This window comes from Ranitomeya imitator, chromosome 2, assembly GCF_032444005.1.
Source record: "Ranitomeya imitator isolate aRanImi1 chromosome 2, aRanImi1.pri, whole genome shotgun sequence".
NCBI lineage: Eukaryota > Metazoa > Chordata > Amphibia > Anura > Dendrobatidae > Ranitomeya > Ranitomeya imitator.
Genome location: NC_091283.1, coordinates 167,202,476 through 167,323,208, shown reverse-complemented (window position 1 = coordinate 167,323,208; position 120,733 = coordinate 167,202,476). Strand labels below are relative to the sequence as shown.

The 120,733-nt window shown below is 45.1% G+C and overlaps 4 protein-coding genes across 8 annotated transcripts in view; 2 read left to right on the top strand and 2 right to left on the bottom strand.

The window, feature by feature from the left end:
• The first annotated feature begins 1,089 nt into the window (after positions 1–1,089).
• Positions 1,090–11,456, top strand: CXXC1 (CXXC finger protein 1). Of its 2 annotated transcripts, none has more exons than XM_069747833.1 (14): positions 1,090–1,134; positions 3,977–4,086; positions 4,582–4,682; positions 5,780–5,913; positions 6,574–6,729; positions 6,926–7,081; positions 7,160–7,267; positions 7,358–7,542; positions 7,934–8,141; positions 8,250–8,360; positions 8,450–8,499; positions 9,097–9,193; positions 9,275–9,427; positions 10,913–11,456. In XM_069747833.1, exons 1-14 carry the CDS (start codon positions 1,132–1,134, stop codon positions 11,057–11,059), a joined length of 1,719 nt encoding a protein of 572 aa, XP_069603934.1. In that variant the 5' UTR covers positions 1,090–1,131; the 3' UTR covers positions 11,060–11,456. The 2 variants fall into 2 exon arrangements, with proteins under 2 accessions (XP_069603934.1, XP_069603933.1); XM_069747832.1 differs by having other exon boundaries at positions 1,133–1,222.
• Positions 11,457–32,127: 20,671 nt separating this feature from the next.
• LOC138662332 (methyl-CpG-binding domain protein 1-like) lies at positions 32,128–68,052 on the top strand. 4 transcript variants are annotated; one of them, XM_069747829.1, is made up of 17 exons: positions 32,128–32,259; positions 48,307–48,431; positions 48,771–48,882; positions 50,056–50,195; positions 50,381–50,466; positions 50,863–50,903; positions 51,013–51,156; positions 51,764–51,898; positions 52,086–52,139; positions 52,228–52,362; positions 53,553–53,597; positions 53,860–54,021; positions 54,527–54,628; positions 64,266–64,352; positions 64,441–64,539; positions 64,628–64,708; positions 65,785–68,052. In XM_069747829.1, exons 2-17 carry the CDS (start codon positions 48,322–48,324, stop codon positions 66,229–66,231), a joined length of 1,980 nt encoding a protein of 659 aa, XP_069603930.1. In that variant the 5' UTR covers positions 32,128–32,259; positions 48,307–48,321; the 3' UTR covers positions 66,232–68,052. The 4 variants fall into 4 exon arrangements, with proteins under 4 accessions (XP_069603930.1, XP_069603932.1, XP_069603929.1 ...); XM_069747828.1 differs by lacking the exon at positions 32,128–32,259 and adding an exon at positions 48,120–48,224 and having other exon boundaries at positions 65,785–66,382; XM_069747831.1 differs by lacking the exon at positions 53,860–54,021.
• Positions 68,053–105,487: 37,435 nt separating this feature from the next.
• LOC138666297 (olfactory receptor 5V1-like) lies at positions 105,488–106,746 on the bottom strand. The gene has a single exon (XM_069754524.1). It carries the CDS (start codon positions 106,744–106,746, stop codon positions 105,790–105,792), a length of 957 nt encoding a protein of 318 aa, XP_069610625.1. The 3' UTR covers positions 105,488–105,789.
• Positions 106,747–120,351: 13,605 nt separating this feature from the next.
• LOC138666296 (olfactory receptor 5A2-like) overlaps positions 120,352–120,733 on the bottom strand; it is a 942-nt gene continuing 560 nt past the window's right edge. Inside the window, exon 1 of the mRNA XM_069754523.1 lies at positions 120,352–120,733. This exon is cut by the window's right edge and continues 560 nt beyond it. Within this exon, the coding sequence (XP_069610624.1) occupies positions 120,352–120,733 (382 nt within the window).

Sequence of the window (120,733 nt, the reverse complement as noted above, 5' to 3'; positions counted from 1 at the left end):
CAGGGCGGCCGACCAGGAGAGCCATGTTACCGGGCCATTATTACCACACAGTAAGAGGCCCATCCAGGACACACCGGCAGGGCGGCCGACCCGGAGAGCCGCGTTACCGGGCCATTATTACCACGCAGTAAGAGGCCCACCCAGGACACACCGGCAGTGCGGCCGACCCGGAGAGCTGTGTTACTGAGTCATTATTACCACACAGTAAGAGGCTCACCCAGGACACACTGGCAGGGTGGCCGACCCGGAGAGCTGCGTTACCGGGCCATTATCACCACACAGTAAGAGGCCCACCCAGGAAACACCGGCAGGGCGGCCGACCCGGAGAGCCGCGTTACCGGGCCATTATTACCACACAGTAAGAGGCCCACCCAGGACACACCGGCAGGGCGGCCGACCCGGAGAGCTGTGTTACTGAGTCATTATTACCACACAGTAAGAGGCTCACCCAGGACACACTGGCAGCGTGGCCGACCCGGAGAGCTGCGTTACCGGGCCATTATCACCACACAGTAAGAGGCCCACCCAGGAAACACCGGCAGGGCGGCCGACCAGGAGAGCCATGTTACCGGGCCATTATCACCACACAGTATGAGGCCCACCCAGGACACACCGGCAGGGCGGCTGACCCAGAGAGCCACGTTACCGGGCCATTATCACTACACAGTAAGAGGCCCACCCAGGATACACCGGCAGGGCGGTCGCTCATTATTCCTCTCAATTCTTCGGTACAGATTATAAGGTAAAATGAATGTTGTCATTCAAAACCACAACTAGTCCCATTAAACAGTCCTCACACGGCTGTGAGAACTGAACATAGCGCCCAATGAAGCTTTCATAGCGCGCATATCGCCCCTCTCCTCAGCACATATTGTAATGGCGCCATTGCTCTGTGTTACACCTTTAGTTGCGTGGAAACTATAACTCCCAGCAAGCCCTGATACCGCAGTATACTTGGGGGGAGCAGCCATTCCAGTATTGTACACGGAGAAGTGTTGATAAATAATACTTCACAGACGTCCTGCTTCACATCTTATTTATACTGAACCCTTAGTGACGTCATCGGGTTTTTAACCCGGAACCGGAAGCTGCGCTGGTTGCCGCGGAGACAGCAGACCGGAAGAGGCGGTTATGGTGAGAAAACATCTCTTTGGTGCCGTAAATACGGGGTTATTCCTCCCCCACCTCCCGTTACACACGATGTGCGCCCCCCACCATGGCTGTAAGGGTCTCCTCCGGGCGGGAGTGTCGTGCGCGGATCTGTATGGGGGCGGCCATTACTCCGGAGCGTCTTGTCTTTGTGTGTGGCCATGGCTGCAGTCAGTCAGCTAGTGTGGGGGCTGTTGTGCCCCCTTGTGCGGTTTTCTGCCATCCTCGGTGTATTGGGTTGCTGTCACGTTGTAGACCCTCTGCTTGCTGTCAGTGACTCTGAACCGTCATTGTTTACATTCTGACATCTGTCTTGGTCACGTGATTACGAGGTGGCGCCTTAACCCCTTGGTGACCAGCTCTTGACAGCCCAATTGTTCCCCCCACCCCCATCTCGGCTTCTTTGCTTTTCTGCAGCGATCCATATTTTTGTAATATCCATATTTTCTAACAGTGTTTCGCACACGGCGCCTGGACGAGGCTTTGTCTTAGGCCGGTTTCACATTTGCGGTTGTGCCCACAGTGTTTCTGACGCATAAATCCGCATGGCTCTTGATTTCATAAGGTTGACATTGTTGACGCAGGTGCATGCGTTCGCCCGCGTTTGCTTACGCATGCATTTTTTCGCGGTGTGCGGCAAACGCACCATGTTGGAATTTTTGAGGCGGCAAATTTCCGTCAACTATGCGCAGGCATGCGGATGAGTGCGTTAAAAAAAACGCGTTACTGTCTATGGGAACGCAGGCGTTCGCTGCGCTTGCGTACTTCGGACTGCGCATGTCCAGGAACTGCTTTAGACACGCCCACTGAGACACGCCCTCCTGGAAATATCAAACGCATGCGCATAAAAAGCGCAAACGCATGCACACACTGCGTTTTATTTTGCCGTCATGCGTAAACTGATGCTTATAAAAAAAACACTGTTATCATGCGTTTTTGTATGCGTTTTTGATAATACGCCGCGCACATAGACGCAAATGTGAAACCAGCCTTATGCCGGTGAAGTTGTGTGTTTTTTTTTTTTTCTTTGCTGTTTAGGGTTTCGTGTAAAGCGCCCCGTTCTATAATGTTTATGTTTCACACCCTGTAACGTGAAAATTACAGTCGAGTCGACAGCACATTTGTGATTTTTATTGTGTTCTCTGTAATAAAATGTAGTTTATAAAAAAAAAAATATATATTTTTTTTTACAGGGACTAAAAAAAGTCTGGAGAGCCTCCAGCCAGTCATTGGTAGTTAGCTCAGACCTACAATGTTCAGTTGACCCTCATGTATGTGGAGTTGGAGGGAATAGTCTCTCGCTACATAAGCGGGGGTCTTACTCTGGATCCACATCAATTTTCTTAAGGTACCTTCACACTGAGCAACTTTACAACGAGAACGACAACGATCCGTGACGTTGCAGCGTCCTGGATAGCGATCTCGTTGTGTTTGACACGCAGCAGCGATCAGGATCCCGCTGTGACATCGCTGGTCGTAGCTGAAAGTCCAGAACTTTATTTGGTCGTCAGGTCGGCGTGATTCCTCATGTTTGACAGCAAAAGCAACGATGCCTGCAATGTTTTTTCACAGAGCTAACATCCAGCGAGAACGATAAGTACGTCACTGGATCGCTCCTGCATCGTTCTGGAGTTGCTGTGTTTGACATCTCTACAGCGACCTAACAGCGACGCTCCAGCGATCTAGTTTAGGTTGGCTCGTTGTCTATATCGCTGGAGCGTCGCTAAATGTGACGGTACCTTTAAGTTAACCCTTGGGCAATTGACTTGCGGCCTTCTACCATTCTGAAAACACCTGGATGCTCAGGGAAACGGACAACAATGAGATAATCCGTTTACCTACATGAAAAGCGATGCGTTATTGCGTTGGGTTTTCACCTGTGGACCTATTGCTCATCCACCCACAAGCCAGACAGGTCCTGATAATAATCACTGTTTCCACTCATCACTTACGGTGCATTCAGACCCTTGGCTGAGCGCCAATTCTTTACAAAAGAAAACACTTACTGATGGGAACAGAACAATTGTTAGGCTATGTTCACACTTTGCAGATTCCACTGCGGATTTTTCCGCAGCAGAATTCCAAAATCCGCAGTGAAAACCGCAGCGCGTTTTCACTGCGGATTTATCGCGGTTTTTACTGCGTTTTCTTCTGCGGATTTTCAACTGCAGTTTTCTATTGGAGCAGCTGAAAATCCGCAGAAAAGAAGTGACATGCTGCGGAATGTAATCCGCAGCGTTTCCGCGCGGATTTTTCTGCAGCATGTGCACAGCGTTTTTTGTTTCCCATAGGTTTACATTGAAATGTAAACTCATGGGAAACTGCTGCGGATCCGCAGCGGTCAAATCCGCTGCGGATCCGCAGCAAAATCCGCAAAGTGTGAATATAGCCTTAATGTAATGGTGGTATACATTGTCCAGCAGTCCAATTATTTCTTAAATGGGGCATGTAAGGAAGCAATTGTCACCAATGTGAGGATAGTCCAAGGCTATCACTATAAGGCCATGTTCACATGTTTAGTATTTGGTAATTCTTTTTTACATCAGTATTTGTAATCCAAAACCAACAGTGGGTGAAAAATACAAAAGTGGTGACGTGTTTCTATGTTACTTTTCCTCTGATTGTTCCATTTCTGGTTGTCTACAAATACTGATGTAAAATACGGACCACATACTGAACGTGTGACCGTGGCCTCACCCTCCCTATGCTATGGATCTGCACAGTAGTTGCACGTAAGCTGGTGGCCACTGCTGTTACCAGTGAGCCATGCTTTTATATACTGCTATAATAAAAGGCTGAGTCTGATATAATATATTCCTGTTTATAGGAAAGTGAATATTCAGACCCAGACATGGCAGGACTGGGTGAGACTGAAAATGGAGAAAATGCACCGGTGTACTGTGTGTGCCGGAAACCGGACATCAACTGCTTTATGATGTAAGTAAGAATTGGGGCTTAGATTTCACTGTTTGGATTCCATTGATTGTAAGCACTGTGGGTCATTCTAGTTTCCTTCACACCATTGAAATACATGGAAAGTCACCATTACCTCTCACTGAAAACTAAGACCCCTGACCCATTATTTTAAGGCCCAGTCATAACCCCACGCAAACACTTGTTAGGCTGATTCCACACATATAATTACAGACCACAAAGTCTGGACTGGCCTTGAGTCTGAGAAGACTACTGATAATCAATTCATCTGTGAATGCGTCAAACTGGATTTCTGCTTTTTTTTTTTTTAAATATATATATATATATATATATATATATATATATAAAGTTGCAAATGTGAATTGGTAGAAAATCCTGACATTTACAGTGACAAATCTCCAGTATGAGGGGATTTCCTGACCCCAGATGTGGGACTGTGTCCCTGTATGTGTCTTCTCAATATCAATTTCACTGAAGTTTTTTTTTTTTTTTTTTCAGAGGATGCGATCATTGCAATGAATGGTTCCATGGACACTGCATTAATATTACCGAGAAAATGGCAAAGGCAATTCGGGAGTGGTACTGCATGCAGTGCCGAGGTGAGGTATTGGGTACTTTGGTGACTTGGTCACTGCCTGCTCATTTCTTATTCCTCTTTTCTGCCCACATCTGTTAATCTCCTACCTGTAGGGGAATGTGCACGCGATCAGTAATTTCTGTGGGTTTGACTCTGCGTATTTATGCAGCATCAAACCTGCAGCGTCCAGATGTTCCAGCATAGTGGATGGGATTTAAAGAAATGCCATGTCTATGATGCGTCCACAGACGCCCACGGGTCCCTCGCTGAGACTTTCCAGACCACAGCATGTCAATTTCTCTTGCGGGGACGCTAATCTCCGCAAGAGAAATTTCACCCATACAATGTATTTAAATGAGGTGAATCCACATGGTTCAGTGAACACATGTGAATTCATCTGCATTCAATAAACGGTGTTCTCTGCATCCAAAGCACTGCTACTTCCGGATCATGTGCACCCGGCCTTACTTTATATACACTGGTTATCCACATGGCAGCCCAGAAATGTTTTTAAATGGGATCTTGTAGTACCGTAGTTTAAAAAAAATGCAGAATCAGTATCGATCTGATGAGAGGGGTGTCTATTAAAAATAATTTTTATTTCTATAGCGCCGACATATTCCGCAGCACTTTACATTACATTACAGAGGAGACTTGTACAGACAATAAAAGACATTACGAAATAACACATGACTCAGATACTAAAAGGAGTGAGCCCCTGCTCACAAGCTTACAATCTATGAGGAAATAGGGGAGATACTTAAAGGGAATCTGTCAGCAGGTTTCTGCTACCTCATTTGAGAGTAACCTGAGGTAGGCAAAAGAGAAGCTGAATCCAACGATGTATCACTTAGTTTACTGGGTGCAGCCTTTTCAGAGCTTTTAGAGTGAGCATGAAGCGGAACTGAGAAAGCTGGGTCCTTGAGGCCTATAGAGCGGAGCATAGTGAGGAGGAGCTGGTGATCCACTGTGTCGAATGCCGCAGAGATCCAGGAGAATCAGCAGGGAGCAATGATTATAAGATTTAGCTGTTAGATCTTTAGAGACTTTAGTAATATCAGGCTATAATCTTTTGAATTTAAAAAGTCAGAGAACTCAATTTTTCTTTTTACTATTTAGAGAAATATCCTCTTCTGGAGATCAAGTATCGTCACAAGAAATCCAAAGATCGGGAGAGAGACACCGATAGAGAGGAGAACGAGGAGCCACAAAGGAACGATCGGAGGAGAAACAGCACCGGCAGCGGAGGCAAAGTAATGCACGAGCTGGAAAATGCTGTCTTGTGCAGGCGAGCGGAAGAAGCTGCTGACTGATTCTTAGGGCTCATTCAGACATCATTCTTGTACAAGTTCTATTTGATTTTCACAGATAGTATTCATGCCTGGTATTGTCTATGGCCATGTAGTTTTGTGGTCTTCACCACTGATACATGGCCGATTTTGATCTAATGTGCAAGTATATGAGATACCATCTTTTTGCTGTCTGTTTTTCAGGGACTCAGGAAAAGCTTAAAAAACGTCTTTTTTTTTTTTTGCATTCGTGGGAAACTGATCAAACTGGTAAAACCTGACAGACTGATCAAAACACTGATGAAACTTGGACAGTTTTTACATATGATAAAAATCGCTGATGTCAGAATGAGCCCCGAGGGAGATAAGTTTATGCCAGGTCACATGACAAGAGTAGAGATTCAGTCATATTAAAATCCAACATGTCCAACCCTTTTTGTCCCCAACATTTTTCTACAGGAAGGAGTCATGAGAACCCTATATACATTATATGGTCATTCTTCCCTACTAAAGTTGATGGGTTTGGCCAGGAATCATCTTGTGTATGACCACCTTAACATAGTGATCATTAATGTGGGACAGGAAGTTGCAAAATTATGTCTTCTGTGACTTTTTCCGCTACAGATCAAGCGGTCGGCTCGCATGTGCGGGGACTGTGAATCGTGCTGCCGAACGGAGGACTGTGGCCAGTGTGACTTCTGCAGAGACATGAAGAAGTTTGGGGGTCCCAACAAGATCCGTCAGAAATGTCGTCTCAGGCAATGTCAAGTCAGAGCAAGGGTAGGAAAGTTAAAGGGATTTTCCTCTTTTTTATTAGTGTTTAGTTAATATTTTGGTGAACCGACTTTTAATTCGATGTAAATTGCACAGTCTGGATATGCTCATGTATCACTCTTATCCCATTAACAGACAATTAAAATACTTTTTTTCCATACGGTGATGTATTTTTACTACTTTGGGTGTACTTCTCATTCAGAAAATGCTGCGCGTGAAGGATGACGATCAGTCATCATACAGGGACACGCCGGAGCCGCCCAGTCTAGCCGGCTCGCTGTCTGACGACGAGCTTCCCCTGGATCCAGATCTGTATCGGGATCTCTGTGCTGGGGGAGCCTTTGATGATCATAACCTGGTAATTTCCCTTCCTAATGCGGTTATGGAGGCTTTTATGGGTCCGGTTCTGCTTTAAACATCCTTGTGCTTCTTCCAGCCTTGGCTCAGCGACACGGACGACATGCCATTTCTGGACTCTGTTCTGAGAAAAAGAGCCGTCAAGGTCAAGCACGTGAAGAGGCGAGAGAAGAAATCCGACAAGAAGGTAAATGACCAAAAGGGACCATCGTAGTGTCCCCTGTATGAGCTGCACATCCAGCCCCGTCCACACTTAATTTTCCTATTTTCTTTATAGAAAGATGATAAATACAAGCGACACAAGCAAAAGCAGAGACACAAGGACAAAGCTAAGCACTCGGAACGCATGGAAAACCGAGATTACTCCTCTCAGCGCCAGTGTTTGGGACCCAACTGTGTGCAGCCAGCCAGGACTGGCTCTAAGTACTGCTCAGATGACTGTGGCATGAAGCTGGCGGCCAAGTGAGTTCATCAGCTCACAGTAATAAAGTGATGGCATTTCTCCATCACCGATCCTGAGAATGAGTGGGGCTTTAGCGCTATTGCTCCTTTACTATATGTCCCTGCTGAGTAACTCCACCTGGATGTGCAGGAAACTGCAGCTTACCTAATTCACTTTCATAGAGCTGTGTCCAGGGCACTGGTGTGCAGGCAAAGACTGTAATCTCTAATCACATATCTAAATTATCAATGTGACAAGCTCAGGATTGGTGGAAGTCCTACAAGGCGAACCCCACCGATCATTAAGTGATGACATTTTCCAGATGGAAATAGATGAGGCTGTCAAGCTTTACCCTGGGCTGATGCTGTGCACAAGGAAATTACTTTCTCTCTGCCTCCTCCTTCCATTTAGCCGCATCTATGAGATCCTTCCCCAACGGATCCAGCAGTGGCAGCAGAGTCCGTGTGTCGCCGAAGAGCAAGGCAAGAAGTTACTGGAACGCATCCGTCGGGAACAGCAGCAGGCACGCACCAAACTGCAGGAGATGGAGCGACGCTTTCACGAGCTGGAAGCCTTAATCACCAAAGCCAAGCAGCAGCAGATACGAGAGGACGAAGAGGTGTGAACAGCATTGGATCGCTGACTTGGGATGGGGGGGAGGGGATCTATGAACAAGTAATGGCTTTGTTTGCTCAGATATATACTTATATATATGATTTTTTAACAGACCAATGATGGTGACAGTGACGATACCGACCTTCAGATTTTCTGTGTGTCTTGTGGTCATCCGATTAACCCAAAAGTTGCACTAAGGCACATGGAGCGCTGTTATGCCAAGGTTAGTAATAATCAGCGCATCACCCTGAATATTTTTAGGTTTGCTTTTCTTGCATACTATATATTATTATTTATTTTTTTGCTTACCAGTACGAAAGTCAGACCTCGTTTGGATCCATGTACCCAACAAGAATTGAAGGGTGGGTTTTAAGCTCCTTCTCTTATGTGAAATGACTGTCACCGATTGAAAGTGCTCCTGCTTTCCTTTAAAAAAGAGGTTCTTCAGCAGCTGCACTATGTATTCAACATCTTAATTTCCAGCTGCTGCAGAACACTAAAGAAATAATTTAAAGGGGTCGTTGAAGATGTAGATATTAATGACTTTTTAAGATTGGTGGGGGTCCGACACCTGGTGACCCCATCAATCATCTGTTTGTACAGAGCTGGAGCAGCACAGCTCTGTGTATTGTCGTGCTGCTCAGCTCCCATTCACTTTAATAGGAGCTGTGCCGCACTATCCGATAATGGGCACGGATAGAGTTCAGACTTGTGGCGTTCTGTCTCCATGAATTATTGACTTTTCAGACGCAGTGGTGGTGCCGAGTTTCTGATATTGACAAGCCAAGTCCTGGACACATTAGTTGGTGGTGGACAGGAAGGTTTCTCTTGTTTCTAGCAGCCTGTATTCCGCATGTAGGGCAGCCTGTGTACTGAAGCCCGCTGATGGGACAGCCCTATAGAACCCTTTCCGTTTTATTTTCCTCTGGTTTCCTTTCTCAAAACCTTTTTGTTTGCAGGGCGACCCGTCTGTTCTGTGATGTGTACAACCCGCAGAGCAAAACCTACTGCAAACGCCTGCAGGTGCTGTGCCCTGAGCATTCCCGAGACCCAAAGGTAAACATGTACATTGCGTTACTGATAGCATTTGCCGTAGACCGTGATGTATAATTTTTTTGGGGGTGTTCCCTGACCCAGGTGCCAGCTGATGAGGTTTGCGGGTGCCCCATCGTCAAGGACGTCTTTGAATTGACAGGTGAATTCTGCCGAGTCCCAAAGAGGAAGTGTAACCGCCATTACTGTTGGGAGAAGCTCCGCCGCGCCGAGGTTGACTTGGAGCGTGTCCGCGTGGTACGTGCCTTATTGGTGTGCGGCTGTGGGTTACATTTTATTGTTCAAGGAGAACCAGTCTTCAGCACCATTCCTATTCATTTAAGCATTCACCCTTCTGTGAACCTATGCGGTATCAAGATAAGGAATATGGTGGTGCTCAGCAAAAGAGTAGTGCAACAGTCATCCAAAAAAAGAAATGCAGCACGCACCGTTTATTGCGATGCTCGGGATATGCAGCTGGCGTGCAGGGTTAGCGAGGAAATCTGTGGATGACGGCCATTTCACGTCTGATACAACGCTTCTACGGGTTCAGGTCCACTCCGCCTGCAGGTCCAGAGTATAGGAATAAAGGTTGGAAAACTATTGCATTTTATTGTTCTTCATGGTCCAAACAAAACCCAATTGACCACAATTTGGTCAGTGAGAAAAGGCTCACTCTGCTGTGAATGGATCCGTCCATTGACATAAATGGCAGATCTAGAGAGCAATGGATGACTGATCGGTGCCTAAGCCCTTTAAGGACCATATGTTTATTCAATCGCATTGGTTTTAGTTTCAAACTTCAGGACAAATATGTTCCTTGATTGTTAAAGAGTTCACATACTTTGCCAAATATTGGTGGCACTTCATTAGGGAAGTTTTTTTTTTTTTTTTGGGGGGGGGGGACAAGCTTATTAAGTTTAAAAAAAAAGTCACATGAATGGAAGCTATTGCCTATCCATAGGGTAAGGCGATAACTTACTGAGCATTGTGATGTCTAGATTGGAGGGGTTGTGCATGCTTGGTCTCCGCTCCATTCATTGTTTATGGCACTGCCAGATATGGTTCATCTCTGTAATTGGTCTCTCCGACAGTCCCATAGACAATAATTGGAGCGGAGGTCAACTATCCTGGGGCTAGCAAATAACCCGTTATGGCTATGTGCACACGTTGCAGATTCCATTGCGGAATTTTCCGCAGCGGATTTGCAAAATCTGCAGTGAAAAACCGCTGCGGTTTTTACTGCGGATTTACCGTGGTTTTTAATGCGGATCCTGCTGCGGTTTTCCATCTGCAGTTTTCTATTGGAGCAGATGGAAAACCGCTGCGGAATCCGCACAAAGAATTGACATGCTGCGGATAATAAACCACTGCGTTTCCATGCGGTTTTTTTCAGCAGCATGTGCACAGCGGTTTTTGTTTTCCATAGGTTTACATGGTACCGTACACTGCATGGGAAAACTGCTGCGGATCTGCAGCATCAAAAACGCTGCGGATCCGCAGTAAAAACCCGCAACGTGTGCACATACCCTAAAGGGTTTGACAGTGAGTCTCAGAAATTAGTTAGGAGGGGTCCCCCCTGCTCACTACTGCTCCATTCATACTGACCGCTTTAGAGCCCCTGTTCTCAAGCCCCTAGTGATCCTACATTTATCATCTGCTAAAGATATAGAACGTCGCGTTCCTATGTGCCCGATCCAGGGGGTCGCTCACTCAGCACTGTCTCCTTTCCTGTCTTCACAGTGGTACAAACTGGATGAACTGTTCGAGCAGGAACGCAATGTCCGCATGGCGATGACTAATCGAGCTGGCCTCCTGGCTCTCATGTTACACCAAACCATCCAGCATGACCCTGTCACCACGGACCTGAGGACACACACCGAGCGCTGAATGGGGGGAGGGGGCTTTTCTAGAATGATGTGTTTTGTATTCCGCCAGTGTTTCTGTAAACTTTTCTAAGATTGTGGATCCCACATTTTAAGAGACTGTAAATTTTGTGCCGACAACGTGTGTGTCGTATAATCACTTTGTACCAAAAGTTGACTAACAGCTGATCTTACTGTAGGGTGCGGAGTGAGAGGTGTAGGGGGATCTGACTCTTAGGGGGATGTTTTTAGTACAGGTTTAGGTTGGCCATGCACGTACCATGGTTGTCAGCTGTATCAACATTTTATTTCATTTGTAAGCCAAGTGCTAGTGCATTGTCCAATTCCATTATTAACAGATTGTAATAATTCTGACCTGATATCTGTAATCTGCATAAAGAGTTGTCACTGTGTACATACAATACTTTTCCTATATTATACCCCAGAGCTGCACTCACTGTTCTGCTGGTGTAGTCATAGTGTACATACGTTACATAACTTATCCTGTACTGATCCTGAGTTACATCCTGTATTATACTCCAGATCTGCACTCACTATTCTGCTGGTGCTGTCACTGTGTACATACATTACATTACTGATCCTGAGTTACCTCCTGTATTATACCCCAGAGCTGTGCTCACTATTCTGCTGGTGCAGTCACTGTGTACATACATTACATTACTGATCCTGAGTTACATCCTGTATTATACTCCAGAGCTGCACTCACTATTCTGCTGGTGCAGTCACTGTGTACATACATTACTGATCCTGAGTTACCTCCTGTATTATACTCCAGAGCTGCACTCACTATTCTGCTGGTGCAGTCACTGTGTACATACATTACTGATCCTGAGTTACCTCCTGTATTATACTCCAGAGCTGCGCTCACTATTCTGCTGGTGCAGTCACTGTGTATATACGTTACTGATCCTGAGTTACCTCCTGTATTATACTCCAGAGCTGCGCTCACTATTCTGCTGGTGCAGTCACTGTGTACATACATTACATTACTGATCCTGAGTTACCTCCTGTATTATACTCCGGAGCTGCGCTCACTATTCTGCTGGTGCAGTCACTGTGTATATACATTACATTACTGATCCTGAGTTACATCCTGTATTATACCCCAGAGCTGCACTCACTATTCTGCTGGTGCAGTCACTGTGTACATACATTACTGATCCTGTACTGATCCTGAGTTACATCCTGTATTATACTCCGGAGCTGCGCTCACTATTCTGCTGGTGCAGTCACTGTGTGCATACATTACATTACTGATCCTGAGTTACATCCTGTATTATACCCCAGAGCTGCACTCACTATTCTGCTGGTGCAGTCACTGTGTACATACATTGCATTACTGATCCTGAGTTACATCCTGTATTATACTCCAGAGCTGCACTCACTATTCTGCTGGTGCAGTCACTGTGTACATACATTACTGATCCTGTACTGATCCTGAGTTACATCCTGTATTATACTCCGGAGCTGCGCTCACTATTCTGCTGGTGCAGTCACTGTGTGCATACATTACATTACTGATCCTGAGTTACATCCTGTATTATACCCCAGAGCTGCACTCACTATTCTGCTGGTGCAGTCACTGTGTACATACATTGCATTACTGATCCTGAGTTACATCCTGTATTATACTCCAGAGCTGCACTCACTATTCTGCTAGTGCAGTCACTGTGTAAGGTGAACATATAAACCCTTAAAACAAATCTATAGTGAATACTATTTTTAAAAAACACCAACCAACTCCCGTGCAATAAGAGTAATAGCGTGAGATGATGCCTCTGGATGACCTACAGCTGCTTTGCACAGATATTCAGTGACGTAGATCTGTACAGAATGGATTGGATGAGTCCAGCAGGCTGATGTAGGATAATGCATCAAGTGCTCAATGCTGTAATATTAAATGGGCCTGTAGATCATGTACATAGGTCAGGAATACTGGACTGTATAAATATCCCAGGCCATCAACCTGTGAGCCCCAATACCTTGGAGCGTACTGCCTAGCCATGGTGGTTGGCACCCAAGTAATGTGACATGTGGCGACCCCTAGTTGTCCCTATTCAGTCGTGATAACTGAGAGTACTTTAGACTCGTATGCGGGGAACATCAGGTATGTGCACATTATGGGAGCCCACTGTAATGTCTAGTAAGAAGGTGATCACTTACTAAATGTTTATACTTAGGATAGTTGCCTCCATGCACTTCTCCATCTTGCAGGGCCATCAGGAGGTTTGATGTCTCGGTAGTAGTGCGAGGATTGCCCATGTGGTGAGCCTGAGCTTGGAATAACTGGCCATTTAAATATACCGTCAGATCAAAGGTTATGATGACACACACCCAATAGGAAATCACTCCACCCCATAATGCAGGTCTTCCCTGTCCCCATCGTGTGCGCCTGCCCAGAGGGGAGCAGACATTTCCTCAGGTGCCAGAGGTTGTAGTAGCCAAAATGATAGGTTCTATAACAAAGCTAAAGGATATCAATCAAAATATATATATACCCCTCTATCTGTACTCTGCATATGATAAGAAGCTGTATGCATGGTTCTGATGTTAGTGTTCATCCAGGGAATGTGGCTGCGGGGCTGAGCTATCCAGTGCATAATGGTACAACACATAGCAGTGTGCGAATATAATGTGCAGGTGAAGGCACACAATGGAGATCTGACATTTACTGATGCATGCTTAGAATATTAATAAAGAGCCCAGTACCAGAGGATGCAAACAAGCATTTATAAAAAGCAAGTGTAGAAAATCTGATCATTTAATCCTCTTGGGAATAATGATTACAACCTAAAAATCCAATCTGACTCTTCTGACGATGATCTTGTCTAGATTTCCTCCCCTCATTTTGGTTTAATGAGTTCGACCATACAGTAGGATATATCCCTTAGCCTTCCATCATGGATGTTACTGATGTGCCGTGATCGGGGTGTGACAATTGTGCATATCTCCCAAGTGCTCCCATACCCTCCTTTAGTTTTCTAGTCTTTCCAACATAATGAAGGGATCAGGTGTATGCAGCCTTATATACTACTCCAGAGGATTTACAGACACCAAAATCAGTAATGGAGATGGTTTACCTGATGATACAAGAATATCACCTCTATAATACTACCACTAAGTACAATAATATAACTGCTATAATACTGCTCCTCTCTACAAGAATATAACTACTATAATACTGTCCCCTATGTACAAGAATATAACTACTACTAGATGGTGGCCTGATTCTAACGCATCGGGTAGTCTAGAATATGCATGTCCACGTAGTATATTGCCCAGCCACGTAGTGTATTGCTCAGCCACGTAGTATATTGCCCAGTCAAGTAGTATATTGCACAGCCACGTAGTATATTGCTCAGCCACGTAGTATATTGCCCAGTCAAGTAGTATATTGCCCAGTCACGTATATTGCCCAGCCACGTAGTATATTGCCCAGCCACGTAGTATATTGCCCAGTCACGTAGTATATTGCCCAGCCACGTACTATATTGCCCAGCCACGTACTATATTGCCCAGCCTCGTAGTATATTGCCCAGTGAAGTAGTATACAGCAGAGCCACGTAGTATATTGCCCAGCGACGTAGTATACAGCAGAGCCACGTATATTGCCCAGCCACGTAGTATATTGCCCAGCTACGTAGTATACAGCACAGAGCCACGTAGGATATTGCCCAGTGACGTAGTATATTGCCCAGCCACGTATGTCACAGGTTAAAAAATAAACATACCTAACGATCCGAGGGCCCCTTGTAGTTGAACATACTCACCATTCTCGTCGCTGCTCCTCTGCGTCCCGTGTCTCCGCCTCCTGGGATCCTGTGCAGATGGGCGCGCGGCTGGCGCTCCCAGGATGCTTTGCGAAATTACCCATATGACTCAGCGGTCTCGCGAGACCGCTAGGTGTTATGGGTAATTTCACAAAGCATCACTGGGAAAGGAAGATGGCGGCAGGAGCGAGCACCTCAGCAAACAACGGAGGGTGAGTATAGGAGTTTTTTTTTTTTTTACTATTGTTAACATTACTTTCTTTTACTATTGATGCCGCATAGGCAGCATCAATAGTAAAAGGTTGGGGACACAGTGCGGGGAGCGGAACGCTGGGGACACTGCGGGGAGCGGAGCGCCGGGGACACTGACTACGGGGAGCGGAGCGCCGGGGACAGTGAGTGCGGGGAGCGGGCGCTGGCCACTGACTGCGGGGAGTATGGAGCGGCCATTTTCTTCCGGACTGTGCCTGTCGCTGATTGGTCGTGGCTGTTTTGCGGCGACCAATCAGCGACTTGGATTTCCATGATAGACAGAGGCCACGACCAATGAATATCCGTGACAGAAGGACAGACAGGCGGAAGTACCCCTTAGACAATTATGTATATAGATAATACTGCCCCTATGTACAAGATTATAAATACCATAATACTGCCCCATGTACAAGACTATAACTACTATAATACTGCTCCTACGTATAAGAATATAACTACTATAATACTGCTCCTATGTCCAAGACTATAACTACTATAATACTGCCCCTATGTACAAGACTATAACTACCATAATACTGTCCCTATGTACAAGAAGATAACTACTATAATACTGCCCCTATGTACAAGACTATAACTACCATAATACTGTCCCTATGTACAAGAATATAACTACTATAATACTGCTCCTATGTACAAGAATATAACTACTATAATACTACCCCCTATGTATAAGAATATAACTGCTATAATACTGCTCTTATGTACAAGAATATACTATAATACTGCCCCTATGTACAAGAATATAACTACTATAATACTGCTCCCTATGTACAAGAATATAACTGCTATAATACTGCTCTTATGTACAAGAATATAACTACTATAATACTGCTCCTATGTACAAGAATATAACTGCTATAATACTGATCTTATGTACAAGAATATAACTACTATAATACTGCTCCTATGTACAAGAATATAACTACTATAATACTGCCTCTATGTACAAGAATATAACTACTATAATACTGCTCCTATGTACAAGACTATAACTACTATAATACTCCCTCTATGTACAAGAAGATAACTACTATAATACTGTCCCTATGTACAAGAATATAACTAATATAATACTGCCCCCTATGTACAAGAATATAACTACTATAATACTGCCCCTATGTACAAGAATTTAACTATAATGCTGCTCCTATGTACAAAAATATAACTACTATAATACTGCCCCCTATGTACAAGACTATAACTGCTATAATACTGCTCCTATGTACAAGAATATAACTGCTATAATACTGCTATGTACAAGAATATAACTACTATAATACTGCCCCTATGTACAAGAATATACTATAATACTGACCCTATGTATAAGAAAATTACTATAATACTGCTCCTATGCACAAGAATATACTATAATACTGTTCCTATGTACAAGAATATAACTACTATAATACTGCTCCTATGTACAAGAATATAACTACTATAATACTGCCCCTATGTACAAGAATATAACTACTATAATACTGCTCCTATGTACAAGAATATAACTACTATAATAGTGCCCCTATATACAAGAATATAACTACTATAATACTGTTCCTATGTACATGAATATAACTACTATAATACTGTCCCTATGTACAAGAATATAACTAATATAATACTGCCCCCTATGTACAAGAATATAACTACTATAATACTGCCCCTATGTACAAGAATTTAACTATAATGCTGCTCCTATGTACAAAAATATAACTACTATAATACTGCCCCCTATGTACAAGAACATAACTGCTATAGTACTGATCTTATGTACAAGAATATAACTACTATAATACTGCTCCTATGTACAAGAATATAACTACCATAATACTGCCTCTATGTACAAGAATATAACTACTATAATACTGCTCCTATATACATGAATATAACTACTATAATACTGCTCCTATGTACAAGAATATAACTACTATAATACTGCCCCGATGTACAAGAATATAACTACTATAATACTGCTCCTATGTACAAGAATATAACTACTATAATACTGCCCCTATGTACAAGAATATAACTACTATAATACTGCCCTTATGTACATGAATATAACTATAATACTGTTCCTATGTACAAGAATATAACTACTATAATAGTGCTCCTATGTACAACAATATAACTACTATAATACTGCCCCTATGTACAAGAATATAACTGCTATAATACTTCTCCTATGTACAAGAATATAACTACTATAATACTGCCCCTATGTACAAGAATATACTATAATACTGACCCTATGTATAAGAAAATAACTACTATAATACTGCTCCTATGCACAAGAATATACTATAATACTGTTCCTATGTACAAGAATATAACTACTATAATACTGCTCCTATGTACAAGAATATAACTACTATAATACTGCCCCTATGTACAAGAATATAACTACTATAATACTGCCCCTATGTACATGAATATAACTACTATAATACTGTTCCTATGTACAAGAATATAACTACTATAATAGTGCTCCTATGTACAAGAATATAACTACTATAATACTGCCCCTATGTACATGAATATAACTACTATAATACTGTTCCTATGTACAAGAATATAACTACTATAATACTGCCCCTATATACAAGAATATAACTATTATAATACTGCTCCAATGTACATGAATATAACTACTATAATAGTGCCCCTATATACAAGAATATAACTACTATAATACTGTTCCTATGTACAAGAATATAACTACTATAATACTGTCCCCTATGTACAAGAATATAACTACTATAATACTGCCTCTATGTACAAGAATATAACTACTATAATACTGCCTCTATGTACAAGAATAAAACTACTATAATACTGCTTCTATGTACAAGAAGATAACTACTATAATACTGCCCCTATGTACAAGAATATACTATAATACTGACCCTATGTATAAGAATATAACTACCCGTATATACTCGAGTATAAGCCGACCCCCCTAATTTTGCCACAAAAAACTAGGAAAACTTATTGACTCGAGTATAAGCCTAGGGTGGAAATGCAGCATTTACCGGTGAATTTCAAAAATAAAAATAGATCATTATTTCCCCATAGCTGTGCCATATAGTGCTCTGCACTATTCATTATTTCCCCATAGCTGTGCCATATAGTGCTCTGCACCGTTCATATTACCCCATATCTGTGCCCCATATAGTGCTCTGCACCGTTCATTTTTGTCCCATAGCTGTGCCCCATATAGTGCTCTGCACCGTTCATACTGCCCCATATAGTGCTCTGCACCGTTCATACTACCCCATATAGTGCTCTGCACCGTTCATACTGCCCCATATAGTGCTCTGCACCGTTCATACTGCCCCATACAGTGCTCTGCACCGTTCATACTGCCCCATATAGTGCTCTGCACCGTTCATACTGCCCCATACAGTGCTCTGCACCGTTCATACTGCCCCATATAGTGCTCTGCACCGTTCATACTGCCCCATATAGTGCTCTGCACCGTTCATACTGCCCCATATAGTGCTCTGCACCGTTCATACTGCCCCATACAGTGTTCTGCACCGTTCATACTGCCCCATATAGTGCTTTGCACCGTTCATACTGCCCCATACAGTGCTCTGCACCGTTCATACTGCCCCATACAGTGCTCTGCTCCGTTCATACTGCCCCATATAGTGCTCTGCACCGTTCATACTGCCCCATACAGTGCTCTGCACCATTCATACTGCCCCATATAGTGCTCTGCATCATTCATACTGCCCCATACAGTGCTCTGCACCGTTCATATTTCCCTATAGATGCTCCACATAAATCTGTGCCGCTGCTGCAATAAAAAAAAAAAAGCCATACTCACCTCTCTTGATTGCAGCTCCCCAGCGTCCGGTCCCGGCGTCTCTCTCCGCTCTGACTGATCAGGCAGAGGGCGCCGCGCACACTATATGCGTCATCGCGCCCTCTGACCTGCACAGTCAGAGCGGAGATAGACGCCGGGAAGATGGAGCGGCGCCCGGCGGCTGGAACGGGGACAGGTAAGTATGACATACTTACCTAGTCTCAGCGATCCTGGCGCTCCCCGCCTGTCACACGGTCTTCTGTGCTGCAGCTCTTCCTGTCAGCGGTCACCGACACCGCTGATAAGAGAAATGAATAGGCGGCTCCACCCCTATGGGAGGTGGAGCCGCATATTCATTTCTCTAATGAGCGGTCACACGTGACTGCTGAAGAGGGGAAGAAGCTGCAGCACAGAAGACCGTGGGACGGCAGGGGGAGCGCCAGGATCGCTGGGACTAGGTAAGTATACCTCAGCGCCCTCTCCCCCTCACCCGCCGACCCCAACGCTACCGTGACTCTAGTATAAGCCGAGAGGGGCACTTTCAGCCCAAAAATTTGGGCTGAAAATCTCGGCTTATACTCGAGTATATACGGTACTATAATACTGCTCCTATGCACAAGAATATAACTACTATAATACTGCCCCTATGTACAATAATATAACTACTATAATACTGCTCCTATGTACAAGAATATACTATAATAGTGCCCCTATATACAAGAATATAACTACTATAATACTGTTCCTATGTACAAGAATATAACTACTATAATACTTGTTATGACCTGGTGGTCAGGACAATAATGGACCTGGTGGTTAAGAGCACACGGAATGACCTGATAGTTACTGATAATAAAGGACGAGCTCTGGGATGTGGGAACTCTGCTGACCGCAATCCCTAATCCTATCAAACACACTAGAAATAGCCGTGGATTGCGCCTAACGCTCCCTATGCAACTCGGCACAGCCTAAGAAACTAGCTAGCCCTGAAGATAGAAAAATAAAGCCTACCTTGCCTCAGAGAAATTCCCCAAAGGAAAAGGCAGCCCCCCACATATAATGACTGTGAGTAAAGATGAAAATACAAACACAGAGATGAAATAGATTTAGCAAAGTGAGGCCCGACTAACTGAACAGACCGAGGATAGGAAAGGTTACTTTGCGGTCAGCACAAAAACCTACAAAAAGACCACGCAGAGGGCGCAAAAAGACCCTCCGCACCGATTCACGGTGCGGAGGCGCTCCCTCTGCGTCCCAGAGCTTCCAGCAAGCAAGACAACAATAAAAAATAGCAAGCTGGACAGAAAAATAGTAAACCAAAGAAATGCAAGCTGAAACTTAGCTTCTGCTGGGAAGACAGGTCACAATACCTGTCCAATACTGGAACATTGGACAGGTGGCATGGAGCAAAGATCTAAGTGGAGTTAAATAGAGCAGCCAGCTAATGAATTAACCTCGTCACCTGAGGAAGGAAACTCAGAAACACCCACCAGAGGAAGTCAATGGACAGAACCAGCCGAAGTACCATTCATGACCACAGGAGGGAGCCCGACAACAGAATTCACAACAAATACTGTCCCCTATGTACAAGAATATAACTACTATAATACTGCCTCTATGTACAAGAATATAACTACTATAATACTGCATCTATGTACAAGAATATAACTACTATAATACTGCCCCAATGTACAAGAATATAACTAATATAATACTGCCACTATGTACAAGAGTATAACTACTATAATACTGCTCCTATGTACAAGAATATAACTACTATAATACTGCTCCTATGTACAAGAATATAACTACTATAATACTGCCCCTATATGCAAGAATATAACTACTATAATACTGCTCCTATGTACATGAATATAACTACTATAATACTGCTCCTATGTACAAGAATATAACTACTATAATACTGCTCCTGTTATGACCTGGTGGTCAGGACAATAATGGACCTGGTGGATAAGAGCACACGGAATGACCTGATAGTTACTGATAGTATAGGGCGAGCTCTGGGACGTGGGAACTCTGCTGACCGCAATCCCTAATCCTATCAACCACACTAGAAATAGCCGTGGATTGCGCCTAACGCTCCCTATGCAACTCGGCACAGCCTAAGAAACTAGCTAGCCCTGAAGATAGAAAAATAAAGCCTACCTTGCCTCAGAGAAATTCCCCAAAGGAAAAGGCAGCCTGTTATGAACAGGTGATTCAGAACCACAATGGACCTAGTGGTTAAGAGCACACAAAGGGACCTGATAGTTACTAACATAGGACGAGCTCTGAGACGTGGGAACTCTGCTGACCGCAATCCCTAATCCTATCATACCACACTAGAAGTAGCCGTGGATTGCGCCTAACGCTCCCTATGCAACTCGGCACAGCCTGAGAAACTAACTAGCCCTGAAGATAGAAAAATAAGCCTACCTTGCCTCAGAGAAATTCCCCAAAGGAAAAGGCAGCCCCCCACATATAATGACTGTGAGTTAAGATGAAAATACAAACACAGAGATGAAATAGATTTTAGCAAAGTGAGGCCCGACTTACTGAATAGACCGAGGATAGGAAAGATAGCTTTGCGGTCAGCACAAAAACCTACAAACAACCACGCAGAGGGGGCAAAAAGACCCTCCGCACCGACTAACGGTACGGAGGTGCTCCCTCTGCGTCTCAGAGCTTCCAGCAAGCAAGAAAAACCAATATAGCAAGCTGGACAGAAAATATAGCAAACAAAAGTAACACAAGCAGAACTTAGCTTATGCAGGGCAGACAGGCCACAAGAACGATCCAGGAGAGAGCCAGACCAATACTGGAACATTGACTGGAGGCCAGGAACAAAGAACTAGGTGGAGTTAAATAGAGCAGCACCTAACGACTTAACCTCGCACCTGAGGAAGGAAACTCAGAAGCCGCAGCCCCACTCACATCCACCAGCGGAAGCTCATAGACAGAACCAGCCGAAGTACCACTCATGACCACAGGAGGGAGCTTGACCACAGAATTCACAACAGTACCCCCCCCTTGAGGAGGGGTCACCGAACCCTCACCAGAGCCCCCAGGCCGACCAGGATGAGCCAAATGAAAGGCACGAACCAGATCGGCAGCATGAACATCAGAGGCAAAGACCCAGGAATTATCTTCCTGACCATAACCCTTCCACTTAACCAGGTACTGAAGTTTCCGTCTCGAAATACGAGAATCCAAAATCTTCTCCACTATATACTCCAACTCCCCCTCAACCAAAACCGGGGCAGGAGGATCAACGGATGGAACCACAGGTGCCACGTATCTCCGCAACAATGACCTATGGAATACGTTATGGATGGAAAAAGAAGCTGGAAGGGTCAAACGAAAAGACACAGGATTAAGAACCTCAGAAATCCTATACGGACCAATGAAATGAGGCTTAAACTTAGGAGAGGAAACTTTCATAGGAATATAACGAGATGACAACCAAACCAAATCCCCAACACGAAGTCGGGGACCCACACAGCGCCTGCGGTTAGCGAAACGTTGAGCCTTCTCCTGAGACAATGTCAAATTGTCCACCACATGAGTCCAAATCTGCTGCAACCTATCCACCACAGTATCCACACCAGGACAGTCAGAAGACTCAACCTGCCCTGAAGAGAAACGAGGATGGAAACCAGAATTGCAGAAAAACGGCGAAACCAAAGTAGCCGAGCTGGCCCGATTATTAAGGGCGAACTCAGCCAAAGGCAAAAAAGACACCCAATCATCCTGATCGGCAGAAACAAAACATCTCAGATATGTTTCCAAGGTCTGATTGGTTCATTCAGTCTGGCCATTTGTCTGAGGATGGAAAGCCGAGGAAAAAGACAAATCAATGCCCATCCTAGCACAAAAGGCTCGCGAAAACCTCGAAACAAACTGGGAACCTCTGTCAGAAACGATGTTCTCCGGAATGCCATGTCAACGAACCACATGCTGGAAGAACAATGGTACCAAATCAGAGGAGGAAGGCAATTTAGACAAGGGTACCAAATGGACCATCTTCGAGAAGCGATCACAAACAACCCAAATGACCGACATTTTTTGAGAGACGGGGAGATCCGAAATAAAATCCATAGAGATATGTGTCCAGGGCATCTTCGGGACTGGCAAGGGCAAAAGTAACCCACTGGCACGAGAACAGCAGGGCTTAGCCCGAGCACAAATCCCACAGGACTGCACAAACGAACGCACATCCCGCGACAGAGACGGCCACCAAAAGGATCTAGCCACCAAATCTCTGGTACCAAAGATTCCAGGATGACCATCCAACACCGAACAATGAACCTCAGAGATAACTCTACTCGTCCATTTATCAGGGACAAACAGTTTCTCCGCTGGGCAACGGTCAGGTCTATTAGCCTGAAATTTCTGCAGCACCCGCCGCACATCAGGGGAGATGGCAGACAAAATTACCCCCTCTTTGAGAATACCTGCCGGCTCAGACAAACCCGGAGAGTCGGGCACAAAACTCCTAGACAGGGCATCCGCCTTCACATTTTTAGAGCCCGGAAGGTACGAAACCACAAAGTGAAAACGGGAGAAAAACAGCAACCAACGAGCCTGTCTAGGATTCAACCGTTTGGCAGACTCGAGATAAGTCAAGTTCTTGTGATCAGTCAAGACCACCACGCGATGCTTAGCTCCTTCAAGCCAATGACGCCACTCCTCGAATGCCCACTTCATGGCCAGCAACTCTCGATTGCCAACATCATAATTACGCTCAGCAGGCGAAAACTTCCTGGAAAAGAAGGCGCATGGTTTCATCACCGAGCCATCAGAACTTCTTTGCGACAAAACAGCCCCTGCTCCAATCTCAGAAGCATCAACCTCGACCTGGAACGGGAGCGAAACATCTGGTTGACACAACACAGGGACAGAAGAAAAACGACGCTTCAACTCCTGAAAAGCTTCCACAGCAGCAGAAGACCAATTGACCACATCAGCACCCTTCTTGGTTAAATCAGTCAACGGATTAGCAATACTAGAAAAATTATTGATGAAGCGACGATAAAAATTAGCAAAGCCCAGGAACTTTTGCAGACTCTTCAGAGATGTCGGCTGAGTCCAATCATAAATGGCCTGAACTTTAACAGGGTCCATCTCGATAGTAGAAGGGGAAAAAATGAAACCCAAAAATGAAACCTTCTGAACACCAAAGAGACACTTTGACCCCTTCACAAACAAAGAATTCGCACGCAGGACCTGGAACACCATTCTGACCTGCTTCATGTGAGACTCCCAATCATCCGAGAAGACCATGATATATCCAAGTATACAATCAGGAATTTATCCAGGTACTCTCGGAAGATGTCATGCATAAAGGACTGAAACACTGATGGAGCATTAGAAAGCCCGAATGGCATAACCAGGTACTCAAAATGGCCCTCGGGCGTATTAAATGCTGTTTTCCATTCATCGCCCTGTTTAATGCGCACAAGATTATACGCACCACGAAGATCTATTTTGGTGAACCAACTAGCCCCCTTAATCCGAGCAAACAAATCAGACAGCAGCGGCAAGGGGTACTGAAATTTGACCGTGATTTTATTTAGAAGGCGGTAATCAATACAAGGTCTCAGCGAACCATCCTTCTTGGCCACAAAAAAGAACCCTGCTCCCAATGGCGACGACGACGGGCAAATATAACCCTTCTCCAAGGATTCCTTTACGTAACTCCGCATAGCGGCGTGCTCAGGCACAGACAAATTAAACAGTCGACCTTTAGGAAACTTACTACCAGGAATCAAATCGATAGCACAATCACAATCCCTAAGCGGAGGTAGGGCACTGGACTTGGGCTCATCAAATCTTTCTTTCTTTATTCTTTCTTTATTTTTTTTATGTAGCGCTAACATATTACGCAGCGCTTTACAGTTTTTCACACATTATCATCACTGTCCCCCAATGGGGCTTACAATCTAGAATCCCTATCAGTATGTCTTTGGAATGTGGGAGGAAACCGGAGTGCCCGGAGGAAACCCACGCAAACACGGAGAGAACATACAAACTCTTTGCAGATGTTGTCCTGGGTGGGATTAGAACCCAGGATCCCAGCGCTGCAAGGCTGCAGTGCTAACCACTGCGCCACCGTGCCGCCCCGCCCCATCAAATACATCCCGGTAATCCGACAAGAACTCTGGGACCTCAGAAGGGGTGGATGATGAAATAGACAGAAATGGAACATCACCATGTACCCCCTGACAACCCCAGCTGGACACAGACATTGATTTCCAATCCAATACTGGGTTATGGACTTGTAGCCATGGCAACCCCAACACGACCACATCATGCAAATTATGTAACACCAAAAAGCGAATATCCTCCTGATGCGCAGGAGCCATGCACATGGTCAGCTGGGTCCAGTACTGAGGCTTATTCTTGGCCAAAGGCTTAGCATCAATTCCTCTCAATGGAATAGGATACTGCAAAGGCTCCAAGAAAAACCCACAGCGCCTAGCATACTCCAAGTCCATCAAATTCAGGGCAGCGCCTGAATCCACAAATGCCATGACAGAATAGGATGACAAAGAGCAGATCAAAGTAACGGACAAAAGAAATTTCGACTGTACCGTACCAATGGTGGCAGACTTAGCGAACCGCTTAGTGCGCTTAGGACAATCGGAGATAGCATGAGTGGAATCACCACAGTAAAAACACAGCCGATTCCGTCGTCTGTGTTCTTGCCGTTCAGCTCTGGTCAAAGTCCTATTGCATTGCATAGGCTCAGGTTTATGCTCAGATAATACCGCCAAATGGTGCACAGTTTTACGCTCACGTAAGCGTCGATCGATCTGAATGGCCAAAGACATAGACTCATTCAGACCAGCAGGCATAGGAAATCCCACCATGACATCCTTAAGGGCTTCAGAGAGACCCTTTCTGAAAATTGCTGCAAGAGCACATTCATTCCATTGAGTGAGCACAGACCACTTCCTAAATTTCTGACAATATATCTCTACCTCATCCTGACCCTGACACAGAGCCAGCAAGATTTTCTCTGCCTGATCCACTGAATTAGGTTCATCATAAAGCAACCCGAGCGCCAGAAAAAACGCATCAATATCACATAATGCAGGATCTCCTGGCGCAAGGGAAAATGCCCAGTCTTGAGGGTCGCCACGTAATAAAGAAATAATGATCTTTACTTGTTGAACTGGGTCACCAGAGGAGCGGGGTTTCAAAGCCAGAAATAGTTTACAATTATTTTTGAAATTCAGAAACTTAGCTCTATCTCCAGAAAATAACTCAGGAATAGGAATTTTAGGTTCTAACATAGGATTCTGAACCACTAAATCTTGAATGTTCTGAACACTTATAGCGAGATTATCCATCAAAGAGGACAGACCTTGAATGTCCATGTCTACACCTGTGTTCTGAACCACCCTGATGTAAAGGGGAAAAGAAAGACAAAACACAGTGCAAAGAAAAAAAAATGGTCTCAGAACTTCTCTTTTCCCTCTATTGAGAAGCATTAGTACTTTGGGCCTCCAGTACTGTTATGAACAGGTGATTCAGAACCACAATGGACCTAGTGGTTAAGAGCACACAAAGTGACCTGATAGTTACTAACATAGGACGAGCTCTGAGACGTGGGAACTCTGCTGACCGCAATCCCTAATCCTATCATACCACACTAGAGGTAGCCGTGGATTGCGCCTAACGCTCCCTATGCAACTCGGCACAGCCTGAGAAACTAACTAGCCCTGAAGATAGAAAAATAAGCCTACCTTGCCGCAGAGAAATTCCCCAAAGGAAAAGGCAGCCCCCCACATATAATGACTGTGAGTTAAGATGAAAATACAAACACAGAGATGAAATAGATTTTAGCAAAGTGAGGCCCGACTTACTGAATAGACCGAGGATAGGAAAGATAGCTTTGCGGTCAGCACAAAAACCTACAAACAACCACGCAGAGGGGGCAAAAAGACCCTTCGCACCGACTAACGGTACGGAGGTGCTCCCTCTGCGTCTCAGAGCTTCCATCAAGCAAGAAAAACCAATATAGCAAGCTGGACAGAAAATATAGCAAACAAAAGTAACACAAGCAGAACTTAGCTTATGCAGGGCAGACAGGCCACAAGAACGATCCAGGAGAGAGCCAGACCAATACTGGAACATTGACTGGAGGCCAGGAACAAAGAACTAGGTGGAGTTAAATAGAGCAGCACCTAACGACTTAACCTCGCACCTGAGGAAGGAAACTCAGAAGCCGCAGCCCCACTCACATCCACCAGCGGAAGCTCATAGACAGAACCAGCCGAAATACCACTCATGACCACAGGAGGGAGCTTGACCACAGAATTCACAACAGCAGCCCCCCACATATAATGACTGTGAGTAAAGATGAAAATACAAACACAGAGATGAAATAGATTTAGCAAAGTGAGGCCCGACTTACTGAACAGACCGAGGATAGGAAAGGTTACTTTGCGGTCAGCACAAAACCTACAAAAAGACCACGCAGAGGGCGCAAAAAGACCCTCCGCACCGACTCACGGTGCGGAGGCGCTCCCTCTGCGTCCCAGAGCTTCCAGCAAGCAAGAATAATCGAAATAGCAAGCTGGACAGAAAAATAGCAAACCAGAGAAAAACAAGCAGTCACTTAGCTTCTGCTGGGAAGACAGGTCACAAGAACGATCCAGGAGTGAACTAGACCAATACTGGAACATTGACAGGTGGCCTGGAGCAAAGATCTAAGTGGAGTTAAATAGAGCAGCCAACTAACGAATTAACCTCGTCACCTGAGGAAGGAAACTCAGAAACACCCACAGCCACCAGAGAAAGTCCATGGACAGAACCAGCCGAAGTACCATTCATGACCACAGGAGGGAGCCCGACAACAGAACTCACAACAGTACCCCCTTCTTGAGGAGGGGTCACCGAACCCTCACCAGAGCCCCCAGGCCGAGCCAAATGAAAGGCACGAACCAGATCGGCAGCATGAACATCAGAGGCAAAAACCCAGGAATTATCTTCCTGACCATAACCCTTCCACTTGACCAGGTACTGGAGTTTCCGTCTCGAAATACGAGAATCCAAAATCTTCACCACATACTCCAACTCCCCCTCAACCAACACCGGGACAGGAGGATCAACAGATGGAACCACAGGCGCCACGTATCTCCGCAACAATGACCTATGGAATACATTATGGATGGCAAAAGAAGCAGGAAGGGCCAAACGAAATGACACAGGATTGATAACCTCAGAAATCTTATACGGACCAATGAAACGAGGCTTAAACTTAGGAGAGGAAACCTTCATAGGAACATAACGAGACGACAACCAAACCAAATCCCCAACACGAAGTCGGGGACCCACACAACGCCGGCGGTTAGCAAAATGTTGAGCCTTCTCCTGGGACACCCGGAGAGTCAGGCACAAAACTCCTTGACAGGGCATCAGCCTTCACATTTTTAGAGCCCGGAAGGTACGAAACCACAAAATCAAAACGGGAGAAAAATAACGACCATCGAGCCTGTCTCGGATTCAACCGTTTGGCAGATTCAAGATAAGTCAAATTCTTGTGATCTGTCAAGACCACCACGCGATGCTTGGCTCCTTCAAGCCAATGACGCCACTCCTCGAATGCCCACTTCATGGCCAACAACTCTCGATTACCAACATCATAATTGCGCTCAGCAGGCGAAAACTTTCTAGAAAAGAAAGCACATGGCTTCATCACCGAGCCATCAGAACTTCTTTGCGACAAAACAGCCCCAGCTCCAATCTCAGAAGCATCAACCTCGACCTGAAATGGGAGCGAAACATCTGGCTGGCACAGCACAGGGGCAGAAGAAAAACAACGCTTCAACTCCTGAAAATCCTCTACAGCTGCAGAAGACCAATTGACCACATCAGCACCCTTCTTGGTCAAATCAGTCAACGGTTTAGCAGCACTAGAAAAATTAGCAATGAAGCGCCGATAAAAATTAGCAAAGCCCAGGAACTTTTGCAGGCTCTTCACAGATGTCGGCTGAGTCCAATCGTAAATGGCTTGGACTTTAACAGGGTCCATCTCGATAGTAGAAAGGGAAAAAATTAACCCCAAAAATGAAACCTTCTGAACTCCAAAGAGACACTTTGACCCCTTCACAAACAAGGAATTCGCACGAAGGACCTGGAACACCATTCTGACCTGCTTCACATGAGACTCCCAATCATCCGAAAAGACCAAAATGTCATCCAAATATACAATCAGGAATTTATCCAGGTACTCTCGGAAGATGTCATGCATAAAGGACTGAAATACTGATGGAGCATTGGAAAGCCCTAATGGCATAACCAGGTACTCAAAATGGCCCTCGGGCGTATTAAATGCTGTTTTCCATTCATCGCCTTGTTTAATACGCACAAGATTATACGCCCCTCGAAGATCTATCTTGGTGAACCAACTAGCCCCTCTAATGCGAGCAAACAAATCAGACAGCAACGGCAAAGGATACTGAAATTTGACTGTAATTTTATTGAGAAGGCGGTAATCAATACAAGGTCTCAAAGAACCATCCTTCTTGGCCACAAAAAAGAACCCTGCTCCCAATGGTGACGACGACGGGCGAATATGACCCTTCTCCAAGGATTGCTTTATATAACTCCGCATAGCGGCGTGTTCTGGCACAGATAAATTGAACAATCGGCCCTTAGGAAACTTACTACCAGGAATCAAATTAATTGCACAATCGCAATCCCTATGAGGAGGTAGGGCACTGGCTTTGGGCTCATCAAATACATCCCGATAATCCGACAAAAACTCTGGAACTTCAGAAGGAGTGGAAGACGAAATAGACAAAAATGGAACATCACCATGTACCCCCTGGCAACCCCAGCTGGACACAGACATAGATTTCCAGTCCAATACTGGATTATGAACCTGTAGCCATGGCAACCCCAAAACGACCACATCATGCAGATTATGCAACACCAGAAAGCGGATATCCTCCTGATGTGCAGGAGCCATGCACATGGTCAATTGGGTCCAGTACGGAGGCTTATTCTTGGCCAAAGGCGTAGCATCAATTCCTCTCAATGGAATAGGATACTGCAAGGGCTCCAAGAAAAAACCACAGCGCCTAGCATACTCCAAGTCCATCAAATTCAGGGCAGCGCCTGAATCCACAAATGCCATAACAGAATAGGATGACAAAGAACAAATCAGAGTAACGGACAATAGAAATTTAGACTGTACAGTACCAATGGTGTCAGACCTAGCGAACCGCTTAGTGCGCTTAGGACAATTGGAGATAGCATGAGTGGCATTACCACAGTAAAAACACAGCCCATTCCGACGTCTGTGTTCTTGCCATTCAGATCTGGTCAAAGTCCTATCACATTGCATAGGCTCAGGTCCATGCTCAGATAGTACTGCCAAGTGGTGCACAGCTTTACGCTCACGCAAGCGTCGATCGATCTGAATGGCCAAAGACATAGACTCATTCAGACCAGCAGGCATGGGAAATCCCACCATGACATCCTTAAGGGCTTCAGAGAGACCCTTTCTGAAGATTGCTGCCAGGGCACATTCATTCCACTGAGTGAGCACAGACCACTTTCTAAACTTCTGACAATATATCTCCGCTTCATCCTGACCCTGACACAGAGCCAGCAAGATTTTCTCTGCCTGATCCACTGAATTAGGTTCGTCATAAAGCAATCCAAGCACCAGGAAAAACGCATCAACATCACGCAATGCCGGATCTCCTGGCGCAAGGGAAAATGCCCAGTCTTGAGGGTCACCGCGTAACAAAGAAATAATGATCTTTACTTGTTGAACAGGGTCACCTGAGGAGCGAGGTTTCAAGGCAAGAAACAATTTACAATTATTTTTGAAATTCAAGAACTTAGATCTATCACCAAAAAACAAATCAGGAATTGGAATCCTAGGCTCTGACATCGGATTCTGAACCACAAAATCTTGAATGTTTTGTACCCTTGTAGTGAGATTATCCATCCAAGAGGACAGACCTTGAATGTCCATGTCTACACCTGTGTTCTGAACCACCCAGATGTAAAGGGGAAAAGAAAGACAAAACACACTACAAAGAAAAAAAAATGGTCTCAGAACTTCTCTTATCCCTCTATTGAGATGCATTAGTACTTTGGGCCACCTGTACTGTTATGACCTGGTGGTCAGGACAATAATGGACCTGGTGGATAAGAGCACACGGAATGACCTGATAGTTACTGATAATATAGGGCAAGCTCTGGGACGTGGGAACTCTGCTGACCGCAATCCCTAATCCTATCAACCACACTAGAAATAGCCGTGGATTGCGCCTAACGCTCCCTATGCAACTCGGCACAGCCTAAGAAACTAGCTAGCCCTGAAGATAGAAAAATAAAGCCTACCTTGCCTCAGAGAAATTCCCCAAAGGAAAAGGCAGCCCCCCACATATAATGACTGTGAGTAAAGATGAAAATACAAACACAGATATGAAATAGATTTAGCAAAGTGAGGCCCGACTTACTGAACAGACCGAGGATAGGAAAGGTTACTTTGCGGTCAGCACAAAAACCTACAAAAAGACCACGCAGAGGGCGCAAAAAGACCCTCCGCACCGACTCACGGTGCGGAGGCGCTCCCTCTGCGTCCCAGAGCTTCCAGCAAGCAAGAACAATCGAAATAGCAAGCTGGACAGAAAAATAGCAAACCAGAGAAAAACAAGCAGTCACTTAGCTTCTGCTGGGAAGACAGGTCACAAGAACGATCCAGGAGTGAACTAGACCAATACTGGAACATTGACAGGTGGCATGGAGCAAAGATCTAAGTGGAGTTAAATAGAGCAGCAGCTAACGAATTAACATTGTCACCTGAGGAAGGAAACTCAGAAACACCCACAGCCACCAGAGAAAGTCCATGGACAGAACCAGCCGAAGTACCATTCATGACCACAGGAGGGAGCCCGACAACAGAATTCACAACATGCCCCTATGTACAAGAATATAACTACTATATACTGCCCTATGTACAACAATATAACTACTATAATACGGCCTCCTATGTATAAGAATATAACTACATCAATACCCTGTGCTATACAGTGCTCATTATGAAAGTCCCGCCCACGCTTGCCCCGCCCCTGCTCTTGCCGCCATTTTTCACGTCTTGTTTATCAGCTAAAACCACCAATAGTATTAGAGGGGTGTGTCTTGCCGTCCGGCACCAGGATGTGGGCGGAGTTCCGGCTCTGCGTTCCACACCTCTTTCATGTCGTCCGGACTGTAGTAGTCGTGATCGGGGTGTTCCCCGTTTGACCGGAAGAGGAAGGAAGTTTGGTTCTGTTTCCTGCTGCGCTCCCGCCCGTTATCAGCGGAGGATTAGTAGGCGGATAGGTGAGTGCGTCTGCGGTAGTCACGGTTCTATTGCGTAGTATTGAAAGCGGGAAGCTGTGTGCGGCTGTCAATCACACTGTCACATGACTGCGACTGCTCTATAGAGGCAGACCTTCCCCTCATATCACACGCTGTATACCCCTCCTCCTGTGTATATACTGCCGTGTATCGCTGTATACCCCTCCTCCTGTGTATATACTGCCGTGTATCGCTGTATACCCCTCCTCCTGTGTATATACTGCCGTGTATCGCTGTATACCCCTCCTGTGTATATACTGCCGTGTATCGCTGTATACCCCTCCTCCTGTGTATATACTGCCGTGTATCGCTGTATACCCCTCCTCCTGTGTATATACTGCCGTGTATCGCTGTATACCCCTCCTCCTGTGTATATACTGCCGTGTATCGCTGTATACCCCTCCTCCTGTGTATATACTGCCGTGTATCGCTGTATACCCCTCCTCCTGTGTATATACTGCCGTGTATCGCTGTATACCCCTCCTCCTATGTATATATACTGCCGTGTATCGCTGTATACCCCTCCTCCTGTGTATATACTGCCGTGTATCGCTGTATACCCCTCCTGTGTATATACTGCCGTGTATCGCTGTATACCCCTCCTCCTGTGTATATACTGCCGTGTATCGCTGTATACCTCTCCTCCTGTGTATATACTGCCGTGTATCGCTGTATACCTCTCCTCCTGTGTATATACTGCCGTGTATCGCTGTATACCCCTCCTCCTGTATATACTGCCGTGTATCGCTGTATACCCCTCCTCCTGTATATACTGCCGTGTATCGCTGTATACCCCTCCTCCTGTATATACTGCCGTGTATCGCTGTATACCCCTCCTCCTGTATATACTGCCGTGTATCGCTGTATACCCCTCCTCCTGTATATACTGCCGTGTATCGCTGTATACCCCTCCTCCTGTATATACTGCCGTGTATCGCTGTATACCCCTCCTCCTGTGTATATATACTGCCGTGTATCGCTGTATAACCCTCCTCCTGTGTATATACTGCCGTGTATCGCTGTATACCCCTCGTCCTGTGTATATATACTGCCGTGTATCGCTGTATACCCCTCCTCCTGTGTATATACTGCCGTGTATCGCTGTATACCCCTCCTCCTGTGTATATACTGCCGTGTATCGCTGTATACCCCTCCTGTGTATATACTGCCGTGTATCGCTGTATACCCCTCCTCCTGTGTATATACTGCCGTGTATCGCTGTATACCCCTCCTCCTGTGTATATACTGCCGTGTATCGCTGTATACCCCTCCTCCTGTGTATATACTGCCGTGTATCGCTGTATACCCCTCCTCCTGTGTATATACTGCCGTGTATCGCTGTATACCCCTCCTCCTGTGTATATACTGCCGTGTATCGCTGTATACCCCTCCTCCTATGTATATATACTGCCGTGTATCGCTGTATACCCCTCCTCCTGTGTATATACTGCCGTGTATCGCTGTATACCCCTCCTGTGTATATACTGCCGTGTATCGCTGTATACCCCTCCTCCTGTGTATATACTGCCGTGTATCGCTGTATACCTCTCCTCCTGTGTATATACTGCCGTGTATCGCTGTATACCTCTCCTCCTGTGTATATACTGCCGTGTATCGCTGTATACCCCTCCTCCTGTATATACTGCCGTGTATCGCTGTATACCCCTCCTCCTGTATATACTGCCGTGTATCGCTGTATACCCCTCCTCCTGTATATACTGCCGTGTATCGCTGTATACCCCTCCTCCTGTATATACTGCCGTGTATCGCTGTATACCCCTCCTCCTGTATATACTGCCGTGTATCGCTGTATACCCCTCCTCCTGTATATACTGCCGTGTATCGCTGTATACCCCTCCTCCTGTGTATATATACTGCCGTGTATCGCTGTATAACCCTCCTCCTGTGTATATACTGCCGTGTATCGCTGTATACCCCTCGTCCTGTGTATATATACTGCCGTGTATCGCTGTATACCCCTCCTCCTGTGTGTATACTGCCGTGTATCGCTGTATACCCCTCCTCCTGTATATACTGCCGTGTATCGCTGTATACCCCTCCTCCTGTGTATATACTGCTGTGTATCGCTGTATACCCCTCCTCCTGTGTATATATACTGCCGTGTATCGCTGTATATCCCTCCTCCTGTATATACTGCGGTGTATCGCTGTATACCCCTCCTCCTGTGTATATACTGCTGTGTATCGCTGTATACCCCTCCTCCTGTATATACTGCCGTGTATCGCTGTATACCCCTCCTCCTGTGTATATACTGCTGTGTATCGCTGTATACCCCTCCTCCTGTGTATATATACTGCCGTGTATCGCTGTATATCCCTCCTCCTGTATATACTGCGGTGTATCGCTGTATACCCCTCCTCCTGTGTATATACTGCCGTGTATCGCTGTATACCCCTCCTCCTGTGTATATACTGCCGTGTATCGCTGTATATCCCTCCTCCTGTATATACTGCGGTGTATCGCTGTATACCCCTCCTCCTCCTGTATATACTGCCGTGTATCGCTGTATACCCCTCCTCCTGTGTATATACTGCCGTGTATCGCTGTATACCCCATCTCCTGTGTATATATACTGCCGTGTATCGCTGTATACCCCTCCTCCTATGTATATATACTGCCGTGTATCGCTGTATACCCCTCCTCCTGTGTATATACTGCCGTGTATCGCTGTATACCCCTCCTGTGTATATACTGCCGTGTATCGCTGTATATACTGCCGTGTATCGCTGTATACCCCTCCTCCTGTGTATATACTGCCGTGTATCGCTGTATACCCCTCCTCCTGTGTATATACTGCCGTGTATCGCTGTATATCCCTCCTCCTGTATATACTGCCGTGTATCGCTGTATACCCCTCCTCCTGTGTATATACTGCCGTGTATCGCTGTATAACCCTCCTCCTGTGTATATACTGCCGTGTATCGCTGTATACCCCTCGTCCTGTGTATATATACTGCCGTGTATCGCTGTATACCCCTCCTCCTGTGTATATACTGCCGTGCATCGCTGTATACCCCTCCTCCTGTATATACTGCCGTGCATCGCTGTATACCCCTCCTCCTGTGTATATACTGCCGTGTATCGCTGTATACCCCTCCTCCTGTGTATATACTGCCGTGTATCGCTGTATACCCCTCCTCCTGTGTATATACTGCCGTGTATCGCTGTATACCCCTCCTCCTGTGTATATACTGCCGTGCATCGCTGTATACCCCTCCTCCTGTATATACTGCCGTGTATCGCTGTATACCCGTCCTCCTGTATATACTGCCGTGTATCGCTGTATACCCGTCCTCCTGTATATACTGCCGTGTATCGCTGTATACCCGTCCTCCTGTATATACTGCCATGTATCGCTGTATACCTCTCCTCCTGTATATACTGCCGTGTATCGCTGTATACCCCTCCTCCTGTGTATATACTGCCGTGTATCGCTGTATACCCCTCCTGTGTATATATACTGCCGTGTATCGCTGTATACCCCTCCTCCTGTGTATATATACTGCCGTGTATCGCTGTATACCCCTCCTGTATATACTACCGTGTATCGCTGTATACCCCTCCTGTGTATATACTACCGTGTATCGCTGTATACCCCTTCTCCTGTATATACTGCCATGTATCGCTGTATACCCCTCCTCCTCCTGTATATACTGCCGTGTATCGCTGTATACCCCTCCTCCTCCTGTATATACTGCCGTGTATCGCTGTATACCCCTCCTCCTGTATATATACTGCCGTGTATCGCTGTATACCCCTCCTCCTGTGTATATACTGCCGTGTATCGCTGTATACCCCTCCTCCTGTGTATATACTGCCGTGTATCGCTGTATACCCCTCCTGTGTATATACTGCCGTGTATCGCTGTATACCCCTCCTCCTCCTGTATATACTGCAGTGTATCGCTGTATACCCCTCCTGTGTATATACTGCCGTGTATCGCTGTATACCCCTCCTCCTGTGTATATACTGCCGTGCATCGCTGTATACCCCTCCTCCTGTATATACTGCCGTGTATCGCTGTATACCCGTCCTCCTGTATATACTGCCGTGTATCGCTGTATACCCGTCCTCCTGTATATACTGCCGTGTATCGCTGTATACCCGTCCTCCTGTATATACTGCCATGTATCGCTGTATACCTCTCCTCCTGTATATACTGCCGTGTATCGCTGTATACCCCTCCTCCTGTGTATATACTGCCGTGTATCGCTGTATACCCCTCCTGTGTATATATACTGCCGTGTATCGCTGTATACCCCTCCTCCTGTGTATATATACTGCCGTGTATCGCTGTATACCCCTCCTGTATATACTACCGTGTATCGCTGTATACCCCTCCTGTGTATATACTACCGTGTATCGCTGTATACCCCTTCTCCTGTATATACTGCCATGTATCGCTGTATACCCCTCCTCCTCCTGTATATACTGCCGTGTATCGCTGTATACCCCTCCTCCTCCTGTATATACTGCCGTGTATCGCTGTATACCCCTCCTCCTGTATATATACTGCCGTGTATCGCTGTATACCCCTCCTCCTGTGTATATACTGCCGTGTATCGCTGTATACCCCTCCTCCTGTGTATATACTGCCGTGTATCGCTGTATACCCCTCCTGTGTATATACTGCCGTGTATCGCTGTATACCCCTCCTCCTCCTGTATATACTGCAGTGTATCGCTGTATACCCCTCCTGTGTATATACTGCCGTGTATCGCTGTATACCCCTCCTCCTTTGTATATACTGCCGTGTATCGCTGTATACCCCTCCTCCTGTATATACTGCCGTGTATCGCTGTATACCCCTTCTCCTGTGTATATATACTGCCGTGTATCGCTGTATACCCCTCCTCCTCCTGTATATACTGCCGTGTATCGCTGTATACCCCTCCTCCTGTGTATATACTGCCGTGTATCGCTGTATACCCCTCCTCCTGTGTATATACTGCCGTGTATCGCTGTATACCCCTCCTCCTGTGTATATACTGCCGTGTATCGCTGTATACCCCTCCTCCTGTGTATATACTGCCGTGTATCGCTGTATACCCCTCCTCCTGTGTATATACTGCCGTGTATCGCTGTATACCCCTCCTCCTGTGTATATACTGCCGTGTATCGCTGTATACCCCTCCTCCTGTGTATATACTGCCATGTATCGCTGTATACCCCTCCTCCTGTGTATATACTGCCGTGTATCGCTGTATACCCCTCCTCCTGTGTATATACTGCCGTGTATCGCTGTATACCCCTCCTCCTGTGTATATACTGCCGTGTATCGCTGTATACCCCTCCTCCTGTGTATATATACTGCCGTGTATCGCTGTATACCCCTCCTCCTGTGTATATATACTGCCATGTATCGCTGTATACCCCTCCTGTGTATACTGCTGTATACCCCTCCTCCTGTGTATATGTACTGCCGTGTATCGCTGTATACCCCTCCTCCTGTGTATATATACTGCCGTGTATCGCTGTATACCCCTCCTCCCGTGTATATACTGCCGTGTATCGCTGTATATCCCTCCTCCTGTGTATATACTGCCGTGTATCGCTATATACCCCTCCTCCTGTATATACTGCCGTGTATCGCTGTATACCCCTCCTGTGTATATGCTGCCGTGTATCGCTGTATACCCCTCCTGTGTATATACTGCCGTGTATCGCTGTATACCCCTCCTGTGTATATACTGCCGTGCATCGCTGTATACCCCTCCTGTGTATATACACTGCCGTGTATCGCTGTATACCCCTCCTCCTGTGTATCGCTGTATACCCCTCCTCCTGTGTATATATACTGCCGTGCATCGTTGTATACCCCTCCTGTGTATATACTGCCGTGTATCGCTGTATACCCCTCCTCCTGTGTATATATACTGCCGTGTATCGCTGTATACCCCTCCTCCTGTGTATATACTGCCGTGTATCGCTGTATACCCCTCCTTCTGTGTATATACTGCCGTGCATCGCTGTATACCCCTCCTGTGTATATACTGCCGTGTATCGCTGTATACCCCTTCTCCTGTGTATATATACTGCCGTGTATCACTGTATACCCCTCCTCCTGTGTATATATACTGCCGTGTATCGCTGTATACCCCTTCTCCTGTGTATATATACTGCCGTGTATCACTGTATACCCCTCATCGTGTGTATATATAATATACTGTTGTATATGAGCACTCCCACTACTGTTACTACCACCACTGACATTACTATTACTTCTCCGGCTACTATTACAACTGCCACCACTATTACTATTACTACCAGCTTTATTATCACTACTACTACCACCATTACTATTACTACTACCAACACCATTACTGTGACTGCCAACACCATTACTGCTCCACCACCATTACTGTTACTACCACCACTACCAGTACTATTACTACTACCACCATTACTACTACCACAATTACTGTTACTACCACCACTACCAGTACTATTACTACTACCACCATTACTGTTACTGCTACCACCATTACTGTTACTACTACCACCACCATTACTATTACTTCTACCACCATTACTACTACCACCATCATTACTATTACTACTACCACCACCATTACTATTACGACCATTATTATTACTACTATAACCACTATTACATCTATTACTACTACCACTATTACTACTACTACCAGCACCATTACTATTACTACTACCAGCACCATTACTATTACTACTACCACCATTATTATTTCTATTACTACACCACCATTACTATTACTACTGCCACCACCATTACTACCACCACTATTTCGATCACTACTACCACCATTACTATTACTACCACCACCATTACTATTACTACTACCACCAGAATTACTATTACTACCACAATTATTATTTCTACTACCATCACTATTACTATCACTGCTGCCACCACCATTATTATTACCATAACCATTACTACTACCACCACTATTACTATCCCTACTACCACCACCATTACGATTACTACACCACCATTACGATTACTACACCACCATTACGATTACTACACTACCATTACTATTACTCCCACCATTACTACTACCACCACCATTACTATTACTTCACCACCATTACTATTACTCCCACCATTACTACTACCACCACCATTACTATTACTTCACCACCATTACTATTACTCCCACCATTACTACTACCACCACCATTACTATTACTACTACCACCATTACGATTACTACACCACCATTACTATTACGCCCACTATTACTACTACCACCATTACTATTACCACCACCATTACTATTACTACTGCCTCCACCGTTAGTATTGCTACCACCACCATTACTATTACTACTACCACCATTACTACCACCACCATTAATATTGCTTCCACCGCCATTACTATTACTACACCACCATTACTATTACTACACCACCATTACTATTACTCCCACCACCATTAATATTGCTTCCACTATTACTACCACCACCATTACTATTACTACTACTACCACCGTTACTATTGCTACCACCACATTACTATTACTACCACAACCATTAATATTGCTTCCACCGCCATTATTACCACCACCGTTACTATTACTACACCACCATTACTATTACTACACCACCACTATTACTACACCACCACTATTACTACACCACCATTACTACACCACCATTACTATTACTCCCACCACCATTAACCCCTTTACCCCCAAGGGTGGTTTGCACGTTATCAACCGGGCCAATTTTTACAATTCTGACCACTGTCCCTTTATGAGGTTATAACTCTGGAATGCTTCAACGGATCCCGGTGATTCTGACATTGTTTTCTCGTGACATATTGTACTTCATGATAGTGGTAAAATTTATTTGATAGTACCTGCGTTTATTTGTGAAAAAAACGGAAATATGGCGAAAATTTTGAAAATTTCGCAATTTTCCAACTTTGAATTTTTATGCAATTAAATCACAGAGATATGTCACACAAAACACTTAATAAGTAACATTTCCCACATGTCTACTTTACATCAGCACAATTTTGGAACCAAAATGTTTATTTGTTAGGGAGTTATAAGGGTTAAAAGTTGACCAGCAATTTCTCATTTTTACAACACCATTTTATTTTAGGGACCACATCTCATTTGAAGTCATTTTGAGGGGTCTATATGATAGAAAATACCCAAGTGTGACACCATTCTAAAAACTACACCCCTCAAGGTGCTCAAAACCACATTCAATAAGTTTATTAACCCTTCAGGTGTTTCACAGGAATTTTTGGAATGTTTAAATAAAAATTAACATTTAACTTTTTTTCACAAAAAATTTACTTCAGCTCCAATTTGTTTAATTTTACCAAGGGTTACAGGAGAAAATGGACCCCAAACCTTGTTGTACAATTTGTCCTGAGTACGCCGATACCCCATAAGTGGAGGTAAACCACTGTTTGGGCGCATGACAGAGCTTGGAAGCAAAGGAGCGCCATTTGACTTCTCAATGCAAAATTGACTGGAATTGAGATGGGACGCCATGTTGCGTTTGGAGAGCCACTGATGTGCCTAAACATTGAATCCCCCCCACAAGTGACACCATTTTGGAAAGTAGACCCCCTAAGGAACTTATCTAGAGGTGTGGTGAGCACTTTGACCCACCAAGTGCTTCACAGAAGTTTATAATGCAGAGCCGTAAAAATAAAACAAAAATTTTTTCCCACAAAAATTATTTTTTAGTCCCCAGTTTTGTATTTTCCCGAGGGTAACAGGAGAAATTGGACCCCAAAAGTTGTTATGCAATTTGTCCTGAGTGCGCTGATACCCCATATGTGGGGGGGAACCACCGTTTGGGCGCATGGAAGGGCTCGGAAGGGAAGGAGCGCCATTTGGAATACAGACTTAGATGGAATGGTCTGCAGGCGTCACATTGCGTTTGCAGAGCCCCTAATGTACCTAAACAGTAGAAACCCCCCACAAGTGACCCCATATTGGAAACTAGACCCCCCAAGGAACTTATCTAGATGTGTTGTGAGAACTTTGAGCCCCCAAGTGTTTCACTACAGTTTCTAACGCAGAGCCATGAAAATAAAAATAAAACATTCCCCCCAAAATTATTTTTTAGCCCCCAGTTTTGTATTTTCTCGAGGGTAACAGGAGAAATTGGACCCCAAAAATTGTTGTCCAATTTGTCCTGAGTGCGCTGATGCCCCATATGTGGGGGGGAACCACCGTTTGGGCGCATGGGAGGGCTGGGAAGGGAAGGAGCGCCGTTTGGAATGCAGACTTAGATGGAATGGTCTGCAGGCGTCACATTGCGTTTGCATAGCCCCTAATGTACCTAAACAGTAGAAACCCCCCACAAGTGACCCCATATTGGAAACTAGACCCCCCACGAACTTATCTGGATGTGTTGTGAGAACTTTGAGCCCCCAAGTGTTTCACTACAGTTTATAACGCAGAGCCGTGAAAATAAAAAATCTTTTTTTTTCCCACAAAAATTATTTTTTAGCCCCCAGTTTTGTATTTTCCCAAGGGTAACAGGAGAAATTGGACCCCGAAAGTTGTTGTCCAATTTGTCCTGAGTACGCTGATACCCGATATGTTGGGGTAAACTCCTGTTTGGACACACGGGAGAGCTCGGAAGGGAAGGAGCACTGTTTTACTTTTTCAACGCAGAATTGGCTGGAATTGAGATCGGACGCCATGTCGTGTTTGGAGAGCCCCTGATGTGTCTAAACAGTGGAAACCCCCTCAATTATAACTGAAACCCTATTCCAAACACACCCCTAACCCTAATCCCAACGGTAACCCTAACCACACCTTTAACCCAGACACACCCCTAACCCTAATCCCAACCCTATTCCCAACCGCAAATGTAATCCAAACCCTACCCCTAACTTTAGCCCCAACCCTAACTGTAGCCTTAACCCTAGCCCTAACCCTAGCCCTAACCCGTGAGCGCGGCCGATCGCCTATGACGTACTATTCCGTCCTTGGGAAGTAAAGCCCACCCCACATGGACGGAATAGTACGTCTAATGGCAGAAAGGGGTTAATATTGCTTCCACTATTACTACTACCACCACCATTACTATTACTACTACCACCACCATTACTATTAATACTACCACCATCACTACTACCACCACCGTTACCATTGCTACCACCATTACTACTACCACCATTACTATTACTACTACCATTACTATTGCTACCACCACCACCATTACTATTGCTACTATCACCACCATTACTATTGCTACCACCACCCTTACTATTACTACTACCACCACCATTACTATTACTACTACCATTACTATTGCTACCACCACCACCATTACTATTGCTACTATCACCACCATTACTATTGCTACCACCACCCTTACTATTACTACTACCACCACCATTACTATTACTACTACCACCATTACTATTACTACTACCACCATTACTATTACCACCACCATTACTATTGCTACCACAACCATTACTATTACTACTACCACCACCACCATTACTATTGCTACTACCACCACCACCATTATTGCTACCACCACCATTACTATTACTACTACTACCATTACTATTGCTACCACCACCATTACTATTGCTACTACCACCACCATTACTATTGCTACTATCACCACCATTACTATTGCTACCACCACCCTTACTATTACTACTACCACCACCATTACGATAACTACTACCACCATTACTATTACTACTACTACCATTACTATTATCACCACCATTACTATTGCTACCACAACCATTACTATTACTACTACCACCACCATTATTGCTACCACCACCACCATTACTATTACTACTACTACCACCACCATTACTATTGCTACCACCACCATTACTATTGCTACTACTACCACCATTACTATTGCTACTACCACCACCATTACTATTACTACCACCACCACCATTACTATTGCTACCACCACCCTTACTATTAATACTACCACCACCATTACGATTACTACTACCACAATTACGATTACTACTACCACCATTACTATTACTACCACCACCACCATTACTATTGCTACCACCACCATTACTATTGCTACCACCACCATTACTATTACTACTACTACCACCATTACTATTGCTACCACCACCCTTACTATTACTACTACCACCACCATTACGATTACTACTACCACCATTACGATTACTACTACCACCATTACTATTACCACCACCATTACTATTGCTACCACAACCATTACTATTACTACTACTACCACCACCATTACTATTACTACTACTACCATTACTATTGCTACTACCACCATTACTATTACCACCACCATTACTATTGCTACCACAACCATTACTATTACTACTACCACCACCACCATTACTATTGCTACTACCACCACCACCATTATTGCTACCACCACCATTACTATTACTACTACTACCATTACTATTGCTACCACCACCATTACTATTGCTACTACCACCACCATTACTATTGCTACCACCACCCTTACTATTACTACTACCACCACCATTACTATTACTACTACCACCATTACTATTACTACTACCACCATTACTATTACCACCACCATTACTATTGCTACCACAACCATTACTATTACTACTACCACCACCACCATTACTATTGCTACTACCACCACCACCATTATTGCTACCACCACCATTACTATTACTACTACTACCATTACTATTGCTACCACCACCATTACTATTACTACTACCACCACCATTACTATTACTACTACCACCATTACTATTACTACTACCACCATTACTATTACCACCACCATTACTATTGCTACCACAACCATTACTATTACTACTACCACCACCACCATTACTATTGCTACTACCACCACCACCATTATTGCTACCACCACCATTACTATTACTACTACTACCATTACTATTGCTACCACCACCATTACTATTGCTACTACCACCACCATTACTATTGCTACTATCACCACCATTACTATTGCTACCACCACCCTTACTATTACTACTACCACCACCATTACGATAACTACTACCACCATTACTATTACTACTACTACCATTACTATTATCACCACCATTACTATTGCTACCACAACCATTACTATTACTACTACCACCACCATTATTGCTACCACCACCACCATTACTATTACTACTACTACCACCACCATTACTATTGCTACCACCACCATTACTATTGCTACTACTACCACCATTACTATTGCTACTACCACCACCATTACTATTACTACCACCACCACCATTACTATTGCTACCACCACCCTTACTATTAATACTACCACCACCATTACGATTACTACTACCACAATTACGATTACTACTACCACCATTACTATTACTACCACCACCACCATTACTATTGCTACCACCACCATTACTATTGCTACCACCACCATTACTATTACTACTACTACCACCATTACTATTGCTACCACCACCCTTACTATTACTACTACCACCACCATTACGATTACTACTACCACCATTACTATTACCACCACCATTACTATTGCTACCACAACCATTACTATTACTACTACCACCACCATTACTATTGCTACTACCACCATTATTGCTACCACCACCATTACTATTACTACTACTACCACCACCATTACTATTGCTACTACCACCACCATTACTATTACTACTACCACCACCATTACTATTGCTACCACCACCATTACTATTACTACTACCACCACCGTTACTATTACTACTACCACCACCATTACTATTGCTACTACCACCACTATTACTACTAACACCACCATGAATATTGCTACCACCACCATTACTATTGCTACTACCACCACCATTACTATTGCTACTACCACCACCATTACTATTGCTACTACCGCCACCATTACTATTGCTACTACCGCCACCATTACTATTGCTACTACCGCCACCATTACTATTGCTACTACCGCCACCATTACTATTGCTACTACCGCCACCATGAATATTGCTACCACCACCATTACTATTGCTACTACCACCACCATTACTATTGCTACTACCACCACCATTACTATTGCTACTACCGCCACCATTATTATTACTACTACCACCACCATTACTACTCCCATTATGACTACTACTTGTACCACTTCTGCCGAGTGAAGGGTCTTTTTAACGCAGCTCTATAGTGTAGATATAAAGTCACCATGCAATCTCCAGAGTTTTCTGGGATTTGTAGTTTCCCCGACAGTTTAGGGATCACACCCATGCTAGGACGGGCCGGTCAGATTATAACCCCCCCCCCCCCCGTACTATGTCTCACAGCTGATAAGTGGCACCATATGCATCTGGCAGCTTATCGCCTATGTTGTAATAGTCAGCATGCTTTTATCACTCCACCATACCTTTCACTTCAGTTTTGCTTATTGTTGCCCGTTCTGGACCCAAAATGTCATCTGTAGACAGAAACGGAAAAACCCTTTAAGGTCCTGGTAAGACGCCCCATATTGCGCTGCAGTGGCAGCCATGTTGGATCCCTGGAGGAGCCGATGCCCGCAGATGTCAGGAGATGTGGTCTGATTTACTGCATTGTTCTGCAGCTGGCTTTCTGCAAGGAAACTACAACTCCCAGAATCACAGGAATGAGCTGGTAGAGGCCAGTACAGGCTTGCTGGGAATTGCAGTGCCTTGCCTTGTGTGCAGTGGTGAGCTGCTAGAAGCCATGCTGGGAGTTGTAGTTCCCCAGCAGGCAGCTGCCTTGTGAGAAGTGATTAGTTGCTAGAAGTCAGTGCTAGCTTGGGCATGCTGGGTGTTGTAGTTCCCCCCCCCCCAAGGCAGTTGCCTTGCTTTCAGTGTTAAGTTGCTAGAGGTCAGTGGTGGCTTGATGGGCATACTGGGAGTTGTAGTTAAAGAGCAATCAACTGCCTTCTGTGCAGTGATTAGTTGCTAAAAGTCAGTTCTGGCTGGCGAGGCATGCTGGGAGTTGTAGTTCCCACCAGACAGTTGCCTTGCATGCAGTGATAAGTTGCTAGAGGTCATTGCTGGCTTGCTTGGTATGCTGGTAGTTGCAGTTCTTGTCAGGCGGTTGCCTTGTATGCAGAGATGAGCTGCTGGCGCTGGATGCAGGGTGTGCTGGGAGTTGTAGTTCCTGCTAGGCAGTTGCCTTTCCTGCAGTGATGAGCTGCTAGAGGTCAGTGCTGGGTTGCGGGGTATACTGGGAGTTTTAGTTCTCCAGCAGGCACCTGTTTTGCGTGCACTGTTGAGCTGCTAAAGGCCGATACTTGGTTGCGGGGCATGCTGGCCTTGCGTGCAGAGACGAGCTGCTAATGGTCAGTGCTTGGTTGCTGGCTATGCTGGGAGCTGTAGTTCCCAAGCAAGTGCTTTCCTTGCGTGCAGATATGAGCTGCTAGAGGCCAGTGCTGGGTTGTGGGGCATTCTGGGAGTTGTGGTTTTCCGGCAGGCGCTCGCCTTATGTGCAGACTTGAGCAACTAGAGGCCAGTGCTGGGTTGTGGGGCATTCTGGGAGTTGTGGTTTTCCGGCTGGCGCTCGCCTTGCGTGCAGAGATGAGCTGCTAGAGGCCAGTGCTGGGTTGTGGGGCATGCTGGGAGTTGTGGTTCCCCGGCAGGCGCTCGCCTTGCGTGCAGAGCTGAGCAGCTAGAGGCTAGTGCTGGGTTTCAGGGCATGCTGGGCGTTGTGGTTCCCCGGCTGGCGCTCGCCTTGCGTGCAGAGATGAGCAGCTAGAGACCAGTGCTGGTTTTCAGGGCATGCTGGGAGTTATGGTTCCCCGGCTGGCGCTCGCCTTGCGTGCAGAGCTGAGCAGCCAGAGGCCAGTGCTGGGTTTCAGGGCATGCTGGGCGTTGTGGTTCCCCGGCTGGCGCTCGCCTTGCGTGCAGAGCTGAGCAGCTAGAGACCAGCGCTGGGTTTCGGGGCATGCTGGGAGTTGTGGTTCCCCGGCTGCGCTCGCCTTGCGTGCAGAGCTGAGCAGCTAGAGACCAGTGCTGGGTTTCGGGGCATGCTGGGAGTTGTGGTTCCCCGGCTGGCGCTCGCCTTGCGTGCAGAGCTGAGCAGCTAGAGACCAGTGCTGGGTTTCAGGGCATGCTGGGAGTTGTGGTTCCCCGGCTGGCGCTCGCCTTGCGTGCAGAGCTGAGCAGCTAGAGACCAGTGCTGGGTTTCAGGGCATGCTGGGCGTTGTGGTTCCCCGGCTGGCGCTCGCCTTGCGTGCAGAGCTGAGCAGCTAGAGGCTAGTGCTGGGTTGCGGGGCATGCTTGGAGTTGTGGTTCCCCGGCTGGTGCTCGCCTTGCGTGCAGAGCTGAGCAGCTAGAGGCCAGTGCTGGGTTTCAGGGCATGCTGGGCGTTTGGTTCCCCGGCTGGTGCTCGCCTTGCGTGCAGAGCTGAGCAGCTAGAGGCCAGTGCTGGGTTTCAGGGCATGCTGGGCGTTGTGGTTCCCCGGCTGGCGCTCGCCTTGCGTGCAGAGCTGAGCAGCTAGAGGCCAGTGCTGGGTTTCAGGGCATGCTGGGCGTTGTGGTTCCCCGGCTGGCGCTCGCCTTGCGTGCAGAGCTGAGCAGCTAGAGGCCAGTGCTGGGTTTCAGGGCATGCTGGGCGTTGTGGTTCCCCGGCTGGCGCTCGCCTTGCGTGCAGAGCTGAGCAGCTAGAGGCCAGTGCTGGGTTTCAGGGCATGCTGGGCGTTGTGGTTCCCCGGCTGGCGCTCGCCTTGCGTGCAGAGCTGAGCAGCTAGAGGCCAGTGCTGGGTTTCGGGGCATGCTGGGCGTTGTGGTTCCCCGGCTGGCGCTCGCCTTGCGTGCAGAGCTGAGCAGCTAGAGGCCAGTGCTGGCTCCCAGCGCATTGCAGGGTGTTCCTGTCTGCTCCACTTCCTCCCGCAGCCCAGTGTTGTGGGCTGGAGCAGCAGGAATGTAGTGAGTCAGAGGCTCCAGAGAGCGCGGAGCATCCATGTGTGTCTCCAGCGTGAGTCCCCCTCCTCCATGGCTTATTACTGCAGCTGCTCCACACTTCCAGCTTCATTGATCATCTCCTCTTATTGTCTCAGGCGTCGCCCTGCACCATGTCCGAGGGCTGGGTGGATTGGCCCATTCTGGGGCCCGGCTGGAAGAGACGGGCCGTCGTACGCAAATCCGGAGCATCGTCTGGACAGTCGGACACCTACTATCAGAGGTATAATGGTTCGGGGACTGGAGCTAATCATACCGCCATTTACAGTCATACCTGGCAGGGGAAGCGGGGCAGCTGCCGTTATTGGCACTGCCACCCAGCTTTCTTGGCTTTTGAATGGCACAGTAAGGAAATGGGTAGATCAGGACGCTGGGAATATTGGGGGACACAACCATTTTTGTGGCTACATTAGTTGTCATGTTAATGCAGCTTTCTGGTCCTTGGAAGTGAGTGTCCACCCAGCTTTCCCAGGTTTGGATCACCCAGTGACGCTCAGGCCTTCATTACTGCAGAAAGCTGAGTGATGGTGATGATCCTCCTCTGTTCTTCCTTCTCTTTTAGCCCCATAGGACAACGCTTCCGGAGCAGGAATGAGCTGGCCAAATACCTGGGGGACGACGTGGACCTGTCGCGTTTTGATTTCAAGACCGGGGCGTTATTACCAGCGGAGAAGGTAAAAAAAAATCATGAGATTGCCACGTCATGATGGTGGGGGTCTCCGCTCCAGATCCCCTAGTGCTACTCTCATCTGACTTTTTTTTTTGTGTGTGTGTTAGGCCCTCAATTATATATGGAGACTTTTCCCCATAACGGGACTTTCTATTTTTTAGAAAAAGGCAATTAAAAGTTACTCTCCTATCATAGTGAGCTCACTGATGGATTCTCAGTTAATTCTTTCTGTAGCCAGCACTGCAGCTCACAGAGACTAAAGAAGGTAAATGGTGCAAAATTGATGAAACCCAACAGGAAAAAGGATTTTTTTCTATTGTCCACAGTACATGCATTTAAAGGAGACCTGTCACCATGTTTGGCCCATATCAGATACGGCCACCACCTTTCAGGCCTGATACGCGGCATTCTATAATACTGTATATATGCCCTTGTCTTGCAGGTCGGGTTGATGGCTTATATGAAAGGTGATGGTTGTATCTTATATCCACCAAATCTGGTGACAGGTTCCTTTAAGTAAAAAAAAAAGAAAATTGTAACGAAAGGTGGACAGTCCCCTTAAAGAGAACTTTTTGCCAGGTCAAGTGTCCCGTTTTTTGTTCTCGTCTTCTGCTCCCTGTGTATTCCATGTTTTTCTTAAATCCTCCATATGGTTCCTGAGATACGGGGCTTTTTCTTTAGTGGTCGCCTTTATGATCTTTTCCAAGGGACCGTGGCTCAAAAGATCCTTGAGGAGGCAGGGGTGTTGCTCAGATTTTCTTTTGGGACGTGACTCATTATCCTCGGGGGCGTGACTCACAGGATCCTCGGGGGTGTCATTATGTTGCACTGGATTATTACCTTGTGAGTAATGCCCTCTTGTAAAGATTGTGATAACGGCGTCGCTGTTGTCAGGTTCTGCAGCATGCGCAGCAAAGCAGAGTTTGCCAATGAAGCAAAGGCAAGCAATAGTAGGAATAGTAGCTGAGCAGGCACAACAGCGCCACAACTGCGGTCAGGCTCTAATTGGTACTGCATCTCCGTCTAATTCACTGCAATGGAGCTAAAGCTGCAGCACGTGTGTGGCGCTTTACCAGGTAGATTGGATTTACTGTTGTCAGCGGTCTTTTACATCCGCTTTGTGCCGCACCTCTTGCCTGTGCGTCAGTCATTATTCTTCTTTTTTTTCCCCCCATAGAGGAAACCTCTTAGGAAGTATAGCCGAAAACACCCGAAGTGTACGGCCAACTCTGAGGCTAAGCAGAAGCAGCCGCCCCCTCCCGCGGACCCCGAAGAAGACCTGCAGAATGGGAAGGATACGGAGCCGTCTCACATTGCGTAAGTCACAGCGGCGACTGAGATGATGGCGTAAGGGCACCTGTCACTCTCCCTGCCACCTTCTCCTTTGACGCATGCTGTAGTGGATGGCACCAGCTGTGTGCGCACATAGGGCAGGAGGGATCATGAGCCGGTCACCCACCCTGCCGTATCCTACCTGCTGACTGTATCCACTTGTTTTCCAGGTGCTGCTCCGGCTGTCATGAATGGTTTACAGGAGTTGAGTTTGGCAAATCAAAGCAAACTGTGTGGTATTGTGGGGACTGCAGAGGTGAGTCAGTGGTGGGGTCCATAAGCTAAGACCTCCTCCCTACCGAAATATTGTGAGACCTTGCCTTGTTGTGACCCCATTTGATCTCATTTTCTTTAGCTGGGTTGATGGAGTGGGGACTTTGCACAAATAAGAAAATAATCTGTATACAGGTCCTGCACAGTCTAATGTATCACCATGGTAACAGACTGCAAACTACACTATGTAGTCGCGGCCTGCAGTGAGCCTAGAAGTTAGAAATGACTGGCTGATTTGTTGTCGCCTTTCTCTGGGCTTCCCTACTGTTGGGTGTAAGATCTCTGTATGTAGAACCTCATGCTAACGCTGTAGCGTGTTTGGGGGCCGCCATTGTTTCTGCGCGGTCCTGACACAATGTGACACTTCTGTTCTGTGCAGCTTCCCATCGGGCACACAGCAAGCAACAGAAGCTGCTGAAGGTGAGTCCGTATGTGTCTGCCTATGGGCTCCGCTGGTGCCCCCTATTCCTCCCGTGCGGTGGCCCCTGCAGGGGCTCCCGTCTCTGACCCGTCCCCCTCTGACTTACAGACCAGTGGCTGCGGAACTTGCACCGCCTGCCGGCTGACGGAGAACTGCGGACATTGCTCTGTGTGTCTCCTCCGGTCACAGAACCCCGAATTCGGAAGCTCGTGGAAGTGTGTGAGACGACGCTGCCTGCAGGTCATCAGAAAGGTCTGAGCAATCATCCCGGGCCTGTGCATGAATGATGGTGCTTATAGTCAGTGGGGGCTTCAGTCAAAATGGAAGTATGATGGGTGGGGGGGACTGCGCCTTGCTAATGTACTCAGTGAACCAATTCATTACTGTTTTCAACAAATCTGATTGCTTTAATGAATGAAAATAATTCCTGGGAATATTCACAGCTGAACGTCTCGTTACAATGTATCAGTAGACAATCCTTTCCTCCTGGATTACAGACTAACATCACTCACCTGCGCTGATACACTGTGACGGATGGCTCAGCTGTGTCAGCCTGGAGGTCAATTCGCTTCACCATTTCTAACATCTCTGCTTGCTGTCTTGGAAAGGGCGACGTGATGTGACGCTGGAAAGCTTTAGGACCTGTTCCTGATCACACAGCTGAGCCTGTTGTTGCAGTGTATCAGTGTAGACAAGCCCCTCTCTTTTTGCCTGGATTTCAGGCGAATAGCTATTGCCTACACTGACACATTGCAGCAAAACCTCAGGACTAGTGCAGGAAGGGTTTATATTCCATGGCAGCAAGGGTGCAAATGGCGGAGGCAGCCCCCTATAATGTGTGTCCTGTTGTGCCCCCCAGGGAGGGGTGTGCGGCCGCTGCCCAGGCTGCTGCATGAAGGAAGACTGCGGGACCTGCGCCGTGTGTGTCAGTAAGGAGGAAAACCCAGAGGAAGCAATCGACAAGAAGTGTCTGCGGCGCTGGTGCCACAATAAGGTGCGGAGCCGGCGTTGTGTGCTCCTGGGAAAGCTGGGTGACCACAAGCCATTATCGCCCCACCTGAGCTTGCTCCAGTCACTTCTATATTGTGTGGCCCTGTAATACCAGACAGAGCCAGCGGGTGAGGGTGGCACTGTCTGCCCTCCACCATTGCCTTGAATTTCCTGTTTTCGTCTTTACACAGAAACAAAAGATCAAACCTCCCGTGTTCAAAAAGTTTGCAATGAAGTTGAATCTGGTAAGCGTCCTGTGAGCTGCACTACGTGATGGCGCCTCTCGGGGGCGAACAGCGGAATAACGGCTGCTTCTATCATCTGGCTCCACAGAGAGGAAACTGCGGCCACTGTCCGGGCTGCTGCACCGCCGAGAACTGCGGCGTCTGCTCGCTGTGCATCAGAAGAATGCAGAACCCTTTCCGCAAGATTAAAGGAAAGTGTGTAAGGAGACGGTGTCATAATAAGGTGAGGGCTGATCTCTAATGCCGTGGTGGACTACAACTCCCAGCAGGGTATTAGTACATATGGTCATTGTACAGAAGGAAGACGCTAACGGAAGGCTCTCCATCAGGGAGACGCGGCCATGCTATGCCTTCTTCATTCATGTGTAAAGCTGCAGTGTAATACCTCATTTCTCCTGTAGTGGCTGCTGATGGCCTCCGAGGCTTTTTGTTTTTTCCTTCCTTCCATAACTTTTTCCTGTGCACGGCAGGATTTTTTCAGGATGATTTGTGATTTTCAGTGACGTTCATTATCCTATAGTAGAAAAATCAGAAAAAAATCCCACATGTGGTGAAAAAAACCTGCAATTCCGACACTGTTTTTGATTTTACAGCGTTTAATACGCAGAATAAATTGACTTGGAGCTGTGATTCTCCGGGTCAGTACGAGTACGGCGATGCCAGACGTGCAAGATTGCTTTCCTGTTATCTTAAGTGGTGAAAACAAAATCAGAGATTTTTTATCTATTATATATACACCTTATATACTCGCGTATAAGCCGAGACCCCTAATTTTGCCACAAAAAACTGGGAAAACTTATTGACTCGAGTATAAGCCTAGGGTGGAAAATGCAGCAGCTGCCGGTAAATTTCAAAAATAAAAATGGGTACCAACAAAAGTAAAATTAATGGAGACATCAGTAGGTTAAGTGTTTCTGAATATCCATATTGAATCAGGAGCCCCATATAATGCTCCATACAGTTCATGATGGCCCCATAAGATGCTCCATATACAAATATGCCCCAAATAATGCTGCACAAAGGTTAATGATGGCCCCATAAGATGCTCCATAGAATAATATGCCTCATATGCTGCTCCATAAAGGTTGATGGCCCCATAATTTTGGACTCCATGATCACATCACAGGGCGGCAACTGAGTTCACAGGAACGAGCACGTCTTAAGTGCCACGGACGGAGATTGACAGCGGCGTTTAAGAGGTTAACAGCAGAGATTGGAGCCTAGCCCATAAACACCAGTGCGGGCTCCGTACACACCAGTGCGGGCTCCGCACACCAGTACATTCTATGTGGAGAAAGAGTTAAAAAGCCTCGTCTGCACTGTTCGACCAATCACATAACCAGGTTTTGACAATAGACGCAGAGATCTGGTCGGTTGCAGATGACAAATATTTTTCTTATTTTTTTTTTTCAGAAAAAGAAAATAAAAGTGAAGCCGAGAATTGGAGTGAAAGGAGAGGTGCGTGACGAGGGGGCCGAGCTAGTGTGGATGCCCCCTGAGCCCTTTTTTCCCTCCTGCTTCCATGCTGCATTGGTTGCTGCTTGCAGAAGCTTCATCTCTAAGCACCTGCATGCCCCCCGCAGATCTTGCAGCCCTTCCCGCCGTCTTTGTAGGACCCCTCCATTCTCCACTTTGGCTCTGTCCTTTCATCCCTGCGCCCCCTCTTTTCTGCCAAGCCCCTGATCTTTTCTTCTTCCCACCTACCCCCTATGTTCCGCAGCTGGCAGGCCGCCGCAAGAACCGGAAATGTGGGGCGTGCGAGGCCTGCCTTAAGAAATTGGACTGTGGCGATTGTGACTTCTGCCAAGACAAGCCCAAATTTGGTGGCCGCAATCTCAAGCGGCAGAAGTGTCGCTGGCGGCAGTGCCTGCGTTTCGCAGTGGTGGGTTCATGTCCTGTCTCCTCAGCTTTCACCCCTATATTGGAAATTCTTTCTAAATTTCTAACCTTCTGGACTTTTACCTATTGTGATCATGTTTTCCCGTAAGCTTCCATGATGAATGGGGACCCGTGGGCAGTCGGCATCAGCGTGCCCCTCATCCATAGTGGCACCGATCCCAATGCTTTACCCCACGGAGCTCTGTGTTTCTTAGCTAAGCAATTGCTGAAATAGCCATTCCACAGGACGGGTCTATAAAATATGACTACAGACCACCATAAAACTGCCTGACCCCTGCAGTACTTTGGGATCTCACTATCATTTCTCAGCACAGCAAGGAGTTGCCACTTTAGCGCGATCATGATCTGAGTTGTCTGTGTGACCCATGGCCGACCATCCCATGCTATTTTTGCCCGCTGTGGTCCGTGTTGGCAGGGTGGGTGATACTTGCAGTAATCTCTCTATGCCCCCTTTTTTTTAACGGAGCTTGTGCCGCTTTGTATCTTAGGAGAAGAACATACCGCTATTCCTGAAATCGTCCAATCACCCCATACTGTTGGAGCGGATACAGAAAGAGGCGGCCGAGGCTGACGAGACCACTGAAGCCGTGGTAAGTATGGCAGCCCTGTCAGTATGATACCTCTGCAACTGATGTGTCGCCCCAGTGTGTCTAAAAAGCAAACTGTTGCGGGATAGGGAACAGTTTTGATTTAGAAGTTACTTACTGTTTTCTGTATGCAGCTCCTATGCATAGCAGTGTGTCTCCATGGTTCCAGGCTGCAAACAAATCTTCACCACCCTCTGTTGCAGTCATGTGTTGCTCCGCGTCATCTGTTCTCTGCCCATTTATCAAAGGTGACAGCAGCTGATAATTACACAGTTGTAATGCTGTAGATAATCCCCCGATGTCACCTGAAAAAGAAGAAAAACAGGTTATATTATACTCACCTAGGGGCGGTCCGGTCCGATGGGCGTCGCGGTCCGGTCCAGCGCCTCCCATCTTCATATGATGACGTCCTCTTCCTTGCTTCCTGCTCCTGCGCAGGCGTACTGATTTGCCCTGTTGAGGGCAGCGTAAAGTACTGCAGTGCGTAGGCACTGGGCCTCTCTGACCTTTCCCACCACCTGCGCACTGCAGTACTTCACACTGCCCTCAACAGGGCAAATCAGTACGCCTGCGCAGGAGCAGGAAGCAAGGAAGAGGACGTCATCATATGAAGATGGGAGGCACTGGACCAGACCGCGACGCCCATCGGACCGGATTGCAGCGGGGACCGCCCCTAGGTGAGTATAATATAACCTGTTTTTCTTCTCTTTCGGGTGACATTGGGAGCTTATCTACAGCATTACAGAATGTTGTAGATAAGCCCCTGATGCCGGTGGCCGCAGCTTATAGGCGAATTTTGGGGTGACAGATTCCCTTTAACCCCTTAGTGACAGAGCCAATTTGGTACTTAATGACCGAGCCAGTTTTTGCAATTCTGACCACTGTCACTTTATGAGGTTATAACTCTGGAACGCTTTAACGGATCCCGCTGATTCTGAGATTGTTTTTTTGTGACATATTGTACTTCATGTTAGTGGTAACATTTCTTCGATATTACTTGCGATTATTTATGAAAAAAAACGGAAATATGGCAAAAAATTTTAACATTTTGCAATTTTCAAACTTTGTATTTTCATGCCCTTAAATCAGAGAGATATGTCACGAAAAATAGTTAATAAATAACATTTCCCACATGTCTACTTTACATCAGCACAATTTTGGAAACAAAATTTTTTTTTGTTAGGGAGTTATAAGGGTTAAAAGTTGACCAGCAATTTCTCATTTTTACAACACCTTTTTTTTTTAGGGACCACATCACATTTGAAGTCATTTTGAGGGGCTATATGATAGAAAATAACGAAGTGTGACACCATTCTAAAAACTACACCCCTCAAGGTTCTCAAAACCACATTCAAGAAGTTTATTAACCCTTTACGTGCTTCACAGGAACTGAAACAACGTGGAAGGAAAAAATGAACATTTAACTTTTGTTTGCAAACATTTTAATTCAGAACCATTTTTTTTTAATTTTCACAAGTGTAAAAACAGAAATGTAACCATAAATTTTGTTATGCAATTTCTCCTGAATACGCCAATACCCCATATGTTTGGGCGCACCGCAGAACTTGGAAGTGAAGGAGCGCCGTTTGACTTTTTCAATGCAGAATTGGCTGGAATTGATATCGGACGCCATGTCACGTTTAGAGAGCCCCTGATGTGCCTAAACAGTGGAAACCCCCCACAAGTGACACCATTTTGGAAACTAGACCCCTTAAGGAACTTATCTAGATGTGTGGCGAGCACTTTGAACCCCCAAGAGCTTCACAGAAGTTTATAACGTAGAGCCGTGAAAATAAAAAATCGCATTTGTTTACACAAAAATGATCTTTTCGCCCACAAATTCTTATTTTCACAAGGGTAACAGGAGAAATTAGACCACAAAAGTTGTTGTGCGATTTCTCCTGAATACGTCGATACCCCATATGTGAGGGTAAACCACTGTTTGGGCGCACCGCAGAGCTTGGAAGTGAAGGAGCGCAGTTTTACTTTTTCAATATAGAATTGTCTGAAATTGAGATCGGACGCCATGTCGCGTTTGGAGAGCCCCTGATGTGCCTAAACAGTGGAAACCCCCCACCAGTGACCCCATTTTGGAAACTAGACTCCCCCATGGAACTTATCTAGATGTGTGGTGAGAACTTTGAATGCCCAAGTGCTTCACAGAAGTTTAGAACGCAGAGTCGTGAAAATAAAAAAAAAATTTTTTCCACAAAAAAGATTTTTTAGCCCCCAAGTTTTTATTTTCACAAGGGTAACAGGAGAAATTGGACCACTAAAGTTGTTGTCCAATTTATCCCGAGTACGCTCATGCCCCATATGTGGGGGTAAACCAATGTTTGGGCGCACGGCAGAGCTCGGAAGGGAAGGAGCGCCATTTTGGAATGCAGACTTAGATAGAATGGTCTGTGGGCGTTATGTTGCGTTTGCAGAGCCCCTGATGTACCTAAGCAGTAGTAACCCCCCACAAGTGACACCGTTTTGGAAACTAGACCCCCCAAGGAACTTATCAAGATGTGTGGTGAGAACTTTGAATGCCCAAGTGCTTCACAGAAGTTTAGAATGCAGAGTCGTGAAAATAAAAAAATATTTTTTTTTACACAAAAGAGATTTTGTAGCCCCCAAGTTTTTATTTTTACAAGGGTAACAGGAGAAATTGGACCTCAAAAGTTGTTGTCCAATTTATCCCGAGTACGCTGATGCCCCATATGTGGGGGTAACCCACTGTTTGGGCGCACGACAGAGCTCAGAAGGGAGGGAGCACCATTTGACTTTTTGAGCGCAAAATTGGCTGTCGTGTTTGGAGACCCCCTGATGTAACTAAACAGTGGAAACCCCCCAATTCTAGCTCCAACCCTAACCCCAACACACCCCCAACCCGATCCATAATCCTAATCGCTAACCCTAACGATAATCACAACCCTTACCCCAAAACAACCCTAATGTCAACCCTAACCATAACCCTAATCAAAACCCTAAATCCAACACACCCCTAATCCTAATCTCAACCCTAACCTCAAACCTAACCCTAATCCCAATACACCCGTCATCACAACCCTAACCCTAACCCTAATCCCAAACCTAACCCTAATCCCAAACCTAACCCTAATCCCAACTCTAACCCTAACTTTAGCCCCAACCCTAGCCCTAACTTTAGCCCCAACCCTAGCCCTAAGGCTACGTTCACACTTGCGTCGTTTGGCATCCGTCGCAATCTGTCGTTTTGGACAAAAAACGGATCCTGCAAATGTGCCCGCAGGATGCGTTTTTTGCCCATAGACTTGTATTGCCGACGGATCGTGACGGATGGCCACACGTCGCGTCCGTCGTGCACTGGATCAGTTGTGTTTTGGCGGACCGTCGGCACAAAAAACGTTCAATGTAACGTTTTTTTGTACGTCGCGTCCGCCACTTCTGACCGCGCATGCGTGACCGTAACTCCGCCCCCTCCTCCCCAGGACATAGATTGGGCAGCGGATGCGTTCAAAAACTACATCCACTGCCCACGTTGTGTACAATTTTCACAACGTGCGTCGGTATGTCAGGCCGACGCATTGCGACGGCCCCGTACCGACGTAAGTGTGAAAGAACCCGAACCCTGAATTTAGCCCCAACCCTAACCCTAAATTTAGCCCCAACCCTAATCCTAACCCTAGCCCTAACCCTAATTTTAGCCCCAACTGCTCTTCTGCCGGCCGGCCGGCAGATGGCGACAGATGGCGGGCGCACTGCGCATGCGCCCGCCATTTTCTTTTGCCAAGAAGATTAGGAGGAGCAGCAGGAGGACCCAGGGACACTGGTGAGTATAATAGGGTCCCCGAATCCCCCTATTTCTCTGTCCTCTGATGTGCGATCACATCAGAGGATAGAGAATTACACTTTGCTTTTTTTTTTTTTTTTTTTCTGCGGTCGCCGGTAAACAGTTAATTACCGGCGATCGCAAAACGGGTCGGTAAAACCAACCCCGAATCATGTTCTCTGGGGTCTCGGCTACCCCCGGCAGCCGAGACCCCGGAGAAAATCCGACTCTGGGGGGCGCTATTTACTTTTTCCACAGCGCCGTTAATTAACGGCGCTATGGTTTAAGTACCCTTAGCGACCGCCGTTAAAAGGCGTATCGGCAGTCGTTAAGGGGTTAAGCAAATTTAAAAAAAAAAAAGGATGAAAATTTACATTGCCCCTCCCCATTTCACCAGTTTTTAAAAAAAGAAAAAAAAAGATTGCTATACAGTGGAGAAAACAAGTGTTTAGTAAGTGACCAATTGTGCAAGTTCTCCCACTTTAAAAGATGAGAGAGGCCTGTAACTGACATTATAGGTAAACCACAACTATCAGAGTCAAAATGAGAAAACAAATCCAGAAAATCACCTTGTCTGATTTGGCAAGATTTATTTAGCAAATTATGGTGGAAAATAAGTATTTGGTCACCTAATAACATGCAGGATTTCTGGCTCTCACAGACCTGTAACTTCTTCTGTAAGAGGCTCCTCTGTCCTCCACTCATTACCTGTAGTAATGGCACCTGTTTGTACTTGTTATCAGTATAAGGCTATGTTCACACTTTGCAGATTCCACTGCGGATTTTTCCGCAGCAGAATTCCAAAATCCGCAGTGAAAACCGCAGCGCGTTTTCACTGCGGATTTATCGCGGTTTTTACTGCTTTTTCTTCTGCGGATTTTCAACTGCAGTTTTCTATTGGAGCAGCTGAAAATCCGCAGAAAAGAAGTGACATGCTGCGGAATGTAATCCGCAGCGTTTCCGCGCGGATTTTTCTGCAGCATGTGCACAGCGTTTTTTGTTTCCCATAGGTTTACATTGAAATGTAAACTCATGGGAAACTGCTGCGGATCCGCAGCGGTCAAATCCGCTGCGGATCCGCAGCAAAATCCGCAAAGTGTGAATATAGCCTAAAAGACGCCTGTCTACAATCTCAAACAGTCACACTCCAAACTCCACTATGGTGAAGACCAAAGAGCTGTCGGACACCAGAAACACAATTGTAGCCCTGCCCAAGGCTGGGAAAACTGAATCTGCAATAGGCAAGCAGCTTGGTGTGATGAAATCAACTGTGGGAGCAATAATAAGAAAATGTAAGACGTACAAGACCACTGATAATCTCCCTCGATCTGGGGCTCCACGCAAGATCTCACCCCGTGGGGTCAGAATGATCACAAGAACGGTGAGCAAAAATCCCAGAACCACACGGGGGGACCTAGTGAATGACCTGCATAGAGCTGGGACCACCGTAACAAACGCTACCATCAGTAACACAATACGCCGCCAGGGACCTGCAGTGCCAGGTGTGTCCCCCTGCTTAAGCCAGTACATGTCTGAGCCCGTCTGAAGTTTGCTGGAGAGCATTTGGATTATCCATAAGAGTATTGGGAGAATGTCATATGGTCTGATGAAAACAAAGTAGAACTGTTTGGTAGAAACAAAACTCGCCGTGTTTGGAGGAAACAGAATGCTGAGTTGCATCCAAAGAATACCATACCTACTGTGAAGCATGGGGGTGGCAACATCATGCTTTGGGGCTGTTTCTCTGCAAAGGGACCAGGACGACTGATCCATGTACATGAAAGAATGAATGGGGCCATGTATCGTGAGATTGAGTGAAAACCTCCTATCACCAAGGGTTTCAGCATGATAATGATCCCAAGCACACCGCCAGGGCAACAAAGGAGTGGCTTCATAAGAAGCAAATGAAGGTCCTGGAGTGGCCTAGCCAGTCTCCAGATCTCAACCCAATAGAAAACCTTCGGAGGGAGTTGAAATTCCGTGTTGCCCAACGACAGGCCCAAAACATCACTGCTCTAGAGGAGATCTGAATGGAGGAATGGGCCAACATACCACCAACAGTGTATGCCAACCTTGTGAAGACTTACAGAAAACGTTTGACCACTGTTATTGCCAACAAAGGATATATTGCAAAATATTGAGATGAACTTTTGTTAATGACCAAATACTTATTTTCCACCATGATTTGCTAAATAAATCTTACCACATCAGACAAGGTGATTTTCTGGATTTGTTTTCTCATTTTGACTCTCATATTTGTGATCTACCTACGATGTCAATTACAGACCTCTCTCATCTTTTTAAGTGGGCATGCACGTTCCAGGTTATACCCCCAGTTCCATCACTCTCATTCCCTTCTTTTGAGATCCACACCATTCGGCTCTTTCATCCCCTCTCCCTCAGAGTAGCTGTCATATACCGGCCCCCAGGCTCACCCACCCACTTCCTGGACCATTTCTCTGCCTGGCTGCCGCACTTCATGTCCTCAGAACTACCAACCCTTATCCTGGGAGACTTCAACATCCCCATAAACAGCCCCACTTCCACATCTGCATCCCAGCTTCTATCACTAACCACTTCTCTAGGCCTCTCACAGCTCTCAACCTCTGAAACACACAAAGACGGTAACACCCTGGACCTGGTCTTTGTCCGGCTCTGTTCAATCTCCTACCTAGATAACTCACCGCTTCGCCTCTCTGACCACAACATTCTCTCCTTCACACTCACAAATCCTCGCCCACCCCAGCACTTTCCTACTTACCACATATTCAGAAATCTACATGCCATTAACCCTCATACACTTTCAGACTCCCTACACTCATCATTGTCCCCAATCTCTTCTTTTTCCTGTCCTGATCTGGCTGTACATCACTACAATGACACTCTTAGAAGCACCCTTGACCAAGTAGCTCCCCTCACCCTCAGAACCTCCAAACACAGAGTGAAACAGCCCTGGCTCACATCGCAAACCCGATTTCTCCAGCGATGATCTAGGAGTGCTGAATGCTTAGGAAAACTTGCACACCAGAAGACTTCATACACTTCAAATTTATGTTAAGGACTTATAACTCTGCTCTTCACCTCGCCAAACAGACCTACTACACCACCCTGATCTCCTCACTATCCAACAACCCCAAGAAACTTTTTAACACCTTTCACTCCCTCCTCAGGCCAAAAGCACAAGACCCTATCACAGACATTTGTGCTGATGACCTGGCTTCAAACTTTAGAGAGAAAATAGACAATATCCGTCAGGAAATCCGCTCCCAATCACCAAGTTCAGTGACTCCCATCCCTCCCTGCATCTCCCCTGGCTCACTCTCCGCATTTGATCCCATCACAGAAGAAGAAGTCTCCAGGCTCCTCTCTTCTTCTCGTCCGACTACATGCTCTACCGACCCCATTCCCTCTCATCTCCTCCAGTCTCTCTCTCCAGTCATCACAACTCACCTAATTACAATCTTTAATCTCTCCCTCTCCTGAGGCATTTTCCCGTCCTCCTTCAAACACTCTATCATTACTCCGTTACTAAAGGAACCCACCCTCGACCCATCCTGCACAAACAACTACAGACCGGTCTCCAATCTCCCCTTCATCTCTAAACTCTTGGAGCACCTGATCTACTCCCGCCTTACCTGTTGCCTCTCCATTCACTCCCTCCTCGACCCTTCACAGTCCGGTTTCCGCCCCCTACATTCGACAGAAACTGCACTCATCAAAGTGACCAACAACCTTCTGCCAGCAAATTGTAACGGTGACCACTCTCTGCTCATTCTTCTCGACCTTTCTGCAGCTTTCGACACTGTTGACCACCCTCTCCTACTCTCTAGGCTCCAGTCACTTGGCATTAAGGACACTGCTCTCTCCTGGTTCTCCTCCTATCTTTATGACCGCTCCTTCAGTGTTCTGTTCTCTGGCTCCACTTCCTCTACTCTTCCTCTCACTGTCCGGGTACCTCAGGGCTCAGTCCTTGGCCCCCTTCTCTTTTCCCTCTACACGGCCCCAATTGGACAGACCATCAGCAGATTTGGCTTTCAGTACCATCTTTATGCTGATGACACACAACTATACACGTCAGCCCCTGACCTTACCCCCGCTGTACTACAGAACGCCACTGACTGTCTGTCCGCAGTCTCCAACATCATGTCCACTCTCTATCTGAAACTCAACCTCTCCAAAACGGAACTTTTTTCTCCCACCGTCTACTAACCTCCCTAAACCTGACGTTTCCCTCTCCGTGGGTGGCACCATAATAACACCAGGCGCGCTGTCTGGGTGTTATGTTTGACTCCGATCTCTCCTTCACCTCCCATATACAATCTCTTGCCCGCTCGTGCTGCTTACACCTAAAGAACATCTCTAGAATCCGCCCTTTTCTCACTATAGAAACAACAAAAACCCTCACTGTCGCCCTGATCCACTCCCGACTGGACTACTGTAATGCTCTACTAATTGGCCTCCCCCTCACTTGACTTTCCCCTCTCCAGTCAATCCTTAATGCGGCAGCCAGGGTCGTCCATCTGGCTAGTCATTACTCAGATGCATCCGCTCTTCGCCAGTCATTACACTGGCTGCCCATTCATTACAGGATACAATTCAAAGTACTTGTTCTCACCCACAAAGCTCTCCACAGTGCGCCACCCCCTTACATCTCCTCCCTCATTTCTGTCTATCGGCCTAACCGACCTCTGCACTCTGCAAATGACTTTCAACTAACCTCTGCACTAATCCGTACCTCCCACTCCGGACTCCAAGACTTCTCCTGTGCTGCGCCAATCCTCTGGAATGCTCTACCCCAAGATATTAGGACCATCCACAACTTGCATAGTTTTAGGCGCTCCCTCAAAACATATTTGTTCAGAGCGGCCTATCATGTTCCCTAATCAAAGTAATTTTATGTTTGTGTGTGTGTAGCCCATTCACTATCTCCATCTATCCCCCACCCCCTGAAGATGGCTGGACCATCATTGTAAATACATCATTGTAACTACACACCTGTACTTTGTATCTCCCCCACCTCATTGTAGATTGTAATCTCTCACGAGCAGGGTCGTCTTATTTCGCTCTAATTATTGTATTGTTAACGTTGTTACTTATAACTGCTGTGATTGAAGCTGATAAACTGTAAAGCGCTGCGGAATATGTTGGCGCTTTATAAATAAAGATTATTATTATTATTATTAAGTGAGAGAAGTTGCACAATTGGTGGCTGACTAAATACTTTTTTCCCCACTGTATCTATCATCCGGTATCACCGCCTCTGTAAATGTCTGATCTATCAAAATGTAAAATTATTTAAACTTTATGGTAAATGGTAAAAAAAACAATTGAAATGCCACAATTGTTGCTTTCCTGTTGCCGATATATATATATATATATATATATATATATATATATATATATATATACATATATATATATATATGTGTGTATATATATATATATATATATATATATATATATATACATATACATATACATATATATATATATATATGTGTGTGTGTGTATATATATATATATATATATATATATATATATATATATATATATGTATATATATATATATTATTACTACAGTATTTGGTAAAATGAATGGCGCCATTCAAAACTACATCTCGTTCTGTAAAAGAAAACAAGTCTACGCACAGCTATGGGGACTGAAAAGAAAAGAAAAAAGTTATGCTTGTTTGTAAAAGGGGAGGAAACAACCTTTGATGAAGGGGTTGTGACACATAGTTCTGCGCAGGAGTTGCAAGTACAGGACGGGAGGATGTATGAAATGAATACGTGCCGTACAAGTGTATGCATTAGTTTTTTTTATAATATTATCCCTCTTGTTAGTGTCTAGATGAAGATGTGCATTTATTGCCACCCAAGATACCGGTGATACGACTAGCACTGAAAAAGGGAGGATACCCTTCTGCTGATGTAAGAATTGCGTGACATAAATACATGGAGCATGTGGGTGCCCATCTTGCAATACAGCGGCCTAGCACTGTCCCATTTATTGTTACAGGGCACACGTGGTGGCTGGGTCATAGGTGGCATGGATGGCAAAGGGATGGAAGAAGAGATCATCTCCGTCATTGATGACGACGATGACGAGCAGCCCCTGGTACGCCCTCCATGTTTATTCCTTGCCCTCTATAAATGTGGAGTTTATTCTGCGTCCTCCCGTGTTATGATCCCTTTTTGTTTTACAGGATCTCCATTGCCCGGTGAAATCAGAAGAGTTCATGGTGGAAGACAATGATGTAATGCTGGCGGATGATAATACTCCGGTGGTGAGACTTTACATGTCTATGAGCAGAAGATCCATAGTGGTCACATGCACGGTTGGCTCCCATCACCGATGCCGGCAGTACGGCGGAAGGCTGCTGCCATCGGTGATTGAGTGCCAATGGGTTGATGTGGCAGCCTGGGTCCTCCTGAAAGCCTGTGTGTCTGCCATGGTATAACTCCTGCCTTCGGCCGGGCTTCCTAGGTGATCAGTAGTTACACAGGACGCTGCAATACTATGGGATAGCAGTGTATCGTACAGACGATCGCAGGAGTCCAAGTCCCTCAAGGGGAACTGATAGAAACCATTAAAAAATATATCGTATTAAAATATATTTAAAAAAAAAAAAAGATGCACCTAATTGCCCCTCCCTTTCACAACCTACTTCCCCAAAAGTAAAAAGACATTCTTTTTAAAACTAACATATTTGCTTGTGTAATTGTCTGAACTAATAAAGCATGAAAATTTATTTTTATATTCCCTCCCCCCCCCCCCCAAAAAAAAAAGGAATAAAAAAATAACATTAGAAAGTTGTGCAGACCCCATAAAAACAAGTCCTCGTACGGCATTGCCCTGTTCATGGCAAAAAAAAAAAATCATGGCTCTCCAAGGAAGTGGGGGAAAACCGAAAATGTACAAAAAAAATGAAAAATGGATGGCTGCTGTGGGAAAGTGTTTAGGTTGAAGGCACTGGTAGATGCTGTGGATATTGCACAGGGTCAGTGCCAGAAATCTGTCATCATTATCTCCTGCCGTGGATGGACGTTAGTGATGAGTGAACTTGCTCAGATAAGGTGCTAGCTTAGTGTCTTTGGCGTGCTCGAAAAATATGTTCAAGTCCCCGCGGCTGCGTGTCTCACGCAACATATCTAGGGATCACCTGTTTGTTAGGCTGTCGAACAGCCGTGAGACATGCAGCTGCGGGGACTTGAACATATTTCTCAAGCACCCCTAAAATACTCAGAACCCCAGCATGCTCGGCTAACACCCCAGCATGCTCAGATAACAAGCCCGTTTGCTCATCACTAATGGATGTTCTTCTTTTTGACTAGACCCTCATTGTTTCCTTTTGCTCCGCAGATCATGGAGATCTACAGTCTGGGCTCTTACAACTCTAGGAATGAGCTGGATCCACTCCTGCAGGAATTTATGGATGAACTGAATGAGATCCCCTTACCAGCTCATTGGGGAGTCCTTGCTTCCAGCGGCCCCAACCTACATCTAATCCAGAGGTCCCCGGTGTCCACCATGGCAGAGACAATCATCCACATACTCCCGGGACTTCACTTTAATATTGCCGTGAGGAATTACCCCGTCCCCTCCTCCCACGAACTTTTCAGCAAGCATCCGAGCCGGCTCACCACAGTGGACGAGGTTGTGGAGCTCATCTGTGACCTGGAGGCCTATCGTCCTTGCGGAGGTCTTCCGAAAAGCGGGCCACGTTCTCCAAACTGTTCGGTGTTGGTGTACGAGGAACGGTGCCCCGAATGTTGCACAATGCCCTGGCCGTCAGGCATTTATCACTGATGCCGGTGGGACAAAGGGTGGGCCAACGCTCAGGGACAAGAGACTACTCATGAAACTTTAGCTGTGGAGCAGCAGGATGGGAAGGAAGGAGCCTGTATTGATAACCCTGTGTATCCGGCAGCTGCGGTTCAGCACGGAGGATGGTTAAACATCCCGCCTCCCGATAAAACTTGCCACCTCAGTGTACACGTAGATCTCCAAAGACCGGGTGAGCGATGGGCCGCTCGCTCTCCGGTTATTAGTGTGGGCTTCCCGATAGCCCAGAGGGGTAGGCAATTTTAGCTGTAGGTGTATGTAAGCATACATCGGCCTAAAGCTTCCACCTAGCTTCAGTCATAGGGACCAAATAAAAGCCATGTATTTTGTTTAGAGGGCATGATAGTATATGTAGGATGTGGGGTCACGGGCTGTACCTAAGATTTCTGGGACCCCCACAAATCACAGGAACAGTGGTCCTAAGCCCCTTGTCCAGGTTGTGCTTTGCCGCTGCATTCAAAGTCTGAAGGAGGTAGCAGAACAGTCTCAGCAGCACACTTGCTGAACCTCTGCTCTGGGACCCCCGTTCTTGTGATTGTTGGGGTGCCCAAGGGTCAGCAAGTCATTTCCTATCCTGACTTGCAATCTTGATACAAGCCCTTTAACTTAAAGGGGACATAAGCCCCCCCCCCCATTCCCTTCTTCCGATGAGGACATTTTACAGTATCGGGAGGGAGCTCATTAAGATGTCACAGAGCGGTCCCGCTGCTGTAAGATGATCACCGGGGGTAAAAGTGGCCATACACATAGCACGAAGGTCAGTCTGACCTTCTCCTTCCAATCCTCTTAATGTGTTGTAATATTCAACCAACCATTGTTCTGCCTGTCTTGTAATTAATAAAAGGGATCGGGCATGTTGAATTGAACATGCTCAATCCTTTGTCAAAAGAGGTAACTAAAGGTGATTAGGCCGGTTTTACATATCTATTTTTCATGAGTATGGACCTTATTAACTCAAGAGCCGCATTTATGCCCATGAGGGTGTAGAGTTCTGGTGAGGAGACCGTCAGCTGGTCCGTACTGAAGACGTGCAACATGGCTGAGTGAAACCGGTCGAACACCGTTCTTCCCAATCACAACACACGCATGCGTGACTAAACTGACAGCGCACATGTTAAATGTATGAAGGGATAACTTGGTGAAACGAGCATTCGTCTAAGACTTGGCCAGTTGTGATCATCCAGTCCCACAAGACAGGGCTTGTCCCCCTTTAAAACACTCTCCATTTTTAGTATTTTTTTTACATTGAGATGAGTTAAAAGTTGCATTGTGGTGGACGTGACTGCTGGTGGTGGGAGTCATATCAACGAGATGGGTCTTGCCACTCAATTCAGTGATGCTTCCATCGGGACGATTGCTGGGGGTCATTGTGGGAGTTTGGGGGGTCTCTATGGATTCTTATAAGCTGGGCCTGTAGTGTTTTTGTTATTTTATGTTGTCTTGTGACGTGAGCTGTTCTCAGATTTATAGGGAATAGATGATATTTTATGGGAATGGATCTTCAGAGTCGGAATGATTTTTCTCTTTCTACACTGGACGTAACTGAGGCTGGGCCGCAGATATTGTAAAGTTCTTCGTTTATCAATTTTCAGGTGTTTCGGAGAGTTGGTTTTATGTCATTACATGTAATCTTTTATCCAGGACCCGTCTGACTAGTCTTCCTTTCAGCCTCTCCAGAGACGGACTGTTTTTTCGTTTTGCTGACAGTAGGACCTCTCCTTACCGTAGCTCTCGTTATAAACAAAAAAAAGTTGCTGCTTTTTAAATAAAGGATAAATATCTTTATATTTGTTATTCTGTACAGAAATGTCTGATTTGTACGTCGTGTTGACCTATCAGTGGTGTATAGCCGTGAACACGCACCGGTATCTTCTTAATGTTAATGGTCCTCTCCTAGGCCAGAAAGAATTTTGTTATTGCCTAATAGCCATCGGCACGAACTCCCTACAGTTAGGCCAAACACAAGATCCCCCGATAAAACTCCATCCCGTGTTACATTACAGAGCTGCATTCACTGCTCTGCTGGTGTAGTCACTGTATATACATTACATTACATTACTGATCCTGTACTGATCCGGAGTTACATCCTGTATTATACTCCAGAGCTGTGCTCACTATTCTGCTGGTGCAGTCACTGTGTATATACATTACATTACTGATCCTGAGTTACATCCTGTATTATACGCCAGAGCTGCACTCACTATTCCGCTGCTGCAGTCACTGTGAACATAAATTACATTACTAAGTTACACTTTGTATTATACTCCAGTGCTGCATTAACAGTTTTGCAGGCTTCAGAGCTGAAATCACCTTGTTATTATTTATACCTGGCACTATACTGATTTCTAATGTAGCAAATTCCTCTTAACTAAGCTGTTAGGGTGTCTATTTAAATTGACAACCAGCAGAATAGTGAGTTCAGCTCTGGAGTATAATACAGGATATAACTCAGGATCAGTAATGTAATGTATGCACACAGTGACTGCACCAGCAGAATAGTGAGTGCAGCTCTGGGGTATAATACCAGGATATAACTCCGGATCAGTACAGGATCAGTAATGTAAGTACACAGTGACTGCACCAGCAGAATGGTGAGTGCAGCTCTGCAATATATTACAGGATGTAACTCAGGATCAGTAATGTATATACAGAGTGAGGACAGCTCTGGAGTATATAACAGGATGTAACTCGTGGTCAGTAATGTATGTACACAGTGACTGCACCAGCAGAATAGTGAGTGCAGCTCTGGGGTATAATACAGGATGTAACTCTGGATCAGTACAGGATTAGTAATATACTTAAAACTTTCCATTGTATTTAGTTTGCATATAATAAAACTGTATTATATTTTTTAAAGGTGGGCATCCCCTTTAAAGACGACCGTCTTAGCAATACATGCCTTTTAATGCCACTTAGTAGCTTGAAATCTCAGAATAATCCAAAGAATGAAGACCATGAATACTTAATATTATATGTCGGTAGTTAGATGAAGTTGCCCTTCATTTTAGCTACTTGGTTGTGTTAGCTCAGATATGTATTTCGCATCATTCCATGCACCCGTCTTTCAGGGACCACTCTGTTGTGTGGGTGCCATGGTATAATACACTGGAGCACGTCCATAACGGAGTAAATGTCCTATTTGTTTTTAATATGTATAATTCCACCACCTAAGAAATAAAAGTTTGCACTGCCGATCCCAGGTACAGTATTATCTTCCCAGACAGATATATTAGCAGCTTGGGTAACCATTATTACCGTGAACCAGTCATAAGCACATCGCAGAGTCAGCGGTTGTACTGACCGCTGATGTCTCTGGGAAACTTCCCAACTACCATAGACTTTTTATTCCAGTTATGCAGTGGGTATCATTATCTTTTTAGCTTACCAACAAAAATGTCTGCCTCCGGTGAATGTGATAGTGATGGATCCACTCTATGGCTTCAGGTTTTATGTTTGATTTGCCATAAGTAACTGTAACTTCAGTTTCTCCTTTCCAGGATGTTCATTTTTCTCCAATAAATTTTATTTTGTTTACAATGAGAAAGTTTCCCCTCTTTATTTTTATCAGTCCGGAATTTATTTTACTTGTGACAATCAAAAAAAAACAAACACTAGATACTTACCTAACGCTGTCTGTCCTCCAGCGCTGTGCTCTGCACTCCTCCTGTACTGTCTGTGAGCCGGAAAGCAGAGCGGTGACGTCACCGCTCTGCTTTCCGGCTCCCAGACAGTACAGGAGGAGAGCAGAGAAGCAGAGCGCAGCGCTGGAGGACAGACAGCGGTAGGTAAGTATCTAGTGTTTGTTTTTTTTTACTTTTAGAATGGTAACCAGGGTAAATATCGGGTTACTAAGCGCGGCCCTGCGCTTAGTTACCCGATGTTTACCCTGGTGACAATCATCGTAACAACTTGATTCCAAATATGGACCTCACAGGTGGAGCGATGATCTTCAGAGACTCCTTAACTTGCTTGTTCCTTAGACTGTAAATAAAAGGGTTGAGAAAAAGAGTGAGGTTCGAATACACAAGTGTCATCGACCTGTCGTCTTCCACTGAATTTGATGAGGAAGAACGGAAATATGTGAAAAAGATGGTGCCAAAGAAAAGTCCTACAGAAGTTGGATGTGGAGAAAGCCTGGTGTCTTCCTGTGGATGAATGCAGATGATCTAAGGATCCTACAATATGAGACGAAAACGAATGGACTCGACTTGGTCTTCTCCCAGCTTTGCTCAGTGGACGATTTCACAAACTCCCCTCTCCCGCTATCTGACCACAACCTTCTTTCATTCTCTATCAAGAACTGCCATCCCGCCCCAGGTCACCCCCACTTTCCACACTTATAGAAACATACAGGCCATTAATACCCAGAAACGTGTGAAGAACTTGCACTCCTCATTGGCCCCCATCTCCTCCATCTTATGTCCTGATTCTGCACTGAAACGTTACAATGAAACCCTGCAAAGTGCCCTGGATGAAACTGCACCTCCTATACATAGAACAACTTGGCACAGACGGCGACAACCATGGCACACGCTGCAAACACATTTCCTGCTGCGGTGGTCCAGGTGCGCTGAATGTCTGTGGAGAAAATCTAATCTACCCGAAGATTTCATCCATTATAACTTCATGCTTAAAACATACAACTCTGCCCTTCACCTCTCCAAAAAAACCTATTTTAATACCCTCATTACCTCCCTGTTCAATAACCCTAAACGTCTCTTTGACACTTTCCAGTCCCTACTCAACCCAAGAGTGCAGGCCCCAACCACAGATCTCCGCGCTGACGATCTGGCCAATTACTTCAAAGGAAAAATTGACCACATCGGACAGGAAATTATCTCCCAACCCCTTCATACCATGCACTGTCCTCCCACACAGCATCTAGTTCACTCTCTGACTTTGAACCAGTTACAGAAGAACAAGTAATCAGGCTCCTTGCATCTTCTCGCCCGACCACTTGCACCAGTGACCCCATTCCGTCACATCTCCTCCAGTCCCTTTCCCCAGCTGTCTCCTCATTTAACAAAAATATTCAACCTTTCTCTCTCTTCTGGTATTTTACCCTCTTCATTTAAGCATGCCATCATACATCCACTACTTAAAAAACCATTAAAAACCATCCCTCGACCAAAACTGTGCCACTAATTATTGACCTGTCTCTAATCTTCCCTTCATCTCTAAACTCCTCGAACGCGTGGTCTACTCCCGTCTTACCCGCTATCTCTCAGATATCTCTCTTCTCGGCCCTCTTTAATCTGGTTTCCGCTCTTTACACTCTACTGAAACTTCCCTCACTAAAGTCTCTAATGAACTACTAACGGCTAAATCTAACGTCACTACTCCATGCTAATTCTCTTGGATCTATCCACAGCATTCGACACTGTGGATCATCAGCTCCTCACTATTCTCCGCTCCATCGGCCTCAAGGACACCATTCTCTCCTGGTTCTTCTATCTCTCTGATCGCTCCTTCACTGTATCTTTTGCTGGCTCTTCCTCCTCTCACCTTCCCCTTACTGTTGGGGTTCCTCAAGGATCAGTCCTAGGCCCCCTCCTCTTTTTGTATACTGCCCCTATTGGACAAACAATCAGATTTGGGTTCCCGTACCATCTCTATGCTGATGACACCCAATTATACACTTCTGATCTCGCGCCTGCCTTTTTAGAAAACATCAGTGATTCTTACCGCTGTCTCTAACATCATGTTCTCCCTCTAACTGAACCTGTCAAAAACTGAACTCCTCGTGTTCTCTCGGTCTACTAACCTACCATTGCCCGACATTGCCATCTCTGTGTGTGGTTCCACCATTACTCCCAACATGCCCACTGCCTTGTGGTCATACTTGATTCCGAGCTTTCCTATACCCCCCACATCCGATCATTGGCTCGCTCTTCTTATTTGCATCTCAACATTTCGTGCTTCGGGAAACCTATATGGCTTACTATTCATCCCTTTATACCTCTCTGTCAGAACATCATGCTCCACCACCTGTGTACGCCCCAGCAACTCCGAGGATAGGTCACAGTTCCCCTGCAGCAGTTCTTGACCCTGTTGGTCCTGGGCCGGTGATAGTCTCTGCAATTGTGACATCCTCCATTTTGGCTTCAGGACGAGCTCCCATACAAGGTGCTTACAGTGATTACCAATCTCACCACGGCTTTAGCAAGTTCATGTGGTATACTTGGTAAGGCTTCCTTCGACCTGGCTAGTGGACATTGTAATTAACCTCCACCATCTCGTATGGGCCTTGCCACTTGGCAAGGTACTTGCTCTTGCAGAGGCAGACACAGGAACGTTTCTTCTGCTGGTTTATTTAAATCACTGTATAAATCAGTGCATGGTTTAACAAAATAAACATGGCCTTCAGAAAAGAAAAAGATAACGCATAGCACAGTCTTTAGGCTGGCGGGAAACCCCCCGGCTCAGGGTACAATCAAGAGTCCAGCAAATTTGCACATAAACACTTCTCTGGAGCTCTCCTGCCTCCAGATCCACAGACAGAGAAAAAACTCAGTGGTAGGACATAACTTGCTGAACCACAACCTTGGAGTGGAGATATGGTGAGTAACTGTTCCGCCCATCTCAACTACTCACAAAAAAAACACAACCCTGTCATGGCCGATTAACCCCTCAACACATAACATGCTGGAGAGAAACTAATGGGTTTTCACATCAGGGAAGATAGCAATCTTGATGATACATATCTCCCCTCACATACATTGCCAGTGACCCTGTCACAGGTGATATTGAGACTTATCCGATCTGAGCAGAACAAGGCAAGCAATGGGGGTAGGTCACAGAAGTTCTCTCGGACCTTGTTTGGCCCAAAGAAGTTCATGAAAGAAACCATACAGATTAGTGATCAGGGAGCACTAAAATGCTTGGTACTCAAATCAAGTAGGTCACACGCTCGGGCGCTCCATTGTACTTGGTACTCAAATCGAAGTCAATGTGAAATTCGAGCATTGTTTCAGAAGACCCAAATAGATGGGGGGGGGGGGGGGGAAGGGTGTAAGAAAGTCACTGAAATGGATGGAAACAGTGCTGAAATGGAATCATTGCCGCATTGCTGACTTCCAGGTCTCTGTTGGGAACACTGTTCTCAGAGTATTACTCCACTTTTATGGACTGACTATAAATCCTACAGAAGAAAAGATAAAATGGACATGACTTAGGAAGAAATGTTAGAAAACATTATTTCCTGTCTAATGACTTATATATAAGCAAGCGAAAAAAGAAAAGCACCTCCTCCAACCCTTAATGTCTCACTGTATTTCCCAGGCACGTGTGACTACAGTAAATGACATAGTAGAGGGGTAAATAAAACTACACAAACCGGTAGTCTGTCATGATCCAGGCTGGGGTTTGTTTCTTGTTCTCTCCCCGGTCTGGTCATGCGGGGGATAACCTCTACTTCATTTTGGGTTCTGTGTGGCTATTTCAGTGCTGTGGCCCGCAGACCAATGTCAGTGATAGTTCATGCTCCCAGGCTAGAGCAGCAGACCCCTTGATATTGTGTTTTGTCCTCTGCCCGTTTACTCCGTTTCTCGTGACTTCCCTATCCTGCCACCCCGCTTGTCTTAGTATTCACTCCTTGTGCTTGGACCTTTTGGTATGTGACCCGGCTTGTCTTCTGACCTGTTTTACTGTCTCTCGTCTCGGTTATATATGCTCCCGTCTGGCTCTGCCTTCTGGCTTGTATTTGACCACGTGCATTGCTGTGACCTCTGGTACTTCTTGTCCTGTTTCTGACTCGGCTCGTCTGACCACTCTTTCACCACCAGGTGGCGCTTGTGTTGCTGCTCAGTGGTGTTACGCTGTGTGTGCAACCTCTCTTCCCTCACCAACATCTCCTGGTGGAGGTTGCGCTATGCTGCACTCCAGCAGCATTACATTATCACTGACTCATGCTTTTAAAGTGGATTTTAATTTTTTTTCCTCTGCTCTGCTTTTTATGGATCCATTGCAGACTTTGGCGGATCAAATGGACAGTTAGACACAAATGATGAAGGATCTGTCTGGAACAGAGGGCCTTGGCCTCGTCTCATAACCACCTGTAAAGGGAACTTTCTGACACAGTAAAATCTTTGCAGGGATTTGTTTCTCAGTCTGTTAGCACTCTAGCACTGTTGATGTCTCATTGCACTCTCCTAAACCTATGGTCAGGCTCCCAGATACCTTCTCTGGGGAAAAGGAAAGGTTCCGTACATTCAAGGAGAGTTGCAAGCTATTGTTTTCTCTTAAACCCCGATCTTCTGGAGATGAGTCAGCGGGTGGGGATAATCATTTCCTTACTGCGGGAGGGACCTCAGTTGTGGGCTTTCTCTTTACCGGCTGCTGCCCACGAAAGTGCGTCTGTGGACAGATTCTTTGAGGCCCTAGGACTTATTTTTGACAAGCCTGACCAGGTCGGAGTGGCAGAGGACACAATCATGAGCCTCTTTCAGGGGAAGCTCTTGGCTGAATGGTATTGCTTTGAGTTTTGTCGATGGTCCACTGAGGTGTCCTGGGATGACTGCGGTGAGATGTCAGTTCAGGAGAGGACTGTCGGATCACCTGAAAGATGCTCTGGCTCTCCATCCACCACCCAGCTTATTGGAGGAGGCTATGACTCAGGCTGTCCGTATGAATCGGAGGCTAAGGGTACCGTCACACTATAACATTTCGATCGCTACGACGGTACGATTCGTGACGTTCCAGCGATATCGTTACGATATCGCTGTGTCTGACACGCAGCAGCGATCAGGGATCCTGCTGAGAATCGTACGTCGTAGCAGATCGTATGGAACTTTCTTTCATCGCTGGATCTCCCGCTGTCATCGCTAGATCGGTGTGTGTGACACCGATCTAGCGATGCGAACCAGCGATGCGTTCGCTTGTAACCAGGGTAAACATCGGGTAACTAAGCGCAGGACCGCGCTTAGTTACCCGATGTTTACCCTGGTTACAAGCGTTAAACTAAAAAAAAACAAACAGCACATACTTACATTCTGGTGTCCGTCAGGTCCCTTGCCGTTTCTGCTTCCCGCACTGTGACTGCCGGCCGTAGAGTGAAAGCAGAGCACAGCGGCTGTGCTTTCACTTTCACTTTACGGCCAGCAGTCACTGAGTGCGGGAAGCAGACGGCAAGGGACGTGACGGACACCAGATGTAAGTATGTGCTGCTTGTTTTTTTTTAGTTTAACGCTTGTAACCAGGGTAAACATCGGGTAACTAAGCGCGGTCCTGCGCTTAGTTACCCGATGTTTACCCTGGTTACCCAGGGACCTCGGCATCCTTGGTCGCTGGAGAGCTGTCTGTGTGACAGCTCCCCAGCGACCACACTACGATTTACCTACGATCACGGCCAGGTCATATCGCTGGTCGTGATCGTAGGTAAATCGTATAGTGTGACGGTACCCTTAGGGAGAGAGATGTTACACAGTGAGAGGTTCTGTTATTCCCTGCTAATCCTGTTTTGCCACCGTCTGAACCCATGGAGGTGAGGACCACCAACCTCAAGGAGAAGGAGAGAAGACGGCGACGTGAAGGAAAGCTGTGTTTTTACTGCGGAGATCCCGGACATTGGAAAAAGGACTGCCCCCTCCTGCCCACGACTAACAAATGGCTGAGTCTGGGTGATTGTCGTGGAGGTTACCCAGACTCTCCGGTAACATTTTCTTCATTTTGTAAAGTACTGTTGGAAGTGGAACTTAGTTGTGGGAGTTGCTGCAAGCCCACTTCTGCTTTCGTGGACTGCGGGTTGTCCATGATCTTTATTGACTCTAACTTGGTGACCAAGTGTAAGTTAGGGACAGTTAAGGCCCCTTCACATTTAGCGACGCTGCAGCGATACCGACAACGATCCGGATCGCTGCAGCGTCACTGTTTGGTCGCTGGAGAGCTGTCACACAGACCGCTCTCCAGCGACCAACGATGCCGGTAACCAGGGTAAACATCGGGTAACTAAGCGCAGGGCCGCGCTTAGTAACCCGATATTTACCCTGGTTACCATCCTAAAAGTAAAAAAAAACAAACACTAGATACTTACCTACCGCTGTCTGTCCTCCAGCGCTGCGCTCTGCTTCTCTGCTCTCCTCCTGTACTGTCTGGGAGCCGGAAAGCAGAGCGGTGACGTCACCGCTCTGCTTTCCGGCTCACAGACAGTACAGGAGGAGTGCAGAGCACAGCGCTGGAGGACAGACAGCGTTAGGTAAGTATCTAGTGTTTGTTTTTTTTTACTTTTAGCATGGTAACCAGGGTAAACATCGGGTTACTAAGCGCGGCCCTGCGCTTAGTTACCCGATGTTTACCCTGGTTACCAGTGAAGACATCGCTGGATCGGTGTCACACACGCCGATCCAGCGATGTCTCCAGGGAGTCCAGCGACGAAATAAAGTTCTGCACTTTCCTCAGCGACCAACGATCTCGCAGCAGGGGCCTGATCGTTGGTCGCTGTCACACATAACGATTTCATTAACGATATCGTTGCTACGTCACAAATAGCAACGATATCGTTAACAATATCGTTATGTGTGAAGGTACCCTTAGGCTGGAGACTACTATTCATATTGTTGCCATTGACAAAACACCACTGGCTAAAAATGTCATCAAATTTGTCTCAGAGGAGTTTCTCCTTAAAGTGGGTTCCTTGCACAAGGAACGTATTTCATGTTTTGTTCTGGACAATCTGCCTGCGGGACTGGTGTTGGGATTCCCCTGGTTACAGTTACATAATCCTGTGATAGACTGGGAATCTCAGGACATTGTTAAATGGTTAAATGGGGTCCTAATTGTAGCAGAAGTTGCCTTTCTACTGTATCTGTGTCATCCGTCAGTCTGGAGGGTATTCCGGAGTACCTGTAGGACTTTGAGGATGTGTTTTCCAAAAAGGAGGTTGAGGCTCTACCACCACACCGCCCATTCGATTGTGCTGTTGATCTTGTTCCTGGTGCCAAATTTCCCATGGCCCATCTGTACAATTTCTCCGGCCCTGAGCGGGCTGCTATGAAGGAGTATTATTATTATTATTTATTTATATAGCACCATTAATTCCATGGTGCTGCACATTAGATGGGATTACATCAAAATAAAAATATCACTTACAGTAAATAAAACTAACAATGACAGACTGATACAGAGGGAAGAGGATCCTGCCCTTGCGAGCTAACATTCTACAGTATTATGGGGGTGGAGACAGTAGATCGGGGTTGCAGTAACTCCAATGGTGTTGAGGTGGCCGTGTGGTCTTTACAGGTTGCAAGCTTTTTTGAAGAGATGGGTTTTCAGCTTCCGTTTGAAGGATCCAAGTGTGGTGGATAACCGGACGTTTTGGGGCACAGAATTCCAGATGATGGGGGATATTCGGGAGAAGTCTTGGAGGCGATTGGGTGAGGAGCGAATAAGCATAGAGGAGAAAAGGTGGTCTTGGGAGGACCGGAGATTACGTGAGGGAAGATATTGAGAGATTAGTTCGGAAATATACGGAGGAGAAAGGTTATGGATGGCTTTGTAGGTCAGTGTTAGTAGTTAAAACTGGATATGCTGGGAAATTGGGAACAGGGGAAGGGATTTGCAAAGAGGGGAAGCAGGAGTGTAGCGAGGAGAGAGATTAATTAGTCGGGCAGCAGAGCTAAGGACGGACTGGAGAGGTGCGAGAGTGTTAGAAGGTAGTCCACAGAGGAAGATGTTGCAAAAGTCGAGGCGGGAGATGATTAGGGCATGCACAAGCATTTTGGTAGAGTGAGGGTTGCGGAAAGGATGGATTATGGAAATAATTTTGAGGACCGGTTGTGGGTGCTGGCGTGTTCGGTCCATGCGGATCTGTTGGTTTGGGCATTTCACGCTCACTATCCAGGAAAACCTGGGGATCCGGTGGCCCCCCATTGAGAGAGGGGTACTGTCATGATCAAGGTTTGCTTCTTGTTCTCTTCCTGCTCTGGTCATGCGGAGGTTAACCTTCTCTGCCTCGTTTGGGGTTCTGTGTGGCTATTTCAGTCTGCTGTGGCCTGCAGACCAATGTCAGTAATAGTTCATGCTCCCAGGCTAGAGCAGCTTGAACCCTTGATACTGTGTTTTGTTCTCTGCCCGTTTACTCTGTTCCCGTGACTTCCCTTTCATGCCACCCCGCATGTCTTAGTGTTTGGTTTTTTATTGTCTCTCATCTCGGTTATATCTGCTCCCGTCTGGCTCTGCCTTCTGGCTTGTATTTGACCACATGCATTGCTGTGACCTCTGGTACTTCTTGTCCTGACTGTTTCTGGCTCGGCTCGTCAGACCACTCTTTCGCCACCAGGTGGTGCTTCTGCTGCTGCTCAGTGGTGTTACGCTGTGTGTGCAACCTCTCTTCCCTCACCAGCATCGCCTGGTGGAGGTTGCGCTATATTGCACTGCTGCAGCAATGCATAGTCACTGCTAAATATAATTTTAACATACCCACTACCTTAGCTGGGCATGTTGTGCACGTGACATGGTCAGACACATCCTGTTTAATTTATGAAGGAGGGACTCTGAAACTCACAAAGCCTATGCGGACAATGCAAGAAATGCCAAAAATTAGAATGAAGATGGACTCCGATACACCCTGTATTGAACATAAAGGAGGGCCTCATATACATGCTGTTAAAATTGTTAGGTAGTGGGACTCCTAGACTCAAAAAGCCTATGCACTATGTGCAAGGGATGAAAAACATTTACCCCGGGGGGTATACATATATATGCATAAGAGAATTGTAGAGGTAGATCTCATACACATCTTGTAAAAATTATAAAGACACACCCTGGAATAATAAAGAGACAGGGTCGCATGATGACCCTCTAAAAATGATGAGCTAAGGCTGCCTGTTTACCCTCTAAAAATTCGAAGTGAGGGCAGCATGATGACCCTGTTAAAATTTGGAGCTTGGGCTGCGTTATGACCTTGTAAAAATTTGGAGCGAGGAACACCTGCTGACCCTGTAAAAATTTGGAGCTTCGGCTGCATGATGACCCTGTAAAAATTTGGAGCATGGGCCGCATGATGGCCCGCTAAAACTTTGGAGCGAGGACCGTGTGATGATCCTATAAAACTTTAGTGAGGGCCACATGATGACCCTGTAGAAATTTGAAGAGAATGGCTCATGATGACCCTATAAAAATTTGAAGCAATGCCTGAATGATGACCCTCTAAAAATTGGAGAAAGGGACTCCTGATGACTCTGTTGATATGGAGGAGTCAAAGGAGAAGGACAATTAAAAGAAGAAATCATGAACCGTATACCCTTTTTCCCTTTTTTTGGTGGGAAGGTGTGCATGGGATTACACCAGAAAAGAAAGGAACATTTTAATTGGCTTTATGTTCCACTGCTGTTAACCTTTTGGTGCTGAGAAGTCTGGACTAATCCAGGTCTTGTTTATTTTGATAAGTCAGCTTGTCTGCATTTTCAGTTGCCAGGATAAAGCACTTATCACTTATTATGCCCCTGGCGGCACTAAAATCCCACTCTGATAAAATGCTAGTGGCAGGGCAGGCCAGCACCTCCAAGGTATAGGGGGATAGTTCTACCACGAGTCCAGCTTGAACACTGAATAGTTGTATGACACAGAAGAATCACAGAGGAGGTTGGTATGGTGGACTAGGGGTACTCCTTTACCGTTTTCCAAATATTTTCCCTCCTTGTCAGACTACTATGCGCATCAGGACCTGGTCCCTGGAAGGGTCTAATAAAACTGTGTCAGACCTTTTGATGATGTTCCCCTACCTAGTGTTTGTCTCTCTTGTCTCTCATCCTTTGTTGTCCAAAGAACTATGACTTCTGCCACCAGCGTTTTCTGATGGGAATTTTTATACTAATTGTTTGGATGTTAACACTGATTATGTCGTCATCGCCGCTCACCATCTTGGTTGTTTCCTCAAAGTTTTGCAGAACCTTATAGATGTGAGACATCCATGCTCACTCAGTTGTTATGTGCGGAAGATAAACAGAATATTGATTGGCATGTTGTAGCTGGTATTCAACTATTGCCCTCTGCTGCTCATAAAAGCCTTGCCAGCATATGTAATTTGGAGTCACGTCACACACCAGACAGTGAACTGGCACTTGCAAGCGCTGATGCAGCACTGCCAGACCAACAGCAGTCGCAGCTTACTTGCAGAAATGGGCGCACACGCTGTGTATCTTCACAAGTAGCTTAAGCATATCTGGGTAGGTTTACAGAAACTGCTAAACCACTAAGTTGAGCACATGGGCCAGGCATGGTCGTGTGCGAGCTTGCCAAGCTACAGAGCCGCCACCAAGTTACAGCCATTATCACAGATGACCATGCCTGGTTGTATGTTCTACAGCGAGAGCCACAGATCTGTCTGTGGAAGTGTGCTGTTTGTCACCTAAACAAATTAGTTTCAACAGAGACTGTTGCTAATTCAACAAGGCAGTGTTTCCAGCTTGTCAATGATATGTACGACATGCTCAGAGATTACAATTTGGAGATTGAGTAGGAGGGGGTGTAGGAGGTGGAGGAAACTTGGATGGAACTAGGGTCTGCAAACCTCAGCATCAGTAGCATTTGTGCCCGTCCTGGCCTCCACTGGGTTCACCTAATGTTAGGGAAATGTAGCATCCCTGGCCACAAGCACTTGTCCATGTGTTGGTCATTAAGTGGATGTCACAAGTGTGTCGTGCTCCTGGGAGATCTGGAGTTAGGTGATCTTTATGCACTGTGAATCGCAGGTCTTCTTTAGCCTGTGTGTTTTGTTTCTCATATTAATTGGACTTTGTTTCCTTTGGCACTGAAGAGGTTAACAACTCTTTGTATGCTGATTCTAGACATGCAGCTCTATCTCACAGCTGCTCTTGACCTGTTTATTTGCTCGCTGTATAAACCTGGCCAGACCTTCTCATCCCTGCCTGTGAAAGCTTAATTCCTGACTTGCTGGAGTTAGTGCTGAAGTTTGAGTTTGGAGTTGCAGCTGGAGATTGTTTTATGCTGTTTTTGGGGTGTATGCGTTCTCCATTATCCTATTCCCATTAGTTTTTTACATACCAATCCTTCCATTTATTCCTCTCTACTGTTTTTGCATGTAAGTTGCTTTTTGTTATCCCTGTTTGTCCTACATGTTTATACACTAACATATCTGTCCCAGGCCTCCTGGGGGAGGGGAAAGGGACAGCTTAGGACATTAACAGGAGCATAGCAAGGTCGGAGACTCTGGCATCTCTAAAGGTACCTTCACACTGAACAACTTAACAACGATATCGCTAGCGATCCGTGACGTTGCAGCGTCCTGGATAGCGATATCGTTGTGTTTGACACGCAGCAGCGATCTGGATCCTGCTGTGACATCGTTGGTCGGAGCAGAAAGGCCAGAACCTTATTTCGTCGCTGGATCTCCCGCAGACATCGCTGAATCGGCGTGTGTGACGCCAATTCAGCGATGTCTTCACTGGTAACCAGGGTAAACATCGGGTTACTAAGCGCAGGGCCGCGCTTAGTAACCCGATGTTTACCCTGGTTACCATTGTAAATGTAAAAAAAAACCAAACAGTACATACTTACATTCCGGTGTCTGTCCCGCACCGTCAGCTCCCCGCACTGACTGTGAGCGCCGGCCGGCCGTAAAGCACAGCGGTGACGTCACCGCTCTGCTTTATGGCCGTCCGGCGCTGACACAGTGCAGGGAAGCTGACAGCGTGGGACAGACACCGGAATGTAAGTATGTACTTTTACATTTACAATGGTAACCAGGGTAAACATCGGGTTACTAAGCGCGGCCCTGCGCTTAGTAACTCGATGTTTACCCTGGTTACCAGGGGACTTCGGCATCGTTGGTCGCTGGAGAGCTGTCTGTGTGACAGCTCTCCAGCGACCACACAACGACTAAACAGCGACGCTGCAGCGATCGGCATCGTTGCCTATATCGCTGCAGCGTCGCTTAATGTGACTGTACCTTTACTTCAAGAGTAGAGGACCCCGGGGACAGGGATAGTTAGGGTTCAATTCCAAGTACAGTTTGAGGCTCCCCCTTCCTTACCTAAGCGTGACAGTGGACCTTCCCACTAACTGCTTTGGTCAGGGCATGGGTAATGCTATGGGACACGTGCTGATGTAAGTCGGGGACAGTGCAACGAAAAAATAGTGGCGGCTGGTGACCGACTACTGCCATGACGTTGCGGAAAGCCTCAGTGTCCATTTCTTACAGAAGTCTCGAAAGCTTGCTTTGTAACAACATTTATTTTATTTTTGTTAGCTATTGAAAGGTATTATAACTACAAGATTATCTTGTTTTTCCCACTAAGAGCACACATGATTATGTGATGGCCAGTTCTGTCTGACATGATATTTGGAAGATCTTCTCATTATCAACCCATCTTGAGTGATTTCCAAGTACATCCAATCTATAGGTGGGCTTACACCAAAGGGGGCACCTGTCGACTTTCTCTCTATGGAAGGTAGGGACCGAGCAGTTGCATTTCAATTGCCTAATCCGCTTTTGGGTGGGAAAATAACCTGCTGCCAAAGGTATCTGCCCTTGGCTTACTCTCCAAAGAACACATGAACATTTGGCTAATTCAACCTTGTGTGGTAGTGTGGGCAGTGTATGGGCAGCCTAACAGCCAGAATAACGCAGCATGTAGCTGTATTCTTGTAATCAAAGTGGCAGAAACCTTCATGGATTTGCAAAGAGCCCAACTAATGCAGTGAAAGGTCCATCTGCCGTTATTTGTACTCGTATGACGTTCTACACAGTGTTGAGACTTTTGATATAACCTGGCTGTTCACACTCAGATGTTTGTGCTAGGACTGGAGTAGGTTTTAGGGAGTCTCGGTTCCCTTCTTTTTGAGGCATTTCTTACCCTTTATATGCTATGATCTTAGTTGTCACAGGGATTTGCAGATGGTTTTTTTATGCTGGTCACATGTTTTGTACATTTTCCCCATTAAATTATTGGTGTGTTGGACAAGAGAACATTTGGGCTCTCGGAAATAATAGCAAGAAGATGGGAAGATCTTAATTGGTTGATCTGGTGCATCAAAAATAGTGATTAAATTGGTTGTCTAAATGTCATTGAAAGACCAGTGTATGGCAAGCCATACCCATTAGATAGCTGTCAGCCAGCTCTCCCATACACAGGAGCACTCGTTCGGCTACCTGTCCCATACACAGGAGCACTTGTTCAGCTATCTCTTCTATACACAGGAGCACTTGTTCGGCTATCTCTTCCATACACAGGAGCACTCGTTCGGCTCTGTGTCCCATACACAAGAGCACTTGTTCGGCTATCTCTTCCATACACAGGAGCACTCGTTCGGCTATCTGTCGCATACACAGGAGCACTCATTCGGCTATCTCTCCCATACACAGGAGCACTCGTTCGGCTATCTGTCCCATACACAGGAGCACTCGTTCGGCTATCTCTTCCATACACAGGAGCACTCGTTCGGCTATCTCTCCCATACACAGGAGCACTCGTTCGGCTATCTCTTCCATACACAGGAGCACTCGTTCGGCTATCTGTCCCATACACAGGAGCACTCGTTCGGCTATCTCTTCCATACACAGGAGCACTCGTTCGGCTATCTCTCCCATACACAGGAGCACTCATTCGGCTATCTCTCCCATACACAGGAGCACTCGTTTGGCTATCTCTTCCATACACAGGAGCAACCATTCGGCTCCCTGTCCTATACACAGGAGCACTCGTTAGGCTGTCTGTCCCATACACAGGAGCACTCGTTTGGCTATCTCTTCCATGCACAGGAGCACTCGTTCAGCTATCTCTTCCATGCACAGGAACACTCGTTCGGCTATCTCTCCCATACACAGGAGCACTCGTTTGGCTATCTCTTCCATGCAGAGGAGCACTCGTTCGGCTATCTCTCCCATACACAGGAGCACTCGTTCGGCTATCTCTTCCATACACAGGAGCACTCGTTCGCCTATCTCTTCCATACACAGGAGCACTCGTTCGGCTATCTCTTCCATACACAGGGGCACTCGTTCGGCTATCTGTCCCATACACAGGAGCACTCGTTCGGCTATCTCTTCCATACACAGGAGCACTCATTCGGCTATCTGTCCCATACACAGGAACACTCATTCGGCTATCTCTTGCACACACAGGAGCACTCTCTTGGCTATCTCTTCCATACACAGGAGCACTCGTTTGGCTATCTCTTCCATACACAGGAGCACTCATTCGGCTCTCTGTCCCATACACAGGAGCACTCGTTAGGCTATCCGTTCCATACACAGGAGCACTCGTTCGGCTATCTGTCCCATACACAGGAGCACTTGTTTGGCTAGCTCTTCTATACACAGGAGCACTCGTTCGGCTATCTCTTCCATACACAGGGGCACTCGTTCGGTTATCTCTTCCATACACAGGAGGAGCGCTCATTCGGCTATCTCTCCCATACACAGGAGCACTCGTTCGGCTATCTGTCCCATACACAGGAGCACTCGTTCGGCTATCTCTCCCATCCACAGGAGCACTCGTTCGGCTATCTGTCCCATACACAGGAGCACTCGTTCGGCTATCTGTCCCATACACAGGAGCACTCGTTCGGCTATCTGTCCCATACACAGGAGCACTCGTTCGGCTATCTGTCCCATACACAGGAGCACTCGTTCGGCTATCTCTCCCATACACAGGAGCACTCGTTCGGCTATCTCTTGCATACACAGGAGCACTCGTTCGGCTATCTGTCCCATACACAGGAGCACTCGTTCGGCTATCTGTCCCATACACAGGAACACTCATTCGGCTATCTCTCCCATACACAGGAGCACTCGTTCGGCTATCTGTCCCATACACAGGAGCACTCGTTCGGCTATATGTCCCATACACAGGAGCACTCGTTCGGCTATCTGTCCCATACACAGGAGCACTCGTTCGGCTATCTGTCCCATACACAGGAGCACTCGTTCGGCTATCTCTCCCATACACAGGAGCACTCGTTCGGCTATCTCTTGCATACACAGGAGCACTCGTTCGGCTATCTGTCCCATACACAGGAGCACTCGTTCGGCTATCTGTCCCATACACAGGAACACTCATTCGGCTATCTCTCCCATACACAGGAGCACTCGTTCGGCTATCTGTCCCATACACAGTAGCACTCGTTCGGCTATATGTCCCATACACAGGAGCACTCATTCGGCTATCTGTCCCATACACAGGAGCACTCGTTCGGCTATCTCTTGCTTACACAGGAGCACTCGTTCGGTTATCTCTCCCATACACAGAGCACTCGTTCGGCTATCTGTCCCATACACAGGAGCACTCGTTCGGCTATCTGTCCCATACACAGGAGCACTCGTTCGGCTATCTCTCCCATACACAGGAGCACTCGTTCGGCTATCTCTCCCATACACAGGAGCACTCGTTCGGCTATCTCTTGCATACACAGGAGCACTCGTTCGGCTATCTGTCCCATACACAGGAGCACTCGTTCGGCTATCTGTCCCATACACAGGAACACTCATTCGGCTATCTCTCCCATACACAGGAGCACTCGTTCGGCTATCTGTCCCATACACAGGAGCACTCGTTCGGCTATATGTCCCATACACAGGAGCACTCGTTCGGCTATCTGTCCCATACACAGGAGCACTCGTTCGGCTATCTCTCCCATACACAGGAGCACTCGTTCGGCTATCTGTCCCATACACAGGAGCACTCGTTCGGCTATCTGTCCCATACACAGGAGCACTCGTTCGGCTATCTGTCCCATACACAGGAGCACTCGTTCGGCTATCTCTCCCATACACAGGAGCACTCGTTCGGCTATCTCTTGCATACACAGGAGCACTCGTTCGGCTATCTGTCCCATACACAGGAGCACTCGTTCGGCTATCTGTCCCATACACAGGAACACTCATTCGGCTATCTCTCCCATACACAGGAGCACTCGTTCGGCTATCTGTCCCATACACAGGAGCACTCGTTCGGCTATCTGTCCCATACACAGGAGCACTCGTTCGGCTATCTGTCCCATACACAGGAGCACTCGTTCGGCTATCTGTCCCATACACAGGAGCACTCGTTCGGCTATCTGTCCCATACACAGGAGCACTTGTTCGGCTATCTGTCCCATACACAGGAGCACTCGTTTGGCTATCTCTTGCATACACAGGAGCACTCGTTCGGCTATCTCTCCCATACACAGGAGCACTCGTTCGGCTATCTCTTGCATACACAGGAGCACTCGTTCGGCTATCTGTCCCATACACAGGAGCACTCGTTCGGCTATCTGTCCCATACACAGGAACACTCATTCGGCTATCTCTCCCATACACAGGAGCACTCGTTCGGCTATCTGTCCCATACACAGGAGCACTCGTTTGGCTATCTGTCCCATACACAGGAGCACTCGTTCGGCTATCTGTCCCATACACAGGAGCACTCGTTCGGCTATCTGTCCCATACACAGGAGCACTCGTTCGGCTATCTGTCCCATACACAGGAGCACTTGTTCGGCTATCTGTCCCATACACAGGAGCACTCGTTTGGCTATCTCTTGCATACACAGGAGCACTCGTTCGGCTATCTGTCCCATACACAGGAGAACTCGTTTGGCTATCTCTCCCATACACAGGAGCACTCGTTCGGCTACCTGTCCCATACACAGGAGCACTCGTTCGGCTATCTCTTGCTTACACAGGAGCACTCGTTCGGCTATCTCTCCCATACACAGAGCACTCGTTCGGCTATCTGTCCCATACACAGGAGCACTTGTTCGGCTATCTCTTCCATACACAGGAGCACTCGTTCGGCTATCTGTCCCATACACAGGAGCACTTGTTCGGCTATCTCTTCCATACACAGGAGCACTCGTTCGGCTACCTGTCCCATACACAGGAGCACTCGTTCGGCTATCTCTTGCTTACACAGGAGCACTCGTTCGGCTATCTCTCCCATACACAGAGCACTCGTTCGGCTATCTGTCCCATACACAGGAGCACTCGTTCGGCTATCTGTCCCATACACAGGAGCACTTGTTCGGCTATCTCTTCCATACACAGGAGCACTCGTTCGGCTACCTGTCCCATACACAGGAGCACTCGTTCGGCTATCTCTTGCTTACACAGGAGCACTCGTTCGGCTATCTCTCCCATACACAGAGCACTCGTTCGGCTATCTGTCCCATACACAGGAGCACTTGTTCGGCTATCTCTTCCATACACAGGAGCACTCGTTCGGCTACCTGTCCCATACACAGGAGCACTCGTTCGGCTATCTCTTGCTTACACAGGAGCACTCGTTCGGCTATCTCTCCCATACACAGAGCACTCGTTCGGCTATCTGTCCCATACACAGGAGCACTCGTTCGGCTATCTGTCCCATACACAGGAGCACTTGTTCGGCTATCTCTTCCATACACAGGAGCACTCGTTCGGCTATCTGTCCCATACACAGGTTCAAAGGAAAAGAACAGAGTTATCACTTATGTGCTGCTGTAATCCAATATTGGTGAAATTAAAACATTTATTTTAATAGGTTTAAGGGTATGTGCACACGTCAGGATTTATTGCAGAAATTTTCCTGACAAAAACCGGACATTTCTGCCAGAAATCCGCATTTTTGTTTGCGTTTTTCATGCGTTTTTGATGCGTTTTTGGTGCGTTTTTTGTGCGTTTTTCCCCAAATGCATAGAATAGCGGGAAAAACGCAGAAAATCCGCAAAATTAATGAACATGCTGCTTTTTTTTTACCGCGATCATGTGCACAAAACATGCAGAATGCATTTTAAATGATAGGATGCATAATGTATGCGTTTTTAATGAGTTTTTATATTGTTTTTACCGCAAAAAAAACACAACAAAACCTGAACGTGTGCATATAGCCTAAAAGTCAATGCGTTTTGAGGTCACGCAGGACAAACATGGTGAGACTGTATGGCATAGCTGTCTTTTATGCTGTGTTTCTTGAAAAACCTGCCAAACCGGGCACATGGCATGTCAAAGTTCAAATGTGTCATGAGGATGAACGTGGATGCTAGTCAGTTTTTCAATTTAAAAAGCAAAATTAAATTAACACCTGAATACTAGTATACATTTCAATTATACTTACAGAAACTAGGGGAAAAAAGGCTAGATATGCATTATAAATAAAAAAACATCTATCAAAAAATTTATATAAGGTTCGAACTAATGGATGAGCTATGCATTGCAGTGATTGACACATCAAGGATGGAGAAGCGCTTCTGTGTGTGGGAGAGGCAGATGAAGTAATGTAATGTATGTACACAGTGACTGCACCAGCAGAATAGCGAGTGCAGCTCTGGGGTATAATACAGGCTGTAACGCAGGATCAGTACAGGATCAGTAATGTAATGTATGTACACAGTAACTGCACCAGCAGAATAGTGAGTGCAGCTCTGGGGTATAATACAGGATGTAACTCAGGATCAGTACAGGATCAGTAATGTAATGTATGCACACAGTGACTCCACCAGCAGAATAGTGAGTGCAGCTCTGGAGTATAATACAGGATGTAACTTAGGATCAGTACAGGATCAGTAATGTAATGTATGTACACAGTGACTGCACCAGCGGAATAGTGAGTACAGCTCTGGAGTATAATACAGGATGTAACTCCGGATCAGTACAGGATCAGTAATATAATGTATGTACACAGTGACTGCACCAGCAGAATAGTGAGTGCAGCTCTGGGGTATAATAGAGGATATAACTCAGGATCAGTAATGTTATGTATGTACACAGTGACTGCACCAGCGGAATAGTGAGTGCAGCTCTGGGGTATAATACAGGATGTAACTCAGGATCGGTAATGTAATGTATGTACACAGTGACTGTACTAGCAGAATAATGACCACGACCCCCTGGAAGAAGCTACGCTGCGAAACGCGCGTCGGGGTTTTCCTGTCCCACGGCAGATCCTTTTACCAACAGGTATGCACTAATATTCTATCTATGACCTCTTCAATATGGCTTTCATATAGATATACTTGAGCGTTTACTCTATCTGTACAATGCACTGACACTTTATTTTATACCAATTGGGCAATCTGATAGTCGGCATAGCCCTATACCTATTGGCTACTTAGCACCCCTCATAGGTATTAGTACATGGCCTTATATTAAATACACACCAGTAGTCTTTAGTAGGCACATTTACTTTTTCCTGACTCTCATACAGTGCCTACAAGTAGTATTCAACCCCCTGCAGATTTAGCAGGTTTACACATTTGGAATTAACTTGGCATTGTGACATTTGGACTGTAGATCAGCCTGGAAGTGTGAAATGCACTGCAGCAAAAAAGAATGTTATTTCTTTGTTTATTTTTTTAAATTGTGAAAAGTCTTTTCAGAGGGTCATTTATTATTCAACCCCTCAACCCACCAGAATTCTGTTTGGTTCCCCTAAAGTATTAAGAAGTAGTTCAGGCACAAAGAACAATGAACTTCACATGTTTGGATTAATTATCTCTTTTTCCAGCCTTTTCTGACTATTTAAGACCCTCCCCAAACTTGTGAACAGCACTCATACATGGTCAACATGGGAAAGACAAAGGAGCATTCCAAGGCCATCAGAGACAAGATCGTGGAGGGTCACAAGGCTGGGAAGGGGTACAAAACCCTTTCCAAGGAGTTGGGCCTACCTGTCTCCACTGTTGGGAGCATCATCCGGAAGTGGAAGGCTTATGGAACTACTGTTAGCCTTCCACGGCCTGGACAGCCTTTGAATGTTTCCTCCCGCGCCGAGGCCAGGCTTGTCCGAAGAGTCAAGGCTAACCCAAGGACAACAAGGAAGAAGCTCCGGGAAGATCTCATGGCAGTGGGGACATTGGTTTCAGTCAATACCATAAGTAACGTACTCCACCGCAATGGTCTCCGTTCCAGACGAGCCCGTAAGGTACCTTTACTTTCAAAGCGTCATGTCAAGGCTCGTCTACAGTTTGCTCATGATCACTTGGAGGACTCTAAGACTGACTGGTTCAAGGTTCTCTGGTCTGATGAGACCAAGATCGAGATCTTTGGTGCCAACCACACACGTGACGTTTGGAGACTGGATAGCACTGCATATGACCCCAAGAATACCATCCCTACAGTCAAGCATGGTGGTGGCAGCATCATGCTGTGGGGCTGTTTCTCAGCCAAGGGGCCTGGCCATCTGGTCCGCATCCATGGGAAGATGGATAGCACGGCCTACCTGGAGATTTTGGCCAAGAACCTCCGCTCCTCCATCAAGGATCTTAAGATGGGTCGTCATTTCATCTTCCAACAAGACAACGACCCAAAGCACACAGCCAAGAAAACCAAGGCCTGGTTCAAGAGGCAAAAAATCAAGGTGTTGCAGTGGTCTAGTCAGTCTCCTGACCTTAACCCAATTGAAAACTTGTGGAAGGAGCTCAAGATTAAAGTCCACATGAGACACCCAAAGAACCTAGATAACTTGGAGAAGATCTGCATGGAGGAGTGGGCCAAGATAACTCCAGAGACCTGTGCCGGCCTGATCAGGTCTTATAAAAGACGATTATTAGCTGTAATTGCAAACAAAGGTTATTCCACAAAATATTAAACCTAGGGGTTGAATAATAATTGGCCCACACTTTTATGTTTAAAATTTATAAAAATTTAACTGAGCAACAAAACTTTTTGGTTTGTAAGATTTATGCATCTGTTAATAAATCCTGTTCTTGTTTGAAGTTTGAAGGCTCTAACTTATTTGCATCTTATTAAACCTGCTAAATCTGCAGGGGGTTGAATACTTCTTGTAGGCATTGTATATCCCCTTGAGACTTCTCCACACATACTATTTGCTGAGATATATAAAAGAAAAACCCTTTTTTTTGGCTACAGCTACGCCATATTCTTGGTCATTCTTTCTCTGTAATCCAGGGCCTGCTGTTGCATGTGCATTAGGTTACCAGTCTATTATTATTCTCTTCTATATGTATATATAGTGTTATACAATATGGATTGCTTTGGGTCCACTCTGCCGTGTTTTCATCCCCCTTGTTTTTTTGTACATTTGAGTATTATTCGTATTTTTGTCTTTTAAATATTTTTAATAAAATTTCTCATATTTTATTCTTGGTATGTTACTTCCCTCTTTGCTTGGGTATACGTTCTTTCGGAGGTACGCCTTACATATTGATTGGTCTATAATTTTGGGTATATTAGCAGAATAATGAGTACAGCTCTGGGGCATAATACAGGATGTAACTCAGGATCAGTACAGGATCAGTAATGTATGTACACAGTGACTGCACAAGCAGAATAGTGAGTGCAGCTCTGGGGTATAATACAGGATGTAACTGAGGATCAGTAATGTAATGTATGTACACAGTGACTGCGCCAGCAGAATAGTGAGTGCAGCTCTGGAGTATAATACAGGATGTAACTCAGGATCAGTAATGTAATGTATGTACACAGTGACTGCACCAGCAGAATAGTGAGTGCAGCTCTGGAGTATAATACAGGATGTAACTCAGGATCAGTAATGTAATGTATGTACACAGTGACTGCACCAGCAGAATAGCGAGTGCAGCTCTGGGGTATAATACAGGATGTAACTCAGGATCAGTACAGGATCAGTAATGTAATGTATGTACACAGTGACTGCACCAGCAGAATAGTGAGTGCAGCTCTGGAGTATAATACAGGATGTAACTCAGGATCAGTAATGTAATGTATGTACACAGTGACTGCACCAGCAGAATAGTGAGTGCAGCTCTGGAGTATAATACAGGATGTAACTCAGGATCAGTAATGTAATGTATGTACACAGTGACTGCACCAGCAGAATAGCGAGTGCAGCTCTGGGGTATAATACAGGATGTAACTCAGGATCAGTACAGGATCAGTAATGTAATGTATGTACACAGTGACTGCACCAGCAGAATAGTGAGTGCAGCTCTGGAGTATAATACAGGATGTAACTCAGGATCAGTAATGTAATGTATGTACACAGTGACTGCACCAGCAGAATAGCGAGTGCAGCTCTGGGGTATAATTCAGGATGTAACTCAGGATCAGTACAGGATCAGTAATGTAATGTATGTACACAGTGACTGCACCAGCAGAATAGTGAGTGCAGCTCTGGAGTATAATACAGGATGTAACTCAGGATCAGTAATGTAATGTATGTACACAGTGACTGCACCAGCAGAATAGTGAGTGCAGCTCTGGAGTATAATACAGGATGTAACTCAGGATCAGTAATGTAATGTATGTACACAGTGACTGCACCAGCAGAATAGCGAGTGCAGCTCTGGGGTATAATACAGGATGTAACTCAGGATCAGTACAGGATCAGTAATGTAATGTATGTACACAGTGACTGCACCAGCAGAATAGCGAGTGCAGCTCTGGAGTATAATACAGGATGTAACTCAGGATCAGTACAGGATCAGTAATGTAATGTATGTACACAGTGACTGCACCAGCAGAATAGTGAGTGCAGCTCTGTAGTATAATACAGGATGTAACTCAGGATCAGTAATGTAATGTATGTACACAGTGACTGCACCAGCAGAATAGTGAGTGCAGCTCTGGAGTATAATACAGGATGTAACTCAGGATCAGTAATGTAATGTATGTACACAGTGACTGCACCAGCAGAATAGCGAGTGCAGCTCTGGGGTATAATACAGGATGTAACTCAGGATCAGTACAGGATCAGTAATGTAATGTATGTACACAGTGACTGCACCAGCAGAATAGCGAGTGCAGCTCTGGAGTATAATACAGGATGTAACTCAGGATCAGTACAGGATCAGTAATGTAATGTATGTACACAGTGACTGCACCAGCAGAATAGTGAGTGCAGCTCTGGAGTATAATACAGGATGTAACTCAGGATCAGTAATGTAATGTATGTACACAGTGACTGCACCAGCAGAATAGTGAGTGCAGCTCTGGAGTATAATACAGGATGTAACTCAGGATCAGTAATGTAATGTATGTACACAGTGACTGCACCAGCAGAATAGTGAGTGCAGCTCTGGAGTATAATACAGGATGTAACCCAGGATCAGTAATGTAATGTATGTACACAGTGACTGCACCAGCAGAATAGCGAGTGCAGCTCTGGGGTATAATACAGGATGTAACTCAGGATCAGTACAGGATCAGTAATGTAATGTATGTACACAGTGACTGCACCAGCAGAATAGCGAGTGCAGCTCTGGAGTATAATACAGGATGTAACTCAGGATCAGTACAGGATCAGTAATGTAATGTATGTACACAGTGACTGCACCAGCAGAATAGTGAGTGCAGCTCTGGAGTATAATACAGGATGTAACTCAGGATCAGTAATGTAATGTATGTACACAGTGACTGCACCAGCAGAATAGTGAGTGCAGCTCTGGAGTATAATACAGGATGTAACTCAGGATCAGTAATGTAATGTATGTACACAGTGACTGCACCAGCAGAATAGCGAGTGCAGCTCTGGGGTATAATACAGGATGTAACTCAGGATCAGTACAGGATCAGTAATGTAATGTATGTACACAGTGACTGCACCAGCAGAATAGCGAGTGCAGCTCTGGAGTATAATACAGGATGTAACTCAGGATCAGTACAGGATCAGTAATGTAATGTATGTACACAGTGAGTGCACCAGCAGAATAGTGAGTGCAGCTCTGGAGTATAATACAGGATGTAACTCAGGATCAGTACAGGATCAGTAATGTAATGTATGTACACAGTGAGTGCACCAGCAGAATAGTGAGTACAGCTCTGGAGTATAATACAGGATGTAACTCAGGATCAGTACAGGATCAGTAATGTAATGTATGTACACAGTGACTGCACCAGCAGAATAGTGAGTGCAGCTCTGGAGTATAATACAGGATGTAACTCAGGATCAGTAATGTAATGTATGTACACAGTGACTGCACCAGCAGAATAGTGAGTGCACCTCTGGAGTATAATACAGGATGTAACTCAGGATCAGTAATGTATATACACTTAACCCCAGTCCTAATTATAATGACTTGACAATTATTATGAACCATACATCGAAGGAATTGTAGGCAGGAGTACCTAGAGATTGCAGAGTAATAGCAGTTGATATAATAAAGTGGTTACATTGGACACATAAAGAATAGTGATGAGCGAATATACTCGTTACTCGAGATTTCTCGAGCATGCTCGGGGGTCCTCCGAGTATTTTTTAGTGCTCGGAGATTTAGTTTTTAGCGCCGCAACTGAATGACTAACTAAAACTAAATCTCCGAGCACTAAAAAATACTCGGAGGACACCCGAGCATGCTCGAGAAATCTCGAGTAACGAGTATATTCGCTCATCACTAATAAGGAAAGGTAATTGATAGTAATCAATAGATGTCATAGAGTGCAACAAGCAGGTACGATAAACCCCAAGTGGCGATATGACACATATCTAAATAACAATGTCATGCATGAAGTGCAGTGGTAATGTAAGGTGGTGATCCAGAATAATAAGTCTCTGGTGTAATGTCTTCTGGGGAGAGTCCCCTAGATATAAAAGCTTTCAATGGTCCAAAAGTTGGCTGTGGAGGGAAGGCTGGTGTTCTCCAGCGCCAAAGGAAAGTAGCTAAAACTTAGCCTTCAATCATATAGGATCATAAAACATTGGGTCACTGTTCACATATGAAAAAAACCCATGATGCTCACACATTTTTGGGAGAAAAACCCTTAATCATGAGATATTATTAAACGCGTGAGCATTCTAGGGTTTTTTAATGTGCGCACATTCTGCCAGCTCTGTGTGATCCTATATCAGGGGTGGGGAATCTTTTTTTTCTGCCAAGGGCCATTTGGATATTTATACCATCCTTCGAAGGCTGTACAAACTCCGCCCACAGTCCATCCTGACTCCGGCACTGGGGTCAGGACGTAATCTTTCATTGCATGCCCTTGAACACTGCATGTGTGTGCTAACAGAGCAAGAAGAAACTAATGAGCTGGTGGCAATCAAAGTACACCTCCCTGCACAAGAATGTGGTCCCTGAGAATCTGCCCCGGGGCCTGATAAAAGGTCATCGAGGGCCGTAAATGGCCCTGGGGCCTGAGGTTCCCCACCCCTCCCCAGACCTATTTGATGCTGACTGCCTTTGGTGCCTTTTGGAGCATTGACAGCTATTTGACCTGGAAGTCAGACCAGTGCATACGCCCGCACCACACCCAGACCTCAGGTGGCCCACCCTGGAAGCTGCCCTTATCTCTCCGTCCCAGGAGTGATGCACTGAACTGACACTTTTTTTGTAGATATCAAAGCAATCTCTGACTGCATCAACCATCTAGTTCACCATCTGCACGGTGGGGGATCAGGATTGTGCAATCCTCCAGAGATGCACGTAGTGGTGCCGAGGAGCACTGCGTAAGGCTACGTTCACATTTGCGTTGTGCGATGTTGCGTCAGAGACGCAACACACAACGCAAACAAAAACGCAACAAAACGCACGCTAAAACGCAGCGTTTTGCGACGCATGCGTCCTTTTTTGCCGAAATTTGGACGCAAAAAAAATGCAACTTGCTGCGTCCTCTGCACCCTATGCTTGCGGCAAAAAAAACGCATGCGTGGCAAAACGCAGCACAAGGCATGTCCATTGGATCCCTCTCTTTTGCTGCGGACTGCAGAATTCGGCACCTCTGAAGACACCAGAGGAGGAAGCAGAAAGACCAAAGAACAATGACTGGGGCCTCTGCACCACCCTGATCACCCGCTCCGAAGTCTGGAAACGGTGCAGGTTGCCCATAGCTAAGGCAGAACATCCATAATCCAGAGCAGAGTACACTGACACCCAGAAGGAAATCCAGCTGCCAATAGACAGCTCTGCTCCAGCAGGTGGCGCTCTAGGCACAAATTATATCACTCATCAGACTTCTTTAAAGTTGATGTAATAGATTATTTATGAACCCTTCACATGTGACACCAATTTATGATTATTTTCCTAGTAAATGGTTACTGTTTATGCCGTTTATTGGGCAGGGAGATCTTTATAGATTTCTGAGGTTTCTTTTTTGCATCTTGATGAAAATTAAGATTTTTTTTCCATCCATATGGTGTCTACTAGGGGCTAACATTACATCTGTATCTATGTTATTGACATATGTATCACAGCTGTTTTCTTATGTGTGGAAATAAAATAAATTGGCCGGTTCTGTTTCCTGTGTTATTTTTGTAATGGACTGTCTGCTGTATCTGTGGAAATTAAGACTAGAGATGAGCCGATCGATTCACAGCACTTTGGTCCGACATCCAAACCAGTGGTACTGGGCGGCTGGACGGAGGCGGCAAATCTCTTACCTTCTGCCGTTATGGGCGCAAGGTCATCTGTGCGTCCTGCTCATCTCTAGTTGGGACTTGTGGATTTACTTTTTGTTCATTCACAGTCGTAAACGCCGGAACCTTCTCATCTTTACAGAATTTCTGTGCAAAAAAGCAGCAGAAAATACGCAGCATTTACGTTACATGTGAACATGGTCAAAATGTCCAAGAAAAGTGGATGTGATTTCATGAAAACTCTGCACGAGAGCCATCAAATAAGAGTGAAAACATATAAAACAAAATCAGAAAACGCACAACAATCACAATTGCTATTGCAGTGCGGACACTTGCAGAAAACATGCAAAAATAAAATGCAGGAGAAAAAAAACGCAACATTTATACATTTTTATTACTTTTTATTATGGGTTCAATGGAGAGAAAAAATAAATCACACCATTTTGTATGTCATTTATTGATCACTGTAAATAATCTGATCACTGTGTTGTGCAAATTGTTACTATTACAGGGACACCAAGAATTATTATTATTATTTATTATTATAGCGCCATTTATTCCATGGCGCTTTACATGTGAGGAGGGGTATACATAATAAAAACAAGTACAATAATCTTAAACAATACAAGTCCCAACTGGTACAGGAGGAGAGAGAATGTCCATGTTATTTGCTGCTGTTTATTATTTAAAAAAAAGCATTAAAACGACATTATTGTAACTGTTTTTCATAATTTTTTAGTAATATTATAAGAAGAAAAAAAATATCTGACTTTTATGTTCCCCCTAGAATACAGGCACATAGAAATACGCTGGTACACAGGTCCTTCTCAAAAAATTAGCATATAGTGTTACATTTCATTATTTACCATAATGTAATGATTACAATTAAACTTTCATATATTATAGATTCATTATCCACCAACTGAAATTTGTCAGGTCTTTTATTGTTTTAATACTGATGATTTTGGCATACAACTCCTGATAACCCAAAAAACCTGTCTCAATAAAATAGCATATTTCACCCATCCAATCAAATCAATGTGTTTTTTAATAACAAACATAGTAACATAGTAACATAGTAACATAGTTAGTAAGGCCGAAAAAAGACATTTGTCCATCCAGTTCAGCCTATATTCCATCATAATAAATACCCAGATCTACGTCCTTCTACAGAACCTAATAATTGTATGATACAATATTGTTCTGCTCCAGGAAGACATCCAGGCCTCTCTTGAACCCCTCGACTGAGTTCGCCATCACCACCTCCTCAGGCAAGCAATTGCAGATTCTCACTGCCCTAACAGTAAAGAATCCTCTTCTATGTTGGTGGAAAAACCTTCTCTCCTCCAGACGCAAAGAATGCCCCCTTGTGCCCGGCACCTTCCTTGGTATAAACAGATCCTCAGCGAGATATTTGTATTGTCCCCTTATATACTTATACATGGTTATTAGATCGCCCCTCAGTCGTCTTTTTTCTAGACTAAATAATCCTAATTTCGCTAATCTATCTGGGTATTGTAGTTCTCCCATCCCCTTTATTAATTTTGTTGCCCTCCTTTGTACTCTCTCTAGTTCCATTATATCCTTCCTGAGCACCGGTGACCAAAACTGGACACAGTACTCCATGTGCGGTCTAACTAGGGATTTGTACAGAGGCAGTATAATGCTCTCATCATGTGTATCCAGACCTCTTTTAATGCACCCCATGATCCTGTTTGCCTTGGCAGCTGCTGCCTGGCACTGGCTGCTCCAGGTAAGTTTATCATTAACTAGGATCCCCAAGTCCTTCTCCCTGTCAGATTTACCCAGTGGTTTCCCATTCAGTGTGTAATGGTGACATTGATTCCTTCTTCCCATGTGTATAACCTTACACTTATCATTGTTAAACCTCATCTGCCACCTTTCAGCCCAAGTTTCCAACTTATCCAGATCCATCTGTAGCAGAATACTATCTTCTCTTGTATTAACTGCTTTACATAGTTTTGTATCATCTGCAAATATCGATATTTTACTGTGTAAACCTTCTACCAGATCATTAATGAATATGTTGAAGAGAACAGGTCCCAATACTGACCCCTGCGGTACCCCACTGGTCACAGCGACCCAGTTAGAGACTATACCATTTATAACCACCCTCTTGCTTTCTATCACTAAGCCAGTTACTAATCCATTTACACACAATTTCCCCCAGACCAAGCATTCTCATTTTGTGTACCAACCTCTTGTGCGGCACGGTATCAAACGCTTTGGAAAAATCGAGATATACCACGTCCAATGACTCACCGTGGTCCAGCCTATAGCTTACCTCTTCATAAAAACTGATTAGATTGGTTTGACAGGAGCGATTTCTCATAAACCCATGCTGATATGGAGTTAAACAGTTATTCTCATTGAGATAATCCAGAATAGCATCCCTCAGAAACCCTTCAAATATTTTACCAAATATAACAAACAAAAAAACCATCAAATAATAATGTTCAGTTATGCACTCAATACTTGGTCGGGAATCCTTTGGCAGAAATGACTGCTTCAATGCGGCGTGGCATGGAGGCAATCAGCCTGTGACACTGCTGAGATGTTATGGAGGCCCAGGATGCTTCAATAGCGGCCTTAAGCTCATCCAGAGTGTTGGGTCTTGCGTCTCTCAACTTTCTCTTCACAATATCCCACAGATTCTCTATGGGGTTCAGGTCAGGAGAGTTGGCAGGCCAATTGAGCACAGTAATACCATGGTCAGTAAACCATTTACCAGTGGTTTTGGCACTGTGAGCAGGTGCCAGGTCGTGCTGAAAAATGAAATCTTCATCTCCATAAAGCATTTCAGCCGATGGAAGCATGAAGTGCTCCAAAATCTCCTGATAGCTAGCTGCATTGACCCTGCCCTTGATGAAACACAGTGGACCAACACCAGCAGCTGACATGGCACCCCACACCATCACTGACTGTGGGTACTTGACACTGGACTTCAGGCATTTTGGCATTTCCTTCTCCCCAGTCTTCCTCCAGACTCTGGCACCTTGATTTCCGAATGACATGCAAAATTTGCTTGCATCAGAAAAAAGTACTTGGGACCACTTAGCAACAGTCCAGTGCTGCTTCTCTGTAGCCCAGGTCAGGCGCCTCTGCCGCTGTTTATGGTTCAAAAGTGGCTTTACCTGGGGAATGCCGCACCTGTAGCCCATTTCCTGCACACGCCTGTGCACGGTGGCTCTGGATGTTTCCACACCAGACTCAGTCCACTGCTTCCTCAGGTTCCCTAAGGTCTGGAATCGGTCCTTCTCCACAATCTTCCTCAGGGTCCGGTCTCCTCTTCTCGTTGTACAGCGTTTTCTGCCACATTGTTTCCTTCCAACAGACTTACCATTGAGGTGCCTTGATACAGCACTCTGGGAACAGCCTATTTGTTGAGAAATTTCTTTCTGGGTCTTACCCTCTTGCTTGAGGGTGTCAATGATGGCCTTCTTGACATCTGTCAGGTCGCTAGTCTTACCCATGATGGGGGTTTTGAGTAATGAACCAGGCAGGGAGTTTATAAAAGCCTCAGGTATCTTTTGCATGTGTTTAGAGTTAATTAGTTGATTCAGAAGATTAGGGTAATAGGTCGTTTAGAGAACCTTTTCTTGATATGCTAATTTATTGAGACAGGTTTTTTGGGTTATCAGGAGTTGTATGCCAAAATCATCAGTATTAAAACAATAAAAGACCTGACAAATTTCAGTTGGTGGATAATGAATCTATAATATATGAAAGTATAATTGTAATCATTACATTATGGTAAATAATGAAATTTAACACTATATGCTAATTTTTTGAGAAGGACCTGTATACAGTTGTATCTCTATGTATCAGTATAATCTGCTTGTGAATTCAGAGCCAGAAATATAGCTTTAAGTATAGGAAATCCTCACATTCTTAGGCCGGGATCACACATATGCGAGATACGGCCGAGTCTCGCAGGTGAAAACACTTCTCTGGCGCCGGCACTTCGGAGCGGAGCGTGCCCGCATAGCAACACATGGAGCTGCACGCTCCGCTCCCAGAGCTGGGTTTTCACCTGCGAGACTCGGCCGTATCTCGCCTATGTGTGATCCCGGCATTATAAATGTGGGCTATGACTCATAGCTTTGGCTGCTGCCTGCAATGATACAAGTTGTTGGTTTGATTCCTTTGGAGACCTGATCTCAAGACAATACTTGATTATTTAATTAATGTTAGTGAGCAAATAGATGCAAGCTCAGCACCCTGAGGCGAAGGAACTGGAGAGTGAAGAGAGAAGGCAGAGTAAATGGAAGTTGGCGCAAAGTTCTGATCTGCTCAGGGCAGCGGGACTGTCCCCTCAAATCGGGACAGTACCACTGAATCCAGGATGTTTAGAAGCTATACAAGATGACTCTGATGAGTGATAAAAAGACGTCGGGAACATACTTCTGAGTTGGTCTGGGTCACTGGGGTTAAAACCCAGTCCCACTGCAATCAATTTTACGTGGACGTGCAAAAGGGTAACAATGTTTTGAACCTTTGACTTTCAGGCTCCGTATCTCACCATCCACTACTTCTTGGAACATGAGACTACCATCATTTTATAGACAATGATCTTAACTATCTCAAACATAAATTTGACTTCCAACTATTTAGCATATTGTTAGTTATGCAGATTCTTGTCATGTAAATGCATTATTACTGTTTTGCTCCTGGTGGTGGAAAAGTCTTTTGTTTCCTGTATACTATGAATTACAACCTGTTCTCACATTCCTGAATAGCTCAGTGTGTTCTTAGGTTGATTCCGAAGTGAAAAGTCAGTGGTCTCCGCATTGAGGAGCAGCCATGAAGACTGTTGCCCAAGAAAAGAGAAACCGCATCATCCAGCTCATCGATAACGGGCTCTTGGCCAAGAAAATTGCCAAACTGCATCATCATGACAGCTGGATGAATATGAAATGAAGTCCGTCCATCCATTCAAAAGCCAAGAGGTGGACGTCCAGGCAAAATATCAGAGTCATCAAGTTGGCTCATCCCAAGGTCTATCAGTTCTGGTGCGACAAACACGGCAGTGGAGGTGGCTCATAAAGTTCATAATAGTGAGATCACAGACGTCCATACAAGCACCGTGTGACGCACATTACACAAGTCTGTAATGGTGGGCCGAAAAAAAGATGAAAAGCCTCGACTTCAATATCGTCATAAGAAGCAGCGGCTCGAGTTAACAAAAACTTCCAAAAATCGGACAATGGAAGATTGAAAACAGGTGACTTGGAGCCATGACACAAAAGTCATCAGACTAGACTCTGATGGGTGCAAATGGGTCTGGAAGAAACAAGGGAAAAAGAAGCTAATGGATAGAGAAATTAAAGGAACTGTCAAGTTCGGTGGAAGAAGCCTGATGATATGGGGATGTTTTACAGCCAAAGGCGTTGGATACTTGACCAGATTGATGGGGTTTTCAATGCTGAGCTATATGTGAGTATCCTACAAGATGAGTTACTTCGTTCTCTCGAGTACTTTGGGTATGAAAAGGATGACATCGTGTTCCAACAGGACAATGACCCAAAGTATACGTCGAGATTGGTGAAGAAATGGTTCAATGACAATAATGCAGAGGTGCTGGATTGGCCCCCGCAGTCCCCAGACCTCAACCCAATCGAACACTTGTAGGTAAAATTGAATAAAAAGCTGTATGCATACCCAAGTGAGGCATCCAGTAGGCACCAACTTTGGGAACATGTAGAAGAGACCTGGTATCAAATTTTGGTCGACACATGTTTGAATCTGATGGAAAACATGCCCAGAAGGTTTCAGGCAGTGTTGAAAGCCAAAGGAGTATTTACAAATTACTTACAAAATAAAAATAAAAATTTAGGAGCAAAATAGTAACAATACAGTGGCATGACAAGAATCTGCATAACTAATCTTATGCTAAATAGTTGCAAGTCAAATTTATGTATGACATAGCCAAGATGATTGTCTACAAATTGATGGTAGAATCACGTTCAAAGCTGTAGTGGACGATGAGATATGGAGCCTGAAAATCAAAGGTTCAAAACATTGCTACCCTTTTGCTCATCAGTGTAATTTTGGAACCTTGTTTTTCTGCAGAGTGAATTGTAGTTTTGAATGACATCATATAATGTACAGGAAAAATGGAAATCCTGATGACCTGATAATATGATTCACCATGTCAGTACGAGTGCAGCAATATATTTAACTTGTATAGTTTATTTTAATTAAAGTGCTGAGAAAAAATATCGAAATGTTTATATATATATACAGTATATATATATATATATATATATATATATATATATATACAGTGCATAACAAAAAATGTAAACTGTGTCATCATTTTCGGAGACCTGTACTATTTTTTTATTCTTCTGTCGATGTTAAGTGACGCCTTTTTTTTTGTTTGTTTGCTTTTTTTCACTTTAGGCTATGTGCACACGTTAGGATTTCGTGCAGAAATTTCCTGAACAAAACCGGACATTTTCTGCAAGAAATCCGCACGCGTTTTTTTTGCGTTTTTCTCGCGGTTTTTTTTTGCGGATTTTTCTGGACGTTCCAAATGCAATAATATGGTGGGAAATCCGCAAAAAATCCACAAAATTAATGAACATGCTGCGGTTTTTTTTACCACGAAGCGTTTTTTTCCTGCAAAAAAATGCAACATATGCACGAAAATTGCGGAATGCATTCTAAATGATGGGATGCATATGTATGCATTTTTTAATGCGTTTTTATAGCGAAAAAAGTGAAAAAAATGCATCGTGTGCACACAGCCTTAAACTGTGAGACTATGTTCATATTGTTACCATTTTGGAGTACATATGATGTGTAGGTCACTTTTTATTTCATGTTTTTTTATAGAAGTGTGGCTGCCAAAACCCCCCAATTCAATGTGTTTCGTGGCATTTATCGTACAGGTTAATTCATTTTCTATTTTAGTAGATGAAAATTTTGCAGACGTCATGATATCAAATATTTTTTCATTCCTCTGCTTTTAAACTGGGAAAAAGAGGGTGATTCAATGTTTACTTTTTTATGTATAGTCAGTGATTGACAGCAGCACATAAATAGTTAATCAGCAGGGATCGGCGCCATCTGTGGTAGCTGGAATTACAGTCAGATGCTGGCTGTGTCACACAGCTGGGTATGGTGTGGGCTCAGTTCATGACATCGCTGAATACATGGGGACTAGATGTAGGACGCTCTATTATGACTTACGTTGGTGGAACGGTTTAAGTTCAGGGCGGTTGTCTGAAGGTTCCAATGAGCACTGGCCATAATCGGGAAGTGGAAAGAACATAATTTCACCATAAACCTGCCAAGACCAGATGCTACCCACAAAATTTCATATAGAGGACTGAAAATAATTATCAGAAGAGTTGTCCAAGAGCCAAGGGCCACCTGCGGAGAGCCACAGAAAGACCTGGAATCAGCAGCACAACTGTTTAAAAGAAGAATATAAGTCATGCACTCAACCTCTATGACCTGCATCCACACTCGACACGCAAGACTCCATGCTAAACATTGACTAAGAGCGGCTGCACTACAGAAATGTGTCAGATGTTTTCTATGGAATATACACAATAATACGACATGCTGTTTTTTTTTAAACAAGATGGAATAAAATGTGGATGTTTTTATAAAAGAAATTGGGATGCGCAGTTTACTCTACTTTTTCCACTAATCCAGTTGACTGTCTACAACTTTCAACGGCGCTCCCACATCATAAGACCAGTTTCTTTCAATATCAGCAGGCAACAGAATTATAAACATAGTAAGCCCTGATTTTTTTTTCAAGTTTTTTTTATATATGAGAATGTAGTCTTGTCAGATGAAACCAAAATTTAACTCTTTGGATGCCATAATACAACCATTTTTGGAGGCCAAAAGGCACTGCATGTCACCACAAAAACACCATACCAAAAGTCAAGTTTGGAGATGAGAACATCATGGTGGGGGGTTGTTTTTCAACATTGGCACTGGCAAACTTCAAGTAATTGATGGAAGGAAGAATGGACTAATGTGCTCAGGCATTCTTGAGAAAAATCTGCTGGTATCTACCAGGATGATGAAGGTGAAACAAGGGTGAAGATTTCAGCAAATCAATTATCCCAAACACACAGCTAAGGAAACTCTCAACTGGTTTCAGAGAAAGAAAATAAAGCTGCTAGAATGGCCGAGCCGATCACCGGACCTGGTTCCAATAGAAAACTTATGGAAGGAACTAAAGCTCAGAGTCTATAGAAGGAGCCCAAGGGACCTTTGGGATGTGAAGAGTGTTTGTGTGGAAGAACGTGCCAAAATAACACCTGAGCAATGCCTGCGACTAGTTTCTCTCTACAAGAGGTGTCTTGAAGCTGTCATCACCAACAAAGTCTTTTGTACAAGGTATTCGATAAATTTCAGCAATGTGTAATTTCCCATTATTACACATAACTTAATTTATGGACATCTATGGTTTGATTTCTTTGCCTGTATGGATTGGATGGGTTGTTACCGACATGTGGTGAGAATTTCATAGCAATAGCACGTTTAGAAAATATTTACTTACAAAATTGGTGATGTGTTCAATACTTATTTCACCCGCTGTATATAATGACCGGTGTATGTGTAAAACCATTTGTTTGTGACAAAGAACAAATCAGCCTTTACCTTCTTAAGTGATAAAGCTGTATTTTTTTTTTATTTCAATAATTTGTACTGAAAAAAAAAAATTGGTCTGTGTCAAAAGACAAGACTGGTCTGTGCTACATTAAATACCATAACACTATCCCCTGTGTCTAATTTAGGGGCTAGAAATGCAACTAGGGCATTGGAAATGCAATTTACAACATGTCCATTTACAGCCTGTAAAGCTTGTTCTGTAGTTTACCTGAAACCATCCTGAAACAAGTTGTTGATTGTTACTTTGAATTTTGTAAAAATTCCTGTAATCAGCAATTTCCTAGAAAATTTAGTATATTTATGTAAATCATGTTTTCTTTCCATTTCACTCAAACCTTCAGTTTTCTGTTACAGATCTGTACACTCTGTTTCCAGCTTTTAGGGTAAAAAAAAAAGTCACAGATGACAAGAAAGAGAAAGAGCATGGAAAAAATGAGATGGAACACATTGAAGGAGTTAATTATTCCCCATCAGCGTCTTCAGAACACTTTTTTCCACTTTCGTCATCACTACCAGTTTTCTCTAGAAAAGGGGAACAGAAGACGATACACAAAATTGTGGAAGGGCAGCATAGGTTTTTCAAAATTTTAATTGGAGTCCATAATTTTGGGGTTAAAGACAATGTAATGCAATCATTCGGTAAAGGCCATCAATCTTATAATGTTCTGTTATCTTGATGTTTAGGATAAATTCCCATTACTTTCATCATGGCAAATTTTACCTCCCGATTTCTCAGGCTATAAATAATGGGGTTCAGCATGGGCGTCATAATGGTGTAGAGCACCGCCACCAGTTTGACATCTTTGTCCATGGCGTAGGTGGAAGAGGGCCATATGTAGCTGAAGATCCCACTGCCGTAATATAGAGCCACGACCATGAAGTGAGAGGCACAAGTGGAGAAGGTCTTTCGACGACCTTTGCTGGTGCTAATTTTTGTAACCGCAGAAATAATCCGGCCATAGGTCACCAATATAAAAATGAGGGGCCCCATCCCAGCAATGACGACCACTATCATGAACAGTCCCTCCCCAACTTTTGTGTCAGAGCAAGACAACTTGAAGAGCGGAGTAACATCACAGAAGAAATGGTCAACCTTGTTTGGACTACAAAAGTCAAGATGACATACAGAAACAGCTTGGACCACAGAGTTCAGAAGACCACTGGCCCAACAGGCAAGGACGATTTGAATTCTTACAGCCCTACTCATAATGAGGGTGTAGTTGAGTGGAAAGCAGATGGCCACATACCTATCATAAGCCATGACCGTAAGAATATAACACTCCACCACCATGAAAAGCTGGAAAAAGTAGAGTTGGGTAACACATCCAGCATATGAAATTGACTTCTGGGCTGTGACCAAAATTAACAAGAGCTTGGGGACAGTGACTGAAGACAAAAGAATGTCAACTGTGGCAAGGTTGGCCAAGAAGAAGTACATAGGCGTGTGGAGTTTTTGGTCCGAGGAAATGACGCTTAGAATGACTATGTTTCCTATCACTGTGATTAGATATATGGCCAGGAAGATAAGAAAAAGGAGGATCTGAGGATCCGCTGTTTCCGAAAGGCCAACAATAAGAAAGATGGACACCGATGACTTGTTAGAGTGTTCCATTGGACACAAGATGATCTAAAAGGTTAAGAGACTACTAGTATTAGATAGAATCGATTTATTTACCTGTCTTTATTCACAGTGTCATATTGGCCATCTAACCCTCATGTCCCATATCCTTTAGTTACCTCAGAGGGGCTCTAAAATAAGTCCTTTTGCAATATGATCTATTACACCATGCCTACTTTCGGTACTAAAGGTACCGTCACACTCAGCGACGCTGCAGCGATATAGACAACTAGCCGATCGCTGCAGCGTCGCTGTTTAGGTCGCTGTAGAGACGTCAAACACGGCAACTCCAGAATGATGCAGGAGCGATCCAGTGACGTAACGGCGACTCACTTATCGTTGTAGCTGGTTGTTAGCTCCATGTAAATCATTGCTGGCATTGTTGCTTTTGCTGTCAAACACGACGATACACGCCGACCTGACGACCAAATAAAGTTCTGGACTTCTAGCTACGACCAGCGATGGCACAGCGGGATCCAGATCGCTGCTGCATGTCAAACACAACGAGATCGCTATCCAGGACGCTGCAACATCACGGATCGTTGTCGTTCTCGTTATAAAGTTGCTGAGTGTGAAGGTACCTTAAGAAACTAAGGCACTCTTACAAAATTGGTGACCTTTACCGCACTACACAGAAGATGTCACCCCTCATGTGAATCTAAATGGGCCTTACGACTAATTGGAGACAAGTGCAAAAATACTACGACTAGGTTCCCTATCAGGATCTTTTTGGCTTGTGGACTTATGATTCGCTCATTCATTTGTACATAACTCACATTAGACACCCACTTCCGACCCCAAATTTATACTCCATCCCTCCTGATTTATTTTTTGCCCCTTCACTGCCACTAATGCAAATTTCTACAATTCTGATGAGAGACATCCGGACGCCTACAAGAAAAGGCAGTGTCTGTATTTTACAATTTCTGCCTTTTTGATCATGCCGTATCGGCAGCAGTAACTACTGGAAGACCAGTTATGTAATCAAGCTACAGTTGTCATAGGACTAGTAATTGTTTTGGCCAGTATTTTAAGACCATGGACCAGTATATAGCACAAAAAGAAAAAAAGAATCAAAGGTAAAAAAAAAAATATGTAGCCACAAAATCCTTAACCTGATGCAGGAGATTAATAATGGAGAAAATTATACATTCCCCTAAACAAAAAAAACAAAAAATAGCCGTAAGACCCCATGAGTAGTTAGTTCAAATTGCCTTACAGGATACCCCCACCATCCAGTTGCATACTATATAACTCAGATCTTAGCTGGTTAACCCCTTTAGATGCCATGGTCAATAGCATCTAAAGGGGTTTAAAAAAGGAAGACAGTTCTCTCTGTCTCTGCACTGACACCCTGACTTAGATTACAGTGAGATGGAGACTGAGCCATCCAGCTGTGTATGCCTAAGGCCTGTCCCACACATCCAGATAATTCCGGTACTGGAAAAATCAGTACCGGAGTTATCCATGTCCGTGTGTCCGTGAGCTCACATAGGCCATCCGTGTGCCTACTGGGTACCACACGGAGCGTGCAGGAGACAGCACTAGAGATAAGCGCTGTCCCCTGCATCTGGTGCTGAAGCCGCCATTCATATCTTCTCTCCAGCAGCGTTCGCTGGAGAGAAGATATGAAAAATCCTTTTTTTTTTTCCCTGTTTAAAATAAAGATCCCTGTCCCCAACCCCCTCCGACCCCTGTGCGCCCGCCTGCTGTTAATAAAATACTTACCCGGCTCCCTTGCTGCTTCTTCTCCTCGCCGCTGCTTCTCCTGTATGAGCGGTCACATGGTGCCGTTGATTACAGTCATGAATATGCGGCTCCACCCCTATGGGAGGTGGAGCCGCATATTCATGACTGTAATCGGCGGCACCACGTGACCGCTCATACAGGAGGACGCTGCGAGGGAGCCGGGTGAGTATTTTATTAACAGCGGGCAGGCGCACAGGGGGTGGGAGGGGGGTGGGGACAGGGATCTTTATTTTAAACACGAAAAAAAAAGGATTTTTCATATCTTCTCTCCAGCGAACGCTGCTGGAGAGAAGATATGAATGGCGGCTTCAGCACCACGTGGGGGGGACAGCGCTTACTGTAGCGCTGTCTCCTGCATGGCACTCGGACTGCACACGGACAGCGTCCGTGTGCGGTACGTGTTTTACACGGACCCATTGACTTTAATGGGTCCGTGTAATCCGTGCGCTCCCACGAGCACTGACATGTCTCCGTGTTTTGCACACGGACACACGGTCTGTGAAAACACGCTGACATGTGCAGAGACACATTGATTTCAATGTGTCTACGTGAGTCAGTGTCTCCGGTACGTAAGGAAACTGTCACCTCACGTACCGGAGCCACTGACGTGTGAAACCGGCCTAATAGGCTGCAACCAAAAGAAGAAAAAAGTGTATGCAAGAGAACAAATGGGATCACCATAACAATATTAAAGTACAAAAAAAAATAATTTTTATTGAGAACACCACACAACAATTCGTCTGATACACTGACTTAGCCGACCAGATTTACTATTTCCAGCATACCAATATACCAAGTGTGTGAGGGGTCATTGCTCTGTTAGGCTGGGTAAGACTACAGATATTTGGGGTAGATACCCTGCACAATTTTCAACTGTGAGTTAAGTGCAATGGGCTTTTTCAGCCTGGACACCTTGTTTTAGGTTGTATCATGTTGTCGTTGAGGGTATTTTTACCACAGTTTACGTATTATAGGTATACTATTATGAAATAACAGCATGTGTATACCTGACAAAGGGAAATTGGTTTCTGATCTTATTGTGCATTACAATCGATTTATTTATGTTCTAAGATTTATCTGTGTTATTGGTCTGAAATACTAACCTAGCCTATCGGATGTACCCTCTCTGGTATGCTAAATATGTGGGGTCATAGTGTTCTGTTTGGTTTATGTTAATTTATTGTTGGTTTAGGTGGGCATTTATATCTTTTGTCACACATTATGGCTATATTCTTGTAAAATATCAGCCTATCTATGACCTGGGAAAAAGGGAAACCGTGATCTGACAATATTGTATATCAAAGTCGGCCTGTCAGTGTACTTTTTTCTGATATTTTTCTGTAATAACTATTGTAGACCCGTTACCTCTACCCATGTGGTGGGGGCCTTTTAAGTATTTTTAATGTTGTTGTGTGGTGTTCTCAATAAAAATTATTATTTTTTGTACTTTAACCCCTTTCTGACCTTTGACATACTATCCCGTCAAGGTGACCTGGGCCTATCTGACCCTCGACGGGATAGTATGTCATAGCGATCGGCCGCGCTCACGGGGGGAGCGCGGCCGATCGCGGCCGGGTGTCAGCTGCCTATCGCAGCTGACATCCGGCACTACGTGCCAGGAGCGGTCACGGACCGCCCCCGGCACATTAACCCCCGGCACACCGCGATCAAACATGATCGCAGTGTGCCGGCAGTATAGGGAAGCATCGCACAGGGAGGGGGCTCCCTGCGGGCTTACCTGAGACCCCCGCAGCAACGCGATGTGATCGCGTTGCTGCGAGGGTCTCTTACCTCTCCTCCCTGCAGCAGGCCCAGATCCAAAATGGCCGCGGCATCCAGGTCCTGCAGGGAGGGAGGTGGCTTACCAAGTGCCTGCTTACAGCAAGTCACATCGCTGATCTGACAGAGTGCTGTGCTAACTGTCAGATCAGCGATCTGTGATGTCTTCCCCTGGGACAAAGTAAAAAAAAAAATTTCCAAATGTGTAAAAAAAAAATAAAAAAAAAATTCCTAAATAAAGAAAAAAAAATATTATTAAATACACTTCTTTATCTAAATAAAAAAAACAAACATTAAAAGTACACATATTTAGTATTGCCGCGTCTGTAACGACCCAACCTATAAAACTGTCCCACTGGTTAACCCCTTCAGTAAAGAAAAAAAAAAAACGAGGCAAAAAACGCTTTATTATCATACCGCCGAACAAAAAGTGGAATAACACGCGATCAAAAAGACTGATATAAATTACCGTGGTACCGCTGAAAACTTCATCTTGTCCCGCAAAAAACGAGCCTCCAAACAGCATCATCCGCAAAAAAATAAAAAAGTTATAGTCCTCAGAATAAAGCGATGCAAAAATAATTATTTTTTCTATAAAATAGTTTTTATCGTATAAAAGCGCCAAAACATAAAAAAGTGATATAAATGAGGTATCGCTGTAAACGTACTGACCCGAAGAATAAAACTGCTTTATCAATTTTACCAAACGCGGAACGGTATAAACGCCTCCCCCAAAAGAAATTCATGAATAGCTGGTTTTTGGTCATTCTGCCTCACAAAAATCTGAATAAAAAGCTATCAAAAAATGTCACATGCCCGAAAATGTTACCAATAAAAACGTCAACTCGTTCCGCAAAAAACAAGACCTCACATGACTCTGTGGACTCAAATATGGAAAAATTATAGCTCTCAAAATAAGAAATATTTTTTGCAATAAAAAGCGTCTTTCAGTGTGTGACGGCTGCCAATCATAAAAATCCGCTAAAAAACCCGCTATAAAAGTAAATCAAACCCCCCTTCATCACCCCCTTAGTTAGGGAAAAATAAAAAAATAAAAAAATGTATTTATTTCCATTTTCCCATTAGGGTTAGGGTTAGGGCTAGGGTTAGGGTTAGGGCTAGGGTTAGGGTTAGGGTTTGGGCTAGGGTTAGGGTTAGGGTTAGGGTTAGGGCTAGGGTTAGGGTTAGGGTTTGGGTTAGGGTTAGGGTTAGGGCTAGGGTTAGGGTTAGGGCTAGGGTTAGGGTTGGGGCTAGGGTTAGGGTTAGGGCTAGGGTTAGGGTTGGGGCTAGGGTTAAGGCTACAGTTAGGGTTGGGCCTAAAGTTAGGGTTAGGGTTGGGGCTAAAGTTAGGGTTAGGGTTTGGATTACATTTACGGTTGGGAATAGGGTTGGGATTAGAGTTAGGGGTGTGTTTGGATTAGGGTTTCAGTTATAATTGAGGGGTTTCCACTGTTTAGGCACATCAGAGGCTCTCCAAACGTGACATGGCGTCTGATCTCAATTCCAGCCAATTCTGCGTTGAAAAAGTAAAACAGTGCTCCTTCCCTTTCGAGCTCTCCCGTGTGCCCAAACAGGGGTTTACCCCAACATATGGGGTATCAGCGTACTCAGGACAAATTGGACAACAACTTTTGGGGTCCATTTCTCCTGTTACCCTTGGGAAAATACAAAACTGGGGGCTAAAAAAACAATTTTTGTGGGAAAAAAAAGATTTTCTATTTTCACAGCTCTGCGTTATAAACTGTAGTGAAACACTTGGGGGTTCAAAGTTCTCACAACACATCTAGATCTAGATCACATCTTCGGGGGTCTAGTTTCCAATATGGGGTCACTTGTTGGGGGTTTCTACTGTTTAGGTACATTAGGGGCTCTGCAAACGCAATGGGACGCCTGCAGACCAATCCATCTAAGTCTGCATTCCAAATGATGCTCCTTCTCTTCCGAGCTCTGCCATGCGCTCAAACGGTAGTTACCCCCACATATCGGGTATCAGCGTACTCAGGACAAATTGGACAACAACATTTAGCATCTAATTTCTCCTGTTACCCTTGGAAAAATACAAAACTGCGGGCTAAAAAATAATTTTTGGGGGAAAAATTGTTTTTTTTTATTTTTACGGCTCTGCCTTATAAACTCTAGTGAAACACTTGGGGGTTCAAAGTTCTCACAACACATCTAGATAAGTTCCTTGGGGGGTGTAGTTTCCAATATGGGGTCACTTGTGGGGTTTTCTACTGTTTAGGTACATCAGGGGCTCTGTAAACGCAATGTGACGCCTGCAGACCAATCCATCTAAGTCTGCATTCCAAATGGCGCTCCTTCCCTTCCGAGCCCTCCCATGCGCCCAAACGGTGGTTCCCCCCCACATATGGGGTATCAACGTACTTAGGACAAATTGGACAAGAACGTTTGGGGTCCAATTTCTCCTGTTACCCTCGGGAAAATACAAAACTGGGGCTAAAAAATAATTTTTGTGGGAAAAAAATTTTATTTTATTTTTACGGCTCTGCATGATAAACTTCTGTGAAGCCCTTGGTGGGTCAAAGTGCTCACCACACATCCAGATAAGTTCCTTAGGGGGTCTACTTTCCAAAATGCTGTCACTTGTGGGGGGTTTCAATGTTTAGGCACATCAGTGGCTCTCCAAACGCAACATGGCATCCCATCTCAATTCCTGTCAATTTTGCACTGAAAAGTCAAACGGCGCTCCTTCCCTTCTGAGCTCTCCCATGCGCCCAAACAGTGGTTTACCCCCACATATGGGGTATCGGCATACTCAGGACAAATTGTACAACAACCTTTGGGGTCCAATTTCTTCTCTTACCCTTGGGAAAATAAAAAATTGGGGGCGAAAAGATAATTTTTGTGAAAAAATATGATTTTTTATTTTTACGGTTCTGCATTATAAACTTCTGTGAAGCACTTGGTGGGTTAAAGTGCTCACCACACCTCTAGATAAGTTCCTTAGGGGGTCTACTTTCCAAAATGGTGTCACTTGTTGGGGGTTTCAATGTTTAGGCACATCAGTGGCACTCCAAACGCAACATGGCGTCCCATCTCAATTCCTGTCGATTTTACATTGAAAAGTCAAATTGCCCTCCTTCGCTTCCGAGCTCTGTCTAGCGCCCAAACAGTTGTTTACCCCCACATATGGGGTATCGGCGTACTCAGGACAAATTGTACAACAACTTTTGGGGTCCATTTTCTCCTGTTACCCTTGGTAAAATAAAATAAATTGGAGCTGAATTAAATTTTTTGTGAAAAAAAGTTAAATGTTCATTTTTATTTAAACATACCAAAAATTCCTGTGAAACAGCTGAAGGGTTAATAAACTTCTTGAATGTGGTTTTGAGCACCTTGAGGGGTGCAGGTTTTAGAATGGTGTCACACTTGGGTATTTTCTATCATATAGACCCCTCAAAATGACTTCAAATGAGATGTGGTCTCTAAAAACAAAATGGTGTTGTAAAAATGAGAAATTGCTGGTCAACTTTTAACCCTTATAACTCCCTAACAAAAAAAATTTTGGTTCCAAAATTGTGCTGATGTAAAGTAGACATGTGGGAAATGTTACTTCTTAAGTATTTTGTGTGACATATCTCTGTGATTTAATTGCATAAAAATTCAAAGTTGGAAAATTGGTAAATTTTCAAAATTTCCATTTTTTTCACAAATAAACGCAGATAATATCAAAGAAATTTTACCACTATCATTAAGTACAATATGTCACGAGAAAATAATGTCAGAATCACTGGGATCCGTTGAAGCGTTCCAGAGTTATAACCTCATAAAGGGACAGTGGTCAGAATTGTAAAAATTGGCCTGGTCATTAACGTGCAAACCACCCTTGGGGGTAAAGGGGTTAATATTGTTATGGTGATCCCATTTGTTCTCTTGCATACACTTTTTTCTTTTTTTCTTCTTTTGGTTGTACTCTAATTTTGTATGCAGTAGGTGATCCCTTTTGTTATTAGTAGATGGTGCCCACTCCAAACTGTGTTTTTGGATTGCCTAATAGGCTGCCTGCTAGCTTTATGCTGTAGGATTATTACAAAGTATTATATAAATGGCTTGGTGCACATATGGTGACCCGTACTACAGTAAAGGTAAGTTCACACGGGGCGTTTTTGCTGCTTTTTATTTCTGCAGCAAAATCTGATCTTCTTGGCAGGAAACAAGCTGCATCAAAAACTCATGTTTAGGTGCATTTTTGGTGTGTTTTTTGTGCGTTTTTTTTCTCTTTGTCCATGCTAAAGTCCTTGGATTTTTAGCAGCAAAAACGCAGCAAATAATGATACCTGCGTTTTTGCTGCGTTTTTTTCAGCACCCATTCAAGTCAATGGGTGAAAAAACGCAGCAAAAATGCTGAAAGAAGAGAAATGCTCTATGTCCAAAAAGCGCAGCAAAGCACAAAATACTGATCAAATAAAAACCCAATGTGTGTGCATGAGATTTCTGAAATCTCATAGGCTTTGCTGGTATTTTAAAAAGCAGCTGAAAATTAGCATAAAAAAGCAGCAATAACACCCTGTGTGAACTTACCCTAAAGGTACCGTCACACTGAACGATATCGCTAGCGATCCGTGACGTTGCAGCGTCCTGGCTAGCGATATCGTTCAGTTTGACACGCAGCAGCGATCAGGATCCTGCTGTGATGTCGTTGGTCGCTGCAGAAAGTCCAGCACTTTATTTCGTCGCTGGACTTCCTGCAGACATCGCTGAATCGGCGTGTGTGACGCCGATTCAGCGATGTCTTCACTGGTAACCAGGGTAAACATCGGGTTACTAAGCGCAGGGCCGCGCTTAGTAACCCGATGTTTACCCTTGCGAGGAACACGTCCGTGTCTCGCATGTGGAAACGAAGTTCTGGCGCCGGCACTACGGAGCAGAGCGTGCGGCTCCATGTGTTGCTATACGGCCACACGCTCCGCTCCGGAGTGCCGGCGCCAGAACTTCGTTTCCACATGCGAGACACGGACGTGTTCTTCGCAAGTGAAAACAAGCCCTTATGCGCATGGAGCCGCTACCACTGAAGAAGCATCCCGGACTCACCTTAGGTTACTCTCCATCTTTTTTTACCCCCCTAATGCTCAAAAACCCAGCAGGATCTCGACTGGATAATGATGTACTGGTGGACTAGTGGCTCCAACCCTAGTCACAGGTTTCTTTTTAAAGTTTTTTTTAGTAGGTTTAAAGGGGTACTCCCACTTCCAAGATCTTATCCCAATTTGTAGTAGGTGTAATAATTATAATATTACCATCAAATACCTTCTATTATGTAGTATAGTTCTTCTGATTCGCTATGTCACTTATCTCATGTGCAGGGCATTGCAGTAGCTTAGGTATTCATGGTTGCGAACACTCATACTGTGATAGTTAGCTGCTACTGGTCATAACCATGAATACCTAACCTATAGCAATGCCCTGCACATGGGGTAAGAGTTGTAGCGAACCACAAGAACTATACTACATTTCTAATTGGGGGTATTTTATAATTGTATTATTATTAGACCTACTACATATTGGGATAGGATCTTGGAGATGGGAATACCCCTTTAAGTGCTTTATAACTCACTAATATATTTTGTATATTAATGTATCACCATTTGCAAGAAATTTGCTTGCTGGCTGTAAATGAGAACACTCTTGTCAGCTGCATACTAATGCTGATCTCTGCTATGGGCCATGGCATCTCAAGAAATTAAAAAGCCGAGATCAAAGTTAGGGTTCGCTCATGACTGCGTTTAATGTTGGGGGGTGCAATGGGAGAAAACTTCGCATTGCACTCTCTACAATGTTAGTCAATGGGACAGTGCTCATCTGCGAGTCTTTCCTCGCCTGGAAATGGGGTGACGTAAATTTCGCAGCATGCTGCGTATGGCCATGTGAAACAGCCGAGACTCACCAATGAAAGTCAATGAGTGCGAGGAAAAAGAATCGCAAGGCACATGGACCATGCATGTGCCGTGCAATTTTTATGCACCCATCTCATAGGAAACCTGACATTTCACCAGCTGAATAGAGTAAATTCACAGGATGGACTGTCAGACTACAATAGAAGAGATAGATAGAATAAAAGAAACAAATGGCATGAGGTCCCCCATATTATTCTTAACCAGCTGATGGAAAGCCAACAGCTGGGGGCTGATGTTTATAGTCTGGGAAGGGGGCAATAAACATGGAGCTTCCCAGACTATTAATAACAGCTCACAGCTGTTTGCTTAACTTTTACTGGTTATTAACAAGGGGTGACCCACCCCCAAAAAGTGGGGTCTCCCCTATTATTAATAACCAGCAAAAGCTAGGCAGACAGATGTGGGCTGATATTAACAGCCTAGGAAGGGGCTGTGGATATCTGCCACCTACCAGACTGAGAACATCAGTTCTCAGTTGTCCCAGAAATAGTGCATCCATTAGATGCACCAGTTTTTACTCTTTGCCTCTGCTTTTCCCACTTGCCCTGGTGTGCTGGCAAGCGGGGTAATAGTACTGGAGTTGATGTCAGCCTTGTAATGTCAACATGAAGCCCAGGGGTTAGTAATGGAGAGGCATCTCTAAGAGTGCGTTGTGTTGATAGCAAAGCACACCAAACATTTGTTTGCCACTTTCTACATCTTTAACTCGCGATTCATTGCCTAGGCAGCACACAACCATATCATTATCTCAGATGAAAGCAGCACTCGCTTTGTATGCAACCTGCGAATGTAAAGACCAAAGTTCTCATATACTGACAACAAGCACAAATGGTAAGAATATACAATAAAAGGGGCAGGGTGATTTCCTAAGTCTAGCACTCCATACATCAGTATTACCGTACTTTTGGTTACGATGTGCCTCTTATTAACTTTTGGAGCATTATTGTCTGTCTGTGAGCCAGAAAAGCAAATCTGTGACAGCCATGTGCTAGCATAGGTTAGCGCCATAATTTATATCTATTTCTAATAAGATATGATAAATCTATTGGACCTTCTCTACTTCTTTTATGAGTTTTAAAAAAGTGCAATACTAAAAAAAGTCAAACATTTTTTGCGAAAATCAGGTTTGCACCCAAATTTGTGACATTTACAGGCCCAAATATATTAATATTCATTATTTTATTGTTGTAATTCATTGTATAAAAAGCTGCCTTATAGTGCATAGTACAATGCATGGACCTAAAGCTGCTCAAATCTTAACTGCAGTCATGCTAAAATTAGAAAATGTCTCAAAATTAGAAAAAAAAATACTGTTAAAAAGGGGAAAAATTATTCCAAATAAAACAAAATACCGGTAGGCAAAAATCATAGACGAGATGGGCCTATACTTTCTATTTCGAAATAAATAGAAAATTCTCAGAATGTTGTCAAAAGAAGAATCCAACTGTTCAGTAATTAACATGTGTAAAAAGTAAGTGCACCCCCTGTTGTTACTCTGCAATCTCTGGCATCATACTCACAGTCTGTCCTCAGGCACACACCATGTGTCCTGTCTCTTTGTTCCTATAAAACCCTTTAGAGAGATCCCCTTGTGACTTTGTCACCTCAGTTACGGATAACTTTTCAAGAAGTTTAACTGCCTCAAAACTTTTCAGTCAAAACTTTTTAGACAGATTGTAAGGATAAATAAAAAAAAAACACAATAAAAACATATATTCTCCAAAAAGTCACGCAACTTAAACATTTGTACACCTTATCTGCTGCTTGCTGTTACGTGACTATTTTATTCCTCTGATTTTGCGGTACAGAAAACTGCCAAATTGCAGATAAGTAGCACACTAGTTGCATTTCATGAGCAGTTTGCAATAAAGTCTATGGCAAGAGTGTTGCCTGCAAAGTACGACCAAGCGACATAAAATCACAAATATTTGGAAAAATATTTAGAATTGAGAGTCCTCAGTGGTTGATAATATATATTTATATATATATAAATATTTGGAAACATTTTTCGACTCTGAGTCACAGTCGCAGGTTGCAACACGATGCCACAGAAAATCATTACCTCCAATATTGCAATGCGTCGCTGCGATTTTAGTGTCTAGCTGTAGCCTAAATCTGGCCTGATAGTGCCCATAGACAGGAGATAGTTGCTGGCCGACAGTTGTATTTCATGACTCCTCTATTGATATAACCACTAGGCTCTAGGGGAAGAAGAAAGCCGCAGAAAATACAGACAGAATACACGGTACTACTGGATAGATTATCATGCAAGACAGAACATTCAACCGGGCGGAACGTCCTACCATACAGAACATTCTACCCAACAGAACATCCTACCGGACTGAAAATCCTACAGTACAGAACATCCTACAGTACAGAACATCCTACAGTACAGAACATCCTACCGGACAGAACATCCTGCTAGACACAACATTCTACCCGACAGAACATCCTACCGGATAGAACATCCTGCTAGACAACATCCTACTGGGCAGAATATACTAGCTGACAAAACATCCTACTGTGGTGGAGATAACCACTACCCACCCCTTGTAGAAGAATGTGATAAGACCCTTAAAATCCCATACACATTAGATTAAAGTAGGCTGTCCAGAAGGAGCAGTGGAGGACACAGCTTCTGAGATAAGGGCCCTTCTGTGGTGTTTGAATCAGTACAACTAAATGTAAACCTAGGACAGTGTTGTGGCCACAATCTATTATAATCAAGGGGCATTTCACTAGGTACCTTCACACATAACGATATCGTTAAGGATATCGTTGCAACGTCACGCTTTTTGTGACGTAGCAACAACCCCGCTAACGATCTCGTTATGTGTGACAGCGACCAACGATCAGGCCCCTGCTGGGAGATCGTTGGTGGTTGGGGAATGATCAGGACCTTTTTTTGGTCGCTGATCACCCGCTGTCATCGCTGGATCGGCGTTTGTGACGCCGATCCAGCGATGTGTTCACTTGTAACCAGGGTAAATATCGGGTTACTAAGCGCAGGGCCGCGCTTAGTAACCCGATATTTACCCTGGTTACCATTGTAAAAGTTAAAAAAAAAAAAAAAACAGTACATACTCACATTCCGATGTCTGTCACGTCCCCCGCCGTCAGCTTCCCTGCACTGACTATCAGAGCCGGCCGTAAAGCAGAGCACAGCGGTGACGTCACCGCTGTGCTCTGCTTTACGGCCGGCGCTGACACAGTCAGTGCGGGAAGCTGACGGCGTGGGACGTGACATACATCGGAATGTGAGTATGTAGTGTTTTTTTTTTTTACTTTTACAATGGTAACCAGGGTAAATATCGGGTTACTAAGCGCGGCCCTGCGCTTAGTAACCCGATGTTTACCCTGGTTACCCGGGGACTTCGGCATCGTTGAAGACAGTTTCAACGATGCCGAAGTCTTTCCCCTGATCGTTGGTCGCTGGAGAGAGCTGTCTGTGTGACAGCTCCCCAGCGACCACACAACGACTTACCAACGATCACGGCCAGGTCGTATCGCTGGTCGTGATCGTTGGTAAGTCGTTTAGTGTAACGGTACCTTAAGGCTAAGTTCACATTAGTGTTAGGAGGCTTTGCGGAGGGCTGCGTACTTCCTCTGTTAAGCTCCGCCTACTTCCGCCTACTTCTGAATGCGTCCTGCGTACCTATCTTTAACATTGGGTACACAGGACATGTGGATGTATGCAGATGTGTTGTTTTGAAGCGCCTGCCGACTGCACGGGAACACAGCAAATTGCGTTTTGTGCGAACGGTTGGTGTGTCAAAACAACGCATCCGCATACATCCGCATACATCCATATGTCCTGCGTACCCAATGTTAAAGATATGTATGCAGGACGCATGCAGAAGTAGGTGGAGCTTAATGGAGGATGTACGCAGCCCTCCGCAAAGCCACCGAACGCTAATGTGAACTTAGCCTTAGTGATTGCGAAAAAGTAAACCCAGCCTGAAGATAAATAGTCACTTACTCCAATCTGGGTCTGAGACCCCAGTTAACTTATTTTGATATTTATCTACAATCTTCGTAACTCATATATTCTTACTCCTGCAATTTTTTTAGAATGTTTTATGTGTGTACATTTCAAACAACCTTTTATTGAGTGATAACAGGTGACAAAACAGAGGTTACTGTAGATATTGAGAAATTATTTTATTCCTTTGGTCCCCAGTACTTTCTTCAGTGCCCGTTTCACATCCCTGTTTCTCAGGCTATAAATAAGGGGGTTCAACATGGGCGTCATGATGGTGTAGAGCACAGCCACCACCTTAACATCTTTGTCCATGGCGTAGGTGGAGGAGGGCCAGATGTAGCTGAAGATCCCACTGCCGTAATACAGAGCCACAACTGTGAAGTGGGAGGCACAAGTAGAGAAGGTCTTAGAACGACCTCTCGCGGTGCTAATCTTTGTAACAGCAGAAATGATCCGGCCATAGGTGACCAAGATGAAAGTTAGTGGCCCCATCCCAGCAACCACGACTACGATCAAAAATAAGGCCTCGCCAAGACGAGTGTCAGAGCAAGACAAC

Excerpts from the sequence above, each read along its gene's own strand:
- CXXC1 (XM_069747832.1), top strand. Across the intron at positions 4,087-4,581 it reads GACATCAACTGCTTTATGAT|AGGATGCGATCATTGCAATG; the intron begins GTAAGTAAGAAT and ends TTTTTTTTTCAG. Across the intron at positions 4,683-5,779 it reads GTACTGCATGCAGTGCCGAG|AGAAATATCCTCTTCTGGAG; the intron begins GTGAGGTATTGG and ends TTTACTATTTAG.
- LOC138662332 (XM_069747828.1), top strand. Across the intron at positions 48,883-50,055 it reads CGTTATTACCAGCGGAGAAG|AGGAAACCTCTTAGGAAGTA; the intron begins GTAAAAAAAAAT and ends TTCCCCCCATAG. Across the intron at positions 50,467-50,862 it reads GTATTGTGGGGACTGCAGAG|CTTCCCATCGGGCACACAGC; the intron begins GTGAGTCAGTGG and ends TGTTCTGTGCAG.
- LOC138666297 (XM_069754524.1), bottom strand. The coding sequence starts at position 106,746 with ATGGAACACTCTAACAAGTCATCGGTGTCCATCTTTCTTATTGTTGGC.